General features: G+C 37.9%; 1 protein-coding gene across 4 annotated transcripts; it reads right to left on the reverse strand.

The window, feature by feature from the left end:
• Positions 1-34,597: 34,597 nt before the first annotated feature.
• Positions 34,598-96,388, reverse strand: rasa1.S (RAS p21 protein activator (GTPase activating protein) 1 S homeolog). Of its 4 annotated transcripts, none has more exons than XM_041580482.1 (26): positions 95,839-96,388; positions 85,475-85,627; positions 81,710-81,845; positions 80,593-80,663; positions 77,749-77,866; positions 75,751-75,782; positions 74,924-74,976; positions 72,272-72,422; positions 71,104-71,182; positions 70,883-71,003; positions 69,382-69,538; positions 68,048-68,135; positions 66,775-66,852; positions 66,292-66,449; positions 64,550-64,626; positions 56,618-56,790; positions 56,343-56,502; positions 55,585-55,727; positions 52,829-52,944; positions 50,977-51,063; positions 48,977-49,044; positions 45,342-45,430; positions 41,963-42,010; positions 39,576-39,653; positions 38,423-38,557; positions 34,598-35,557 (listed from the first exon to the last, which is right to left on the reverse strand). In XM_041580482.1, the coding sequence occupies exons 1-26, from the start codon at positions 96,066-96,068 to the stop codon at positions 35,474-35,476; spliced, it is 2,883 nt and encodes a 960-aa protein (XP_041436416.1). In that variant the 5' UTR covers positions 96,069-96,388; the 3' UTR covers positions 34,598-35,473. The 4 variants fall into 4 exon arrangements, with proteins under 4 accessions (XP_041436416.1, XP_041436415.1, XP_041436414.1 ...); XM_041580481.1 differs by having other exon boundaries at positions 41,963-42,013; XM_041580480.1 differs by having other exon boundaries at positions 41,963-42,019.
• Between the last annotated feature and the right edge of the window lie 47,791 nt (positions 96,389-144,179).

The following is a 144,179-nucleotide window of genomic DNA, read 5'->3' on the forward strand; positions in this document are numbered from 1 at the left end:
AGGGAAAGTGAATTTAGACATGCTTTCAAAAGCCTCTGAAACCACTAAAATATTAAAAGCATTAATAAATAGGCCTCCACACTGTATTGGCTGAAGTGTATTTTTTAGAAACATGGCTATTCATCTTTAAATCCCAAAGAAATCAAAATCATACAGTCATACAGCAAATGGAATTAGTTCACAAATCTAACATTATTCAATTAAAATTGTAAGGGGAAAATATAATATAAGTCACAAAGAAAAAATCAGCACAAATAAGAATTTGTTTGTGTTTTGCATTGTAATATTCTTCATTAGATTGTTATCGCTTTTCAAATTGTACATTGGCTACTTTTCAAGCCTGGTTGTAGGAGGCGAACTCTTTTGGAGCAAACATAACTTTTAGGAGCAGATTTATCAAGGGTCGAATTTGCAGCTCAATCCTATTCACCCGTTTTTAAAAAATTTGATTTTTGTTTTGTTTGTTTTTTTAAATAAATTTTTTTCGAATTTCGAGTTTATGGGAGTTGAAGGGAGTTTTTAGAAACTCCCATAAACTCAAAATTCAACCCTTGATAACTCTGCCCCTTACAGTAAGAAGTTTTTTTGCATACACCGCACATTGGCACAAACTATAAGATTCATAATCTTTCTTCCACTGCTGGAAGTTGTCACTAGGAACAGTTTCCGGATTTGTAAATGCTATATAAAATAAAAGTGTTTGCTTGGAATATACATACATTTCCGCACTGTAAATATTTTTCCTATTACCGACTTGTATTACATTCCCCCTGCAATTGTTAAAGAGCAATTCGTTCCTTTTTCAGAATGTCATGAAATTATTACAGTCTTGACCATACAGTATGATAGAAAGGAGAATTATTAAAAATAATAAGACATTTAAAAATATGCCAGCAGTGTGTTACTGTTACTGGTGTTACTGGTATCAGCTGGTACTGGTATTAGGTTTTAATTGTGTAAAGTTTTACTTGTACAGGTATGGGATCCATTATCCGGAAACCCGATATCCAGAAAGCTCAGAATTACGGAAAGGACATCTCCCATAGACTCCATTTTATCCAAATAATCCAAATTTTTAAAATGATATTCTTTTTCTCTGTAATAATAAAACAATACCTTGTACTTGATCCCAACTAAGATATAATTAATCCTTATTGGAGGCAAAACCAGCCTATTGGGTTTATTTAATGTTTACATGATTTTCTAGTAGACTTGGAGGCACATTTATCAAAGGTCGAATTTCGAATTGATGTGGATTTTTAAAAACTACCCTAAACTCCCATAAATTTGAAATTGGACCAATCGAAATGTATTAAAAAAAAATCTAATTTTTCAAACTCAGGTGAATTAAATTAACCCAAAAACTCAATTTGAATTGAATTTGATTCAGAAAAAAAACTTGAATGTCAAGAAGGCTGCAAACTCCAAATTGATCCCTGGACGTCTCCCATTGACTTGAACAGCAATTCGCAGGTTTTAGGTGGCAAATAGTAAATTTGAGTTCTTAGGGCCAGAGTATGTTAAATCTCGAAAATTTAATTAGAATTTTATTAAAAACTCGATTCGAATTTGAATTACTCCCTAGTTGCATTTAACATTAAAAAATTCAAATTTTCAATTCGATCCTTGATAAATCTGCCCCTTAAGGTATGAAGATCAAAATTATGGAAAGATGGATAACTGCTCCCATACCTGTATTATATGCTGAGTTAAATATTTCTTATTACATCAAATACCCAGTCTGGCCGTTTTGTTCATGCATAGGATTTAAAAACAAATATCTGTAATTTAAAAGAAGTTTAATTTTTGACTGTAGCTATAAATGGATGAAAAGGACGTAAGTGTATTCCCATCTTAAACATTAGTGTCTTTTAACTGTATTAAATAAACTGAACACCACTAATTAACTCATATTAGCTCAAATTGACAATCTGTACAGGTATGGAACCCGTTATCCAGAAAGCTGTTATCCAGGAAGCTCCAAATTATGTAATGTCTCCCATAAACTCCATTTTATCCATTATTTAAAATTTTTACAAATTATTTCCTTTTGCTCTGTAATAATAAAACAGTACATTGTACTTGATCCCAACTAAGATATATATTAATCCTTATTGGAAACAAAACCAGCCTATTGGGTTTATTAAATGTTTATATGATTTTATAGTAGACTTAGGGACACATTTACTAAACTTGAGTGAAGGATTCGAAGTAAAAAAACTTTGAATTCCGAAGTATTTTTTTTGGTTACTTCGACCATCGAATAGGCTACTACGACCTTCGACTACGACTTCGATTTTTTTTTTTTAGTTCGAATTTAGTTCGAATCGTTCGACTATTCGACCATTCGATAGTCAAAGTACTGTCTCTTTAAAAAAAACTTTGACTACCTACTTCGGCAGTTTAAACCTACCGAGGTACAATGTAAGCCTATGGGGACCTTCCCCATCAGTTTTCTAAGGTTTTTTTGATCGAAGAAAAAATTAAAATCCTTAAAATCCTTTGATTCGTTTTACCTTGATTGATCGATCGATCATATTATTTGCTGTAAATCCTTCTAATTCGATATTCGAAGTCAAAGCATTTTACTTCGAGGGTCGAATTTGAGGGTTTATCAACCCTCGATATTCGACCCTTAGTAAATGTGCCCCTTAAGGTATGAAAATCGAAACTACTGAAAGATCCGTTATCTGGAAAACCCCAGGTCTCTAGCACTCTACATACCTGTACTTAATTCACATCCTAGAATTAAAAATATTGAATACAGTTTCTGAGTTTTTACAGCCTCGCTTATTTTCTATTGCCATTCCTCTCTGACAATCAATAATTAGAGCTTTATACTCTCTTACCACAGTTCCAACATTACACCCTCCCTTTTCCCTTTATAAAATAGCCCCCTGCATAATGTAATCTGCTCTTCATATATAATTATCTCTAGTAATTTCTTTCAGAAATACATCCCAAACTACACACACGACTTTCACAAAGAGTCCAGTGCTGAGTCAAGCTCATCCATTATATTAACACAAATAAGCTTCTTTCAATGCTAGAGGGCCCTGCTGTTTTCTTCTCCTTATGACATACTGCAGGGTGTCCGATTGATAAATAAACATTGACTGATAACAGTAATTGGAAATTATATTAATTGCCAGTTGAACAATGTATGGAGTGTGGGATTTTAATAATTCACCTTGATATCATTTTAATAATTTGATATTAATGTATTGCTAGCAAGATACTCCTACTTATTGTATATTTATGTCTGTAAGTCATAAAAAAAAGAGTAGAGTGTTCCATAAACTGTTGGCTAAATAAAATGACAGAGATAGTACAGGTATGGGATCTGTTATCCAGAAAGATCCGAATTAAGGCAAGGCCATCTCCCACAATGATTTTCCTTTTCTTAGCTATAATAACTGATACCAATTATCCCAACTAAGATAGAATTAATCCTTATTTGAGGAAAACCCTATTGGGTTTATTTAATGCTTAAATTATTAGACTTAAGGTACAGTGCTACGCAATATGTTGGCGCTATATAAATACATGTTAATAAAAATAATGGAGATCCAAATAACAGAATAACTAAAGTACACTCATTTTTTGGTGTTACTGTTCCTTAAAGTTTATGCTTAATATTATTTTGTCTATTTAATTGACCACCAGAAAGAAGCTTCATCGGAAAGAACAAATATTCTCATCACTATGTTTCTATGTAGTTGATTACCCAAAAATAGGGTCCCATGAAATAATAAAAGGAAAATCTATAAAGTAGTCTGTGTATTTGCCTTGTGAGGGGCAGATTTGTCAAGGGTCGAATTGAAAATTCGAATTTTTAACTTCAAATTTCGAGTTTATTTTAGTGTAATTCGACTAGGAAATAGACAAAATTTGATTTGAGTTTAAAAAAAATTCAAAATTGACATTTTGAAATTTATAATGTACTTTGTCTTTAAGAATTCAAATTAGACTATTCGCCCTCTAAAACCTGCCAAATTTGTGTTTTAGCCTATGGGGACCTCCTACAACCAATTTAGAGTCATTTGGTGGACTTTTGAAAATCAACTTTTTTAAAAAAATCTCGAATTCGATTTGAGTTTGCAAGTCGATCCTATTCACCCAAATTTAAAAAATTTCGAGTTAATGGGAGTTGATGGGATTTTTTAGAAACTCCCATAAACTTGAAATTCAACCCTTGATAAATATGTGAAACATTTTAAGGTGTGTATAGAGGATCTATTATCCAGAATGCTTGTGAACTGGAGTTATCCAGGCAAGGGATCTTTATGAAATTTTGATCACCATATCTTTTGTTTGCTAAAAATTATAAAAACCATTCAATGAACCCAATGGGATTGTTTTGGCACTAATATTGATTTATTCAGCTTAGTTGGGATCAAGTACAAGGTATTGTTTTAGGGGCAGATCTATCAAAGGTCAAAGTTATGTGAATTTTTTTTAACTCTAATAAATTTGAATGTACTCAAAGTTCAAATGGTAGAATATTTATGTAAAAATTCGAACTTCTAACATTCGATCAAATAGGAGTGACCGAAAAATTCAAATCGAATATGTATTGAATGCAAATTGAGTTTTCCTCTGGAAAAAGACTTGAATATCAGGAAGGCTATTAACATCTTGAAATGGTTTAACTGACCTATGCCATTGACTTTTACATGAATTCGTCAGGTTTTAGGTGGTGAGGTATCAAATTAGAACTGTTTCCATGGTCAAGGTGTGATAAATCTAACATTCTAATTCACATTCGAGTTGCTGGTTTTAAATTTGAAATTGTGAGTTTTGACGCCAAAAAAAACCTTCAAAAATTCAAATTCGAACTTACCATTTGAACCTCAATAAATCTGACCCTTAATCTTAGAGAGAAAAGGGAATGCTTTTAAAAATAAGATTTGCTTAAAATAGACTTGATGGAAGATGGCCTTCCTGTAATTTGAAGCTTTCTGGATAAGTGATCCTATACCTGTATAACAAAGTCTTATTCCTAGTGGGGTCTCTTCATGACAAAGGATTCTAAAGGAAAAGTTTCGAGAAAAAAAAAATCAGTGTTTTAATATACGCAGCTAGTAATGGGCAAATTTCTCCCGTTTTATTTCGCAGAAAAATTCGCAAATTTCCCGCGCGATTTGCAAAACGGCAAAATATTTGCGAAACTCGCAAATTGATGCCCTCTTCAATTTTGATGCTCACGTCAATTTTGATGCTGGCATGAATTTTTACAATGGTGTTAAAGTCAATGGGCGTCCTAATAGTGTTGACGCAGGACGGTTTTGACCAAGTGAACTTTTGGAGGGAGTTTTGCAAATTTATTTGCCAACCGCGAAACGTGGAAATTCATCGAAAATTTCGAGGCTGGCAAATTTATTCGCCAATCACTATACACAACAAAATGTTGCTGCCAGACTGTGAAGGTTATTACCTATTGATATCATAATGTAAATCTCTAACACAGAATGCAATCCTGAAGTGTCTCCATGACCCGAAACATATATAACTACATAGTTTTTCTTAGTTATACATTTTCATGATGCAGGGTTTCATGAAAATCACTTATTTATTTAAAATAATTCTTCAATAGTTCATTTACACACAAATGAACAAAGACCCAATGACATTTAACAACAAACCTTTATTAGAAATGTAACAGAGTTTCTGTATACTGTGGCGAAGAGCAGGAATAGCTTGGCGTTTATCCTTATGCTGTAGGTATAAATGATATGCGCTTACTATGCATTTTGCTCATGTTTATGCAATCTACGATGGGAGATCTGAATTTAACCGCTTCCTTCTTCGCCAACACAACCCCAGATATTTCCTCTAAAAACCCTTAATTATGGCAAGGTTCTTTTTTGTTAAGGAACAACCACTGGCAAAGCTTAAATGTCACACAATTACTTTATATAGCAAGTCTTTTTGATTATAACTGCATTACATTCAGCCTTTGGAGTATTAAACAAATTCTGCTGGTGATGAAAATATTATAAGCGCAACCAATCACGCGGCAGAGTGACAGTGCCTTCTAATGTATGAGTCTGGTGTTTAAAATAGCCTTTATGAATAATTCATTTTAAGTTGATGTTTATGCAGATAAAGAAGAATGTGACCACCTGACCACTGAACACAAGCAGATGCAAATATCATAAAATTTCAAAGGGAAAAAAAATGAATGTACATTCAGTATAAAACATATATTCATGATGTTAATATTTATACTATTCAAACAATTGCAAATCATACCTTATTTGCTTTGGAAAGCCTTTAGATTTTCCTGATGGCAAAACCGAGTGTCCATAGAGCCAATAAAACGGAACTGGAGAGCTGATTAAAAACCCACGCTTGTTACAAAGGAACTCTTTGAATATTCATGACATGCCTATGTTTATGCAAATCTAGGAAAGAGTTAACCCAAGGGGATTGGCTACACAAATATCAGACAGAACAACAACGCATAGTAGAACAACAGAAGGGGTAACATGAAGTCTGTTTTTGCAAATAAATATGGCATTAAGTTCATGGGGGTTATTTATTAAAGTCCAAATACCAAAAACCAGAAAGATTTGTGTTTATTTTACTATAAAAATCCAAATTTTTTGTAGAAAAAAAAACTTTCGGGATTTATTACACCCAAGGATGTAAAAAGTCAGAATCCGAAAATCTCAGAACTGCCAAGGTTGCATATGTCAATGGGAGAAGTCCTGAAGATATCTTGATCTGCCTTGGATTTCCTGCAATAATCCAAAGGTTTTGTGGTTTTTAGGCAAAAATCAAAAAAGGCTGAGTTTTCATGCGGAAAACACAAAACATTCACATGATTTGAAATTTTCATGAATTTTTTGTGTTTTTTCCACGCACAGGAAATTTTCTGGAAAATGTATTGATAAAAAAGGGGAAAAAACCCATTTGGATTTGATCTGAATAGTTTTCAGAAAATAATGAGATAAATTCGGACTTTGATAAATGGGCCTCCCCATTTATTGTATATATGGATGGATAGATAGATCGATATATTTCAGTTTTACATATACTGTAGATCTAGGTTTTAAGAACAAATTCCATTTACAGTTCATATAAATGTTTGTTGTACAAAATATAACAGCTCACTAAAATGTTCGAAAATACTATATACTGTATGCAAGTATTTATATACACTGCCTAGGATCAGTGACATTCATATGGATAATTTAAGAAGACGAGACACACCCAAATCAGTGGTAACCTGCATTCAAATATCTACACAACTCCAATATTACAATATTACATGTTGATACAATACCTTCTCTGGGTGATAATTATACATTTGTTGTTAATTTAAACTACTGACAAAGGTAGGGCAATATTTATGTGTTAATTAAAATACAGGTATGGTATCCGTTATGCAGACATTCATTATCCAGAAAGCTCCGAATTGTAGAAAGGCCGTCTCCCATATACTCCGTTTTATCAAAGCAATCCACATTTTTAAAAAATGATTTCCTTTTTCTTTGTAAGATATAATTAATTCTTATTGGAAGCAAAACCAGTCTATTGAGCTTTTTTAGGGGGTTATTTACTAAACCTCAAATTTATCTGGTTGGACTTTTTGTGGCAAAAACTGGAATTTATCATGGAAAAAAGGTATTATACCTCGATGCTGCAAAAATCTGCCATCTCAGACCTTCCGAGGTCCTCTATAGGTCAATGGGAGAGGCACCAATCTCAATTTGAAGATATTGTGGTTTGTGCTGAATTCAGCCCGAAAATCTGAAATAATTGGAGTTTTCGGCAAAAACCCTGAAAAAAATCGACAGATTTGGGGGGAAAAGTCACAAAAATATGAAGATTCGGGTTTTTTCCCAAACCGATCATTCAAGTTATTTATTTATAAATAACTAAGGTCAAATCAGACATGGGAGTTTGGACATGGTTCATACCTATTTTTGGTCACAGATCTGGTACATTCATATGACAATATGACAAGCAGTAACTACTGTCAATAGAGTTGTGTACATGCAAAACTCAAACAAATAGTCATCACATTCTTTGAATTTAATAGGAAAACATACAACCATATTTTGTAACAAAACAAAATATAGCAGAAATATGTATTTTTCACAGCATCAATAATATTACAAATGTCCAAGGAACCTTAATAAAGACAAAAGAGATCCTCTAATGTCCTACACATGAGCCCACCCTAAAATGAATGTTCCATGGCCCTCAAATGTCTGGGGAAAAACGTTAACCCAAAAAAGTTTAATATTTGCAGTCAGCGCCAGCATTTTTACAACTTTAATGCATTTCCGGCAGACAGGATATGATGTCACTGACATAAGATTGAGATGTGGCTTCATTTTAGCAGTTTGCCAGGTCTGAGGTGTTGAAGTCAACTCTGGCAAACGAGTAACGTTCAATAAAATTTGCACTTTACTGATTTTGTGGAGTAACGACCGTTCGCCAGAGCGAAAAGTTGCCTGCCAATAGAGTGCGAACAAACGCTATTGATGGTCCCGTTCGATAGTGAATTGTCGTCTGTGCCTGTAAATTGCCAATGTCCCTGCAGATGGGATTTCTGGCAAAATGTTGCTAGCGTTAGCCACTTTGCCCTTTAGTAAATATGCCCCTTTGAGTCTTAGGGGGTAATTTACTAATCTAATTTTACTTTTTCCACAAATCTCTAAAAAAAATGTGGATTTCTAATTTTTTAAAAGTGTAAAAAGTGTAAAAACGATGAAAACCACTAATACAAAACTTTGCCAGGTAAAAGTTTTCAAGGTCCTATAGAAGTCAATGGGAGCTGCGATGATCCTATTGGACTGCTCTAAATCAATTCCGACTTTTGCAGGTTTTTGGGGGGTTTCGCTGGGAACTTTAATTTTTAGAGGTGTTCAAGATATTCATATAATGTAATTTTCCATTAATACTTTTTTTATTTGGATTTTTTAAAAAGTCTCACAACAATCATAGTTTTAGAGTTTGTGAGTTTAGTTGTGGTTTAAAAAAAACTGTAGAACTACTAAAATCCGACCTTTGATAAATCGGCCCCTCAGATACTATATGTAATAGACATGGGGTCCCAAAACTTTTTTTTACCCGTGAGCCACATTCAAATGTAAAAAAAAGTTGGAGAGCAACATAAGCATGCAAAACGTTCTTGGGGTGTCAAACATGGGCTGTAATTGGCTATTGGTAGCACCAATGTGGACTGGCAGACCACAGGAGACTCTCTTTGGCAGTGTACATGTTTTCTATGCAACTAAAACTTGCCTTCCAGTCAGGAATAAAGAAAAAACGCACCTGCTTTGAGGCCACAGGAGCAAAATCAAAAAGGTTGGTGAGCAACATATTGAAGCAGAAGCAACTGACTTGCTAGAGATTGTTTATACAAGTAAGTGCTAGGTAAGCATGAAACGCGTTAGGTGCCATAAGGCGATTGTTTGATTTCTTATAACATGCAATAAACTTGTACTTTTTAACTTTCAAGCATGCTTTTGGAATATTTTTCAAGTTACATATATATATATATATATATATATATATATATATATATATATATATATATAAATATATATACTTTGTGCTAAAACTCAAACTTGAATGATAGTTTGAGAATCCGAGATATTCAAGATTTTTTTAAGCCAAAAAAACTTGAATGTTTTAGATTCGGAAAGATGGTGAGTTCATTTAGAAGTCAATAGGAGTTGTCCTAGGCAAAATGTAAAAGATTCTTTTTAACTACAATTTTTCAAGTTTTTCTATGTTTATGTAAAAAATAAATAGTAGGATGTGATTTCACTGCCTTCAAGGGTTTTTTAAATGTTTAAGTCGACTGAACTTTTGAGATTCAAGGTTTTTAATAACTAAGCAACAATTTGAGTTTGGTGAGTTTTTTCAAATTAATAAAGAACTTCAAAATTCACATATTCAAATTCTGACGATAAACTTCCTCCTATCTATTCTCTGTCTATGCATTTCCTGGAGCAAGTTAACCGTTGAATTGCTGACTTTCAGTTGATCTGAAAGTCTGGTATTAGCAGTCTAAAACATGCAAATATCTAAAACAAAACCACAAAAAATAGAAAATAAATGTACATTGCAAAAGTGGTCAAAAAGAAAAAGAAGCTCACTAAATAAGTTTGCAGCAATACATTTTTTGGGTTTATATCACCTTTAAGCCTTTAAACCAGCATATAATCTATCCAGAATGCATGGTTTATAAGCATTTAATTCAAATAAACACTTTAACTGCACTGACTTTTGTGCAAATATGCAGCAAAGTCCTTGACTATCACAGAAAAATCGCCCCTTTTTTTCTTCTTCTACCCCAGGAACTGGTCTAGGCCTTCTTAGGTTTTACACCAAGTAGCCTATTTAATCAATTGAATTTTTTTAAAGGGGAAAAACTCGAATCTTTAGAGGAAAAAATAAACTAAAAATTTTCGAGATTTATTATGCTCCGAAGCTGTAAAAAAATTATGGATTCACTGAATCCACTATTTTGGAATCGGATGAATACAGAACCACACCTTAATTTGCATATGCAAATTATGGGTGGGAAGGGGGGAACATTTTTACTTCCTTGTTTTGAGATAAAAAGTCACGTGATTTCCTTCTCCCTTGCATATGCAAATTAGGATTTGGATTTGGTTCGGACGTGCAGAAGGATCCTGGATTCGGTGCATCCCTAAAAAAAAATAGAATCAGACAATACTTCAGCTAAAAACTGTCGAAATCATGTAGAAGCCAATGGCAAATGTTCATGATTCTCGCTTGTTTTGGCTGTTTGCCCTGTATTGTTTTGGGCGTTTGCCCTGGTTGATAAATTTTAGTTTTTCAGTACGATTCAAGCGTCAAAGCAGAAAAGTCGCATGATTGGAATTGTCACATGATTTTGGCACAACTTTTTCTCGCATTGATTTTTTCGAATATATTAATGGGAAAAATAAGGAGATTCAAGTTTGGGAGTTTGGTAGAATTTTTTTTTAATAGAGTAAAAAAAGTCGAGCTTTAGTAAATAGGCCTCCAAGTATGAAGGAATTTAACAGTCTGAGCAATGTATGCACAGATCACCACTATAGCTAAATCATAGCTGTCCAAATATCACACATAGGGACCTTCAACCACATTCGGGCAATTGAGGGCACCACACCCTCGTCACAAGCAGAAATAACTAGTGATAGATACTCTAAATCTTCACATAGAAAAGCTGATGTTATTCTGTGCAGTACTGTTAGCTCTGTGGCACCAAGATAAACAGGGAGTGATACAATAGATTGTAACAACTTCCAGACAAATGGTGTGCGATTTATGTACTAAATGACGACATTTTATATGAGGGCTATTTACAAATGTCGTATTTATATTTGCATTATACAAATTTTCTACATCGCCTTCGTGTTTCTGAGTTTTAATTCTGTATTTTGGAACTACTTACTCCGACATACTTCATATCTCAAAATATTCCTATTATACTAAGCATGACCTAAAGCAACACAGCAGGTGTCAGATTCCCACATCTTAATCCCACTTAATGCGATTTGCTAATCTGTAACTGTAGCCTCTAAAATGTCAGAGTTATTTTTTGCTGAAGTTTTCACAGTAGCCCAGAGCAACACACTTAATTCCCGTTCCCTCTCTGTTTGACATATGTATATAAAAAACGTACAGCTTGTGCTATCCATTTAATTTTCCTGCAGATCTTATCATTCAATAATAAAATATTGCCATATAATTTATTCATCAGTGCACAGGTTTTCCAAAGTAGAATCTTAGCCATTATTTATTATAAAATGGGAAATATATCTCAGTTGCTGTGCCACACTTCAGTTTGTCTGGATTCCTTTTATTGTTTATGTATTAAGCTATTCTCAAAGTCATAAATCCAGAAAAAAAATTTTTTTTAGCCCAATCTAGAATATGCCGTACAGTTTTGGTCCCCATCACTCAAACAGGACATTATTGTATTAGAGAGGGTACAGAGAAGGGCAACTAAGCTGGTAAAAGGTATTGAAAATCTTAGCTATGAGGAAAGACTGGCGAAGCTGGGGATGTTCACGCTGGAGAAGAGGCACTTAAAGCAACAGTAACACCAAAAACTAAGTGTTTTAAAGTAATGGAAATATTGTGTACTGTTTCTGTGCACTGGTAAAACTGATGTGTTTGCTTCAGAAACACTACTATAGTTCATATAAACAAGCTGCTGTCCAGCAATAGCGGAAATTGAAAAAAGGCTATATGGCACAGGTTAAATAGTAGAGAACAGATAACACCATTATGTTTTACAGAGATTATCTGTTGTGTAACTTGAGCCTTTTCTCCTTTGAATGGCTGCTACACAGCAGTTTATTTATAAACAATCATAGTGTTTCTGAAGCAAACATAGCAGTTTGACCAGTGCAGAGCAACACTGCATTATATTTGTATTACTTTTTTGATGTTACTGTTCCTTTAAGGGGTGATATGATAACTACTGTATGTATAAATATATAAGGGGATCTTATAATTATCTCTCTAATGCTTTATTTACCAGTAGGGCTTTCCATCTGACACGAGGTCACCCATTCCGATTAGAAGAAAAGAGGTTCCGCCTAAATATTCGGAAGGGGTTTTTTACAGTGAAAGCTGTGAAGATGTGGAATTCTCTCCCTGAATCAGTTGTACAGGCTGATACATTAGATAGCTTTAAGAAGGGGTTGGATGGCTTTTTAGCAAGTAAGGGAATACAGGGTTATGGGAGATAGCTCATAGTCCAAGTTGATCCAGGGACTAGTCCATTTGCCATCTTGGGGGCAGATTTACTCGAGGGCGAAGTGGCTAATGGTAGTGTCAATTCACTAGCGTTACCGCCCTCAGGGACATCGGCAATTTACTAACGGGCGCAGGCGTCACTTCTTAAGCAAAAGAGATAGAAGCTAGCGGTCATTCATATCGCTAGCAGGGGCGGGACTACCGGGGAGCAGGGGGTGCGAGCGGGCCAGGGCCCCCCGGCAGTCCGCGCGCCGCATATTCCCGGCCAGTTCCGGGTGTAGGGAGGGAGGCGGGGGGCCCGGCTGCGCGTCCTGCGCCAGGGCCCGCCCCCCCTCTAGTTCCGTTTTTGATCGCCAGGCAACAATTTGCTCTGGCGAATGGACGTTAAGCCGCAAATTCAATGAAATGCGGATTTTAATGAACATTGCCTCTTTCGCCAGACTTGCCTTCACCAGCTTAGACCAGGCAAAGTGCACTGGAACTTGGCACATAAACTATACAGTGGGCTCATGTGTAGGGCATTATAACAACTCTATTTTATTTATTAAGGTTCCCTGGACTTGTGTAATGTAATGTATTTGCTGCAACATATACGTCCATTAAATTCTAAATTTCCTGATGTATGCAAATTAACCTGAGCGCAAGACCTATAGCAAATTTGCTGTAGGCAGAAATGAGCGAATAGAAATAGCAAAACGTCGCCAGTGTTCGGCTCCTATGACGAAACTCCGAATTCCATTTAATTAGCGCTGTCTGAGTGAATTTTTGTCTGGCGAAGTGTAGCGAAGGGTGCGAATCGGTCGCTGGCAAATTTTTGTCCTCGAGTAAATCTGCCACATGCCTCTGAGGCAAATTGGAGAGACTTCAAATGGGGTTTTTTTTTGCCTTCCTCTGGATCAACTGGCAGTTAGGCAAGTTATATACAGACTAAAAGGTTGAACTTGATGGACGTGTGTTTTTTAAACCTAACTTACTATGTTACTATGAACACCAAATATTTATTTCATGTTTTTCATATAATTATTCTCCAAAATTGCAGTTTTTTCCAAAATGTTCTGCAATTGCTTTTTTTCCTAACTCATTTTACACAAATAATAATTATTTTTTCCCACTAGACACCACTAATGATGAACACATGTTTTTGCCTGATACAGATTTGTGGTAAAATTGATGGTTTCGTAAGTTGTGCAAAAGTCAACAAATGTGCTCAAGAATTTGCATTTTGTTTTGCTGGAAAAAAGATTTACATGAAGAAATTAAAGGCAAAAAAGGCAATTGATTGCAAAGCATTTTGCACAAGAAAAACATGGTGGAAAACAAAATGCTCGTTAACAACATCGCATTTGACAAAATGTTGGTGAATTTTCATGGAACAGGGCAGTATTGCTCATCTCGACACATAAAACCTGGCATTTTATTTCTTGTAAATGTGGGGACAAAGACTTTTTTTTTTGTGTAAAACAAGTTAGGAAAAAACAAAAGCAATTGTGGAAAATGTGAGTTCAGTAAGTCACATGCCTTTTCTGCAACTGTTTCCACTGACCACAAACACTGAAGGATGATTAATCAGCCCCTTAAAGGGATACTGTCATGGGAAAAAAAATAAATTTTGAAAAATAAATTCAAAATGAATCAGTTAATAGTGCTGCTCCAGCAGAATTCTGCACTGAAATCCATTTCTCAAAAAAGCAAACAGATTTTTTTATTTTCAATTTTGAAATCTGACATGGGGCTAGACATATTGTCAGTTTCCCAGCTGCCCCAAGTCATGTGATTTGTGCTCTGATAAACTTCAATCACTCTTTACTGCTGTACTGCAAGTTGGAGTGATATCACCCCCTCCCCTTTTCCCCCCAGAACCCAAACAAAAGAACAATGGGAAGGTAACCAGATAACAGCTCCCTAACACAAGATAACAGCTGCCTGGTAGATCTAAGAACAACACTCAATAGTAAAAATCCATGTCCCACTGAGACACATTCAGTTACATTGAGAAGGATAAACAGCAGCCTGCCAGAAAGCATTTCTCTCCTAAAGTGCAGGCACAAGTCACATGACCAGGGGCAGCTGGGAAATTGACAAAATGTCTAGCCCCATGTCAGATTTCAAAATTGAATATAAAAAAATCTGTTTGCTCTTTTGATAAATGGATTTCAGTGCAGAATTCTGCTGTAGCACTATTAACTGATATGTTTTGGAAAAAACATGTTTTCCGATGACAGTACCCCTTTAACTATATATTTATATTATGTACAGCTGAGCTACACATATGAATTTAGAGTTATAGAGACACATATCCTCAATATATGCATGAAGTGTTAATTGGCGAGACGCGATTACTCTCCTTTAGCCTGATAATCAATTATGTGTAAGGCTACAGTAAGCACTGATCCTTTAAGCATTGTAACTGCACTATCTGTCTAATTGATTCTAAATAACAGGAATGTCAATATTTTCAAGCTCTGTTACTTGCAACTCGTTAACTGTAGCAAAGGCACAACAAGCGGTGGAAGAGTTGATGAGTTCAAGTATTTATTGGAATTATATAGGCATAATTAAATGTGTGGGACAACTGAAGTGGACAGGAAAAAGAAGAAGTCAAACTGTGTAAAGCTGTTGACTGAAATTCTTTTGGGGCGGAGATGACAAATATAATGTGATTCTTCAAAGCCCTGTTCATTTTTTACATTTGTGTAAGAAATCTTAGAGTTATGGTTGTAATGGTGCGTTACTGCATACATTATTAATTAAAATATTTAATAAAAAAAAAGTTCTCACTATTTTCTGAAAACTACTCTGACCAATCCGCACTGACTTCCCCCTCCTATTTATCAATACATTTTTCCAAAAATTAGTTGTGCAGGAAAAAAAAATTATAAAATTGTGAAAAAATCCAAATCGTACAGATTTTTCAAAATTGTCAGCGAAAATTGCAACTTTTTCTGATTTGTCACCAAAGTTCGCTACTTTTTTCGGATTTGACGCCCAAAAACCATGTAAACTACCGATTGTTGAACGAAACTCAGCGCAGATCAGGATATCAACGGGGCATCTCCTATTGACTTCTACATGAACTCAGCAGATCTGAGTTGGAAAACTTTTTTACTCAACAACATCAGGGTTTAATAAATTATGAAAAAATCTATTTTTTTTTTTCTACAAAAAAATGGTGTTTTTTCCCTAGGAAAAATTGTATTTTTCCCCTAGGAAAAATTGTATTTTTCCCCTACGACAAAATGGTGTCTCAGAAAAAAAAATCTGAATTCAATAAATAACCCCCTAACATTATTTCTTTTACAATTGAAGTATGACGTATTCACTATCAATGGGGGTCAGGTTCACCAGCTACAAAATTAAAGACCTGGATTTAGGTGCCAGCAGATCGGCTGTTTCTTGGCCTGTGTTTATATGTTTGCTGAGAAACAGCCCTGCGTGTCTTTGCCCTAAGTAAACATGTGACCTGCATATGTGATCTTTTTTTCTCTGGAAGTTATAAGGGGTTTATTTATTAAGGCACGATTTTATTGCTGCGTCCATTTGACGCAGAAAACCCGAAAAAGTTGCAATAAAAAAAAATACGTGTTTTTTTCGCGATTTATTAAGCCTTGAAGCTGAAAATATGCCATCTAAAAAATGCCAAATTCATGTAAAAGTGGCAGATGTCCCCTTAACCATTTGAAGATGTTTTAATCCTCCTGTTCAGAGTTTTCGGGGTTTGACGCTGGTTTTTCAGCAAAAACTTTTTTTTGTGGTTTTCGGGCATCAAACGAGTTTTTCACGTGACAATCCAAAAAAGTTGCGGTTTTTCCCAATACGTTTTTTTATTGATAAATAAACACAAATTGTGGATTCTAGTTTGGTCTGACTTTTTTTATTTAAAAAATCTGAATAATTCAGATTTTGAAAAATAACCCCCTATAACTCACTTTCTATTCATTCCTATGGGATTTTTAAAAGCATAGTTATCCATTGATACATTTGATTCTAAAAATCCCATAGGAATGAATAGAACATGAGTGAGTTTTCTGTGGTGAGTTCTTGGGGCCCATTTACTTAGCTCGAGTGAAGGAATACAATAAAAAAAACTATGAATTTCGAATGTTTTTTTTGGCTACTTCAACCATTGAATTGGCTACTTCGACCTTCGACTACGACTTCAAATTGAACAATTCGAACTAAAAATCGTTCGACTATTCGACCATTCGATAGTCGAAGTACTGTCTCTTTAAAAAAAAAAAACTTCGACCCCTTAGTTCGCCACCTAAAACCTACCGAAGTCAGTGTTAGCCTATGGGGAAGGTCCCCATAGGCTTTGTTATCTTTTTTTGGTCGAAGAAAAATCTTTCGATCGATGGATTAAAATCGATTTTTCATTCGATCGTTCAATCTAACTATTTGTGCTAAATCCTTCGACTTCGATATTCGAAGTCAAAGGATTTCAATTCGGCAGTCAAATATCGAGAGTTAATTAACCCTCGGTATTCAACCATAAGTAAATTTGCCCCCTAATCTCACATTTTGATTAATCTGCCCCTAAGTATTTGTGTACTTGACGCTCAACGGTATATTTTTTGCCGGCGGTAAAACGCGGAAATTCGCCGCAAATTATCACCTGGTGAATTTATTCGCCCATCACTACTTGGAATCTACCATTTGTTTTGGCCTTGGAATGTGAAGTATGCTAATTTTTTATGTGGTGCTTTGAAAATTCTCTTTTGTGCTGTGAATTTTTATATCTATATAAGTGCGGAATCTTTATTATTATACCTATTAAGTACTGGTGTTATTGGGTGATATAGTGGCTATTAAAATTAATTTTGTCTTCATGAATATTCCGAGTTGCATAGTATACCAGTCTGCAATCTATTATAAAGGGAGTCTGATTATTATATATAAGATTTCTTTTCACATTTACAATTAATTAAACAAATTTGTGCTATATGATAATAGAAATAAAAATGCAGGGACTAATATGACGGATATATAATCCCTGTGAAGTGCTGCGTAATATGTGAATAATATGTGAATATGGCAGAATATAAAGGATAATAATAATACTAATAAAAATTAAAATAAAAAAAATTTCGCTTCATAAGCATATGCTTTGCAAAATCCAAGATTAAGATATTGTTGTTCTTATTTTATTTTGAAAATGTTACCCTCTTATATATTGTAAGAAAGGTAAGTGGTGCTCTCTAGTGGCAAAATAACCTAAGTACAAAGTTTTTTTTACATTTTTTTTAAATGGCTGAAAAAATTCTAATTTCATAAAATATTGTGAATTTCCTTTGCCTTTGATATTCTACCTTAAAAACTTTGACTTGTTTGGTCTTTCATTAACTGGGCCAATCATTAACAGAAAAGGTATGGGATCCCTTATTTGGAAAACCGATTATCCAGAAACTCCAAATTACATTAAAGCCATCTCCCATAGAGTCCATTCAGTCAGATAATTCAATTTTTTTCTCTGTAATAATAATACAGTACCATGAACTTCATTCCAACACAGATATAAAAGATCCTTATTGAAAGCAAATCCATCCTCTTGGATTTTTTAAATGTTTAAGTGATTTCAGCAGACTTATGGCATGAAGATCCAAATTACAGAAAGATCACTTATGTGGAAAATTTCTCCTTTTTATTCTATACTTTGATGCCAATTTGAACTGTTTTTAGTCATAAAATGTTCTCCACTATACCTGCCAAATACTGGTGTTATATATTTGTCATATTTTTCTTATTTATTATAATTAATTATGTTTATTTATTATTGTATTTATTCCAAGTATTTGCTGTTTGTTTTATGATCTTTATAAGAATTGTGACTAATTTTCTCACTGCAGTGATTTTTTTACTGATAACCTTAAGGGGCAGATTTATCAAGGGTCGAAGTGAAATCAAGGGAATTTTTGAAGTTAAAAAATTCGAAATTTAAAGTAAGTTTTGGATACTTCGACCATCGAATAGGCTACTACGACTTCGACCTTCGATTTGAAGTAAAATCGTTCGACTATTCGACCATTCGATAATCGAAGTACTGTCTCTTTAAAAAAACTTCGACTTCAATATTTCGCCAACTTAAACCTGCCAAGTGCTATGTTAACCTATGCAAACCTTCCAGAGCATATTTGAAAAGTTTTTTATATTAGAAGGAAAATCGTATGATAAAATCGTTCGAATCGTACAATTCGAAGTACGATCGGAGTACGATCGTACTACGATCGTAATATGATGAAAAGGGATAGTGAAGATAAACTTTTTCACAAACGATCCAGAATTTTTAATTGATTGTATTTAGAAAGTTTCTCATTTCAATATGATGAAGTTTATATTATTCTACCTCAGCACATCATTCAAAGAAGTAATGTAATCCTTCTTCCAAAAATCTAGAAATAACACATCTATAAGAAGCCTTACCTAAAATACAGAAATATATCTTCTGGTGTCATATTTTGCATTTATTACTTCATCTAAAATATGTTTATCCAGAATGAGTTTCTCTAAACTATCCTTATCCATAAATAGCAGTTTAGTTACAGCTGAAGTCGCGTACTACGATCATACGATGCAAAAAAATCCTACGAATTCGACCTCGAATTTCATAGTATTCAATTCGATGGCCAAATTTCGAAGTATTTTCCACTTCGAAAATTCGACCCTTGATAAATCTGCCCCTAAGAGTAATAATACAAATTTTTGTACATCTACCAAACATAACTATTAATTGGGGAAAACTTGCTGTAATCTACATGAATTTACTTTACTTGGTATTTTAAATATTAAAAGGCAAATATTAACATCAAACCCCAATTTTACATACCTGTTTTACTGGTTTTCCGAATTTTACTTAATTTTTTTACACAGTCCCTAATACATTTCAGTGATAACATTTCCCAGATTTAATTATGTTTTCTTGCATTTTATGTCATAATTTTCCTTACTAACACCTATCAATGTTACTTTTGCTGCATTTCAAGTTTTTTGGCAGTTTACACCATTTTTATAGAAAAACCCTGATTTTATGAATCCCCATTTTACTTTTTCTTTGATTTTACATTTTTTTCCAGTCCCCAAGAAAATGTAAAATTGTGGGTTTGACTGAATATAAATGAAATATACATATAGAAGCAAATAAAAAAAACAATTACGAAATATAAAGGAACAGGCCAAATCTTTTATTCATGTTGCATCTCCTCTTGCTTCTTGCTTCAACACTAATGCGTTTTGCTAATTACGACTTCCTCTTCCACTTTTTTTAGGCACACTGGAATATGTCACACTTGAAGATATTTTGAGAACAGATTATGCCGACATGGTTCACAGTTATATTTGCATATGAAAATATGTTGGGTACAATAATTAGTTGGTATGAAACCAATTTTTTATTTTTCTATTACTTTTCTCTTTTTCTTCTTTTTTCCTGTTTAGTTTTTGTTTTCTTTTCTTTTTCTATTCTGCCCTATTAAGACCATTTCTGACAAGTCTGAAACAGAAGAAAGTGCTCCAGTTCAGTATTTATACAATCTGTATTGTATCTGTAGTGAAGTACACATTACTGGGGTGATTTATCAAAATCCACATTTCTCTGATATTTAAAACTTAAATTAAACAAGTCAGAACAAAATAGAATCCATGAACCCAAGAAAAAATCGTAAATTTTTTAGATTTGACAGCTGCAAAGTCAGTCAATATTTTGTGGAATCGGCAAAAAAGCTCAAAAGGTACAGATTATCGTAAGAAACTCAGCACAGACCATAATATCTTCAAATTGCAAATAGACTTTGACTTCTACAGGACCTCGACAAGTTGAAGATGGAGAAGTTTCGAATTCAGACTTTTTGCATCCTCGGGGTATAATAAATCTCATAAATTTTGAGGTTTTTTTTCCACTAAAACTTCAGATTTTATAGTAAAAAAACTAAAATTTTTAGAGGTTTTGGCATTCGGACTTCAATAGTTAACCACATACGTCAGACTAAATTAGTGTTTTTTATCTCTAGATCTCTGAAGGGTTCTTAAATTGTTGAAGGTGGCACTGTAGGATGGAAATTGAACCGTTAAGAACACTAAGGGGCATATTTATCAAGGGTCGAATTTCGAATTCGAAAAACTTCTATATTTGAATTCAAAAAGACCAACTGAATTTAAGTAGAAGTTTTTTTTGGCCGAATAGGTCCGAATTAATAGCGCATTCGATCGAATTCGATTCAACGTTTTTCCCAAAAAAAAACTTTGATTTTTCAGAGTCCACCAATTGACTCCAAATAGGTTCTAGGAGGTCCCCCATAGGCTAAAACAGCAATTCGGCAGGTTTTAGATGGGGAATGGTTGAAGTCAAAATTTTAAAGAGACAGTACATAATAAATTTCGATATTCTAATTTTTGATATTTTTCAAATCGAATTTGGACTATTCCCTAGCCGAGGTACACAAAAATAGTTCAAAATTCAAAATTTTTTTAATTTGAAAAATCACCTCGACCTTTTACAAATCTGCCCCCAAAGGTGGCCATAGACATTTTTAAAAGATCTTTCTGTTATCGTAGGACCAATCTTATCCTGAAACGATTGATTAAGGGGTTTTCAGAAAACTCTGACCAAATCCGCACAGACTCCCCCCCTATTTATCAATACATTTTCAAGAATTTTTCTTCTGAGGGGAAAAGTCAAAACAAAATCATTAAAAAATCAGAATCATACAATTTTTTCAGATTTTAAGATCAAACCCTAGCATTTTTCCTCCAAAAACATGGCATTTTCCCCATTAAAAGTCTGGCCAGAAAAATTCTGAGCTTAATAAATAACCCCCTAAATGTGCGATTTATCCATCAACTAAAATGACCATTTCAAGCGATATTATCTAGCATCTAGTTGAAATTAGGAAACTGTGGGTAGCTGCTGGCTTGGCCCTGCAAACAATTGGACAATGGATAAATTTCACTGTGAACTATGAAAATGTTATAACCTGACTGAATGATTTTCTGACCGATGTCAGACGAAAAATCGTTAGATGTACGATCGCTTGGTACCCACTAAACTCATGATGACGGATTGGTCAGATTGCACTAAAATTAGTCTTTAAGGAGAGAAAAATATTAACGTTTATGGGCAATTTAATGCACTTTACACATTACTGGACTGCTCAAGTTCTATGCTTTAGGCATTTCTATAGGTTTTGGAATGTTGTATACGTTATTTTTTTTATTGCTATCCTGAATAGCAGAAACATTCACTTCCCTTCTTTGTTGACATTCCAAACAGGATTCCAGTTAATGTATTTTTTTAGAAGGTATTGGACTGTATACACAGCTATGCACCTGTTTAGATATTATTAGTTGATTACATTATTTTGGAGGCACTTTGTGTTCTATAAACAAAAAGCCACAGGTTTGCTTCTGCATACCTATTATAAAAGGTGCTCAAATTTGTGCAGATGCAAACCGGCTACAATTTTTGCAACAATGTTTGGTACTGGGGAAAAATAGCAAACAAACGAACTATCGAGAATCCGGAAGGTAAAAAACATTCCAATTATTAAAGGGACCATCTGCCATTGACTTCTACATGACTTCGACAGGTATTAGCTGCAGTGTTTCTGAATTTGGATTTTTAGCAGCTTGGGGGCATAGTAAATCTTGAAAAATTCTATTTTTTCCCTAGAAATTCACATTATTTTACCTTTAAAACTCTACCAGAAGAATTTGAGGCTTGATAAATAGGCCCCCAAGAGTTAGAATAATGATGAAAATAATATGAATATACTTAAGTTGTCCAGAGTAAACTGTATACAAATTTGGTTAACGACCTGTTGCATACTGAGACTTCATTAATGAACCTTCAAAACTGAATCTGACAGAATTTGCATATTCTGCATTGGCCCATATGCTAAGTAGATAAATGCTATTTTTGTAATCAAGTTTATTTAAAATGTGACTATATTTAGATCACTAGTGATATGTTTTTGAAGGAAGGTGGTAAAGTTTATCACAGTGCACATTTCAAATTTTTTTAATGACTTATTTCAACCTCGATTCAAGCGCAATACTAAGAATATAGATCTAATGATAAGCATCATATAACATGATATATGTTGTATCATATTAATGCCTAGTTATAAGAAATACACATTTACAAAGATTCATAGGCCAATAAGAAATGATTGCACTTAAAATATTGGATTCTGTGTTAGTATTTTATATATTGTAATACAATACATGCACAGACAGACATCATAAAGTTTGAACAACAGGGGGTTATTTGTCTAAAGAGAATTAAGTTGCAAAACTGCAGCAACAATTCGCCAACGAAAAATCAAGTGCGTCAAAATATAATTTGATGCGCTTCAAAATTGGCAGGCGTCAAATTTATTCGGATGCCCATTGACTTTAATGCATTTGGACCAAATAGTCACGCGTATAAGAATTGACGATCGCGTCAACTTTGACACGCGTCAAAATTATTTTAATGCCCATTGACTTTTTGAAATTTTTCCCCGTTTCTCAAATTTCACGGTAAATTCACAATTTTTTTGGCAAATCTAAACTGCACAGATTCAGTCAACATTAATTAGGACCTCATGGGCCACTATACCTCCTGGGCCCCAGGGTTGCAGGGTCTGCTTCCTCTATAGTTACACCCCTGAGGCCAGAGAAGCAAAACAGGAGGAGATGGTCAAAAGGTGCGGCTCAGTGTTTCACGGGAGATAAGGAACCTGAATATATGAAACTTAGTGAAATAATAGATGAAAGTAGTAGTAGTAGTAGATAGACAAAATGGATAAGAATATAAAAGGGAGAGCAGGTAGAACAGAGCCCAAGAGAAAGAAGGAGCAAGACAGCAAAGGAAAGATGATAAGGGAAGTCAGTAGCAGTGCAGGTACTGGGAGTTTGGCTGTAATCTATATAATCCAAAAATCTTTCAGCACTCATGTGGCATTAGACCATCAAATCTTTACCAACGTATCCAGGTCTTACTTCTATTCCCACCAGTATCCTTATTTGTTTTTCCCAAAAGTTAAAATGTTTGTGAGAAGTGTTTCTTTAAAAAGAAGGGGAATGAGAGAGGCTAAAAAAAAATTCACGTGTGAAAGATGAGCTTTAACTTAGAACCAGATTGATGTCAAGGAACAGACAGGCCGCATTTACAGCGTTGGCAGGGTGGCTTGAATTAAGCAGTAAATGTGGCCAGTCATCTTCTCACTCCTGGGTTACTCAGCAAGAGGAAGATGTTCAACGGGTCACTAATTATTGGTAGGCCCTTCATGTTAGTTTCTCTGGTTCTCTGGTTCTGAGTCGGACACTGAACCTGTCTCAGGTTTAGACCAACCCTATATGAACTGTGGATTACTGCACATTGTTTCTTGTAACAGTTACAGTGCTGGGCCACTGCTGGCAATTTCAGCTGGAGAAGAAAAATACAGTAAAGTTTGCAATAGATAGGAAATTCAAGTATGGGAAGAGGCCATTCAATAGTAAAGTAGTAGCCAAAATATTTATAAAATGAAAAAAACTTTATTAGGACATGCATAAGCCTAACGCGTTTCCTGCCTAAAGTGGGCACTTACCCAAAGTTTGCAATACCCTGTTCTTTTCTGCGACTTTTGCCGTTGGGTTTAGCCATGTTTCAAAAACCTCTAAAACCACTAAAATGAGACTGTTGATAAATTTGGATATTAGAATAAAATGTATTATGGGGCCCATTTACTTAGTTCGAGTGAAGGAATAGAGGAAAAAAAGTTAGAATTTTGAATGGTCGAATATGGCTACTTTGACCATCGAATGGGCTACTACGACCTTTGAATCGAACAATTCAAACTAAAAATCGTTTGACTATTCGACCATTCGATAGTCGAAGTACTGTCTCTTTAAAAAATTCTTCGACCCCCTAGTTCACCACCTACCGAGGCCAATGTTAGCCTATGGGGAAGGTCCCCATAGGCTTCCTAACAATTTCCTGATCGAAGGAATATCCTTTGATCGATGGATTAAAATCCTTCGAATTGTTCGATTCGAAGGATTTAATCGTTAGATCGAACGATTATTCCTTCGATCGTTCGATCGTAGTAATAGCGCAAAATCCTTCGACTTCGATATTCGAAAGTTGAAGGATTTTACTTTGACGGTCGAATATCGAGGGTTAATTAACCCTTGATATTCGACCCTAGGGAAATGTGCCCCTAAGAGTTCCATCTATTAGAATTCAGGTAGAGGTTTATATAACACTACAATCATTAAAAGGTACGGGTATGGGACCTGTTATCTAGAATTCTGTGGGTTTTCCAGATAAGGGGTCTTTCTGTAATTTGGATCTCCATACCTTAAGTCTACTAAAAAAACATTTAAACATTAATAAAACCCAATAGGATTGTTTTGTCTCAAAAAAGGATTCATTGGGATCAAGCAGTAGGTACTGTTGTATTACTACAGCGAAAAAGGAAATCATTTGTAAAAATGTAAATTATTTAATTAGAATGGAGTCTGTGGGAGATGAAATGTAGCTTTCTGCATAATGGGTTTCTGGATAAAGGCTCTACCTGTAGAATAGTCAGAAAATAAGTGTGCTGTATGCATTTTTGTCCTCGGAAAATGTACTGTAGCTTTACATTTATAAAGTTAAATGCAGGAAGAAATAACGTAACGCAAAAATCATGTTGCATGTTCTATTTACAGCAACAACAACAACATAGAAGTAGTGGCAGCAGCAGGTGAATGGCAAGATCCAGAGGAAAATAAAACGCAGGGATCTAGCAGCCAGCTGTCCTCCAGGTACATTGGGTGGTCTTACAGACACATGCAAAATACTCAAGAACATGAATACAAGAACAATTTATTGCTTTAATTTAATTCTTTGCACTTTTTCATTTTTATGTTTGAGATTCTGCAATCATTTTGTATTTTCTTTTCTATACCAATATTCATAGCACAGACATCTTTTACGTGCAGAGTTGACTTGGAGGTCTATTTTAGTCATTTCTTTGGTATAACAATTAACTATTGCTAGCAATATTTGAGAAATATCAAGTGTTAAAGATTTGTAACATTTTTTCCTCTCTAGAATTATTTGTCCCAATGTGGACAATAATTCTCCAAATCCTCTCTCGCCAGGGGGAAGGGTTAGAAAGCATAATGGTGCTGAGAGGTGATCACTACCTCACTATAAAACAGAATGCTAACAGCAAACAAAAAAAAACCAAGTGCTTTGAGAAGTATAATAGTTAATATAGGTAAAACAAGCCCAAAAGACTGGCTTGTTTTACCTATATTCCTTACTCCAGTACCAAATTTATTGGGAATAAAAAATTTAAAAATGACCTTGGAGTCCTCAAATGACCTGGAGTAGATAATAAACTTGGCTGTAGCAAGCAATGCCAGTCGGCAGCATCAAGGGCAAATAAGGTCTTGAGCTGTATTAAAAGGGGCATAGAGTCACGGGAGGAGGGGGCCATTCTTCCACTGTATAGAGCACTTGTAAGGCCCCATCTAGAATATGCCGTACAGTTTTGGTCTCCATCACCCAAACAGGACATTATTGTATTAGAGAGGGTACAGAGAAGGGCAACTAAGCTGGTAAAAGACTCCGAGAATGCTTTGAACAGCGCTCTGCAGCGGTAACAGTAGCGTGAAGTGGAAGCCGGCTAGAAGGAGCCAATCTATCTCGAGAGCTGCGGCTTAGCAGGAGCTGGGGTGCAAGGGAAGCGCTCTGCCATTAGCCACACCGTATTCTCTCGTTTAAGCTGGTAAAAGGTATGGAAAATCTTAGCTATGAGGAAAGACTGGCCAAATTGGGGATATTCACACTGGAGAAGAAGCGCTTAAGGGGTGATATGATAACTATGAATAAATATATAAGGGGATCATATAATAATCTCTCTAATGTTTTATTTACCAGTAGGTCTTTCCAGCTGACACATGGTCACCCATTCCGATTAGAAGAAAAGAGGTTCCGCCTAAATATTTGGAAGGGGTTTTTTTACAGTGAGAGCTGTGAAGATGTGGAATTCTCTCCCTGAATCATTTGTACAGGCTGATACATTAGATAGCTTTAAAGGACCAGTAACATCAAAAAAAAATTAAAAAAAATTCGTTAGTACACAACAAAAAAATACACCTACATAAATTATACTTTAAAAAAGCAAAGTCTTTATTAAGAAATAGCTTACAGAAACTCTGCTTCCTGTCTTCTACAGAGGATGACCATCCATTGAGCGGTGCTTGATTTCTCCTCCCTGGCTCTCTGCTGCTGGATCCTTTAGCTGCCACATTCTGTGCTTTCTGTAGTGCAGTGGCGCTTCCAGCAGGAACTTGAGGCGGATCTGCGGTGCTGGTATTCCTATGGGTCATGTTCTCTCTCTCTCACTGCTGTGGCTCAGGCCCTACAAGATCCCCCTCCGCCCGGGAAGAGTCCGGGTCAGTTCCCTGTAGGGCGGCTGTGTGGCAAGGGGTGAAGGAAGACTTGGAAAGGGGGCACCGATGTATTTAGGGGGGACCGGGGGTATTTGGGGGTTCTCTTACACAGTTTGCTGGGACAACCGGTAGCGCTTCCTAGAGCCCTTGCAGCTGCGCGCACCCGCTGCAACTCTGTTTCTCTCTGGCGCTTGGCAACTACCGACAAAACTACAAGTCCCGCCTTGCATCCCTTGCCGGCAGTGGGACGCAGGGACTTGTAGTCAGCTGGATGCTGAGTCCCGCAGCTCAGCAGGGCCTGAGCCGTTACAGCAGAGAGAGAACATGGCCCCATAGGAACACCGGCACCGCAGATCCACCTCAAGTTCCTGCTGGAAGTGCCGCTGCACTACAGAAAGCACAGAATGTGGCAGCTAAAGGATCCAGCAGCAGAGAGCCAGGGAGGAGAAATCAAGCACCGCTCAATGGATGGTCGCCCTTTCGCCTTTTCTGTAGAAACAGGAAGCAGAGTTTCTGTAAGTTATTTCTTAATAAAGACTTTGCTTTTTTAAAGTATAATTTGTGTAGGCGTTTTTTTTTCGTTGTGTACTAAAGAATTTTTTTAACATTTTTTTGATGTTACTGGTCCTTTAAGAAGGGGTTGGATGGATTTTTAGCAAGTGAGGGAATACTGGGTTATGGGAGATAGCTCATAGTACAAGTTGATCCAGGGACTAGTCCGATTGTCAGGAAGGAAAGGTTGGACTTGATGGACGTGTGTCTTTTTTCAACCTTACTAGCTATGTTACTATGTAATTGTAGCTTTACCAAGTGATTTTAGTATGAAAGATGAACCCTGTCTTTCCTTACTGAACTCTATGGGGCCCATTTACTAACAGTCAAATTGGATTTTTTTTTCTACGAAAAATTTGTGGTTTTCTAATATTTTTATTTATTAAGTGAAAAAACCACAAAAACCTTTAAAGGAGAAGGAAAGTCGTTTGCCACTTGGGGGTGCCAGATGTTCAGCACCCCCAAGTGAATGTATTGACTTACCTGAAATCTGAAAACTGCACCGGCCCAGGGTTATTCCAGCAAGCAAAACAGAGTGATCCTCTTCCAGCTTCTTCTTTCTTCAAATTTCCCGGGGCAGTAGAATGAAATAGACAACTTTTTAGTTAAAGTTCGTCATTTCACTCTAATGCGCAGCTGCGAGAAGAAATATGAAGCCAGAAGAAAAGCGATCTGTGGTGCCGCGGAAATAACCGGTGCAGTTTTTTGCTGATAGGAGCACAGGCCCGGGGTTTCAGGTAAGTCAATACAATCACTTGGGGGTGCCTAACATTTGGCACCTCCAAGTGGTAAATGACTTACCCTCTTCTTTAATACCAAACTTTGCCATGTTAGAATTGCCGAGGTCCTAGCCAAAGGGAGCTGCGCTGATTATTGGACTGTTTTTAATCAAATCTGAATTTTGGAGGTTTCCAGATTTTTTGTTGGCTAGGAATTGTCTGAAAACTCAAATTTTTAGAGGTTTTCAAAACATTGTTCAGCACTTTTTTTTCTCTTGTACTCTTTATATTCAGATCTTTTAATAAATTCAATGAGAATCGTAGTTTTATAGTTTTTTACTTTAGTTGTGGTCTCCAAAACCTCTAAAACTACTAAAATTTTACCTTTAATAAATAAGCCTCTAATGGGCTCATTTACTAACAATTGAATTGTGATTTTCTTTTTCTATGAATATCCAAAAATTTGTGGTTTTCCTATATTTTTATTTATTAGGTGAAGAAAACCACAAAAACCATTTAATACCGAACTTTGCCAAGTAAAGCTTATTGAGGTCCTATAGAAGCTTAAAGGGAGCTGTGCTAATCTTATTGGACTGTTTTTAATGAAATCTGTTTTTTTGTTTGCTAGGAATGGTCTGAAAAAAAAATCAAATTTTTCGAGGTTTTCTTAGAACATTGTTCAGCACTTTTTTCTCTTGCACTTTTTATATTCAGACCTTTTACTAAATTCAATGAGAATCGTTTATTTTAAAGTTTGTTAGTTTTACTGTGGTTTACAAAACCTCTAAAACCATTAAAATGCGACCTTTAATAAATAAGCCTCTAAGGGGCCCATTTCCTAACAATGGAATTGTGATTTTTTTTTTCAAGAATCTTGAAAAATTTGTGGTTTTCCTTTATTTCTAAAAATTCTAAAGAAACAACAAAAACATTTATTACCACACTTTGCCAAGTAAAAGTTGTCGAGGTGCTATAGAAGTCAATGGGAGCTGTACTGATCTTATTGGACTGCTTTAAATCAAATTGGACTTTTAAAGGTTTTCACCAGGAATTGTCCGAAAAACTCATATTTAGAGGTTTTCGAGGTATTCATATTTTTTAGCACATTGTTCAGTCAGTGCTTTTTCCTTTTGCATTTTTTATATTTGAATATTTTAATAAATGCAGACACTCAGGGTTTTAAAGTTTGAGATTTAAGTTGTGGTTTCAAAATCCTCTAAAACCACTAAATCCGACATCCATTGCCAAACCTTTTTACTTAATTTTTCAGGATTCATTGAGTGCCAAGAGATTTTGCTAATGTGGTGCCTCTATTCAAAAAAGGATCCTGTTCTCAGCCTCAAAACTATAGGCCAGTTAGTCTGACGTCAGTTTTTTGAAGGGTTAATAAAGGATAAGATACTGAACTATAATACTATGAGTGTGTGCCAGCATGGTTTTATGTGTGATCGATCTTGCCAGACTAACTTAATTTTTTTTTATGAGAAGGTAAGCAGGGACCTCGATTCTGGGATGGCAGTGGATGTGATTTACTTTACTAAAGCATTTGATACAGTGTCACACAAAAGGTTACTGGTTAAATTAAGGAATGTTGTACCTGGGTAGAGAACTGGCTAAAAAATAGACTTCAAAGAGTGGTGGTATATGGACCAGTGTTGTTAGTGGAGTACCGCAGGGCCCTGTACTGGGCCCCTTGCTTTTCAACTTGTTTATTAATGACCTGGAGGTGGCCATTGAAAGTACTGTTTCTATTTTTGCAGATGATACTAAATTGTGCAGAACTATAGGTTCCATGCAGGATGCTGCCACTTTGCAGAGTGATTTGTCTAAGTTGGGAAACTGTGGCTACTAAAGCAAATAAAGTTCTGTCTTGCATAAAAAGTGCATTAAATGAAGGGATGAAAACATAATTATGCCTCTTTATAGGTCCCTGGTGAGGCCTCATCTGGAGTATGCAGTGCAGTTTTGGACTCCAGTCCTTAAGAGGGATATAAATGAGCTGGAGAGAGTGCAGAGACTAAGTGCAACTAAACTGGTTAGAGGGATGGAAGACTTAAATTATGAGGGTAGACTGTCAAGGTTGGGGTTTTTTTCTCTGGAAAAAAGGGGCTTGTGAGGGGACATGATTACACTTTACAAGTACATTAGAGGACATTATAGACAAATAGCAGGGGACCTTTTTACCCATAAAGTGGATCACAGTACCAGAGGCCACCCCTTCAGACTAGAAGAAAAGAACTTTCATTTGAAGCAACGTAGGTGATTCTTCACATTGAGGACAGTGAGGTTGTGATGGCTGATTCAGTTAATGCCTTTAAAAATGGCTTGGTATTAATTTTGAAAATAATATGGCATTGTACCCATTACAGCATACCCTTTGAGGCTGCATGGTATTAGTCATATTGAATTCCCTTGTTTATGTGACAACCTAAAAAAAATATTTTGAAACATATATAACAAAAAAAAAAAAAATGGCTTGGATGATTTCTTGGACAGACATAATATCAAAGGCTATTGTGATACTAAGCTCTATAGTTAGTATAGGTAGGGGTATATAGAATTTAATTAAAAGTAGGGAAGGGTGTGTGTATGGATGCTGGGTTTTCATTTGGAGGGGTTGAACTTGATGGACTTTGTCTTTTTTCAACCCGATTTAACTATGGAACTATGTAATAAATAAGCCTCCACCAAACCTAGGTTTTTCACGCTATAAGACTTTTATTAAAAGTCTATAGGAAAGTCCTTTTGTGTCTTTTCACTGAGGAGAAAAATGCTGGGACATATACAGAAAAAAATCCTAGCATTTCCATGTTTTCCAATGGTGAGAGAAGCTGAAAATAAAGTAGGAACAGAATGAAACAATATAATGGCGTCTGAAGTATTCAATCAAAGTAAAAAAAAATTAAGTAAACATGCGGTTTTGTGAGATAAGCTGAGAAATACAATTAGTGAAGTTAGTTTGCCAAACAAAACATTTACAACAGCTGAGTAAATTATCAATTTTATTCTAATTTCAACTGCGTTATTTTTTAATTTTCATAAACCAATATAAATTATTTTAATCACATGTAGTAACTAATTAATGGTAAAGTCTGTACAGCATGAAAATGTTTTATGACTTTGTTACAATATGCAAACGCTTGATAATCTCACACTCTCGTAACAGCCGAGTGCACAAAGTAAGAGCATAATTAACAGAATCGTGTTTTTTCATTTTTTTTTGCGATTTCCTCATATGACTTATTGTGCAAGATGAAATAGGTCATGTATTTTCCACTTTGCCTGGTTTGCAGAAAATCCATTTTTTTGGTTTATGGCTGACATTATAAAGGTAAATGCAATATGTCCTAATGCAGTTAAAGCTGGTGGAATGCAAAGCTGATTACATATTAAGATATTAGAAATGCAATTAAATTAGTATTTTATTTTTATTTAGAAGGGAGTGTAATTTAATACACATACTGTATGTATACAAACCAATACACACATCATTCATGCTCTTTTTTTTTCTTGATAAAAGAGAAAAGGCTATGATAATAGGGTTGCCACCTTTTTTCGTAAGAAAATGGGCATGATGGTGACATAAGGGGGTGGGCCAGTGATGTCAGGACGGGGCAGGTAGCATCAGGGGCGGGACTGATGATGAGGCGATCAGCTGATGGTCATGTCATTCATTTCAATGTCCTGTCCGGATTTCCTAATTTGGAAATCTGGACAGGAACTTTTCACCAAGGCAGCCTTGCCAAAAGCCACACTGTCCGGGTGAAATCCCTATATGATTTAGAATGATACTGAATTAAAAAAAAAATGTACAAAAAGGTGATTCAGTTGAATTTATGTCAGATATTAAGAAGTACAATCATTGCAGTCATTCAGCCCAATGGACAATAGCAACTGCATCTGAATCACCTGTTCTCAAACCTGGAATTGTTTAATGCAGCGATCCCCAACCTTTTGAACCTGTGAGCAACATCGAGAAGTTAAAGGATTTGGGCAGCAACACTAGAATGAAAAATGTTCTTGGGGTGCCAAAAATAAGTGCTGTAATTGGCCATTTGGTAGCCCCTATGTGGATTGTCAACCTACATTGAGACTCTGTTTGGTAGTACACTTGGTTATTATTCAACCAAAACTTGCCTCAAGCCTGGAATTCAAAAATAAGCACCTGCTTTGAGGTCACTGGGAGCAACATCCAAGGGGTTGGAGAGCAACATGTTGTTCATGAGCTACTGGTTGGGGATCACTGGTGTAATGTGACTAGAAGTTACCAAAATTCTTGCTTGATGAAGGCTTCCCTATGGTTTATTCTCTAGCTTCTTCCAGCGGAGTTGCATGCATTCATCTTCTGCGTCCTCTGTAAGCTGACTGTGAGATGGGTATTTCTGCACAACTGCGCATAATTACACAGAAATTGCCGATATCTACCTGGGGTGGGGATGCGGGTTTTTTTCCCCACAGGTTGAATTCTCCTTTAAAGATTCAGATATGGCGGCAGCAGCAGGTTCCACACAGCCCTTCTAATGACTATCCTTCACCAGTGTGTACCACTAGCTGCAGAAGGCTAACTGTAAGCTTGACAGTACAGATGGGGAGCAATAAACTGATTCTAAGAACAAAAACAAGTATTTGTTTTAGCAGGTCCATGAAAACAAGCTGTTAAAGGAACAGTAGCACCAAAAAAAACCATTGTGTTTTGAAGTAATGAAAATATAATGTAGTGTTGCCATGCAAACAAACAAGCTGCTGTGTAGCCATTCAAAGCTGAAAAGGCACAGGATATACAGGTGATAACATACGTTTTGAAGAATCCTTTTGTAGATCACCTGTATATCCTGTGCCTTTTCAGCTTTGAATGGCTGCCCCCATGGCTACACAGCAGATTGTTTGTATAAACTATAGTTGAGTTGCTGAAGCAAACAAACCATTTTTACTAGCACAGGGCAACACTACATTATATTGTCATTACTTTAAAGCACTTTCATTTTTTGGTGTTACTGTTGCTTTAAACGTTCCCACTATTTCTTTCAATTATATTTTCTACAAATGCATACAATAACTAATACACGTGTAACAAATAACTTGTGTTTTCAACAAAAAGAGATGTGATGAAGTGACTGACTGAACCAAAACTCAATTACTTTGAAAAGTTGTTTTTTTTTGTTGTTAATTAAAGTGATTCTGTTATGTGACATCACAATCTTGTATTGAAATCACAAGTGAGGCGTGTGTTACCCATGAGAGTTGGAATTTACCCTATGAAATGCTCCATTTTGGATGAGGATGAGGCTTTATTGCGTTGGATATCTTTTACCACTAGTTTCATGGTCAAGTACAAAGAGAAAGGAACATTTTTGCTTGTGATGTTTTCCAAAAAGAGTCTGGCTGTGAGCCTACACACCAGTTGGGTTTTTGTACAATGGGTAAAACAAGACCTGATTAGCCCATTACAATAAAGGGAACAATGCAGTTGAGGGCAATCAATAGTTTAAAAAATAAGTCATTTTAATGTTTTATGACTATAATGCTCTGGCAATGATTCGTACTGCGCAGTAAGTACATTCAAAGCTTATAACCATATGAATTTGTAAAGACTTGTTGCTATATGCAGCTTTTCTGCACAACAATAAAATCACTGTTTCAGTTTGTTCTGCTCTATCAAACTGCAAGTATTTCTTCTTATTATACGAATCCCATGTGTGCCTGGGTGTTAATTGTATTTTTGTCTGTCCACACACAACCACTACCCCCACAAATACTTCTTCGACAATAGTAGTTGTCAGTGTAAGCTTCCCCTATTTCATAAAGTTACAAATACAGGAGAATATTAATATACTGCCATTCAGCCATAGCATATGTAAGAGAATACAATGTCACCCTAACTGGCCTTCAAGCAGAATTTTCATTGGGTGTATCTAGAAGAGCAAATAGCTCAAATCTTATCCTAACGGGCCTTCAGGCTGATGCCTCCTTATCAAAGCCCCATAGTTTGTACAACTAAAAAAGGGCTGGGGAGAGCAATACAAATCATTGTTTCCAGCTAAGATCTTCTGAAACTGAAAACCAACCCTGAAAGAATCTAAAGATGACAAAAGCTCCTCTTAATACAGTAAAACCCATTTTTAATGGTTTTCTGGAACGGAGGCTGTTTTTTTCATGTCCCATGTATTCTAGTGGTGTCTTCCCCCCCCCCCCCATATATTGTGCATTTTCCAAGAATTGACACTGTTTTTATGCTGTCCCATGGGAAATATAAAAATTGGAGTTTTTCTGTTTTTCCATTACGTAGATAAAAATAGTTTAAAAAAAGAATATTTTCAGTTTTCAATGGACCAAGCAAAAAAAAAAAGAAGAGATCTTTAACAAAACGTTTAATGCATGCGCAGGAGAGACATTAATTAATAAATTTATTTTCAATCAAATTATTTACGGGTGTAAACATTTTACAAAAAGCTTTTACATTTGTTTTCCTTATTAGGTTTTTGTTGTTGGAGAAAAGTTACCATAACAAAGTGGCACAAACATAATAAACTTGTATTTCATAAACTTAATATGATCCCAGAAAAAGACATAATAAAGTATAAAAAAAAAAAAAAAAAAGAGCGTTTTGTTCTTTGTCAGTTTTAACAGTAATTTATAAGTCATGGTGGTTGAACAGTCATAAAAGAAACCAGTTAGAAACAATGGTATAAAAATAGCTTGTAATCCAGTTATAAATGCCCGCCCAGAAGCAGATGACTATGTGGGCAGGTTTTGGATGTACTCACTTTGGCATAATACAAGGAAGTGTCCTATCGCTCATCTTCTCACATTTGGCTGCGTGAAAGACGATTAGCAGACGAAGGCTCAGAGTCGGTGGTCGTCAGTTCAGAGTGTGAAAAATGCAACTGGGTTGCACAGATAGCTTAATCTGCCGACAGATATTTACCAGCAGAAGGATCTTTGCAGCACAGTCCAACACATCGCTGAAGATGTGGCTAATACATGCTACTTTGGGAAAGAGCAGAAGGATGTTACTCCAGGTCTATACGTGCTGTATCCATGCAAATAGCTGCAGCCAGCTGCTACCTGGTGTTGTTAGATACAGAATACTGATTTTGTTTCTGTTGAAGAAGCTCTGTAATTGCCAAAAGTTTCTTTAGAACATGCTGAAAAACAAAAACAAAAAAACATTTATATATAGTATTTATATATAGTATGCACTCAAAGACCGCTTCCTAAATGTAAACAATGGACAAGGAAATACAATATAAAATACTATTTTCTAAATAAAGTAACTATGAAATGGTGCACCAAACATAATCCATGGGTCAAGACTATGGGGACACTATTAATAAGCATGGGTTTGTGGATTATTGTCGATTTTGTTGAATTACTTTATTGAACGTGTGTATTTGAACCACTGCATGCTACAGCAATAGTCATACAATTAATAACAAAGCTTGGAGTGATAAAAAAAGCCTCATATACAACCTCAAGCGCCGCACACAAAATTGGAAACTAATTAACACCATTCATCCAGCATATGGAAATTAGGGGTGGGAAGGGGAAAACATTTTTTACTTCCTGGTTTTGTCACAAAAAGTCATGCGATTTTACTCCCCCCTCATATTCATACGCATATGCAAATTAGGATTCGGTTCAGCCGCGCAGAAGGATTGGCAAACCAGGATTCAAGAAGAACAGGGGTTTCCGGCACATTACTTGATCATAGCCCCTGATTAAGTACCCCTGTGGGTACGAAACGCGTAGGGCCCATGGAGATACAAATATACTTTTAACTTTGTTTAATAAAGTCATTTTTTAACTAATATTTCTTGGCCTGTGGATTCCTCTGAGTGCCGGACAGACCTGATCTTCTTGTATACTGTGAGAAATGAAACAAAAATCTGCAACCGAAAACTGCAATTTGCACTGCAGCTGTACACGAGGGCTTCTGATCTATAATTGTAATAGAACAAACTTTTGGTGGGGCCCTGGCCTATCAGTAGGATACAATATGACTGTATACCACTGGCTTATGGATTTGCCGATTTCCATAATTATACCTTCACAAAACTGATGGTATAGTTAAGTTGAGAAAAAGACCAAAGTCCATCAGGTTCAACCCCTCCAAATGAAACCCAGCAGATATGCATACACTCAAACTATATACCACTGAGAATGAATACAATTCTGTGTATGCAGATACCCCTGGGAGCCTGGGATGGATTCTGTTCTTTAGAAAAAACCATCCCATTGGTTATTTGAGTAGTTCTTTGTTTTTTTGTGCTATGAAGAGACATCTCTATGCTCTCGCAATGGTAACACCCTTTTATGCCCATACCTCTGGTTCTCCACAACACCAATAACTAAATTAATTTTAGATTTTAGTATCACAGCAGCCTTGAATATTATGCTTGTCCAAGAAACCATCCAAGCCACTCTTAAAGGCATTAACTGAATCAGCATCACATCATCACCCGGCAGTGCATTCCACAACCTCACTGTCCTCACTGTAAAGAGCCCTCTACGTTGCTTCAAATGAAAGTTCTTTTCCTCTAGTATAAAAATAGTGGTCTCTGCCTTGGTGATCCTTATGGGAAAAAAAGATCCCTCACTATCTGGCTATAATGTATGTTCTTTGAATTTGAGTTTCCATTGCCCAGGTTGGTAAGGGGAAAGGGGAAATAAAGGCTAAAATAGAATAAGGCTACAAAAGCTGTATTTTGTATACTAAACATAAAAATGTACTTACTGCACCACAAACCTAATCAAACAAATGATTTATGCTTTCAAAGTTGGCCACAGGGGGTCACCATCTTGTAACTTTTGCAAGACCAAGACTGTGCACATGCTCAGTATGGTCTTGGCTGCTTAGAGATTGTTGTAAATTATCAAAAACAGCACAAGTCAAATAATATCTGCCAGAAGCAGATACAGTCAGACTGATTAATAATCAGAATAGGCAGACTACACTGGGTCCTGTGTTGTCATGTAATCTAATGTGGATTTCATAGTTTTTGTATTGTTTAATACAAACTTTCTCCAACTCTGCAGAACCAGTGGCTGCAGCAAAATAATCCCCCAGACCCCCAGTTTATCTGTTTAAATCTGGTTCCCTGATCTTTGTCCCTACAGCTGGAGTTGGAAACAGTAAAGGGGAAGTAAAGGCAAAAATAAAATCCAATATAAATCTCTACAAAGTCGCCGACTGTTCTACAGGGAAACAAACAAAGCTGCTTGAGTTCTGCATGGCTGGGAAGTAATGCGGGAGCTCCCCCTGCTGTTCATAAGTATGATTGTTTCCCTGTCTGTCTGACAATTCCTATCCACAGCAGTAAATTTAGGGAGAATTTCACTGCATAAGTCAGGTTTCTTATAAAAAAAAAAATAAAAAAATAATTAAAGGATATTAGAGATATGTTTATTTTTCATTGAAGAAAGTAAAAAATGCCTTTACATGTCCTTTAATGTGTAACTTAAGTTGTATTGTTTTTGTAATTTTTATTGCTTATCTTTCTATTTATTATCCATTATGACTTGCAACTTCCAGACTTTTTGCTAGGATGTTAAAGCATTAGTAATTATTTTCTTACAAATACTATACTATGGGCTTAAGTAATAAGACACTAAGTTTGTCCAGGAGCTATAATCCATATTAACCAGCAGGAAGCATTTACTGGTTACCTGCTTAAAAGCAAACGTCTTATTATTATTACATATTGTGGTTTATCTCATGTGCCAAAAACATACAGGTAGGTTAACTAACTCCTGATTAAATTAAAGCACTGCAAGCATTGTGACATTTCTAAAATCATGTGAATAAAGAAATCAAGTCCTCAAAGTCTAACCAATAATTATATAATGAACGAATGGCCAATTCTTTTCTCTTCATAGAATTAGACCATAGCTTGGTTTAGATTTATTTTAATATAATGTTCTAATACAATGACAGTTTGGAATGGATCAGTTTCGGATGTTGTGTGCTGCGCAAGTACACTTCAAACAATACCAGGAAAAGAAGGAATTACCTGTTGGGCACCTCGCTCGTTGCTAATGGTCCTAAGTTCATCAGAGTGGGCTACACACATTTCATGCAGAGCTGCCAAACTGCGGGACAGGTCAGTTCTAGAATGCTCAGTAGTATCCGGGAGTTCAGGGACATTCTGAAACAAATGTTTAGCAACACATATGTGAACTTCATACACGTTTGCTTGTAAAATGATGAAGTTGCAACAGTAAGGACTTCTAAGAGAAACCAATGCATCTGTACATTGTTTTACAGTATCAGGAAAAAGGACATTATACCATGATGTGTTGTGTCAGTTAAAGGAGAAGGAAAGGCATATTTAATTGGGGGGTGCCAAAAGTTAGGCACCACCAAGTTGTATACTTACCTCGCACCCCTGGCCGGTGCTCTTAGCAGAAAACGACACCAGTCCGGGGGTTCTTCCAGCGAGCACCACGCATCAATCGGCTTCCTTCTTCTTCTTTCTTCAAATTTCTTGTGGCAGACGCATGCGCAGTAGAACAAAATAGCTGAATTTTTTGTTTAAGTTCAGGTTCTCGCGTCTGCCATGAGAAATTTAAAGAAGAAGGAAGCTGATCATTCCATGGTACTTGCTAGAAGAACCCCCAGACCGGTGCAGTTTTCTCCTGATAGGAGCACAGGCCTGGAGTGTGAGGTAAGGATATATAATCACTTGGTGGTGCCTACCTTATGGCACCCCAAGGAACGTGAGCCTTTCCTTCTCTCCTAACTCATACAAAAATGCAAGAAAAATGTCCCTTCTGCATTGCAAATTAGCAATATAGAAGCACATTGCATGGATGCTAAATATATAAGCAGACTGCAGTAGCACCCAACTGCTAAATAGCAGTACAAATGATGAGGATTTTGATTCAAAACAGGTAACTAATGACAAGTGGTTATATAATACACATGGGCATCCTAACCTGCTTTCTTATGCAGTGTTTTTTTTTTTTAAAAAAAAACCACACCTTTCAGGGAAAACACAAAGCATTTTTTCCACATTCAGAATAATAGGAACCTTGTCATGGGCTGAAGGGGGGGGGGACATACACAAATATTTGGACCTCCAAGGGGTCTTGAACTGTAAAGGATTGACAGCCACTTGTGTAGATAGGGGAAAAGGAACTCCACAAGCAGTGACGGTTACTTACGCCAAGTTCGTCTAAAAACATGATCATGCGCTCCTTGTTGTGTTTGATAAATGGATTCACTCCTTCCATGTACGGTTCCTGAAAGGAAAACATATGTTACTTCTTTCAAAATGAATCATTTCTTAAATATTTGCTGTGCAAATGATGTTGTGTGCAGTCTTAAAATATGACTCCATAGCGGCTCCAAAACAGGGAGACAGAGTCATTTTTACAATGCAGTTGATGCAGAATTGTGCGTTCCTGAAGTTGCCGATGCTTCAGGGCTGCATGGTATGGAGTTAATACTATTGGATTTAAAGGAGCAGCATTTATGTACAGCTTACATAAAGCTGAATACATAGGGCTTCAGTTGGACATGCAATTAGCCTGTTGCTTTAATTAAAATGTGAATTTGTTGCACTGAACCATGCATTACAATGACATTGACAACACTTTCATTTTACACCTGGACTTTTTCAGTTATTAACTCAGAAGCAGTTGTGAAACATGGGGGCAGTCAGGTTCACTGACGAGCTATTATTGATGAAGTAAAATACATTTGCTTTTAGTTATATAAAATTCGTCCACCTTTTCTAATCACATTAAATGATATACAGAAAGCAGACGGTCAGTTTTGTCATCAGCTACAAAAGCTGGCAAACACAGCCCCAAAATTCACTGCTAATAAAATAAACAAGAAGATCAGCAGAATAATACCAACAAAAAAGCTGTAGCAACAGTATTACAAGCCATACACTAGATTTACTAGCCACAGGATTTAAACTCCTACAAACACGTAGTGCCCACATGACTATTTGAAGCGAACATTCGGTCACGCCATGTTTATAAACGCAAAGCCTTGCAGGATACACTAAGGTGCTGATATGTAATAAATATGAAGATATCTTTCATTCTCCACAACTAATGATCAGAGTGATTCTAACTTAGTTAGAGGAAAACTATACCTCCCAAACAATGTAGGTCTCTATACAAAGATATTGCATAAAACAGCTCATATGTAAAATCCTGCTTCATGTAAATAAACCATTTTCATAATAATATACTTTTCTAGTAGTATGTGCCATTGGGTAATCATAAATAGAAAATTGCCATTTTAAAAAATAAGGGCCGCCTCCTGGGATCCTACGATTCACTGTGCACACAAACATACCAACAAACCATAGTTGTTAGGTCACATGAGCCAATTAAAAGACAGAGTTCTGTCTTTTGCTTCAACACTTCTTGTTACAGTTAGAGCTGTAGTATTTCTGGTCAGGTGATCTCTGAGGCAGCAACAGACCATTATGAAATGGTGGCTCAAGGCAAGAGATGTAAAAGGGCAATATTTACTTAAATATATAGACCAGTTTGGTAAGATTCTTTAATATGCCACTTAATATGATATAAACTATTTATTGCTTAAATATTGATTTTGGGGGTATAGTTTTCCTTTAAGGAAGCAGATCATTGCAAGAGAAATTCCACATTGGTCCTATGGGATGGGTATTACCTCAACAGACTGGATGAAATCAAATATTAAAGGGGTTGTACACCTTTCAAGTCATTTTTAGACAGTGATATTCTGAGACAATTTGCTATTGGTTTTCATTTTTTATTATTTGTGGTTTTTGAGCTATTTAGCTTTTTATTCGGCAGCTCTCCAGTTTGCAGTTTCATCAGTCTGGTTACTCGGGTCCAAACGACCCTAGCAACCATGCATTGATTTGAACAAGAGACTGGAATATGAATAGGAGAGTTCTGAATAGAAATAGGAGAAATAAAAGGTAGGAATAAAAATACATTTGTAGCTTTACAGAGCATTTGTTTTTAGATGGGGTCAGTGGCGCATACCTGAAAGCTGGAAAGTTAAATAATTAAAAAACGATAAAAGGTAATAAATGTAGTCTAATAGAAAAGTTTTTTATACAATTAGCCATTCTATAACATACTAAAAGTTAACTTAAAGATGAACTGCCCCTTTAAAAGTTTTATTTATGAGTGGTGTCCATTTTAGGTTCAGTTCAATATAAAACAAATACAAGGTGCATTCTCATGAATCAGTGGGTGGCATCTCTGAATATCATATAAAGTGATGGGAAGCAATAACATGGTGTTAACAGATATACCCAGTCTCAAAGTAAATTCTGATTAAGTCCTCTGCTTCTGCTCAGCCATACTAAATATCAGCTTGAGATTTGTGATGACTATGAATCAATATGGTGATTGGGGTATGCAGTATATTCTGACATCCATACTTTAAAAAAAACAGCATTTGGTTGACAGTGCAAGGCTACAGTGAGAGTGGCAAAAGAACGGGATGCATGAGCTGCACTTACAATGGAATGAAGGTCATGCAATGGCAAGTGCAATAGCAGTTACTGATTGAGATATAAAACATATTTTCTTACAGCTCCGGAAGAAAAAGTGCAGCTTTGTGGCACAACAGCAACTTGTCCCTCCCGTGCCAACCAGAACAAAAGAATTGTTATTAGACCGTATTACAAACATGTTATCCAAGAGCCTCACAGATTTCCAATTGTCCCTCGAACAGCTTGCAGCAACATGTCGTTACTTATAAATGGTTTATATGTTTGAGAATTTATTAAACTGTTTTGCATTTATCTTGAAGAAAAAAAGAATATAATATACACAGTTGTGTTCAGAATAATAGCAGTCCAACATCACTAACCTGATCAATCATTATGTTTGGTGTATATTATTTGCCAAGTAGAAATACAATTTCTAGGTAGGTTTAGTAGAGTAATAGAAAACCAACAACCCCAACAGTCATGACATGCAAGCTGCTGATTCTGAGTCATTGAATTATTAATTGAGGCTTGTTCACTGCTATTATTCTGAACACAACTGTGTATGTATGTGTATATGTGTGTGTGTAAGTGTGTAAGTATATAATTTTTTCAGTATTTGCAAACCTTAATGGCCAGAAATAAAGAAAACATTTTGTTTTTAATTTGTACTTATATAAAACATACTGTACTGTTAACAAGTGTCTGCTTAAGAATGGAAGGATCAGGTATTGTTAAGTGAGGCACCCTGTGTCAGTACCCTAATAAGGCAGTAGGGGTAGATAAGGCATTTAGGGTACAATGGCATTAGTACTTCGTTTCTGATAAATCGGGGTCAAATTTAATCCATTGCCCTCTTACATAAAACAAGAGTATTGCAACCAAGAAATGTTTTATTTGTAGATACTGGACAAACAGACCTTAAAGGTGTTTACACTTCATTTCTGATGTTAGAAGCCCTTTAAAACCTGCTACAAATCAAAAAGTTGATGTCACATAATTACAATACACGTATATACACTTCTGGAGGCCTGATCCAACAACAAAACCTATTTTATTTTCTGGAAAACAAACTGAAAAGACCATTATAACCCCTTTCCTTAGTACAGGGAATACTTATGCTGGCATAGTTTAATGGTATTTCTCTGTAAAGCCTATAAAAAAAGTGGGTTTTCTTGCTATGAAGAATTTAGTTTATGACCCTGTTTGGCTGGTCAGAGCCAAGTGCATGTTAGACAACTCCCCATGGGTCAGTAGGCCACACCTCCACTAGACTCTTATAAATGAATTGGCACACAATAGGAGATTGAATTTTATGATTCGTTAGCTCAGGTGTGATGTATTTTCATTTAGCCTCTCTGAAGTCATGGTAGAACAAGGGTAGACTAGTATTTTACAGAAAAACAGAACTCTTCCCCACCATCCAGATCTTTCCACACAGTTGGGAAAAGGTAATTAACTGCTCAGCTTCCTTACTCAGAGTAAAAGCAGTACAACAAACAATGGTTAAAGCAAGAATAAACCTAATGAAAATAGCATTTAGATGGTATGCAAAGTGGAAGAAACCCCCCACTAGCCTGGAGCTCCAGGTAGGATAAGAGAAGACTGAGATAGAGGCATGGCTAGCGGTAGATGAAGAGGTCATTTTGGATTGACACTTCTTGACAGCATAGAGACCTGACAAACTACTGCTTGATATGCTGCTCGGGGGTCCTTAAAGTAGCGATTCATCTTTAATTATGTTAAAAAAAATGTCCTGCTCCTGCAATTGGTCTTCGTCATTTAATTTTTATAGTTTTTCTACACCTTTCCAGCTTTCAAATGGGAGTCACTGATCCCAGCACCCAAGCTATGTGAGCTTACGGTTTTATCATTATAGTTACTTTTTATTCCTTCTTTCCTTAGCAACCACATAGCTGCTGAAATCCCAAACTACAGAGCGGCTGAACAAAAAGTTACAGTAAATCACTGAAAACCACACAAAAAAAAAAAAAGCAAACCAGTTGCAAATTGCCTGAGATAGTAATGTCTATGTTATACTTAAGGGTCAGGCCACACAGGGCATTTTGGGGAGATTTGGTCGCATGGCGACTAATCGCCTCGTTTTTGCGGCGACCAATCTCCCCAAACGCCTTCCCTGACTCTGCGACGGCTAAAATGTAAAACGCCGGTGCTAATCACACGCGGTGATTAGTTTTCCGAAGTCGCCCGTAGTTTGTGTCAGTAAAGGTCAAGGATATAAGATCGCCATAATAATAGTAGGGGGATTTCCAGACTGAAATGTTTACAAGATCATAGAATCAGGCCATGAATCCAGTTTCTTTATCCAGTTATTTTACTAAAGAGGCAATTTATAAGTAAAACCAGAGCCAAGTGCATTCAATATACAGCACCAATACTAACATGTAAATAAAGCCTTTGTGTAGCTCAAGAATAGAAGGCATTTCACATAAGGGGAAAAATATGAATACAATTTAGGAAAATAGTGAAATACAGAGCTCTGAAATACAGTGATGTCATTGCCCCTATTACAAAAGCTGTCATTTCTGACTTATTGGCATGTGCCATGTTGAAGTCAGTACCTTGTACGGGATCAGTTATCCGGAAACCCCTTGTCCCGAAAGCTCTGAATTACAGAAAAGATGTCTCCCATGGACTCCATTTTATCCAAATAATCTAAATTTATTAAAACGATTTCCTTTTTCTCTGTAATAATAAAACAGTACCTTCTACTTGATCCAAACTAAGATATAATTAATCCTTATTGGAAGCAAAACCAACCCATTGGGTTTATTTAATGTTTACATGATTAAACTTAAAGTATGAAGCTCCAAATTACAGAAATATCTATTATCTGGAAAACCCCAGGTCCCGAGCATTCTAGATAACAGGTCCCATACCTGTTCTTGATATTAAAACTGTATGCTTAGTCGCTCTTTTTCTGCAACTTTGTTGCTGGACTACGCATCCCATCATATATATGAATTATACTGCCTCAAAAAAAAGATGCACTGAACTGAAGCAACTGGCAAATGTCAGGAAAGCGGACATAGTAAAGGCAGATAGATGGCTTATAGACTGTACAGAGACAGTACATAAAACTATGCCTAGCATATGTATACCCTGTACGGAGAACAATTACAATGCAATGCTTTGAGGTCAGACTGCCTTTACACTTTAGTTATTAATAAATCATAAAGGAAAATAAATTAAAGTTGGTTATATATTTACTGTAACAATTGAAGTCACATCCTGCTCAACTATTTTCTACTTACAGTATAATTTTGGGCGGTTTGCAAATGGAGCATATGGTTTTTTGCAAACTGCACATCCTTATATTTATTCATTCAAAGTGCAATGAGTGTACCATTTCAAAGAATGCAGACTTTTATAGTATCACAGTGTAGTCGTATTAGTGTCTCCTGAAGCTATCAGTGTTAAAAGATTTGCAACCCTTTCACTGTGTTTATAAAAGGCTTACTTTAGCTACAAACTCAACCAAGTTGGCTAGGTTCTGCAGAGATTTGGCGACCAGCGTCAATGTTCTTGCAGCAGTTGGAGAAGGAGAATCTGTTGAATACCAAAACATTAATGAGTAAAACAAAGCTTAATAGAAAATACAAAGAAGCCTAATAGAATTATATGGTGATGTATACGTTTTTACACTTCCATACGTATGTCTATGGAAGTTTGTTATACATTATCAAGCTCATTTGCAAATGAATCATGGGTTGTTGGCTGCAACTTTTTTACATTACACCATGTTATCCTTTCTACCCTTACAGGGGCACAATGTCAAACCTTTACAAATCTTTTAGGAAAAGTACCATAAAACACCAGTGACAATGTTTTCTACAGTGGTAAATATGGTGCAATGGTGGCCCCTCCCTAAATTACATAATTACACCTGACATTAGGCAACGGTTCAGAATAAATAAACATTTAATATGTTACAGCAAAGGTATGTCTCAAAGAAAGGAACCTTATCATTAAAGGGATACTGTCATGGGAAAACATGTTTTTTTCAAAACACATCAGTTAATAGTGCTGCTCCAGCAGACTTCTGCATTGAAATCCAATTCTCAAAAGAGCAAACAGATTTTGTTATATTCAATTTTGAAATCGGACATGGGCTAGACATATTGTCAGTTTCCCAGCTGCCCCCGGTCATGTGACTTGTGCTCTAATAAACTTCAGTCACTCTTTACTGCTGTACTGTAAGTTGTAGTGATATCACCCCCCTCCCTTCCCCCAGCAGCCTAACAAAAGAACAATGGGAAGGTAACCAGATAGCAGCTCCTTAACACAAGATAACAGCTCCCCGGAAGATCTCAGAACACCAATCAATAATAAAAGCCAAGTCCCACTGAGACTGATTCAGTTACATTAAGTAGGAGAAATAACAGCCTGCCAGAAAGTAGTTCCATCCTAAAGTGCAGGCACAATTCACATGACTGGGGGCAGCTGGGAAACTGACAATATGTCTTGCCCCATGTCAGATTTCAAAATTGAATTTAAAAAATGTGTTTGCTCTTTTGAGCATTGGATTTCAGCGCAGAAGTCTGCTGGAGTAGCGCTATTAAAGGAACAGTATTATCAAATTTTTTTTTTTTTTAAAGAATTCGTTAGAATTCAACGTAAAAAAAACACCAAGACAAATGAAAATTTAAAATAGCAAAGCCTTTATTAATAAATAACTTACCGTAACTCAACTTCCGCTCCTCTTCATATAAGGCGAAATGTCGACCATCCATCGTGCAGCGCTGGATTTCTCCTCCCTGGCTATCACCCAGATTCTACTGACAGCTTGTGAAGCGAGTGGCAAAAGTGAAGGCGGACGGCTTCAATCTGATATCCAAGGAGAGTCCCTCCCTGACCGGCAAGCAGAGCTCCACGGAGAGGGAGCTGAAGCATTGTCCTTGGCAGAGAGCAGGTTGAGTGATGCTGATTCCGTCCCCGGCGCTGGCCACTGCTCAATGACTTGGACGAGTCCGGAGCTACGGGTCATATGCTGGGGCTGCTTTCCCGTAGATGTGACCATGTTGTGTAGCAAGAGGAGGCAGAGTTGGCCAGTGACGGCGGATAGGGCGTTTGGTGTTCCTCGTGCACCGGCAGCAGCCTCTACTCACTCTAGGGTGCCATCACATCAGCTGCCTGGCGGGGGGCACTTGCACGGTGCTGATGTACCCCAGTTTGTGAATCTCCATTTTAGAGCACAGGAGCTTCCACCTACCAAATGATTCCTGGACGAGTCAGAGCCCTTATCCAAACGGCACTCAACCCTTATTCTAACTGGCCACTTTGTAGCTGCAACTGGTCTTACTTTATTATATTTGCACTATTTGTTGCTGCCACTGTCAAACTTCTATAACAAATAGAATTGTATACAGTTTCTCGCTGCAGTTACAATATAGGCAGTGTGAACAAAAGCCTAATAAACTGAGACAGCCTGTTGATCTGCAGACTGAACGACACCTCGCAGCAGACTTCCAGGAATCATTTGGTAGGTGGAAGCTCCTGTGCTCTACAATGGAGATTCACCATTTGGGGTACATCAGCACCGTGCAAGTGCCCCCTGCCAGGCAGCTGATGTGATGGCACTCCGGAGTGAGTGGAGGCTGCTGCTGCGGGTGCACAAGGAACACCAAACGCCCGATCCGCCGTCACTGGTCAACTCTGCCTCCTCTTGCTGCACAACATGGTCACATCTACGCGAAAGCAGCTCCAGCATTGTGACCCGGAGCTCCGGACTCGTCCAAGTCATTGAGCTCAGCCTCACTCGCCCTGCTCTCTGCCAAGGACAACGTTTCGTGGAGCTCTGCTTGCCGGTCAGGGAGGGACACTCCTTGGATATCAGATTGAAGCCATCCGCCTTCACTTTTGCCACTCACTTCACAAGCTGTCAGTAGAATCTGGGTGATAGCCAGGGAGGAGAAATCCAGCGCTGCACGATGGATGGTCGACATGTCGCCTTTTCTGAAGAGGAGCAGAAGTGGAGTTTCAGTAAGTTATTTATTAATAAAGGCTTTGCTTTTTTAAATTTTAATTTGTCTTGGTGTTTTTTTTTGTTGTATTCTAACGAATTCTTTAAAAAATGTTTTTGATGTTACTGTTCCTTTAACTGATGCTTTTTTTCTTTAACTGATGTTTTTCCATGACAGTATCCCTTTAAAGACAGGGGACCATTATGTTCCGGTCTTGGGGACAGATTCACTAAAGGGTGAATTGTTGCCAGCGACTGCTTCGCACACATAGCACCACTTCGCCAGGCGCAAATGTGCTACCACTATGCTAATTCACTAATATGCCCTGGGCACCGAACGAAGGCAACTTTACGCTAGAGTTACTTCTGCAGTGCGACCATTTCATAGCGAAGATGCGCTAGCATCCGTTTGTGCCTAGCAAAGATTCGCTAGTGATCTTGCGCTTAGGTCAATTTGCATAGGGCGGGTAATTTAAAGTTGTAGGGAAGTCTTTATTTTAAATGTTGGAGCAAATGCTTGAAGTTACCACTTTTTATTACAAATGTCCAGGGAACCTTAATAAAGACAAGAGAATTTATATAATGCCCTACACATGAGCCTACTGTAAAATGAATGTTTGAAAAAAAAAAAAAAAAAAAGTTTGTTAGGACTTTTTCAGGCAATCACGCTTAAAAAAATGAAAAGTCGCCAACATTTTTTTAAACTTTAATGCATTTTCGGCACACAGGATATGATGTAAGCGACAGAAGATTGAGGAAGATCTAGATGATTTATAGCACTTTTCCTGGTCTGAGGTGGCGAAGTCAAATCTGGCAAAAGAAGTAAAGTTCAGTAAAATCCACACTTTACTGAATTTGCGGAGTAACGACCATTCGCTAGAGTGAAAAGTCGGCTGGTGATAGAGTGCGAACAAACGCTAGCAACGGTTTCTTTCGTTTGCAAATTGACGACTGCGCCTGTTAGCGAATTGGTGATGTCCCTGCGGATGTGATTTCTAGCGAAAAGTCGCTAGCGTTAGCCACTTCGCCCTTTAGTGAATCTGCCCCTTGGAGTCTCCTGCACTAGCCACAACTTGTGTGTCATGCCACTTTGTTTAGGAAGGAGGGAAAACATTACTGGGATAACTACTTACCAGATATGATATTAAACATCCTTGGATTAAGTATTGTTGGACAGATTAATCGCAGAAAAACAAAGCCACTTAGGAAAAAAACAAAAACAAAATAATTTCAAAAAATTCAACAGTGACTAACTGGTTCAACAGACAAAATCGTTTAATTATAGATATATAATGGATTTTATTCCATTACATTTTGTTATCCTGCTTCCAACTCAAGCACTTGAGACAGTGCTGAACATAAACAGTAATAGCCATTCTCTCCATTCCTGGGCTGTTTTAAATGTTTGTATAGAACGAAAAAAACACCAAGCCATATGTAACTTTAAAATCGCAAAGTTTTTATTAAAAAATAACTTACCGAAATTCCGCTTGCGCTCCTCTTCAGAAAAGCTGACAGGGCTACGATCCATTGTGCGGCACTCGTCAGGGAGTAGAAATTGAGTGCCGCACGACAGATCGTCGTCCAGTCGCCTTTTCTGAAGAGAAGCACAAGCGGAGTTTCGGTGAGTTATTTTTTAATAAAAACTTTGTGATTTTAAAGTTACATATGTCTTGGTGTTTTTTTTCCGTTCTATACAAACTCATTTTATTTAAAAAAAATATTTACATTACTGGTTTCCAATTTAAATGGTATAAACCCAAAGTAACAGATTACAGATACAAATGATGATGTTTTGCCTAATTTTTACATTTACACAGATTGCATAGTAATATATAGAAACAATTTTCGAGTCGGAGAAGAATTTATGACCTTCTCCATCAACCTACCGGCATTACTTTAGTATTACTAATAGTATACTATTATATTAATATACTAAGGGGCAGATTTATCAAGGGTCAAATTTCAAAGTAAAAAATATTTCGAAATTCGACCATCGAATTGAAATACTTCCAATTTGAACTTTTTTCATCAAATTTGGGTATTCTGCGGTCGAAGTATAATCGTTCTAAATGAACGATTTTATCGTTCAATAGAACGATTTTACTTCGACTTCAAAAAACTTGGAGAAGGTCCCCATAGGCTAACATAGCACATCGGCAGGTTTAATTTGGCGAAGTATTGAAGTGAAAGTTTTTTTTTTAAAGAGACAGTACTTCTATTATCGAATGGTCGAATATTCGAACTATTTTACTTTGAATCGAATTCGAAGTAAATTCGAAGTCGTAGTATCCTATTCGATGGTCGAAGTATTAAAAAATTACTCAGAATTTCAAATTTTTTTACTTCGAAAATTCCCTCGAATTCACTTCGACCCTTGATAAATCTGCCCCTAAGAATTTTATACTAACAAGACCGAAAAAGGTTGAGTATGCAAGAAAACTATACAAATAAAATCACTTTTTTTTTTTTTTAAACTTTCATGTCTAGGTACTGTGATGAAATTATGATTCTGCATTACTGGGAGGTCTGCTAAGAGGTCTGTCTAAGGCAGGAGTTCCTTATCTAACAAATAAAATATAACATTAAAGTGGAAAAATGGCACACAGCAAAAAATTGCTACCACAGGCAGCGGCAGCAAATCTGCATGAAAATAATATGCAATTCACAAACATTGTTATCACTGCAAATTAATTACATTACTCACAGCGATTTGGCTTATCACAAGAAAATACCTGCTCTATCGCATTTTTTCTGTAATTAAACTGAATTAATGTAATGAAATTTACTTGTGGCGGTAACAAGGTTAGTGAACGTCAAGCCGTTTTTGGGGAGATTTGTCACCTGTGATTTTTTTTAATGCAGGCAATGAATCTCCTAGTGTGTCCTAAAACCCTTAATCTCCTATCACTGCAGACCCAATGTCTGTGCCACGTTGTGTTTTCACATCATCACAACACAAATTGTGTAGTAAATTAGAAAAATTAAAGGATTATCCTTAAAAGCTGCACTGTTGCAATCATGTATTATGGCTCTTTAAAACACTGTGTACATTTGAATTGCTGCATATGCATTGATGGCACATTGGTGGGCACATTATTTGTTATTTGCTTTCGTAATAATGTCTACTTACCTAACAACCCTTGTTCTCATTGTAGCATTAGAAGGCCACTTTTGTTGTACAGATTTCTGTAAGCACCCATAGATGTATCTCAGTGTCCTGTCACAAATAAACAGTTCAATAACAGTTTTACTTAACATGGCTATTATGTAACAATCTTCACTGACCCCAGAAAGATCCGGAATGTTGTAGAGAAATGTACATTTGTAAAAAGAAACCTGTTTGACCTTACTTAAATTGTTAAATTATAGACACAATGTTCTCTGTTCTTGAACTGCAAAACGGAGTACAGGTATGGGATCAATTATTTTAAATTCTCAGGACCTGCTGTTTTCTGGATAAGGGATATTTCCGTAATTTTGATCAGTCTAACATTAGTTAAACCCAACAGGATTGTTTAACCCCCAAAAGATTAATTATATCTTAGTTTGGGTCAAGTACAAAGTATTGTTTTATTATAACAGAGAAAAAAATAAATCATTTTTAAAATGTTTAATTATTTGATTAAATGAAGTCTATGGCAGATGTCCTTCCTATAATTTAGAGCATTCTGGATAATGGGATTCTGGATAATGGATCCCATACCTGGACTTCTCACTCTTAAGACAGCCATATACAGGATTTCCTTGTTGGTGAGGTAAACATAGAAGAGATCTTTGCCTGCTTTGGTCGTTCAAGTAGTTGTCCAAATTGTACAGATCCATGCATACACAACACTAAGAGGCAGATTTATTAAGGTCAAATTGATAATTCGAATTAGAATGTTCTAAAAAAATGTTATGGTCAAAATGCTCAAATTCGAATTGTGAATTATCCAAACTTGATTGAAGTTCTAATTCAAATTGTGAGATTTATCATACTCTTTAAAAGCTCGAAATTCAACTATTCGCCACCTAAAACCTGCCAAGTTCATGTATAAGTCAAAAGGAGAGGTCCAGGCATCAATTTGGACATGTTACTAGCCTTCCTGACATTCGAGGTTTTTCTCCATTTAGTTAAATTCGATTAGAGTTTTTCGAGTCAGTAAAATTTGTCCCAGTTTTAAATATTAGATTTTTTTATCAAATAACCCCACCAATTGAATTTCGAGTATATTCGAAATGTAAAGAAGTTTAAAAAAAAAACCTCACATGAATTCTAAGTTCAACCTTTGATAAATGTGGCCAAGTGATAAAAGTGACTTAGCCCAATCAGTTATTAGGAAGGTCATAATTCTGAGTATAAAGTTGGCAGTTAATCCTGGCCCCTGTGCAGCCAGTTCTATTTTCAAAAATAGAAAAAAAAGTTATAGTAATAAATTAAACACCATTGAAATGCTCATCCCCACCAGAGTTTATAAGTGAAAGTGTGACAAGATGATGACTGCAGTTCCGAATGGAGTCCACTAACCTTCCTGAACTAAGGTTCCCTATTGCAGGGGTCCCCAACCTTTTTTGGCCCGGGGACCAAAGAAGAACCAAGTTTTTTTTTGCAAGGACCGGGGGGGGGGGGGATTGGGAATGGGGTCGGTGTTCAATTTGATGCGCCTGTGTCCGATTTGGGCGCAACGGAGTCCATTTCGGCGTGCTGGCGTTCAATTCGGCACACCTCAATTATTCAGCGGCCCACTTCAGGACTTGCCCTATTGTATTTATGCACATTGTAAAAATCATGCACAAATGAATCGCATCCCTATTTGGGATTCGACTTGCAAAGCTCTTAAACTCCCTTACTGATTATTTACTACACGTGACAAGATAGAAATGTTCTTATACAATACGGCTAAAACGGGGGGGGGGGGGGGGGGGAGCTGCTAGTGCAAATGATTGCAAGGAAAGAACAAGATGGAAAAACATTTTCAAGTTACATTAAAATTCTTACTTACGGAGGGAGAATTTCCGCTGCCATAAAGATTTTCTCTACTAGCTCGGAAAGAAGGCTCAATAGGTGTTGCAAATTAGCATTTACATCGTCATTTTTGTCCAACTTTGAGGGGTTTAACTTTAAATATAGAATGAACACAGCACAAAAACAACATTAGATACATCATAAAAGTTTACAATGTTTATATCAGACTACAAAGAACTTTGAAAGTGTTATTTTTTTCAGAAATACCTCACATACATAAAATAAAACCATATATATTAGCTTTGTTATTTAAAATAAATATATATATATATATATATATATATATATATATATATATATATATATATATATATATATATATATATATATATAACCAGGTAATGGATCTATTTCCTGCAAACCTTTTGTCCAGTAAGCACTAAAATAAAGTGCCATTTTTCATAAGTGTTGTGTATAAAACAATTTTTAACGGATTCACTTTTTTCTCTGTAATTAAAGGATAATCTCTTAAAGCTGATGTTTAACTACACAAGCATAAATCCATTTGGATTGTTAAATTATCTTATTACATAATGTTTGTAGATGCCATAAGCAGCAAGGAAGCTGAATGATCCCACAACTGTGTGTCTTTGAGCACAGAGTAAAGCCCTGTGTAAATGTAAATTCCAGAAACATTTTAAATCAGGCAAATGTATAATACAGCAGGGAAAAGAAGAATTGAACGAGTCCACATTTTTCTCAAAAAAAAAATTTTTTACACCAGATGTCTGTAACAACCCATGTAATCGCCCATTCTTCCACACAAACTGTCTTCAAATCTTGAAGATTCTGAAGGCCTCTTCTATAAATTCTGATCTTCAGTTCTTTCCATAGATTTTCAATTGGATTCAAGTTGGGTGATTGACTGGGCCATTCTAGCAGCTTTATTTTCTCTCTTTGAAACCAATTAAAGGGGATGTAGTGTCAAAAAATGAAATTCCTTTAACGGGTCCATTGTCTAAAAATAAACCTATTGTCAATATACTTCCATTAAAAATTTGGTACCTTTTTCATAAAAATCATAATTATCTGCACTCCAGCTCCCCCTTCTTTCTAAGCGCACAGACTTCAGCCTGCATGAATTCCTCAACACAGCGGGCCTGCCTGTGGCTGCTTTACTTCAAAACAATCTCCCCTCCTCCAAGTTCTGTAGTGTCAGGGAATGCCTGTGGAGTGGTTATGGAGGTCAGCTTTGGAAACGAAAAGATAAATTAACCCGAAGTATCTCTTATCTTGAATTAAAGCAGCCATGGGCCGGCCCGCCGTGTTGAGGAATTCATGCAGGCTGAAGTCCGTGCGCATAGAAAGAAGGGGGAGCTGGAGCGCACATAATCATGATTTTTATGAAAAAGGTACAGCATTTTTAATGGAAGTATATTGACAAAAGGTTTATTTTTAGACAATGGACCCGTTAAAGGAATTTAATTTTTTGACTTTACATCCCCTTTAAGAATATCCTTGGCTGTGTGTTTGGGATCATTGTCTTGCTGAAATGTCACCCCTCGTTTCATCTTCACATCCTGGTAGTTGGCAGCCGATTCTTATCACAAATGTCCCAGTACATTTCTTCCATTCATCTATCCCTCAATTATATGAAGTCTGTCAGTACCATATGCTGAAAAACAGCCCCACACCATGATGTTCCCACATCCAAACTTCACTGTTGGTATGGTGTTTTTGGGATGATGTGCAGTGCCATTTCTCCTCCGAACATGGTGTGTGCAGTGACATCCAAACAGTTACATTTTGGTCTCATCTGACCAGACTTTATTCTCAGAGAATTTCATTGGCTTGTCCAAATGTAGCAAACTATACACGAGCTTCAACATGCTTTTTCTTCAGCAGTGGAGTCTTGCGTGTTGAGAGTGCATAGAGGCCATGTTGGTTGATTGCATTACTTATTGTTTTCTTTGAAACAACAGTACCTGCTAATTCAAGGTCTTTCTGAAGCTCTCTGCGAGTGATCCTTAGCTTTTGGAATACTCTTCTGATTATGCTTTTCAGTCCTCTGTCAGAAATCTTGTGAGGAGCACCTGGTCGTGGTCAATGAAATGATGTTCTTTCCACATCCGATTATGGCCCCAACTGTGCTCACTGGAACAATCAGAAGCTTAGAAATACATCTGTAACCAACACCATCAGTATGTTTTGCAACAATAAGATAGTGAAGACCTTGAGAGAGCTCTTTGCTTTTATCCATCATGAGATGCTTTTTGCGTGATACCTTGGTAATGAGAAACCTTTTTTTATAGGCCATGGATTAAGACGAAACCATGTGATATTAATTTGCACTGATAGGGGGAAGGATTGCTTTCTTAATACGGACATATTTCAAGTTAAGATTTCAGCTTCTTGGCTTAGCTTTCCATGCCTTTTTGCACCTCCTTTTCTTCATGTGTTCAATACTTATTCCACTTTATTTCATATAACTTTATTTATGGATTTATGTTTTGAGTTTGTTGTCTGTGTGGATTACTTGGGATTGTTGCCGACATCTGGTGTAAATTTAATGTTGATAGCCCATTAGAAATAGATTTACTGAGAAAACCGTTGACATATTCAATACTTTTTACACCCACCCACCCACACACACCCCCACACCCACCCCCACACCCACACACACACCAGCAAGTAGCATTTAATTGGCTGCTATTGATTACTAGACCTGGGAAAACTTTCTGCCTTTGATTACAATATTCTAATAGTAATTATAGCTTGGAATAACATCCTCACCTCACATGACTGCTTGCTCTCCAGAATTTTCAAAATTGTGTCTTTCAGGGCATGATGAACAAATGGTGTAGCGGTGGCTTTCATATATTGTTCCATAAGTGTGCTTGCCAACGTTGTTGCTCGAAAGAGTGTGGTAGCCTCATCTGAAATTAAATACTACATTACCAAACAAAGGGCATGCTAGCCATCAAACTAGAAAACTATATTAAAAACATATTGCATTCCTAACCTCCACTAGAACAATTTCATGACCTCTGCCTCCCAATACCTACCCCTTAGGTGTTACAGTCCATCTACTCCCCTTCATACAATTATTACTTAATACCTCTTTTCTGACCTAACCGAATTTCTTTTATACTTTCATCTCTCGACATATTTCAGTAGCTTACTGCATACTTTTACCCCAGTCCCTAACCAACAAGATGTCCCTAATAATTAGTTTTTTTCTAGTGGCTAGGTTTAATTCCAAGACTACAAAAACCATGCTAAATTCTAGCATATGTTGTCAGTAATAAGCCAGTGTTTGAACTAAAAATAGCATCACTTAAAATAGCAGACTCCTTAAAGAAACATTTATTTTATTTCAATAAAAAAGTAAAAAAAAACCCATTTAATTAGAATCCAATGAAAAATCGCTACCAATAAGCACCTTTGTGTTAAAAGTGCATTTAAACCAGGCAATTATTCCCATATTTGGCAGTTAAAGTGTTCACTGATGATTATTTTAATAGATTATATAACTTGTCAGTTTTACATACCTTCCATACTAATCTCTCTGTCATTTAGTGTTCGTAAAAGTAAGGACTCCATTTTTTCATGCAAAAAAATACGTAATAAAATGCTGGCCAATAGTGTTCGATCCTGTCCACAGACATGTGATAATGCATTGACGACATGCAATTCTTTTTGCAAAATTATCTAGGAGAGAATTAGGTATTTTTACTAGCAAACCAATAAGAGATAATTCTAATACAAAACATTAGAAAAAGAATCACTTGAGGGTTCAATATATATATGAAACATATGTAAATACCTCTTTAAGCTCACTGTACTCTTCCTCAGGCATAATTTTCTCCATTGAGTACCGTACCCTGACACGCAGCGATCCTGGCTCTATCCCTTTTAGAGGTATATGGGAACTTAGTTGGAACCATTCATCTGTTGTGTGCCCTTTTTGCAAACGACTTAGCTGACAGCGCATAAACACTAAATACAAATGAAAACAATGTTATTGATCTGCAAAACCTAAAGTGAGGCACTTAAAGGAAAACTATACCCCCAAAATGAATACTTAAGCAACAGATAGTTTATAACAAATTGAATGACATATTAAAGAATCTTACCAAACTGGAATATATATTTACATAAATATTGCACTTTTACATCTCTTGCCTTGAACCACCATTTCTTGACTCTATCTGTGCTGCCTCAGAGACCACCTGACCAGAAATACTACAACACTAACTGTAACAGGAAGAAGTGAGGAAGCAAAAGGCACAACTCTGTCTGTTAATTGGCTCATGTGACCTTACATGTGGTTTGTATGTGTACACAGTGAATCTTACGATCTCAGGGGGCGGCCCTTATTTTTTAAAATGGCAATTTTCTATTTATGATTACCCAATGGCACATACTACTAAAAAAGTATATTATGATGATAATGGTTCATTTACATGAAGCAGAGTTTTACACATGAGCTGTTTTACTCAGTATCTTTTAATAGAGAAATACATTGTTTGGGGGGTATAGTTTTCCTTTAAAGTTAAACTGATATCTTGTCATTGACAGGAATCATGTAAGTATTGGTAATAAAGAATTATCTATTATCTGGATCTATTATCCGGAATGCTGGGGGTTTTTTTTTTTCAAATAAGGGAACTTTCAGTTAAGTCTACCAAAAAACATTTAAATGTTAAATAAACACAATAGGCTTCTTTTTCCACCAATATAGATTTAAGCAGCTTAGATCAAGTGCAAGGTAATGTTTCATTATAACAGAGATAATGGAAATAGTTTTTGATAATTAAAATGTATTTGCTTAGTATGGTAGATGGACTACTTATAATTTCATGCACCCCCAGGGGGGCCAAACCCATATTTTGGGAGCCACTGCTCTAAATTTGTTATACTGTCTAAAAAGGAATTGTTCAGTATAAAAACAAAAACTAGGTAAATAGATAAATAAAACTGGGTAAACGGACAGGCTGTGCAAAATAAAAAATGTTTCTGATTTAGTTAGTTAGACAAAAATGTAATGTATAATGGCTGGAGTGACTCTATGTCTAACATAATAGCCAGAACACTACTTCCTGCTTTGCAGTTCTCTTGGTTTCCACTGATTGGTTACCAGGCAGTAACCAATCAGTGACTTGAGGGGTGGGGGCACATGGGTCATAACTGTTGCTTTTGATTCTGAGCTGAATGCTGAGCATCAATTGCAAACTCAGTGAACAGTAATGTCCCATGTGGCCACCCTTCAAGTGGCTGACTAATCCAGAGTTAGAGAGCTGAAAAGCAGGAAATAGTGTTCTGGCTATTATGTTAGACATCCAGTCACTCCAGCCTTTATACATTACAATTTTGCATGACTATATTAGCAATATTTTTTATTTTGCACAGCCTGTCTATTTACCCAGTTTTTATTTTTATACTGAACTGTTCCTTTAACAATCTATCCATGTAAGTCATTTACCAATAAATCAGAAAAAGAGAGATTTTTGTACTTACCGTTAAATCTTTTTCTCTTGTCCTATATTGGGGGACACAGGCACCATGGGGATGAAGATCCTGCAGCTTGGAAAAGGACACTAACTTGTTAACTTTTGACTCCTCCTCCTGCTCTGGGCTTCATCCCCTGCCTCCTCCTCCTATATTCAGTTTCAACCGAAGAGGAGTATAAGATAAGCAACCCAAAACAGAGAAGGAGTCCTCAACCCCCTCAGAACCCTCAAAACAAGGACTCCCAAAACGGAGTAACTATACACAAACGCAATACATTGCACAGTAGTAAACAGCAGGGCGGGAAGGCCTGTGTCCCCCAATATAGGACAAGAGAAAAAGATTTAATGGTAAGTACAAAAATCTCTCTTTCTCTTGCCTAATTGGGGGACACAGGCACCATGGGGATGTCCCAAAGCAACCCCTGAGGGCGGGACACTGTAACCCCAAAGATGATCAGGTAATGACAGCCTGTAACACCTTCCTCCCGAAGCTGGCTTCGGCTGAGGCCTGTGTGTGCAGCCTATAGAAGCGCGTGAAGGTATGCGGAGATGCCCATGTAGCTGCTCTGCAGACTTGCTCAACAGACGCTTGATGACGAATTGCCCAAGACGTGCTCAAGGCTCACGTTGAGTGAGCTCTAACTTGAAGTGGAGGCTCCTTGCCCTTCACGGAGTATGCTCTGATGATGGTGGATCTGATCCACTTAGCTATCGTTGCCTTGGAAGCTTTCGTGCCCCTCTTGGGGCCACTCGGGAGAACAAAAAGAGAGTCTGACCTCCTCATCCCTTGTGTTGCATCTAAGTATGCCTTGATTGCTCGAACCACATCCAACTTGTTTAGCTTGGTCTCCAAGGGGTTCCGGGGCTCCGGACACAGCGAAGGAACTATCAAGTCCTGGTTGAGGTGAAACTCTGAGACAACCTTGGGGAGGAAGTCAGGCGTGGGTCGAAGAACGACCTTGTCCTTGTGGATGATGGTGAACGGGGACCTGCAAGAGAGTGCAGCCAGTTCCGAAACTCTACGTGCAGACGTGATTGCCAGTAGGAAAACAACCTTTTCGGTAAGTGTGGCTAGCGGAATGACTGCAATAGGTTCGTAAGGGTCCCCCTGAAGGACGGAGAGAACCAAATTGAGATCCCATGGGGGAACTGGACATCGATAGGGAGGCACGATTCTAGTCGCTCCTTGTAAAAAAGTCTTGATATGGCTCCGTAAGGCAAATCTTTTCTGGAAGAGAATGGAAAGGGCCGACACCTGCACCTTCAGAGAGCTCAGCACCAAGCCCTTGTTGAGCCCATCTTGGAGGAAGGAAAGAATGTCACTCTCAGAGGCCCTCTGTGGATCTACGTCTCCTTGTTCGCACCAGCCGATGAAGGTTCTCCATACTCTATGATAGACCTTCGCGGATACTGGCTTACGTGCCCGAAGCAAGGTTGGAATGGCTGCCGTGGGGACCCCCGATCTTCGAAGGACTAAGGTTTCAAGAGCCACGCCGTTAAAGCCCAGCGATGAGAATTCGGGTGTTTGACGGGTGTTAGCAGGTCCTCTCTTGCCGGGAGATGAAATGGGACGTCGATGGCCAGGTCCACCACGTCGGCGAACCAAGCCCGTCTTGGCCAGTAGGGTGCCACAAGGATGGTCCGAGTTCCCTCTCTCTTTATCTTCTTGATGAGTCTCGGAAGAAGAGCTAGTGGAGGGAATGCGTAGGCCATGGCGAAGTTCCATGGAATTACCAGAGCGTCTACCGCGAAAGCTAACGGGTCTACGCTTCTGGCAACGAAGCTCTGAACCTTCCGGTTGCATCTGGATGCCATGAGATCCACCTCTGGAAGACCCCACCTGTCCACGATCAGTTGGAAAACCTCCTGGTTGAGACTCCACTCGCCCTGGTCCAGAGTTTCCCTGCTCAGGTAGTCTGCGAGCCAGTTGTCGACCCCTGGTATGTGTACCGCGGAGAGCTCTGGAATGTTGTCTTCTGCCCAAGTCAGAATCTTGGCTGCCTCCAGTAAGGACGCGGGACTGCGAGTGCCCCCTTGGTGGTTCACGTAGGCCACAGCGGTCACGTTGTCCGACTGAATCCTCACTGCCTTGCCCCGAAGGAATGGCGAGAATTGTTGCAGTGAGTACAGGATGGCTCTTAGTTCCAATAAGTTGATCTGGAGAAGTCTCTCCTCTTGGCTCCAACAGCCCTGGGCTGTTCTTTGGCCTAGAACTCCGCCCCACCCTGTTAGGCTTGCGTCTGTCGTGACCACCGTCCAAGTGTGGTTGGGGAAGGGCCTTCCCTGCGTGAAACGGAGAGGGTGGGTCCACCAGAGAAGGGACTTCTGAACCTGCACCGGGATCACGATCAGGCGGTCCAAGTGCCGTCGATCCCTCCGTTGATGCCTGAGAATCAGGTGTTGGAGAGGCCTGGTGTGGAATTGGGCATATGGGATGGCCGGGAATGAGGCGACCATTGTACCCAGTGTTCGCATGGCCGTGCGAAGAGGGACCGGGGTGATTGATCTGAGAGTCTGTATGCGCGACCGTAAGACTTTGGCTTTCTCCTGTGGAAGGAAGACCGTCGCTCGTTGGGAGTCTAGAATCAGCCCCAGGTATTCTATGGTCTGAGTCGGGCAGAGATGTGACTTCTTGTAGTTGATGACCCAACCCAGAGTCTCCAGAGCCTTGAGTGTCTGAGAAGTGTGTGACTGGGCAATCGCCGCAGACGGACCCTTGACCAGGAGGTCGTCCAGGTAGGGAATAACTGTGATGCCCCTGATCCTGAGCTGTTCTAGTGCTGCTGCCATCACCTTGGTGAAGGTCCTGGGAGCGGACGATAGACCGAATGGCAGCGCCACGAACTGCCAATGAGAGCCGTTGACATAAAACCTGAGGAATCTGTGATGATTCGGGTGAATCGGGATGTGGAGGTAGGCGTCCTTGACGTCTATGACTGACATGAATTCGTTTTCCTCCATGGATGCTAGGACCGACTGTATGGATTCCATTTTGAAATGGAGCTTTCTCACAAAGGGGTTGAGGTCCTTTAAGTCCAAAACCGGTCTCAGGGAACCGTCCTTTTTGGGGACCATAAAAAGGTTGGAATAGTATCCCCATCCTCTTTCCCCTGGAGGCACTGGCTGAATAGTTCCTGCTGAACAGAGGTTTTGGATTACTGAGAGGAACTTTTGCCTTCTGGGAACATCGAGGGGCAGTCGGGATATGAAAAATCTGCGGGGAGGACGATGAACAAAGTCTATGAGGAGACCCTGAGACACTACTTGAATGACCCAGAGGTCCCGTATTTGGTCTTTCCACACCTCTCGAAAGGACATTAGACGGCCGCCCAGAGGGGTCCCTCCGAGGGTGGGTACGCCTTCATGCTGTGGCGGATTTGTCCTGGGAGGGCTTGGCCTGTCCCTTTGAAGACGACCAGTGGGCTCCTTGCTTGTGCTGGTAGCGTTGGCGAAAATTAGAGGTGGACTTGTCCGCTTGAGACTTCGTCCGCTGTCCCTGGCGAAAGGGCCGAAAAAACGGTCTTCTCTTGAAAGTTGCTCTCTTCGCTCTAGTTTGAGGGAGCAAGGTACTCTTACCGCCAGTGGCTTGTGAGATGATCTTGTCTAACTCGGCCCCAAAGAGCTGTTTGCCCAGGAAGGGGAGGCTAACGAGTGATCTCTTGGATGTCAAATCAGCTGACCATGACTTCAACCAAAGGAATCTTCGGGCGGCTATGGATTGAGCTGATGCCTTAGCCACCAGTTTAGCAGCATCTAGTGAAGCGTCACAGATATAGGAAGTGGCGTCTGCTATTTGTGATAAGAGGGCGTCGGTAGAGGGGTCATCGGACCCAATAAGTTGTGCTGTCTGTTCAACCCAAACTTCCATAGCCTTGGCTACCCAGGCTATAGCAAATATTGGTCTGAAAGCCATACCGGAAGCTGTAAAGGTTGCCTTGCAGAATCCCTCTAGACGCTTGTCAATTGGATCCTTGAATGACGCTGCGTCTGCCACAGGAATAGTGGTGGCCTTGGAAAGTCTGGAAACTGGCGGGTCAACCGCCGGAGGGGATGACCAGAGATCAATGCAATCTTGTGGGAAAGGATAGGTTTGGGAAAAACGCCTGGAGATTTGCACTCTGTGATCAGGGGTTTTCCATTGAGATTTGACAATTTCCTCTAATTTCTCATATGCTGGGAAGATGTAGGTGGCTTTCTTTTGCCTCTTAAAGATGTTCTTGGCTGGCTCTACAGTCGAATTTGTGTCTTCGATATTGAGCGTTGTCAGTACTGCCTGTATAAGTCCCTCTACCTCCCTTTGGGTTCTGGGAGTGTCCTGATCTGGGTCAGGCTGATCCTCTGAATCGTCGCCCGAAGGAATTTGTCCCTCCTCATCAGAGGGGCTAAACTGTTCCCCAGGGGAATCTGGGGGCGAGATAATGGATCGTTTAGAGGCAGTAGGTCTATTGTCCTGTGACCTTGTAGGATTAGACAGTCTTTCTAGAACCTTGTCTAAAGTCTCAGGAATGCGGGATAAATTTTGTAGTCCAGCAAGTGAGATAGAGAGAGCACGGACCAAATCGGTGTCTGAAGTGCTGGCAGTGCTGGCTGTGTTTGCGACAGGTGGAGAGGGAGGGTGTCTACACGCTGCGCACACAGATTCAGACGAAACACTCTGAAATTTGGTGTTGCACACTGCACATGCAAGGTAAGACACTTGTGCAGCCTTGCGAGAAGGTGCTGAGGACTTTGAGGTCCTGGGCTCCTCTGTTTTGTCTGCCATATCGTAGTGGCAATACAGCCTGAAAACTCCTTATATAAAGATAAAAGGAGGGGCAGGGGATAATCTGGCGCAGGGCCTTGGGATAGAGCCTGCAATAGAGAGGGGAAATATCGATTATTCCCAGCTCCCTAAGTCACACATGTCAGCATAAAAAAATACAGGCAGCCTAATGCGCATAGGAGCAGTGGTATCGAGTACTCGCCTGAAAGGTTGTCTCTCAAAGTGAGGGGTCCGGTGTCTCTCTGATGTGGGCGAACCAGGAGAGCAGTCGCGGGAGAGCTGAAGTGCACAGGAGGTTGCCGGCTGCGAAGCGAACAACCGGAAGTGCGTAGTTCCGCTCGTTTTGGCGCCAGTGACCATATGCGTATCACCGCCGCATGGCGCCCAGGAGACAGAGAGAACCGGAAGTGCGCGCCTGAGAGTTGCGCTGAGCGACGAACGCTGTGTGACTTAGGGAGCGCGCCTGAGAGTTGTGAGTTGGGCCCTTAGGAGGGGGGAGAGGCGGACACAGGTGACATAGATATACTCACCCAGTCCATCCAGCCGTTGAGTGCCCATGGAAGTTGGAAATCCCTGTAGATATAAAAAAATATATATATCTTGCTAAACACAAAGAAACAATAAAAAATTAATGTGAATAGCAAGACTGGTTCAGACCTCCGTAGAGTGGAAACGCAGTCACAGGGAATGAGGGGAGCTAGCCTGCAGACCTCCGTAGAGCGGAAAGGCTGTTGGGCACAGGATCTTTTTTAGGTTGGAACCTAAAACAGCTGGGGGGGCGCGTGAAAAAGATCAATGGCCCCCATCTGTGGCATGATCATAACCGTGGTCCTAGATCAATTGCTCCAGCCACAAGTTTTTCTGTGTCTTCTCCTCTGAGGACACTAAAAGAAACTGGGTATAGGAGGAGGCAGGGGATGAAGCCCAGAGCAGGAGGAGGAGTCAAAAGTTAACAAGTTAGTGTCCTTTTCCAAGCTGCAGGATCTTCATCCCCATGGTGCCTGTGTCCCCCAATTAGGCAAGAGAAAATGCAACACTTTCAACAATCTGCTACAACAGGTATGTTATTTTTAAGATGTGCATCTTTAGGCTATAGGCACACAGGCTGATGGCTCTGGCTGTTGTCAGTCTGCATATTTTTGCAGGCTGAGAGAAGCAGATCTGCTCAGTGACCTTGCTCCATTGATTTGAATCCGATCAGCCTTTGTGTGCAGTCACACACAGTGGAGCTGCAGCTAAGATCAGTCCAAATATGCGAAAGGAGGCATCTCCAGTTGACCTGATTTCAGCTCCATTTTGTGTGACCACCCACACAGGCTGCTCAGATTCAAATCAATGGAGCAGGGGCACCGAGCAGATCTGCTTCTCTCAGCTTGCAAAAATAAAAATCAGGCAATAGCCATGGCCTTCAGCCTGTGTGTCCATGACCTTAGGTGGTTTTATAAATCCTATGAATACAAAATATGGAAAACAGAAAACTTACATATGTCAGGGTCTTTGCTTTTCTTTGTCTTGTTGCTTAAATTTATCTCAAATCTGTTAATATCTGGTGACAGGTCACTAGAAGAAAAAAAAAGACCATACAATTTAAATACCGTTTTCTAACCACAAACGTTACATTTAAATTCATACATTATTTTAAGTAAAATAACTTTACTTTGCATGTACCTAGCATAGCATTTAAACTAGGGATGGTTCGGATTCGGCCGAATCCTTGTGCCTGGCGGAACCGAATCCTAATTTGCATATGCAAATTAGGGGCGAGTGGGCACATAACGTGATTTTTCGTCACAAAAGAAGAATTTTCTCCACTTTTTCCTTTCCTGCATCTAATTTGCATATGAAAATTAGGATTTGGATTCGGTTCGGTATTCGGCCGAATCTTTCACCAAGAATTCAGGGATTCGGCCAAATCCCAAATAGTGGATTTGGTGCATCCCTAATTTCAACTTGTCTTAACATGGCAATGTTGTGGAAACCAATGTTTGGAGACAAGTTTGCATAATTTAAATTCTGTTATAAAAAAAAAGACCCTATTTTTACGGCATGTGGCAACACAAGGTAGAGAGGTTGAACAGCATGTGTTTTCTAGATCATAGGGCAATTGTACTGACTGCTATAAGGGTCAGCATCTTACCATATGTCCTGCTTGTCTAGACACAAGGAGGAGACTAAAACACAGCCTCTAGCTAAAAGTAAAGTCTGCTCCCTAGTTTCAGAGTCCGTTTCCATTACTTAAAGGGGTTGTACACCTTTACATGAACTTTTAGTATGATGTAGAGAGTGATATTGAGACAATTTAAAATTGTAATAAACCAAAAGGAGCACAACAATTTACTAGGCCAATCTACTATCCGCAGATCAGAAATACTAATGTACTATTTACAGACTTGCAACAAATTAGAGTACAATGTATGCTAAATACACTTCCACAATGTGCCACCGGCTGGCCAGTTCAGATAGTGATTGCAACAGTGTATCTAAAACTTAACTTTTACTTAGTGTTTAAATAAAACTATTTGTCCATTCACCTACAGACACGCTGCTTTACACACTTAAAGCAGTGCCGGACCATGTCCTTAAAACCACATATAGATAAAAACCGCACAGAGTGCCCATAACCTCCCTTCCAATATTCCCCCAGGTGAGAGAGTGGGAGCTAGAGTCTCCACCGTCCACCTATGCCGCCATACGCGTTTCGCTGATAACTCAACTTCATCAGCAGTGACCCGCGGGATGAAGAAGGATGAGAAGGTATCGCATGCGCAGTGGAGTCTGGAATGCAGTACCATTAAATCATCTTCCTGAGTTCTTTCAGTCATGCTGGGGGCGGTGAGATCCCTCCATAGGCTAAACAGGACTCCAGCCTATGGGGGATTAAACTGCCCCCAGCCCAGCATGACTGAAAGAACTCAGGAAGATGATTTAATGGTGTCGGAGGGTCGCCATTACTAAGGTTTGCCTTCGCGGTGCTGGGGGCGGCTTTGGGGATCTTTTAGCGGATTATATTTCACTTGCAGTTTCTTTTTATGGATACCAACACGTTCCTATTTTTATAGGAACATGTCAGTATCACTTTAACTATTAGTATGATACAAATTGCAACATTTTCGCATCATTGCTCTTTATATTTCATAAGCATTATGTATATTAAAAGGTAAAAAACATATTAATCAAACTACAGCTTTACACTACAAACAAAAATAACAAAAACTTCAGACTTACTCAAAGAAAAATTCTTCCGACCAAACAGGATTCTGACCTTCACGGGCATGTGTTTTTGCTACCTGCACACTGTTAAGGTGGATATTACAATAAGGACTAGTAAAATGTTTATTTGGGAGCTTATGGGCTTCTTCAATATGTAAATTAAGACTGCTGACCTGAAGGGGGAAAAAAAGACATATTGTGATATCTTAAAAAAAAAACACAAACACACATAAAAACACACATACTACAGCTTATTATAATATAATGACGGTTCACAATTTAATTATACTAGGACAAACAACAGAGGGTCTATTTCAGGGATTATTAACACAATCACTTGTAGAGTAATGTTGTCTATGCAATTAATATAGAATCCTAGATGTAATTAGCATGGCATATACTGCTGCTACAAACTGCTACATTTACACCCGACTACTGCAACAAAAACATGTGATCTACAAATATAAAATGAACCTCTAGCAAACCACTCACACTAACCTGGCGCAGACGCTTATTTGATGGGGACTGTGTTACTTTCCGTACACAGCAAAAGGCCTGAAGGCTTCTCATCCAGTCCTATTACAAAATGTGGAAACAACTATTTTATTCCTAACAGAAGACTGAAATGAAAGTTGAAGTGTTCTTGACTAATGGAATTAACTATACTGTGCAGTATAACATAAGTACAAAAAAAGTGCATACAAAGTCAATACAATTTATATAGAAAGGCTTTATGGAAATGTAATGCAATGGGCAGCAGAACAGATCTGCCATGTGTCTGCAAGGGTTTCATCTGGGTAATTCAGTTCCCTTCCCTCCCCGCACCCCAAATAGAGGCAGGTTAAATGGATGGATATTACATTACCATGGTGTGTAGTTCTACCTTAAAGCAATGGTCATAAATCCAATTAAAGTCAAAGAAAAACTATTCCTCAGTTAAGTCCAAAATGATATACAGTTGTCATGTCCCAGAAAATCCCCAGTCCAAGTGTTATACATCATTTGGTAAAGCAAATCCAAAACAAAAAAATCGAGAATGATTAGTGAAAAAGTAGCCCAAGTATTTTTTAAAAGTAAAAAAATCTTTATTAGGACTTTTCCTGCCGAGGTGGGCACTTATTCATAGGCTATGAGTAAGTACCCACCTTGGCACGAAAAGCGTTAGGCTAATTAATGTATGTCCTAACAAAGATTTTTTACTTTTAAAACATTCTCAATTTTTTGTTGTTGATGGCTCACAATTTAGAAAACACATTTCTTTGCAATCTCCTTACGAATATCAACGAATATCAAATTAAAGTGTTTAAATAATAAAAATGTTGCCCTGCACTGGTAAAACTGCTGTGTTTGCTTCAAAAACACTACTATAGTTTATATAGATAAGCTGCTGTGTAGCAATGGGGGCAGCCATTCAAAGGAGAAAAGGCTCAGGTTACACAGCAGATAAGCTCTGTAGCACATAATGGTGTTATCTGTTATCCACTATTTAACCTGTGCCATATAGCTTTTTTTCAATTTCTGCCATTGCTCCACAGCAGCTTGTTTATATAAACTATAGTTGTGTTTCTGAAGCAAACACATCAGTTTTACCAGTGCAGGGCAATAGTACATGATATTTTCATTACCTTAAAACACTTTGATTTTTTGGTGTTACTGTTCCTTTAAACAGTTCCTTTATAAGTAGCATGAAGTGTAGGGAGTAAAAAACAGTTCCCTATATACCATTTATAACCAATAGTTATTGTAGTAAAATAAGCTAACGTGTACTTACCTCAGATTGTTCTGGATTCTCGCAAGCAAAATAAAATATGTAATGATCTTCGCTAAAGTGCTGAACAACAATCTGAAAGCAGTTTGGCCTTTAAATGAGACAAGAAAAAAAGTTATGTATTCTTTACAACATTTATTTTTTTACATGGTGGAAGCTGGTTAAGCCCTTTGCAGTCATGTATTTTTAAAAAATTAATTTATATCAGTAGGGCAGAAAACACGACAGAGAAAATTCTAATTAATATTTAATGTACATATAAATAATTTAAATACACAGAAGGGGATAATTTTTTTTAAGCTTCTCCTGTTTACATGGCTTAAAGGATAAGGAAAGCTACCGTTTATTGTCAATAGATTAGCCACAATAGTGCAAGCTATAACACTATATTTATTCTGCAGAATGCTCTACAGTAAACAGCTCTAGAAGCTCTCTCTTTGTTTAGCTGCCATATTAGCTTGGTGTGACATCACTTCCTGCCTGAGTCTCGCCCAGCTCACTCATAGCTCTGGGCTCAGATTACAGCAGGGTGGGGAGGAGGGAGCAAACTGAGCATGCTCAAGCTCTAGCCCTGGAGGTTTATGTTGAAAACAGGAAGTCTGATAAAGAAGCCCATGTGTACACAATAGAAGGAAAGAAATGCAGTGTTTCTTTTGACAGATGACTCAGAGCAGCATTATTTTGAGGGTTTACTGGTGTATTTATATAGACATTTCTGATAAAGCTTACTTAGTTTTAGCCTTTCCTTATTCTTTAATATTTGGTTTCCTGGTTGATAGATTTGGCTCTTATAGATATTTCAATCCTCATATTGAAATATCACTTGTAGTATACTTGTGTATCACAGTAGTATAAACTCATCTGACTGATTTTTTTGTGTGTGTCAAAACTCACAAAATCGAATTTAAAAGCACCAACTCAAATGCAAATTCGAGTGAGATTTATCTCACCTTGACCATGGAAACAGTTCTAATTCGAATATTCACCACCTAAAACCTGGCAGAGGTCCGTTGAACCATTTGAATGTTAAATGCCTTCCTTACATTTGGAAACTCAATTAAAATCGGATTCAAATTTGATTCAAATTTTTGGGTCGGGACTATTCAATCAAATTAGACGTTCGAGTTTTTTCATAAATAACCTCCCATTCGAGTTGTGAATACATTCGACTATATTAGAGTAAAAAAAAAAAATCACTTAAAATCGACCTTTGATAAATAACCCCCATAATGCTCTGTTTGAGTCAGACATTTAAAGATTCATATATTTTATTTGTCCAAAATTCAGGACTTTTCATTGGAACTGACATAAGTGAAAGTGCTAACAAATCCTCTCACCTGCCAAACAGGCTGTCGTGAACTATATAGACAGAACATACACTCAGATCAATCAATCCTTTGGGCTTTGTGGCACGCTTTTCACTTTCAAAAAAAATAAGTTGAGCATCATTGCCCTCTAGGATAAAATACAAGTTTTTCCATCTTTTTCCTTTGCCTGCAAAAAAAGATGCATAAAGTGAAACAGGATATGACAGATGTTTTTTTTTTCCCAAGCAAAGTTTTTATATTTTGTGCATTTCAAGCAGGCTACAATGGGGTTATTTTCCTTCATCTATACCATATATTGCACTGTACCTTTTTTCCCTAAAAGAAGAAATCATGTGGATGGCATGTTTCACAGCATTTAAAAGTACCATATAATTACAATCACATCTGCCCTATGCTTTTCATGTTCGATGTAACATTTCTCTCCATCATGGGATCATTTATCACTGAATTAAATGACTAATAGAATGAAAAATATTAATTTGACCGAATATGTTTTTATCCTGTGAATGTATAAAAATCTAAAAGAGTGGGGCTTAGCTTCAGATATCAAATAACGAATATATTCTAAGCCCCACTCTGGTTGGTTGTGGTCTGAAGCCTTACATAATACACAAGCCTAAAATTGTGCCCAAAACATTACCAGAAAAACTACAGGTGTGTTCAAACACAAAAGCCATTTGCATGCTTTTGTCTCTGGTCACCAGACCTCAAGTCCACTGATCTCCTTAAGGAATATTAGAAAAAAATAACTGTAATATCTAGTGATGCACCAAATCCACTATTTTGGATTCAGCCGAACCCCGAACCGAATCCTAATTAGCACATGCAAATTAGGTGTGGGAAGGGGAAAATGTTTTTACTTCCTTATTTTGTCACAAAAAGTCACGAGATTTCCCTCTCCGACCCTAGTTTGCATATGCAAAATAGGATTCGGGTTCGGCCAGACATAAGGATTCGGTTGAATCCTGCTGAAAAAGGCTGAATCCTGGCCCAATCCCGAACCGAATCCTGGCCCAATCCCGAACCGAATCCTGGATTTGGTGCATCCCAATTAATATCACTAGACATTCCCTGGAATATTCTAAAAGAATGCTGTGTAACTATACATAATATAAAAAGATTGAATACAGTTTTTGGGATTGGACTGAGACTTTTAGATGACATAGTACATAACTTAACTGGCCTTCAGTTTTTTTGTTTTTTTTTCAATTGTTAGGCAGGGTTGTGATGTATAATTGTACAGCACTGTGGTATGCTGGTGCTTTATAAATAAATCCTCATAAGAAGAATATCGGTAGTGTTATTGCTCTGTAAGCACATAAACCATCATGCCCCTTCCCACTGACTGAACACATGCAGACTAAAAACTGCAACTTTCCCATTTCCCATAAACAGAGTAAGCTAAAGACATAAAGGGAAGATTAAAAAGTAAAAATATTGAAATACATGTGGCACAAAGGATTAAAAAAAGGCCGTTATGGATAACCACCTATTCATAATAAATACTCACTCTTCTTTAGAAGATAGCCTTTTTTGACTATATTTTTATAAAATGTATCCTTTGTTCTTCGTTTGATTGTATTGTAGATTTCTTTGCCATCCAAAAAATCATTCAACACTTGTTCTTGATGCTAAAAACAATAAAAAAAAAAGATAGCTCATGGTAATATTGTTTCAGTATTTCATTTAAGTAGCATTCCGTTTACATGCACTACCTAAAATAGCTCTTACCTGCACTGGAACAGGCTGCTTAAGGCAATAACCTTCAACAATTTGTTCTTTTCGATAATGATCTATAATGTCATCGATGCTGTTTGAAAACAAGAAAAACACAATTTCATTTCCTTATGTTGCAGCAACTTTCTGCTGTAAAAATAAATAAATCAACCAACCAAACAACCAACAAGACAGCCTGTTTTACTTAGAAAGATTACATACTATTAAAACCAATTATACTTAGAACACAAATCAGCATTTTTTAAAATTAATCCTCTAAGTGAAGATCTGAAATGTCAGTACTAGCAAAGTTATAGCAATTAAAAGCGTAACAAAAGGCTTAGTACATGCACCCCCTTCGGTATACATTCTTCCATAGCTTAACAAAATGAATTCTGATTTTGCAGAACTATTAAAAAAGTATGGATGCACTGAATCCAGGATTTGGTTCGGGAATCCTTCTGCCCAGCCGAACCGAATCCGAATTTGCATGTGCAAATTAGGGGTGGGAGGAAAAAGCATGACTTTTGGTCACAAAACAAGGGAGTAAAAAATGTTTACCCTTCCCACCCCTAATTTGCAAATTTGGATTCGGATTCGTTATTCGGCCGAATCTTTAGTGAAAAATTCGGGGGTTCAGCCGCATCCAAAATAGTGGATTTGGTGCATCCCTATAAAAAAGTAATGTCTTCGTTTAAATTAATACATACAAATTACTGCATGAATACGACAAAACCATTTACCAGCAAACACAAGAAGAGAAATGAATTTACTGCTATTCCCCGACAACAAACCTGCATTAACTACTGAACAGCAATGGTATACTACAATGTAGCTTAAAGGCTTGAGTAATTAGAAGAAAAAGTTCTACAATAATTATAAAGTAAACTGTTAAACAGCTAAATGGACTTTAATATTAGAGATGCACCAAATCAACTATTTGGGATTCGTCCGAATCTCCAAATCCTTGGTGAAAGATTTGGATGAACACTGAACCGAATCTGAATTTGCATATGCAAATTAGGGTCAGGAAAGTTAAAAGTGGAAAAAATTCTTCTTTTGTGATTTCCCTACCCGCCCCTAATTTACATATGCAAATTAGGATCCTGGATTCAGTGCATCCCTATTTTATATATTGCCATTAGTAATGAAAATTGTATCATAAAGAACAATTCCATTTTACCTGTTATAGTACCGGCCTCCCATCATGAACTGATTGTTTGCTGTTGGACATATTTTAAACCTCTGTATATTATCATTGGTACGGAAATACAGCGAGTAATCACCAGGTGTGTTGTCTGATGGTCTCACAAGAAAGCTGCTTATTCCGCCAACTAAAAAATAAGTAAATATTAAATACTGTAGTACTTGCTTCATAAACAGAGTGAACCAATATCACCAACATGTAGAAAGCTATTTACAGAGTTTGGGGAGAAGAATTATGTTCTGTTTTAGATGTTCAAGTATGCACTGTTACCAAGTCTCACCCTAAATAGCCTTTATTGTGAGCTACTCCTACTCCACTACTAAAGGCGTCTTGGCAAATAAATCTGACTTTTAGAACTTGGGTCTCCTAATGCATAAATGCCACCCTTATCCAACGAACCCATTTTGTCAAATATTGTAATACTGTAGGGCTAAGTAATGCATGCAAGGTCATCTTTATTAAGAAACCGAATTAATTTTACATATGCTCCTTGTAACTTACCCTTAGGGGTCTATTTATCATGCTATGTAAAAAGTGGAGTACAACATTACTGGTGATGTTGCCCATTGCAGCCAATCAGCATTTAGATTTCAACAATTAGAAAACAAAGGCAATTGATTGGTTGATATGAGCAACATCCCCGGTAATGTTTTACTCCACTTTTTACTAAGCTTAATAAATATACACTGGCTCAGCCCAGTTTGGTGAATTGTGTAAGAGGGACCCACTCACAATATACAGTACACATAGAATAGAAATGTTACAATATAAGGCTGATTATTAATTAATACAGATAATTACTACATGGCAACATAGAAACCAGCACAGCTAGCATCAGCTTATATTACAGGCCAACCACATCTTCTGCTTGATAGTTTGCAACGACCCCTAAGCTTAGCTTCAACAGCTGCTCAGAGACCACAGAGCATAAGATGGTGACCCCCTGTGACAAGTTTGAAGTCCTGGATCATTGCTGCTATTGAGAAGCTGAAACTTTAGGCTGGACCTAGAAGTTAATTATGTAAAATATGACATTTTTAGGGTTTAGTTTTCCTTTAAGATCTGCCTTGTGTTTTCAGACATGGTTTGCAAATATACCAGAGATTATATATTATTTTAATTCAAAGAGAAAAGCACCCCGCTGCTATCAATACCAAGAATAGGTCTCAAGGTTATGCCAATACTAATTCCACAGACAACCAACTCATGGGAATTCTAACATTATGATTGTGCAACAGCACCCCCTTGACCACCTTAACAATTGGTAGGTCAGGGTACTCCTTAAAGGACAAGGAAAGTCTAAAATAGAATAAGGCTAGAAATGCTGTATTTTGTATACTAAACATAAGCATGAACTTACTGCACCACAAAGTCTAATCAAAAAAATGATTTATGCTTTCAAAGTTGGCCACAGGGGGCTGTCATCTTGTAACTTTGTTAAAATTTTTACAAGACTAAGACTAAGTACACATGCTCAGTGTGGTCTGGGCTGCTTAGGGATTGTCATAAACAAAGCTGCTTGAGTTCTGCTTGGCTGGTAAGTAAGGCGGGGGCTCCCCCTGCTGTTCATAAGTATGATTGTTTCCCTGCTCAGCAGTTAGGGACCGTCTGACAATTCCTATTCACAGCAGTAAATGAAGGGAGAATTTCACTGCATACAGTCAGGTTTCTTATAAAAACGGTACACATTTTTTAATTAAAGTATATTGGAGATAGGTTTCTTTTTCACTAAAGAAAGTACAAATGGGATTGTATTGTTTGCCTTTCCTTGTCCTTTAACCCAAAATTGTAGTTTAAAGTGCTCAGTGCAATAAATTAAATATATAAATATATATCAGATGTTGTAAACAATACCTTTTAATTAATTATGAATGACAATTACATAGTAATTCTATAAAGTGCCAAGTGATAAGGAGTTAGTTAGTAAGTTTGATTATATTCAATAAAGTGGTGTGCTATTAATTAAAAAAGAGGATCCCCAACTGATTTATACAAACAGTGAATTAATCACTTACTAATAAACTCCTTATCACTTGGCACTTTATAGAATAAACGTTAGAATTCCCATAAGTTGGTTGTCTGTGGAATTAGTATTGGAGTAACCTTGAGACCTATTACTAGTATTGACAGCAGTGGGGTGCTTTTCTCTTTCTCTTCAAATTAATATATTTGATCACACTGATTTTTCTAATCAGACCTCACCTCATAATTAATAAAAAATTAATAATTAAGGGTATCATCCTCTCTGTTTTATATAATTACATATCATTTGCCTTATTGCATTACGCCCAGCTACTTTCAAATGAGCTAATCACAGCTGTGTCTTAAAATTATTGTGGCAGTGACTTGGACAAATACCTACTGGCAGGTTACCTGGCACCACTGGTTAATGGACTAATGTGAATGCTAAACAATCTCTGAAAATTGGCATGATATATAGTTCCCAGAATAATGTAAAAAAAAAAGAAATGCAATTTTTTGTGATTGCATTTACTGGGCAATGATACTTTTTTTTATTATGCAATATCTTAGATACCACCACCAAAATGCTTGCAAATGTCCCATGCAATGCCATTTAAAAATCCATCAAACACTATGATGCTCAGTTACAATTTACACATATTTTACCTGTCATTAGAAGATTATAAGCCTCTTGCTTGCTGATTTTTCCATGGAACCATCTTTTCACATACAAAAAAAGACAAGATAAAAATAAAAACCAGTAACAGAAGCGAATGTTAGTAGTCGTCCTGAATGAGTTTATATAACAATGAATATTTTTAGTTCTAATGCACTACTTGTGCACGCAGCTCTGTACAACTTATACTTATGCTATGATAAATAGTTGATACAATAATAAAATATAAATACAAAATATAATCACATTCAAGTTTAAACGATGAGAGTATAGTGAAAGAGAAAACAGAATTAGACAGTAGCTGTGTATTGTAGTTTAACGTTAACTTTCTCAAAGGGTTCCTATAACCAGAATTATTAGGACTACTGCATAAACAGATGGTCTATTTGTGAGCTTTGAGAAAGCTCTGCGTTGAGCAGCTGTATCTGCAATTTCCCAGTATGGTCTACAACTCATATGCAGCATTTGAACAGCAAGGTTTTGAGAGACAAGCGGCATATCCCTGCGTGTACTTTTAAATGCTGAACAGCACTGCAGGTCCATACAGCACTTTACAAATAATGTTATGGACACTTGGGGAAATGTAATAAAATTGGAAAAGAGAAAAGCATTTATGAATAAAAATTCTTCGTGAGGCTTTTATTGCATTGTGAATCTTAACTGCGCATAACCTTTGACACCTGCTTGAAGGTGGCCCAAACATAACTTTTACATTAAAGGAGAAGAAGCTTCTTTGGGCTTGTACAGAAGCCCAAAACATAATGTACAACATTTCTAGCCTACTTCTTAAGTTCGTTAGGCTTCAGATAAAACTTACATTTTGCCTTCATGTGGATCTTCTTCCCTCCCCTAAAATTTAAACCAAAGGATAAATATTTACAGTCAGTAATAATTACAATCAGTTTGCAGTTGTTATAGGACAAATTATTACAACATTCTTAATATTCTTAAAGGAGAAGGAAAGGTTAAAACTAAGTAAGACTTATCAGAAAGGTCCACCTAAATATACCAGTAAACCCTCAAAGTAATGCTGCTCTGAGTCCTCTGTCAAAAGAAACACTGCATTTCTTTCCTTCTATTGTGTACACATGGGCTTCTGTATCAGACTTCCTGCCTTCAGCTTAAACCTCCTTGCCCCAGGTGTGAGCATGCCCAGTTTGCTCCCGCCCCCATCTCTGCTGTAATCTGAGCCCAGAGCTATAAGAGAGCAGGGAGAGAATCTGGCAGGAAGTGATGTCACACCAAGCTAATATTGCAGCTGCTTCCCTAAACAAACAGAGAGCTTCTAGAGCTTTTTACTCAGGTATGGTAAAACATTCTACAGAATAAATATAACATTCTAGCTTCCAATATTGCAGCTAATCTATTGGCAATAAAATGCCTACGTAGTTTTCCTTCTCTTCTAAATGAAACTATGAATTCTAGTGCTTATTAATTAATTTTAAAGCAATAATTCTTATTTATAACATTTTTATAGATCATAGCTCTGAAAGTTCCCTTATTTTAATAACATTCCATCAATAGGTTTTACTTAGCATGTAAAGCGTGGAAGAATGAATCGAGAAAGTATATCTAAATTTCTCAGTTAGGATTCAAGAAAACTGAATGATTTTTCACACAATATGGCTTTACTGGTTTTACTAAATTTCTAGGCTCCTTAAAACACAGATAAAACCTTGTAAGGGCTCTTACACACGGCCGTTCCGACCTGCGCTCCCCTGCGTTCCGTTTTTTGGCGTTCAGCCGCAGGGGAGCGCAGGAATAGACGCAAGTCATTATTTGAAATGGGGCTGTACTCACTCAGGCGCGTGTAGGCGCCGAACGCAGGTTCAGACGCAACATGCTGCATTTTTCCTGCGTTCGGCGCCTACACGCGCCTGAGTGAGTACAGCCCCATTTCAAATAATGACTTGCGTCTATTCCTGCGCTCCCCTGCGGCTGAACGCCAAAAAACGGAACGCAGGGGAGCGCAGGTCGGAACGGCCGTGTGTAAGAGCCCTTAAAGAGGGTTTGATTACTTTTTATAAAAATAGTATTAACGATGTAATGGGTTGACTTAATGCAGTTTGTACCATTAGTGGGGTGCACAATAATAGGAGATATAGTAGAACCCTCAATTTACGTTTTACAGGGAACCAGGAAAAAATTATGAAAAATCTGGAAATGTGTTAAAGTAACTTTTTCTTCAAGTACTGAAAGGATGCAATATTTACTGGTTAATAACAGGGGTTAAGCGTTGCAGTGTTAATTTTACATTATGTGGGGCCTCCTTATTAGTCACATACACAACCTAAAGCAATAAGTGATTGGTGCAGGACTGTATAAGGGGCGGACTAATTGGAATTGACCATTTACAGGCAGAACCAGGGAAAAATATACATCTGGTTAGTATTTTAAACCTCTTTATTTCACAACTAATAAAATTTCTAATGGAAAAAAAAGCAGTTTTTCAGAAAATCAGGACAAAATTTTGATGCAAAATCCGGAAAACCACCTAAAATCAGGGAAATGCACGCATTGAAATGCATAATAAATTGGTGGGACCACAAATAAAAAATGTAAAATGCAGGGAAACTTAAAATCAGGGTACTTAAAATAGAGATTTCACTGTACAGATTAATTATATCTAAGTTGGGATCAAGTACAAACTACTGTTTTATTATTACAGAGAAAAAGGAAATCATTTTTAAAATTTTTGATTATTTGGATAAAACGGAGTCTATGGAGTCATAATTCGGAGCTTTCTGGATATTGGGTTTCCAGATAAGGGATCTTATACCTGTATATGATTTGAAAAAGCGAAATGCATACTGACCACTTCTTTCACCAAGTCTTCAACAATAAGCCCTTGCTCATTAGTCCGTAGATTAGTAACCCACAACCATCCATCTTCTATTTCATTATGGACGATAAACATGTCTCCTTTTAAGAAGCTGCAAGAGAAAATTTTAAAATTTAGAGTCTGCGTACTAAGCATGTCCTGAAAAAAACTAACAAAACATAAAAGAGCTGCTTAACATTTCATTGCCTTTAGTAAGAGGAATAAAATATTTGATATGCAACACTAATATATCCAAATACATACACACCTGCATGTATAACAGTAAAACAGGAAGACCAGCAATAAAGAGCAATTCCAATAAAAGGGCAGGACATTGCAGAGAACCTGACCTTAGATATACCATAGCCTAAGTCAGCAACACACAAAGTTGTTTACACTTTTTAAAGTTGTTTATCAATATTCTAGTCTTTTTCATAACTGAAGAAGTATATAGAAAATAGGTATTTCAGTAATCTACTGTAGAATTAAAGGGGATGTTCACCTTCCAAAACTTTTTTTTCAATTACTTTCTATATGTGAGTGTTTTATAATATTAATAAATATATTAATATTAATTAATATAGCCATTGGATACAGTTGTTCTCTATGAGCACATCTGCACTTTATCATGTTCTTTATCATGTTCTTGCTACCGTCATGTCACAATGATACACCCATCATGTCTGACGTTTAGCATTATTTACTTAACATAGTACATCTGCTGAGTGTGCACTGTCATGTCCTGTCCCTGCACTTTGCTGTCCTGTCTTGCAGGAGTTGCATATTTTTTGCACTTGCACTTTTTGTCTGTTGTCCGGTACATCTATGTTGTGTTGTGAAGCACCATGGTCCTAGAGGAACGTTGTTTTGTTTCACTGTGTACTGTACAAACGTATATGGATGAAATTACAATAAACTCACCCTTGACTTAACTTGACATACACTTTCTACGGTCCATTTCTCTCCTTTGGTAATGTTTCAACATATTCTTTACCTTCTGTGCTCTACTAAATATTACTACCCCTTACCCTATTATTTCTATATGCTCTCCCCTTCAACAACAATCCCATTTTCTCATTCTACTTCCACATTTTTTGCTTTTCCATTCTCCTAATATCTTTTTTTCTTTTATTTTTGCGTCTTTAGTCTTTTTTTAGTGCGTTTTCTGTTTTTGCCTCTGATGAAGATCTTATTGGTCGAAACGCGTAGGGCCACCTCTTGGGGCCATTGCTTGATTTATTTGGGCCAACTCCTAGAGCCATTGCTTGATTTATTTATTTAATACATTTTTGTAACCTTGTGTGCGATCCTTTTTTGTATATTATGTTGTGGTAGCTCTGTTGGGGAGTTCCTCTAGGATTGCACCTCGCTTTACTATTACTGGGTGTGCTCCCTTTGAACCATTTGTACTTTAATAATATCATAACTGCACTCTGCAAACTAAGGTCTCAGCCGTACAGTGGCACTTAAAATGTAATATTCCTGCATAAAATGTGACCTAAACTACAATCGTTTTTTCATTTAAAGGAAAAATAGAGCCTTAAAAAAAAAAAATCCTACCCCCCTACTCTACATAGACCCCCCTCCCTCTTCCTCCCCCCCAGCCTAGCGACCCCCCGTCACACGGGCGAATGCCCCAAACTCTTTACTAGGGATGCACAGGATTTGGTTCAGGATTTGGCCTTTTTCAGCAAGATTCGGCTGAATCCTTCTGCCCAGCCGAATGGAATTTGCATATGCAAATTAGGGGCGGGGATGGAAATCGCGAGACTTTTTATAACAAAACAAGTAAGTAAAAAATGTTTTTCCTTCTCACTACTAATGTGCATATGTAAAATAGGATTTGGTTCGGTATTTGGCAAAATCTTTCGCGAAGGATTCGGGGGGGTTCAGCTGAATCCAAAATAGTGGTTTTGGTGCATCCCTACTCTTTACTTTCCCCTCCGTACACATTTTGACCAGCGGAGTTCACGGGCGTCATCTTCAGCTGGAATGAGACTGGCACTTCGGCAATTTTCGTGAGTTTCGGAGCATGCGCAGTTGTCGCAAATTTCTTCAGCTGCACATGTGCCACTTCACCGGTCTCATTCCGAAGATTACCCAAGAGAAGAAGATGGCTGCCGTGAACTCCGCTGGACAGAATCTGCACGGAGGGGTAAGTAAAGAGATAGGGGCATTTGCCCGGGGGGCAGCTAGGCTGGGGGGAGGAGGGTCTATGTGGGGTAGGGGGGAGTAGGGTTTTTTTTTTTATTAAGGGTTGTTTCTCCTTTACGTGATAAAACAAAAGAATGAGAACCCCATTAGAAAATTAGACAAAAACATAAAGCTTTGGATAATTTTCCTCATTAAATAAGTGTAATGTTTTCAACTGGGTTTGACTGTTTAATTGGATTCTTATTATCAAGATTTACGACTTCTGCTGATGCTGTACTTTTACACTGTGCACCATTTAGGCATTTAACTGCCAACTGTCATACAAACATACAGAGAAGCAAGTAAAGGTACTGGCAGATGAAAACAAACAAGCAAAGTTTCTATAAAATTGTGATTTTTACCTTCAGCACCCTTTCTGCTTCTATTATGAAATAGAGAAGGGAGTGTTCAGCACCGAGTAAAAAGCTGAATAAAATGTGCAGGGGCATCTATAGCTTTTATGACATGTTATGTTTAATTACCGGTATACCAAACGGCTGTCTAAAAGTTTTTAATGGTTTGAGCATGGAAGGTGAAGGTAGTCCAATTCCTTTTTTTCCCCAAAGAAAACAAATTTGCATTTAAGGCATGGAAATAGCTTTCATGACTGTTGGTTAAAAGTAACAAAAATTATACAAAGATTACCTGATTTCATCTGTATCTGGCACTTTGGTGTAAGGAAGGATAGCGCGTACTCTCCTCCTGTCTTCAACAGGCTAAAAAAAACAAAAAACGTTTACAGCAAGTGTAATGTTTGTAGATAATTACTAAAGGAGTTAAAAAGCCAGTATCAAAAACACACAATATATTTTTATCACTTTGGTCTCTCAACAATGGAATCAAAAAGCTTTACCAGCCACATCCCATTAGGAAAATGAAATATCCTGTTGCACACTGTCTTTGTACAATAAGTAATGTTTATGTCAGTGTTTTTTTGTAAACTGTATTGCACATGGTCATCTACCCACTGTATCAACCAGGTTTTGTATGCAATCTTGGTGTATACACCTTTTTATTGTACAGTACTGCAAAATATTTAATGCCTTATGAATACATGTTAATAAAAATACTACTTGCTTAGTAGCAAGCTTCCAAGTCACCAAAAAAGCAACAATTCTAAAAAGACCCTCCTGATTAAAAATGTATTTGTGCTACAACCCTAATATTTATTAAATGTTGTCTCCAGGCAGAATTTGCAGGCTAGGGATTTAAATGGGCAAAACAAGATTAAAAAGTCCTCATCATATAGTAAGTGATTTATTGTGGCAATGGTTAACCAAGACCTAATTAAGGTCAATGATTCATTTTTTTAATTGCAAGCATCAATGAAAAATATGATCTCAAGAAAATGTTCCTACCAGATTTCAACTGAGCTTAAAAAAAACTGATAAACATACATTCACATATAGAAAATATAATTATAATCTGATATTCCCATGACACATACTGAAGTTAGATTTGGCTTAGATATGGCTAATGTGCTGCAAGTTAAAAATTTTGTTCTGGCAAATTTTATTCTAGATCCCTTTTCTCTATTTATTACATAGAAAAAGGAAATCATTTTTGATTATTTGATTTCATTATTTTTGATTATTTGGATAAAATGGTTATTTTTGATTATTTGGATAAAATGGAGTCTATGGGAGACAGCCTTTCCGTAATTCAGAGCTTTCTGGATAACGGGTTTCCAGATAACAGGTCCCATACCTATAGAACATGTCTCAGAGGCTCTTTACATTTAACTAAATTAATAACTACTAACTTCTGGTGGGGCAACAGGAAACAGTAGCTTTTCTTCTTTCAGTAAACATGAAACATGACTATAGTATCCGATAAGGTCCGATAGTGATGAAAATCTTCTTCCACCAATATAGAAGTCACCACACATGGCAATTATCCTGCAAAAAAAACCATAATGCGTTAATATAAAACTAAAATATATCATGACTATGATGTATAATCATGTTTTTATTAATTTATATGAAAGGCTAATTTCAAATGGCAGATTATTTCAAGTCAGTTACATCCATGATGTAACCAGAGAAAAAATTAACAACTGTTTTCTGCTGGACTTTTAATGGTTGGAGTAACACATTAAATGGGTTGCTTACCTTTGAGATCACTTTTAGAATGATGTAGAGAGGGATATTCTGGGACAATTTGCAGTTGGTTTTCTTTTTTTATTATTGAAGGTTTTTGAGTTATTTAACTTTTTATTCAGCAGCTCTTCAATTTGCATCTTAAAGGGGTCCTGTCATCGGAAAACTTGTTTTTTTTCAAAATGAATCAGTTAATAGTGCTACTCCAGCAGAATTCTGCACTGAAATCCATTTCTCAAAAGAGCAAACAGATTTTTTTATATTCAATTCTGAAATCTGACATCTGGCTAGACATTTTGTCAATTTCCCAGCTGCCCATGGTCATGTGACTTGTGCCTGCACTTTAGGAGAGAAATGCTTTCTGGCAGGCTGCTGTTTTTCCTTCTCAATGTAACTGAAGGAGTCTCAGTGGGACATGGGTTTTTACTATTGAGTGTTGTTCTTAGATCTACCAGGCAGCTGTTATCTTGTGTTAGGGAGCTGCTATCTGGTTACCTTCCCATTGTTCTTTTGTTTGGCTGCTGGGGGGGAAAAGGGAGGGGTGATATCACTAAAGGTGGCCATACACGGGCAGATAAAGCTGCCGATATCGGTCGTTTGGGCCGATTTCACAGCTTATCTGCCCGTGTATGGGGGCTTCCGACGGGTCTTCCCGATCGATATCTGGCCACGATATCGATCGGGAAGGTTGGATTTTTACCCGACCGACCCGTCGGAGCCGCTTGGCGTATCGTAATTCGATCGTTCGGCCATACGGCCGAACGCTCGAATTACCCCTGATATAGCCACGCATGTTTAGTGGCATATCGGGGAAAGATCCGCTCGTTTGGCGATGTCGCCAAACGAGCGGATCTTTGGGTCTATGGCCAACTTTACTTGCAGTACAGCAGTAAAGAGTGATTGAAGTTTTTCAGAGCACAAGTCACATGACTTGACAATATGTCTAGCCCCATGTCAGATTTCAAAATTGAATATAAAAAAATCTGTTTGCTCTTTTGAGAAATGGATTTCAGTGTATCACTTTAAAGTGATACTGACACTAAAAAACTACTAAAATATGAATGTACATTAAAAGTTACCTATAGGTCATGTTGATTGTTTTTTACGGAGAGGTTTGTTTTTGTAAGTAATTGTTCATTGAAGTTCCTAAACCTGACTGTTTTGCCAACCTGACTGTCCCTCATAGGCGATCACAGGCAGGGTTGCTTCGCCAATGAGGCAAATTGAGGCTGTCGTCTCAGGCGGCAGCGCCCCACTAGGTACCAGGGGCAGCAAAAATGCTGCTCCTGGTACTTTAAGAGCGAATTACCGGGGGAGGGGGGGGGGAAGCAGCAACTGCTGCTGCCTCAGGCAGCGGAGGGGCCAGGATCGCCCCTGATCATAGGGAGTCAGACAGGTAAAGTAAAAGCATTGGGCTTCTTCTATAAGAAGAATGCAAAGTCAATTTTCTAGTGTCAGTATCTCTTTAAGCAATCTGGTAACTAGGGTCGAATTTACCCTAGCAACCATGCATTGATTTGAATAAGAGACTGGAATATAAAAAGGAGAGGTCCTGCATAGAAAAATCAGTAATACAAAGTAACAATACATTTGTTTTACAGAGCATTTGTTTTTTAGAAGGGAGTCAACGACGCCCACTTGAAAGCTGCAGAGTCAGAAGAAAACGGCAAATAACTATACGACTAACTATAAAAAATAAATAATGAAAAACAATTGAAAAGCTGCTTAGAATTGGCCGTTCTCTAACATAATAAAAGTTACTATAAAGGTGAACCTCCCCTTTAAACTAAAAGGCTGATCTCAATCTCATAATGTACCACAAGAAGAAATCAAATGGCACAGAATATTTACTGCCAAACTTTCAATATTTCAATAAATTTGTATACGAGATCAATAAACTTATAATCACTGATTTTCAACACAATATCATACAAGACAGCCTGAAATCTGGATGAAAGGGAAACATCCAGTCAAACAAAATGCATGGGGGCATTTTGTGTTCTTGAGTGTAGTAATTTGATCACAGTTTTCTAAAAATAGATAAACAGGCAGACAATTGCCATAAACATAAATGTTAGATGAAGGAAGTCATACCGTTCGATTTCATTCGCATTTGCTGTGGTTTGTAAAACATTTGGCAGTAGGCTCTCTGTTAACCATTATGTTTTGAATAAGCTTAATGCTGCAGGGGGTTACAAGCTATTTCTAAGCACACTTGGTACTGAGATGAATGAATACAAAAAGTTCTTAGGTCTTGTCCGCATGCTTTCTCTCCAGCAATAATGTGAATAGCTCATACGAGCCACTTTGGCTTTCAGAAGTCACCTGAAGTTTCATTGTGATGCAACTTTGGAAAGCCAAAGGCTTGTATATTTTCCTACTGCCGATTCACATTATTGCCAGAGGGAAAGCATTTGTAGGAGATAAGTCGTCCATGTTAGAGGAGATTAATCACAAGTCGACTACTTTCTTCGCCTGTCAGGACCATTAGATGTACAGTCATAAGATCATAATGTAATTATTTAAAACTTTGCTGTCCTCAATATAAGCAGGTAGGTGAAACTTTCATGTTACACATGCATAATTTGCTTCATGGTTTGCTTTCCTTGTGTTGTCCCAACTACCCTCCTGTTATCCCCTCTGATCTCTATCCGTTTGGTTTGTTCCACTTGTCCAGTAGTATATGCTAGGCTCCATTTTGAATTAATGTATATTGCTAGAGTGGATCACATTATAGTCTTTTGACCTATTTGGATGTTCACTGCTGTCAAGATCCTCACAGTATGAAATAAACTACTCAACGATCTTCAGGGTATCATTCTGATTGAGTTCAACTGTCTGCTGAAATCCCTGAGGTTGTAAGTTACTGCTATCTCAAGACAACTTGATGAGTTAAAGAAGGGGTCCAGGTCCGGACTGATAATTAAAATAGGCCCTGGCATTTCGGGTGAACAGAGGCCCAAACAGTCCCCACCAGCCCAATAAATACTGGCTTTCTATGGGACCTTATAGCAGCCCCTCCACAGATTGCCAGTCCGGGCCTGAAGGGGCCCCAAACCTTTTTAAACTGTGAGCCACATTCAAATGTAAAAAGACTTGGGGAGCAACACAAGCATGAAAAAGTCCATTGGAGTGCAAAATAAGTGCTGTAATTGGTTTTTTGGTAGCCCTTATGTGGAGTGGCAGCCTACAAGAGGCTCTACTTGGCACTAAACATAGTTTTCATGCAATTTAAACTTACTTTCAAGCTTGGAATTCAAAAATAATCACCTGCTTTGAGGACCCTGAGAGCAACATGTTGCTCACGAGCTACTGGTTGGGGATCACCGAGTAAAAGAGATCACATGTTCAATGCTTAGGAAGGGAGGCAGAACAAAAACTGTTCAACAAAAATTTAATTCAAGACAAGCCTTGAACCTCTTACTTACCTAAAGTGTGTAACAACGTTGGTTTTACTAAGAAAGGAAAGTACAAATGATCCTGGTCTTCGATCGCTTTCTCTAATCAGATAGCTTCCAGTCCTGCCAGCTTGATAAAGGCGTTCCTCTGCAATAGTTCTATCCAGTTTTCCATGGTACCACCTGAAAATAAAAAAAATATATAAATATAATTACATATAAGACACACATTTCATGTTGAATTCTTAGTATTCCTGACCACTGAATGACATTCCAAAATAATGTGCTCATTCGTCAAAGATACATTTACAGGTAATTATTGTAAATCAGGTTTCCACGACAAAGATATTGGGTTTCATTTGTTATTGTTGGTACAGCCACAATTTTTTTAACAATAATTTAAAAAAGGAAAGAATATGTTTAAGAAAAATGCTAACTGAACTCAGGTAACACTGCATCCTTGGTACCCTTAGGGGACTATTTATCATGCTGTTTAAAATGAAAATCACCAGAAAAACTGTGTAAAAATCTGTGTAAACAAATGGCGAATTTACCAAGGGGTCTTTTATTTTACGTTGTCTGAATGCCAGACGTGCCACCATTATTTTACACTGCTTCAGACCTTTGTAAGCAAGTTCTGGCAGAAGTTGCTCTAAGAAAGAATGTATAAAAACAAATACAGGTATGGTTATCTGGAAACCCGTTATCCAGATAACTGCGAATTACGGAAAGGCTGCCTCCCTTAGACTCCATTATTATCACATAATCCAAATTGTTAAAAACTATTTTTAAAAGTATAATTAAATAAAAAAAAATTACCAATGCGTATTTCACAAGCTGCTTTTTCAAAGACTTTTCATAAGCTTCCCCTTTCGTTTAACGAGACCCCCCCAAGTATTCAAAACAGAATAACACTGACTTCCCCTAAGTTTCAGGTATTTGGAAGATAAAGGAAACAACAATTGGTCTACTTCTAAAATGTAAATTTGAAATTGTCAAGAATGAACCAATGGAGAGACTAAATGGAACACAAAGTCTCTACCGTAAACTGACACTAAAAAACTACTTTTTAAAATATAAAAGTACACTAAAAGTTACCTATAGGCCATGTTTTTGGCTGAGAGGTTTGTTTTTAAAAGTAATTGTTAGTTGATGTTCCTAAATATGACTGTTTTGCCAACCTGACTGTCCCATTTCAGCCTGTCAGAGTTTCTTATGATAAGGGACTCCTGCTGCACAAATATCGCAGCCTCCTCATACAGGAACATGGTGCATCAGACAGGTAATGTAAAAGCATTGAGGAAATATGTCATGGCAAAGTTATAAGTAGCTTTCAAAGGCAATATTATGATAGATGTAACAATAGGCAATTTTTTTCGCCTAGTGTCGCTGTGGATAGACTTGTATGGTGGCGCACGTCAAAAAATTTTGACGCCTATAGACGTTAATGGGCGTCAGCGACATTTCGCCGGCGGTGAATTTTTGGCAAAGCAAAATGGGTCAAATTCGACCAAGCCTACTTCGCATACATGGTTTCTCCTATTATGTTCCTACTATTGAATGAAAGATAACCTTTACATCTGATGGCATTTCATTTAACTCTTGTGCAAGCCACTTAAATAAATAGATCTGATCTATTCTCTGTGCCATAAAGTACGGCTATACAAGTTAATATGTGCTTATACAGAGACATTTATACCAGGTGTCCCCAACCTTTTTTTGGCCGGGGACCAAAAAAGAGTAAAACATTTTTCCAAGGACGGGGGGGGGTTCAGAGGGGTCGGGGAGGGAGTAGATAGGGTTCGGCGCCCAATTTGGGCGCACCAGCATTAGGGAACACAAAGCTTGAAGCGTGCTGTACAAAGATTAAAGTGATAAATGAAGTTGAGAAAGTTTTGGTCTATGTTGTCATGTAGTACTGGGGAAGCTTTTGCGGCTTTAAACAAAGGAGAATAAACGTATAAAGTCTCCCACTGGCAATATGCGGTAAAAACCACATCCTGTCAGTAATTCTAAAAGCCACACAAACACATCTACTATGTGTGTGCTATCATATGTTCTGTGTTTGTATTACCGTAACAAAAATGCATGATATGGTCATACTATCTTGCCTTACGGTCGCAATTGTAGCTGGAAACTCAGGATGAGAACTACTATACCAACAAATAGCACAGAATCTATTATCCACTTTGTACCTCCTGTAAATTAATTAAATGCATTTGGCCTGCAGCTATAAAAGGAACAGTTCAGTGTAAAAATAAAAACTGGGTAAATAAATAGGCTGTGTAAAATAAAAAAATCATTTCTGATATAGTAAGTTAGCCAAAAACGTAATGTATAAAGGCTGGAGTGACCGGATGTGTAACACAATAGCCAGAACACTACTTCCTGCTTTTCAGCTCTATTGCTTTCCACTGATTGGTTACCAGTAACCAATCACTGACTCAGTTATAGAGCTGAAAAGCAGGAAGTAGTGTTCTGGCTATTATGGTAAGACATCCAGTCACTCCAGCCTTAATACATTACATTTTTTGTCTAACTAACTATATTAGAAACATTTTTTAATTTGCACAGTCTATCTAACTATTCATTTAATGAGAATCTGAATTAAATATTAACCAGCCTTGTATGGAGACATTAATATTCTATATTCTCTGTATATTGTGAGTCTGAGTAGCTGTTCGTCTCAAATTTTCAAACTAAAAAAGAGGTTGGCCTGTATTATAAGTTGATGCTACAGGGCTGATTATTACATTCTGATGCTAAATGCACTGATTTCTAGTATATATCTGTTTTAATTACTAATCAGCCTTATATTGTGACATTCATACTCTATGGGGCACATTTACTAAGCTCAAGTGAAGGATTAGAATGATAAAAACGTCGAATTTCGAAGTTTTTTTTTTGGCTACTTCGAATCGAACGATTCGAACTAAAAATCGGTCGACTATTCGATAGTCGAAGTACTGTCTCTTTAAAAAAAACTTTGACTACCTACTTCGCCCCCTAAAACCTACCGAGCACCAATGTTAGCCGATGGGGACCTTCCCCATAAGCTTTCTATGCTTTTTTTGATCGAAGGAAAATGGTTTGATCGATGGATTAAAATCCTTCAAATCGTTCGATTCGAAGGATTTAATCGTTCGATTGAACGATTTGTCCTTCGATTGTTCTATCGAAGCATTTGCGTTAAAACTTTCGACTTCGATAGTCGAAGGATTTTACTTCGAGGGTTGAATAACCCTCGATATTCGACCAATAGTAAATGTGCCCCTGTGTGTACTGTATATTTTGAGTCATCCCTAAACTCAGTAAGTGACAGCAGCACAGAGCATGTGCAGTTAATCAGCAGAAAAGAAGATGGGGAGCTACTGGGGCATCTTTGGAGGCACAGATCTGCATTCCTAAAAGGCTGCACTTATCTTGGGTTGATACAGAACCCTAAAACATAATGTATAGAATTTATATCCTACTACTTTGGTAAACTTTAGTTCTCCTTTATATATACTGGGAAATCTGTTCTATTACATATATGCTATGGAGTATGGTAAACCACAAGCATTTGTTAGAATCTTAGTAGATGTTGGTTTGTATATTCTCACTGTATCGTGCGGGTTTTCTCCAATACTCTAAGAACATACACGCAGGTTAACTGGCTCCTGGTGAAACTGACCCTTATATCCTGAGGGAATGTGATAGAGACCAGTGCTGTATTTTTACTAGGGACAAAAAAGTTGATCCTGGTAATTTTTTAGCACTTTATTTTTTTTTTGTAAATACTACCAAATATGGCCACCTATATCTGTATGCTAGATGTGAGTGTAGGGGTGGCAACAGGTGCCCCTTTTGCATATACATATATATATATCATACTTCATGAAGGATCCGCACTCTCAGGACTTATAAAATAATTTATTAACAGAACTTCAATCTGAAGTTTCGGCCCTATCCAAGGCCTTTCTCAAAGTGCTGAAACATTGTAAGTATGCCTTAAATCTAGCGATGGGCCTTTTAGTTTTGCCAAAAATTTGCCGCCGTCGAAATGCCGCTGACGCCAATTAAAGTCTATGGGCGTCATATACATTTTTTCCCTACTTAAATCTACACTTTTGGCGGGAAACCATCAGTGTCACAATGATGTGTCAGTTAAGTTAAAATACATTAACCCCCTAGTTACACATACCTCAGCAAACAAATACCCCACAAAAGAATCCATCAACAACAATACATATAAAGAACATAAATGGTTAAAAACAAAGTCCAACGTAGCATGTTTGTATCTAATTATTAATAACAAGTTACACATAAATTACTAAATATTGCTACTATGTAAAACTCTTGAGCAGATAAGTTCCATCTATTAAATATATCTGAGGCTGTCAGCTGCTTTAAAAGGCTAAATATATAGTGATTTGTACACTTCCTCAGTTATTTCGATCCATTGGATTAACCCATTGCAGGCTGCTCCCAGTGGCATAACTATATGTTACTGGGCCCCACAGCAAATTCATTTTAGGGCCCCCAACATATCCAGATGTTGTCCTGTTTTATCAATATTTATTGAAATTGTATATGAAGGAAAGCCTCATGGGGCCCCTATACCTCCTGGGCCCCCCTGCAGCCGCAGGGTCTGCTTCCTCTATAGTTACGCCCCTGGCTGCTCCATTAATTTATTAGTATGGCCCTATGGTCATTGTAAGTAGATGCGGTCAATTGAATCCCCCGACTAACAATAACAGTGTAGGATATTTCTGGCACATTCTATTTCCAGCATGACCCATTAAGTTTATTATAGCATACTAACAAAGAGGGTTCTCAACACATTTTTTAAGGGCGTGGGGAGCGCCATACTAATAAATTAATGTAATGTAAATATTGATGTTTCTGCACCCAGGCATGCAAATTGATTTTGTTGTGAGTGCTGGTAGCCCTTTGGATTATATATATTATATATATATACATATATATATATATATACACATATATATATATATATATATATATATATATATATATATATATATATATATATATATATAATATAATATATATTTAAAAACAGTGCGGTGCCAGCACAACTCATGTAACGGGTCAATAATGCCTGGGTGCAAAGAATCCAAAGCATAAATCTAGTCCCATCGAAGGATCGCACTCTCAGGTCTGACATATATATATATATATATATATATATATATATATATATATATATATATATATATATATATATATATATATATATATATATATATATATATATATATAGTCACGGATTTCGCAACATAAATCTACCATTAAATCAGGCAATTTGGCGTTGCCACTTTCTAGACATTTTAAGGAATTTGGCCATACGGTCGACCAGTTACGATTCATGGTGTTGGAAACTGTACCTCCACTTAAGAGAGGAGGGGATCGGGAACTGAGATTAAAACAAAGGGAAGTTTGGTGGATTAATAAATTAAATTCACTCCACCCACATGGTCTTAATAGAGACTATGATCTATATCTGTTTCTTTGATAATTGAAGGATATCAGAAAAGATGTGTTCAGTAATTGCCTATGTATATATACATTTGTAAGGCTATGTACATTTTATGCAGGTTACAGGGTGGAATCCCTATAGAGAGTATGAACAAGAATGCACTATGTCACTTCCCCTGCTGGACTATAAAGGACGCTATGGACTTTGTATGCACTTTTACACCATTGTTTCACATGGCTTGTGAAAGAGCCTTTTTGGATCGAAACGTCGCTTCTATGTATGTGCACATATATGGTGATGTAACTGTTTTACTATTTAATACAAAATATTGAGCATTTATGGCGAGTGCTGTTTCTTTATCGAACTATATATATTATGGAGGACTGACCGGAGACCTCATGGGACGTGCACCGCAAAGATACTGCAAAGCGTGAGTGCTGTTACTAGCATTTGTATTATATATATATTGCCGGGAGTAACGTGCACCAGCAGTTGTTATTTCAATTCAATTTAGTCCGGGAGTGCAAGTGGTTAATATGGCGTCACCACAGCACCTGGATCGGGAAGTATTCAGTTATACTGAAGCACAAGCAGAGGAGATCGTGGCTGCGTTTGCACAGTCGGCCGGGTTTTTACGGGTCCCAGTATCCTTACAACTACAGAGAAAACTGGAGGGACTCAACCGTCGGGCGATAGATCTTGAACTGCACGCCGAGACGCTGGCTGAGTATTTCATGAACAAGCGCATCCCTCGTGGCTTACGGATTTCTCTTCGCCCTACATTATTTGCAGGTAATGAGGAGTTCCGTTTGAGATTTGCGCAAATTTTAAATAAGTGCTCCTATGATATCATGACTTTGACTGTTGAATTTATTACAAAGGAGTTGAAAGTTGTTCATAATGAGATACAAAAAATCAGCGATCAATTGTCGGCAGGAACTAATGCACAGGAGCTTTCTGAATTAAAGGAACAGATACAGATCAAACTTGATAAGTATAAACAGGATAATGAAAAGCAAAAAAGACAAAAATACGATCGTGATACAGTTGATTATGAGAGAGGACGAGTATATTTTTGGAACCGGCTAGATGGCAATGGGAGAGATGGGGCACGGAGTTTAAGTGTACCGCGGAATATGGAAAGATCATCTAGGATGGAAGAACCACGGGAGAATACCAACACACATACACGCCATTTTTTAGACGTCCAAGGGGACGTAGAGGCGGCAGAAAACACGGGCACAATCAAAAAGAAACCGATATCCACAAGGAGTCGACAGGGCAAGAAAGAGACCACCAAGTAGTATTTAATATTCCTTCTTTCCAGCTAACAGATCCACAGGTGAAGGTCTTGGGTAAAGGCCTGAATTTCTGTTTGACTTCTTCGGTGGATCGTTTTCAGATGGATATTGATCTGTATAGGCTCTATCGGACATTGCGATTAAAGGTACATTTTTCTACTATGGATAACAGAGACACACACGCACTCGAGGATGGTGAGACTGCTTTACTTACTTCGAAACAATTTGGTCTCCGCAGCAAAAGTAGATTTGTTCCCCCAACTACCTACCCTGCTGTGGAGACATATATTAACAACATCCAGCAGGATCTTGAACAGGTGTATCAACAAGGGCTAGATTCTCCTAGTGTGATACCTAACCTAACAAAAATAGAAAGGGATGCAATACACAGTTTGAAAGAAAACAACATGATTACTATCAAACCCTCTGATAAGGGGGGTGCGATCGTAATCATGGATACTGATTACTATATTGGTGAGATTCTGGGCCAATTGTCAGATGGGGCAGTCTATAGGCGGCTAGATGGGGATCCCATTGCAGAAATTTCCAAAAAAATAGATCATATGTTAACCAATATGGTAAATAACAATGTGATTTCTGATGAATTAAAGACATACCTTACTGTTACATTTCCACGTACACCAACTCTATATACACTGCCCAAGGTCCATAAGGATCCTGTCCATCCTCCTGGCCGCCCGATCGTATCGGGCATTAATTCAATTTTCTGTCCGTTGGCCATTTTTTTGGACAAGATTCTTGGACCTTTGGTAACAACCACTCTCTCATTTGTGAGAGATAGTGGTCACTTTTTGGAAAGACTGGATAGTCTAAAAATACAAGATGAAGAAGATGTCATACTGGCCACATTTGATGTGTCCAGTTTGTACACTTCGATACCGCATAATGACGGTTTAAAAGCCTGTGAATGGTTGTTACGTGGGAGTGAACAATATCAGGATATGCAAATTAATTTTTTTCTGGAGGCACTAGAAATCATATTGAGGATGAATTACTTCGTTTTTCAGGAAGTATTTTATCTACAGTTGCGTGGGACCGCGATGGGATCAATGTCGCCCCCTCATACGCCAATACCTTTATGGTTTGGCTTGAAGAACTATACGTATATCGTGATGATCTGTACCGGGCACATTGTGTAGCTTGGTGGAGATATATCGACGATATTTTCGTTATATGGCGGGGTGACATGGGCTCCCTATCGCGGTTCCACGAACGACTCAATGGTTTTCATTCCTCCATCAAATTTTCCAGAATTTGTGATCATAAAGAAGTGTCATTTTTGGATATTCTAATTTACAGGGAGAGAGGTTTACAAACTAAATTATACTCTAAGCCCACTGAACGAAACCAGATACTCCACTTTGCAAGTAATCACCCCTTACACACTAAACAGTCAATCCCTATTAGTCAACTCACTCGGGTGCGTAGACTAGTAAGTGATCCTATGATGAGAGAATTTCAAACTAAACAAATGAGAACTAAATTTAAACAGAGGGGATATCCATCTAGGGTATTAGACAGGGCAGAAAAAATCATTGATCACAGAAAGGTTAAGAAAACAAAGGGGTCTAGGATCACCTTTGTGACCCAATATGGACCATTGAGCAAGCAGGTTAATACCATTCTACGTAAACATTGGTACATACTACGTAGGGCATACCCTATGGTGGGGGAATTTGCTTCCCCTCCACTGATATCATACAAAAAGGGTACCACTATTGGATCTAAAGTATCTAGATCCCTAGTTCAAAAGGGAGATACTCAAAGTAATACATTTCTTGGTGCCAGAAATACGGGTATGTACCAATGTTTAAATTGTATACAATGTAAATATGTGATAAAGGGAAAAACTTTTGTACATCCAAGCACTGGCGAGACTATACAGATTAGGGGATACCATACCTGTTTGTCCCAATATGTGGTATATGCTATCGTGTGCCCATGTGGCAAGATTTATGTTGGGGAAACTGTATATATATATATATATTTATTATCCGGAAACTCGTTATCGAGAAAGTTCCAAATTACAGAATGGATGTCTCTCATAAACTCCATTATAATCAAAATTTCGAAAAAATCTGTAATAATAATCCCTATCATCAGGCAACATGAATGGGAAAAAGAGTAACTAATTAATGAAGTGGGAGGAGGTGTTGGAATAAACAGTTGTAAATATACAGAGGTACCTATTTTTCAAGCTGTGCAAAAAAATAGTGTTCAAATACATCACATCACTGTCTGAATACCAGGCGTTGCCACTCAGTGCAACATATTTATGCACAAATGCAGAACTGCGAACTGGCACATACACTAGCATATTTATCAAGCTGTGTATTGATTTTAGGCAATTTGGTAGCCCGATATAAAACTGCAGTGTAAAACTATGCCGATCCTCATTACTGACTGCAACGTTTCGGAGAGCTATTTGCCTACCCACTGTTGGTCAGCCTGAAACCCACATCTGTGGCAGGTTTGGGCTGGCAACACACATCTTTAGCAGGCAACAGGCTTAATTCTGCCCATGGCACACCCAAAGTCAGCGTGTCCTGAATTCCTATGACTTATTTATATACCGTGAAACCTCAAGTTTACATTTTACTTAATTTTACACTGTTTTTGATGTTCTACCAATATAGATTATGTTTCTCTTATTTTACACAGTTTTTTTCTGGTCCCCTGAAAAAACTCAGAATGGGGGTTCTACTGTACTTGCACCTGTTAAACAGATGGGCATGTAGGGAGCAGGCATGTTAATAATAATAATGGCTTACTGGGTTGGGAGAGTGTGAATTACGGTGGGGTGTTGGTTGGCTCTTGTTGTTGACCCACTAACCAATGTGAGCACCGGCACAGTCAAACCAACAGAAGAGCAATTTCTATCATTTTTCTGCCAGCTTGCAGAACTGGAAACTGTTTTGCAAAAACACCCAAAATGCAACTGTCTTTACACAGCTTGATAAACAGACCCACAATAAACTGGGCTACAAGATGGAGAGGTATGGGAGGAGAAATGGTACGGGGGTATATGGGATGGTACGGGGGTATATGGGATGGTACGGGGGTATAGGGATGGCACGGGGGTATAGGGATGGCACGGGGGTATAGGGATGGTACGGGGGTATAGGGATGGTACGGGGGTATAGGGATGGTACGGGGGGTATAGGGATGGTACGGGGGATATAGGGATGGTACGGGGGATATAGGAATGGTACGGGGGGATAGGAATCATACGGGGGGATAGGAATCATACGGGGGGATAGGAATGATACGGGGGGATAGGAATGATACGGGGGGATAGGAATGATACGGGGTATAGGAATGATACGGGGGGATAGGAATAGTGGGACAGTAAAGGAATGGAGTGGGAGGAAACATTATAGGAAAGTGAGGCATTAGGATATGGGGTGCGAGCAGAAGAAGCTGGATAAACACAAAGTGGGAGAAGGTGAAAACAGGGCAAAAAGGAAAGAAAACGGAGCAGTATCTGATTGGTGGGGGGGGCTGGGAGAGAAGTTGTACAGCAAGTGACTGGGACAGCAGAGGCAAGTGAATTAGTTCACCACATTGTAGTGCTGAAGTATTGGGGTACTCACTGGTTGGTCGGTGGCGCACTGAGTGGGATCTCCACCTCCTCCTCTTCATACTCCGGTCCATCCACGGAATCCGCCTCATCTACTGGGCCCAGTATCCCGGACATGAGAGGGAGTGGCGGCAAAGGAGGGAATACCTCGCACGATCTGGACAACATGGGCGGACTAGAGGCTGCCAGTGTCGCCTCGCCACCTCCTGTCACTGGGCCGAGGGGACTTGGAGCTGCAGACATACCTCCGCGCTCACACTGCGCTGCTGGCGGAAGTGCAAGGCGATAGGTTACTGTGCGCCTTCCCCGGGAGCCAGTGAACGCAGCGGGGTCACTTCCGCCCGGCAGTCTATACACCAGCCAGCGCTCAGATCAGTGGCACCTTCCCCGCCGCTTTCCGACTGTTGTCACTTAAACTGGGTTCAGACCACCGAGCTGCCTCCGGCGGAGGGGGTGGAGCGCGCACAAGCCAAGCATCCAGCCCATCACGCGACGCTTCCGCGAGAGCTCAAGCTGGTTGGCTCCCAGCGAACGAGCGCGCGCCCGTCTCTGAGTGTCTGCGTGGGTGAATGTGATCATACTGCGGGGATGTGCAGACTGCCCTCTGAGGCCTCCAAGCCCCTGGCAGACGAGGGACGCTGGGTGTGGTTGTCTAATGAGAATTCTGCCGCACGTTAACGTACGTTCTGTCTGAGTCCGGCTATTTTCGGCTGGGGACCCACAGGCAGCACGTGTCCCCATAACTTGCCATTGGCCTCCGTAGATTTCCACTTTGATTCTTTACACTTGTGGTTATACTGGTGAATTCTATCAGCCGCACTGGGTTAAAGGGGGAGTTCTCCTTTAAGTGAACTTTTAGTATGATGTACACATTGATATTCAGTTTGTAATTAGTATTCATTTTTTTTTTTAATGTCTGAGGTTTTTTTTTTAGTTATTAGCGTTTTGTTCAGCAGGTCTCCAGTTTGGAATTTCAGCCTCTCTGGTTGCTAGGGTCTTGTTTACCCTAGTAACCAGGCAATTGTGTGAAAGAGACTGAAAGAAGAAGAGGAGAGAGTCTAAATAGGAACTAAGTGATAAAAAATAACAGTAGAATTGTAGTCTCACGGGGCAACATGTGTTTGGCTTGTATGGTCAGCGACTCCCATTTTAAAGCTGGAAAGGGGCAGTAGAAGAATGCAAATAATGAAATAACATTCGGACCCTACGGAAGCATCAGAGCAGAACTGTACTTATGTGGTTTCTCTCAAACACATGTAAATATAGAGGTCAGGGCATACATTGCCTTAATGCTAAGCTTCCATTTAACACCAGTAGATTTGTAGTAAAAGACATTTTACTTATTTGCCAATAAGTCCAAATGCTTGTACACAAGTTGTACAATAGTCATTCACATTAGATACACATTTACTGGAACACAACATCCATATGTGAATAGTGAATGTTTTAATTCCATAGCCATAGTCATTGAGCCCCCCTTTCCTGTTTTAAAAGCCTCCATTCTTCTGGTATTGCTTTCCACTAAATTTTTGAACTTGAATGCAGGAATTTGCAACCATTCATACACGAGAATCAGTGAGACTGGGTAGAGTCCTGCGCGGGTCCGTTTTTTGGGACCCGACCTGTACCTGCAACCCTCCTTCTTACCCTCGACCCGCAAGTACCTTATCCGCAACCCAGACCGGCGACCCGCTGACCACCAAGAATCAGGAAGTCTCTGTCATTGTAAACCAGAAGTGACGTCATCGGAAGTGGACGTGACCAGAAAAAAGAAGTGAATATCAATATTGAGAAAACCCGCGGCCCAACCCGCAGAACCGCCGACCTGCGTCTATACCCGCACCTAGAACTTCCACAATCAACCCGCGGGTACCCGACCCGCTGCAGGACTCTCAGAGGCACATTTACTTAGCTCGAGTGAAGGATTAGAATGAAAAATACTTCGAATTTCGAAGTTTTTTTTGGCTACTTCAACCAGAGAATTGGCTACTTCGAATTCGAATCGAACAATTCGAACTAAAAATCGTTCGAATATTCGACCATTCGATCAAAGTACTGTCTCTTTAAAAAAAACTTCGACTACCTACTTCGCCAGCTAAAACCTACCGAGCACCAATGTTAGCCTATGGCGACCTTCCCCATAGGCTTTCTAGGCAATTTCTGATCGAAGGAAAATCGTACGATCGATGGATTAAAATCCTTCGAAAAGTTCGATCCGAAGGATTTCATTGTTCGATCAAAAGATTTTTCCTTCGCTCGTTCGATCGAACAAAATGCGGTAAATCCTTTAACTTCGATATTCGACCCATAGTAAATGTGCCCCTCAGTCTGGGTATTAATTATAGTTAATTCTGACAGTGTCCGTTACTGTTCAGGTTGAGGCTTTGTGCAGACCAGTCAAGGTTTTCACACAAAACTGAGTAAACAGGGCGCTGCCATGCTGAAACATAACAAGGCCCTGCCCAATATATTTCCAAGTAATTGGAAGTACACAATTTTTTTGAATAGTATGTAGCATTAAAATTTCCTTTTTAAAGGAGAACGAAAGGCAAAACGTACTTGTTTTATCGTTTTATAGTCCTCATACACCCTCCAAAATCGCCTCGCCATGTTTATTTTTTTGAAATCATGCTTCTTTTTGTAATAAAACTAAGCGCCGAAGTTGCAGGCTGCTGACGCTAACGAGCCGTCATCTTACTAAAGTCTTCCCTTCCGGCCTTCAGCCAGTATCAATTATTGACCCCAAGAGAGTGTATCCAGTAATTAAATAAATGAAGTTGTTTAGTGCCTCACAGTAGATTGATTAAAGGGGTTGTTCACCTTTCAAACCTTTTTGTTTTCAGCTAGTTCATCAGAAATAAAGACTTTTTCCAATTACTTTCTGTTTTCTATGCGTAACCGTTCTTCTAATATTGATGTGTGAGTCTAATTTTTTACCTTCTAAAGCAGCTCTGGGAGGGGGGTTGTCGACCCGCTAAATTGATGCATTTAGTTGATATATTTCTTATCTTTATTTCTGCTGAGCAGAATCCATGGGTTTCATTACAGGCAGCTGTTAGAATTGATACAATAGTTGCTAATATTCCAGAGATTTTGCTGAAAAGTGTATCAACTAAATGTTGCAAAATTAAGTCTTTATTTCTGGTGAACAATCTGAAAACAATTGAAATGAAAAAAATGTTTGGAAGGTGAACAACCCCTTTAAGAAACAATGGCAGGGTCGGACTGGGGGGCCAAGGACCCACCGGGACCGCTGTCCAGGGTCCCCCTCCGGACCCCTTTGCCTCCATACTTGACGGCGCACGGAGCCAAACAGCGCTGTGCGCTTTACAAATTGTTTTTTTTTTCAGGCCCTGGAGATCCTGAGAGGCGGGCAGGGGCCCACCAGATTTTTCCATGGCGTCCCGCCGGGCCAGTCCGACCCTGAGCGCTGGATGCCAGTTAGCTGTTCCCTGAATGACTCAGAAGGAACACTTTTAATCTGATTGGCTGGGGGAGAGTTTACAGGGGTCAATGATGATGTGTGGGTAGATCTATTTGCAAGCGCATCATAGAAGATGGGAGGAACGCTGCAGCCCTGAAGCATGAACAGTAGAAGCAAATTTAGCCCAATGCGACTCAAGACTGCCTCAGACAGCCTGGAGAAAGCTCAAGGATTTTTCTGTGACATCACTGGTGTCCTGTGCCCACATTCTCATCTGGACACCAGGGACACAGGATTTACTACGCAATGTAAGTGATTAGTCTGCCAGACTTATCAAAGAGCATAACTTATGTTTTAGCTTTCGTGTCCTTTAATGGAATTGGGCCTAGGCAGTGCCGGAAATAGGGGTAGGCAGAAGAGGCACATGCCTAGGGTGCAAAGGTAGAGAGGTGTCGAGCACTTCTAGATGTGGGGCATATTCAACACGTCCTGTTTTCTGTGCATGTACATTCAACCACTCGTACTCATGCACAAACCAGGCGGGGGTGGCGTAGTCAGCTAGGTTGCCTAGGGCGGTACTGGGCCTAGGCCAAACCAAGAAAAACAACCCTGACCAGATTAACCAGAGTGTCCAACTGGAAAGGCTCCCCAATCTTTTGTTTCCCTCAGCTTTTATACCATTCGATAAAAAGTGGGCAGCAGCACACATTTCCAATAACAAGCTTTTATTAGAGATGAGCAAGGCCTTACCGTTTTGGGTACTTACACACTTCATGGTCATAGGCACAACGGTGTATGACTAAGGGTGGAAGTACCCAAAATGCTTAAAGGAACTGTAACACCAAAAACTAAAAATGTATTAAGGTAATTAAACTATAATGTACTGTTGCCTTGCACTTGTAAAACTGGTGTGTTTGCTTCAGAAAGACTACTATAGTTTTTATAAACAAGCTGCTGAATAGACATGGGGGCAGCCATTCAGTCTGAAAAAAGGTGAAATGGCACAGTTTCCATAGTAGATAACAGATAAAACACCATTGTATTCTACAAGGCTTACCTGTTATCTGCTATGTAACCTGTGCCTTTTTCCTGAAGCAAACACACAATGTTTACCAGTGCAGGGCACCAGCACATTATATTTTTAACTATTTTGATTAGGGATGCACCGAATCCAGGATTCGGTTCGGGATTCGGACAGAATTCGGCCTTTTTCAGCAGGATTCGGCCGAATCCTTCTGCCTGGCCGATCCGAATCCTAATTTGCATATGCAAATTAGGGGTGGGAGGGAAATTGCGTGACTTTTTGTCAGAAAACAAGGAAGTAAAAAAAATTTCCCCTTCCCATCCCTAATTTGCATATGCAAATTAGGGTTCGGTATTCGGCCGAATCTTTCGTGAAGGATTCGGGGGTTCGGCCAAATCCAGAAAAGTGGATTCGGTGCATCCCTAATTTTGATACACTTTAAATTTTTGTGTTATGTATGGTATCCCAAAACCCAGAACAAACCCCAAGGTCCCACTTCTGCCTCTAATAACCTAACTAAGGAAGGTCTTAGGGGCAGATTTATCAAGGGTCGAAGTGAAAATTAGAATTTAAAAATTAGAATCTTTGAGTTTATTTTAGTGTAATTCAACTAGGTAATAGTTAAAATTCTATTTGAGTTTTTTAAAAAAAATTTAATTTCAAAATTTATTATGTACTGGCCCTTAAAGAATTCGAATTTGACTATTCACCACCTTAAACCTGCCGAATTGGTGTTTTAGCCTATGGGGGACATCCTGGAATCAATTTGGATTTGTTTGGAGACATCCTGAAAATCAAGTTTTTTTTGGTGAATTTGATTCAAGTTTGCAAATCGTCCTATTCACCCGAGTTTTACCCCCAAATTTCGAGTTCATGGGAGTTTTTCCAAACTCCCGGGAACTCAAAATTCAACCCTTAATAAATCTGCCCCTTAAAGTGAGAGGACCAAAGGGGAAGTTCTGGGCAAGCAAGGGAACTGTAATGTATACAGGAGGAGTGTAGTCAGAATAAACAGGCTAGGTCAAAACCTAAATCAGTAACATGGTACAAAGTCAGGATCCAGAAGAGTGGTCAAACAAGCAAGGGTTGGTTCAGTCAGCGATACAGCAAGGTCAAGATCAGGCAAAGGTCAGGAACAGAAAATCAGACAATAATCACACACAGGAACAATCAGGAAAAAGACCTACGTTGGGCGATGAGTCAGTGCAGTGTAGTTTTATAGCCAGACAAATGGTTTACACAAATCACCTGTGGCCAGATTGGCAACAGTTTAAACAAAGATTCCCATAGGGAGGAAGCACACCGAACATATGATTTTGCCTTTTAGGACATTTATACAGTTTAAAAAAGCCATGCCTACTTGCAAATACTAGGATAGCAATAGGAGTGAACTAGGGCCTTAGCTGTCTGCTCACATAGAGCAGTGGTAATGCAGACAGCATGGAAACATCAGGGGCCACATTTACTTAGCTCGAGTGAAGGAATAGAATAAAAAAAACTTTGAATGTCGAATGTTTTTTTTTGGCTACTTCGACCATCGAATTGGCTACTTCGAGCTTCGACTACGAATCGAACGATTCAAACTAAAAATCATTCGACTGTTTGATAATCGAAGTACTGTCTCTTTAAAAAAAAACTTCGACCCCCTACTTCGCCAGCTAAAACGGATTTAATTGTTCGATCAAACTAATTGCGGTAAATCCTTCGACTTCGATATTCAGACCTTGTATCTATTAGGGAGATCTTCAATTATAAGGGCAAAGGATTATCTTCAAGCCTGAACTTCATGGAGCCTTTAACCTCATCAAGATCCATGATGGCACAAAATAAAAATAAGCCATCTTCCTGGATGACAGTCTGTAGATTTTTGTATATCTATCTATCTATCTATCTATCTATTTATATATCTATATATATATACAGTCCAAAATCCTAATGCACACCGTCCATCATCCACATAAGATGTGTAATAAATGCCTGCGTGCTACCTTAAGCAGCTGTATTATCCTGAGATCAACAAACAGGTGCACACCAGGATTTTCAAAAAAGATTTAAATTCCATTTTTATTGGTTTACATTAAAAAGAACTTATGTAACCTAGTGTGTGTCCTTGGTTTGGATGTGATCACAGTAAATTGTATGAGCTAGGGGGCTGCCCTTATTATGAGCTAGGGGGCTGCCCTTATTACAGGTAGTGTACCTGTTATCCAGAATGCTTGGGACTAGAGGCATTCCGGATAAGATATATTTCTGTAATATGGATCTCTCTATTGTTACAGAGATTAAGGAAATCATTTTGAAAAATTTGGATAAAATGGAGTCCATGGGAGACGGCCATTCTGTATTTCGGAGCTGGATAATGGATTCCACACCTGTAGTATGTGTCATTGGGTAATCCTGTACAGAAAATTGGTATTTTAAGAAATACGAGCCTCCCCATGGGATCCTACGATTGTACACAAACAAACCATACATGTTAGGTTACATGAGCCAATTACTGGAAAAATTTCTGTCTTCCACACTTCTTCCCTTTACAGTTAGAGCTTCAGTATTTCTGGTCAGGTGATCTCTGAGGCAGCACAGACCACATGTAAAAGGGCAATATTTACTTAAATATATATTCCAGTTTAGTAATATTCTTTAATATCCCTTTTAATATGATGTATATCTGTTGCTTAAATATTTATTTTGGTTGTATAGTTTTCTTTTATCTTTACCAATAGCTTGTTTTGACAGATACACGAAAACTAAAACAACAAAATATATCCCTGCAGGAACATCTAGGGGGTTATTAAGCCGCTCCGGTTTTTAACGCTTATTTATTATTAAATTTTCCCAAAAATTTGATTTGCGGTAAAAACTTTTCTGGGTTTTCACCTGAAACCTCAAATTTTTGCCCGAAAACTTCGGGGTATGGCACTAAACCCAGCGCACATCAATAAAATCATTGGGACTTCTCCCATTGACTTATATGCAACCTCGGCAGGTCTGAGATGCCGGGATTTTAGATTAGGAGTTTTCCAGCGTTGGGGTTTAATAAATTCCGAAAAATTTGTGAATTATAAAAAAGCCCGATTTTATAAAAAAAAAAAAAAAATCACAAATTTTTCGTGATTTTTGCATTCGGGGCTTAGTAAATAACCCCCTTATAGTGCATAGTGAGTGGCTGTTTACGTTTGTAATGCCATATGCTGGTCTAAAGTCCTAAAATACTGAGAATATATAATTAACATAAACTGGATACAGTCAAATCTGCTTCATTGAACTACATGGCACCTGAGAAGGCTCAAAACATATGCTCTGCGCACCCTACCACATACATGTATGAACAGTAAATGCAACTGACTAACCAGCTTGCTCTGTTGTAATTCTCATGCTGAGTCACTGCTTTCTGGTCCTTGATACATGTAATTCACAAATCATTTGTAGCACTAGCAACTGCAGCTCAGCTTAGCCAGTCTACTTTAATCTGTGTCATTGCTGAGCTCAGTTCAGTCTTATGTCACTGCTGCTCATTTCCAACGCTCACTGCATAGCTCAGCTATACCATCTCCAAGAGCTGCAACATTGCAGTCAATAACGACTAACTAAATAGCCTCAAGAGTATGCTTTTATAGTCATTGTTTTCTTCTACAAGTAAGTTCATCTTTTTTATTTTATAGATCAAGTAAAAGGCAATTGAAAAGGCTGCATTCAGAACTGATTCCTGTAACTTCAATGAATGAGCATCAACACAAAGAATAGTGTTTTATTGCTATGCTGCAGTGGTGTCCAATTGTTTCCATATAATAGGCCAATTATTCACTACACTACACATTCAAGCCCATATCACAATTAAGCTGTAAGTGGAGCTCTTGAGCAGTCCAGGAGCTATTGGGGTCCATGTAAATATAGAACTAAAATAGTTTTTTTCTGTAAGGTACCCTACCTGCTGTGATCTTTTTCATGCACTGTTCTATTACTACAACTGTTCTCTTCCATATTCTCAGATGGTTCCAGGTCTTACTTTGGTGTTAGTTCCTCCCCTTAGGCCTGGGGGAACATTGTTTCATGTTCCCTATGATAATGTAGAAGTGCCTAATTAGATATACAGTACTGTGGAATTGTATATAATAAAAAAGGAGTGGTTCACCTGTAAGTAAGTAACCTGTAATTTATTTGCCTTCCTCTGACTCTTTCCAGCTTTCAAATGGGGGTCGCTGACCCCATTTAAAAAACAAATGTTCTGTAAGGCTACAAATGTATTGTTAATGCTGCTTTTTATTACTCATCTTTATATTTAGTCACTATTCTATTCATAGGCCAGTCTCTTATTCAAATCATATTTGTAATCTCAGCCGTCTGGTGTCCAAACTGGAGAGCTGCAGAATAAAAAGCTAAATAAATCAAAAACCACAAATAATAAAAAAGGAAAACAAAATGCAAATTGTCTCAGAATTGTACTCTCTACATCATACTAAAAGTTAATTTAAAGCTTAACAACCCCTTTTAATCTTATCTAGGTTAGATAAAAATATTAAGCAATATATTAAACAAGTAGTAGGTTAGTCAAGGGTATAGCTAACACAATAATAGTGCATCCAAAAACCCCAAAACAGGGACTGCTGACATAAAAGACAGCATTTCACAGTGAGTAGGTTTCTAGCCTTCTGGACCTACTTACTGTACATCTAAGGCTTCTATCACACAGAGCTGACACTTGCCCTGCTGAAAAGACACAAGCCAGGTACAGCTCCTGTGTTGCAATCAGTCCCTTACCTTGCCTGCACTGAGATCCATTGTAAGAACCCGTCATGTATCAGAATATGAGTGTTTGCATTGCTGCACCAGGGCCAAGGCACTGGATCCGGGGGCAGGCAAGATAATTGGATTCTTGGTCTGTGTTTTTTCAGTCTGCGTTTCAGCCCCCTGTGATATTAGCTTAAGAGCTACATGATTTAATTAAGGATATCTATTAACTAATTCCATTACTTAGGAATATTAGTGAATTTTAACTTCTAATGTTCCAGTTCTAGTAACCCATAACAACATTTGAGTAAATGTTACCTGCTGGTTGGTTGCAATGAGTTACTTGAACAAAACATCTAAGGGGTTATTTACTAAAACTCGACCTAACTCCCACCACAAATCCATGTAGGCAACTTATTTATAAGAAATCAGATTGAAAAAGTTGGATTGGGAAAAACTTGAAAAAATCATGCAACAATTCAAATTGTGCAAATTTGTTGCCAGAAAACTCTTTTGAAAACCCATGTCAAACACCTCAAAACACCAACAAATTGTGAAGGCAGAAAACATCTTCAAATTGTTAAAGGGACCTCTGCAATTGACTTCTACATGATTTCAACTTTTAGCTGGAGTATTTTCAGATTGGAATTGTTAGCTTCGGGGTAATAATAGATCTATAATATATCTCTAAATCTTCAAAGAAGAAGGAAAGTCGTTTAGCACTTAGGGGTGCCAAATGTTAGGCACCCCCAAGTGAATGTATTGACAACTGAAACCCCAGGCCGGTGCTCCTATCAGCAGAATACTGCCCTGGGTTATGCCAGCGATCACCACGGATTGCTCCTCTTATGGCTACTTCTTTCTTCTCATGGCTGCAGATGCCCATTAGAGTGAAAAGCCAACCTTTAACTAAAAAGTTGGCTTTATCATTCTACTGCACACAGTAGAATTTGAGTTTTTAGTAAATAACCCCCCCCCTATTGTTATATTGCCCCAGAATGTTTATTTGATAAATGTTACCTAGTATATGCGTATGATAGCGATGGAAGTCTACCTGCTTCTTGACATGTATGGTCCTTTCAGTGCTGTTTGTGCCCGTTATAATGTCTTGTCATGACAAACTGCTTTGTGATGGAAGAATTATCTCTAGTGATTCACCTAATCCATAATGCATAGATTTCTTCACACAAAGCTATGGCTGAATACTAAACTAGATCATAAACCTGTATTTTCACCCAGAATAAGTGCATCCAGAATTGTCCCATACACCTAGGATTTTAAGGAGTAGAAAGGAGGTTTACCTTATCATGTGACAAATACACAAACAATTGCCCTGGAAGGCAAGATAAAACTGAATTATAATTGCAAATACACAACTTAATCTTCAGCCATATTGACAGACAATGTAAATCTAAACTTTACATTAAACATTTCCAGTTTTTAAATGCTATATGTAAAAGTAATTGGTTTTAAAAGCAACACATATATCTGCTTATACTCTGACTTATAAAACAAACGTCTGAATAGAGTTTTGCATTGCAAAATGCGAAATTTTATTCTTATTTGTGCAATTTTTTCCATTTATTACACCCCCCCCTCAAACTGCAATTCCAATTATTTACGAATGTGTATTAGAAGGCTGATTAGAATTACATTGATCTTCTTTATGCAAAGAACTGTTTCTGGCCAGTCCTGCACTCACTTTCATCTGATTCATTAAAAATTCTTATATTTCTCTACAGTTGCAGTTTTATAGGGGAAGTTTCACAAATGTTTGCCCTTATTATTTGACACTAGGGGCGTATATAAACTAATAGCCAAAGAGAACGTTGAGATCAAGCTAAACATGTTTATGTTACTTTTAAACTCTTATAGTGGCCTTCTAGAAATAAGGTTGAAACAAATTATCGCATATCTAAAGGAAATGCAAGTTTGACCCCTTATAGTTCTGTGAGATTTATACATTTTAATAGATTATAAATCATCATATTTTTGTACTTCTGCTACATGAGCTTTTTGCCCAGCCATGAAATATATTTAGTAGAAGATTTGCTCAAATGTGTAATTATAGGTGTTAGTGGATATGCATAGTATTTCTATGCGCTTTTCCAACGCTCTGGAGTGAAATGCAATTATTTCCTGAAAATGATACATCATGGAAAACTGTTATTTATGATGGTTTTGGAAACATGCTGCTATTGAACTCAGCGATTTACCACTGTTTTTTATTATAAGGTATATGAAACCTTGCTTAATGCAATAAACATTCCCAGGCACTGATTATGTTATGAACAAGTTGCTGAACCATAGTATTTTTACGCTTCGGTTTTCAGGACTATGACAGTTTTAATTATTTTCAAAATTGCATTTGTGGCATGCTGGACATTTGCTATTCAAATACAGAAACATCTCATTCTTCACTGTAAGAAATCAATGATGACTTCCCACTGGGAATTATGTTCAGCTCTGGAACTGATCCATATTAACCCCATCTGTTTGTACAATACTGGTTATTTCACCCTTAAATCTTTGTGAATTGAAATATTATATATTCATTTTTAATTGTTGTCCAGTAGACATATAGCTGCCATTGTCCCACACTGTCTGATCATATGCTTCCTTAAAAGGGTGCTTCCACTTTAAGTTAACTTTTAGAATGTTATAGAATGGCCAATTCTAAGCCTTCATTTTTTATAATCATTTGCCTTTTTTTTCTGACTTTCCAGCAATGGGGTCATTTACCCCATCTAAAAAATAAATGCTTTGGAAGGCTACAGATGAATCGTTATTGGTACTTTTTATTACTCACCTTTCTTTTCAGACCCTCTCATATTCATATTCCCATATCCTATTCAAATCAATGCATGGTACCTTGGGTAATTTGGACAACCAGATTGCTGAATTTGTGGAGAGTGGCTTAATAAAAAGTGAAATAGAGCAAAAACCACAAATAAAATATAAAACCATACTAAAAGTTAACTTAACATCTGGCATTTTGGTGTAGAAATATACTGGTTCCAAAATTAGTCTATCATTCTCTGCTGTAAGTCTTGGGAGAAATCAGGAGAGATTTAATTGCAAAGTGGATATAGGGAGGCCCAGTTATTAGTTTTGTTATTTTAGAGTAACTAGAGTTTTTTTTATGACGTCTACTCTCAGTAAAGCATGTTGGAAATGTCTGCACTATAGAAATACCAGTAAATAAAATTACTAGGAAGTATATAGTTGCAAATTCACATTATTTTAAGAACTTCTAATAGCACAATGGCATTGAGCAAATAGTGAGATATTTGATGACAAATTACTAAAGTTTGACAAAACAGGAGAGTGTTCAGGTATAACTAGCCAATGGTAGGTGAGGAACAGGGACATTGTCTAATTATAATTAAAATGCTGGGATGTGTGTAAAAGGAAAGGGCTTGAAGTACTGCCCTTCAAGGAAAGAAATATGGCAGATGTTTTTTAATAAAGTGATAACAAAGAAGTAGGCTACAAGAGGGGTGATCAAATAGGGTTTATTTAATTATTTTGTTGCTAAATAAACACTTTTTAACCGCATCAGCTTAAGGAGTGTGGTCCGGTTTGTGTCCTGCTCATCATTATTTACTAGCATATTGTTTGCCTCCCCGAGCTGAAGGTCTGGCGCTTGAGCACCTGGACCCCCAAATCATCCTTGGTAAATCAACTCCCTTTCTGACCACACTAGACACTGAGGGGCAAATTTACTTAAGTTCGAATATCGAGGGTTAATTAACCCTCGATATTCAACTGTCGAAGTTAAATCCTTCGACTTTGACTTTTAGCGCTATTCGAAGTTAAATCCTTCGAATCGTTCGATTCTAAGGATTTTAATCCATCGATCGAACGATTTTTGTTTGACCTAAAAAACTAGCAAAGCCAATGGGGGCCTTCCCCATAGGCTAACATTGACTTCGGTAGGTTTAAGGTGGCGAACTAGGGGGTCGAAGTTTTTTCTTAAAGAGACAGTACTTCGACTATCGAATAGTCGAACGATTTTTAGTTGAAATCATTCGATTCAAAGTCGTAGTCGAAGGAGCCCATTCGATGGTCGAAGTAGCCAAAAAAACCATTCGAAATTCGAAGTTTTTTTTATTCATTCCTTCACTCGAGCTAAGTAAATGGGCCCCTGAATGTTTTTCCAAAAGGGTTTATTTAAACCTTATTTAAGATCCAGGTCCCACTGTGAAACATTCATTTACATTGAGTAGGAGAATAAACAGCCTGCAAGAAAGCAGTTCCATCCTAAATTACTGGCTCTTTCTGAAAGCACATGACCAGGCAAAATTACCTGAGATGGCTGCCTACACACCAATATTACAAGTTACTAAAAAAAATACACTTGCTGGTTCAGGAATGACATTTTATATTGTAGAGTGAATTATTTGCAGTGTAAACATTAGGGATGCACCAAATACACTGATTTGGATTCGGCAAAACACCCGAATCCTTCACAAAGGATTCAGCCGAATACCGAACCGAATTTGCATATGCAACTTAGGGGTGGGAAGGGTAAAACATTTTTTACTTCCTTGTTTTGTGACAAAAAGTCACGCGATTTCCCTCTCTGCCCCTAATTTGCATATGCAAATTCTGTTCGGCCGTGCAGAAGGATTCAAACTGAATCCTGGATTTGGTGCATCCCTAGTACACATTGTAATTAAGAAATAAAAAAATACATCATAAAAATCATGACAGAATCCCTTTAAGTTATGCACATTAAAACAGCATGTGTAAAGTTGTAAACGATTTTCTAAATTTGTTTTTAACAGGATCTTCAGTTTCCCCCTCTGTTTTATTTAGTGCAGCTCTAATTGCCTGGCAAGGATGCTCTATCCATTTAATCTCTGAATGCTTTTCTCACTAAACTGTGCATTAAAATTTTAAATGCTGAAGAGTTGACATCAGGATGAGCCTTACTTTTCTACATTTCCTGTTCCTGAGAGCGGCCGTAGTGATCATGTAGCTGGTTATACATAATGTAGTAAGTGACACATCAACCCATGCTATGTTAACGGAATAGAAAGGAATGTCTTCTAAGGAAACAAGAAGAAAAAAAATCCTTTTGAACCCGTAGGCATTTCATACAAAGCTAATCATTTTTATCTCAGCTGCTGTAATGATTAATTCCCACATGAATAGATATGGATCCTGCCACTTTATATAAACCAGATGTACAGATATTATTGTAATGCTATGATTCCGGCTTTATATTGTCCGCTCCCATTGTACTGACTGCATTTCTTTCCTTTCAGAAATGTAATATTTGTATAATCTAATATCTTGAAGTTTTAAATAAACGACAAACTGAGTTTAGCATTAGTGATTTTGTGTTATAATAGAAATTAATGAGCCTGGAGCTTTCTTCAGAACATTGACTAGATGGAAAACATAATGCTCTGTTGTTGGAAGATGATGCCCTACGGATGCTCTTGTACTACTACTCCTTGTTACACCACCACCCCCTCCATTCCCCAGCAACTTCATCTGGAGCACTTTGGGCACTCATGCCTACTTTGACATGTGTAATAATTAGACATCAATGTTATAGTGTCATGGAGCATGGTGATTTCAGAGTAACAAGGCCCCAGGCTAAGCACCTTTTACATTTAACTGTCATGAGTTGAGTGATGATGACTGCTAATTGATTTTTTAATTGGAGGCATTGCAAATAGAGCAAGGAAGATCACTCTATATATTAATCATCACCCCAAAGGGGTCACCATGCTGAGCATGCTCTATGGCATAGGTCAACATCATCCCATTTAACTGTATGTCATGTCATTTCCTCCCAAAACAATAAAGTATAGAAATATAAACAACAGAAATGAATAGAAGTTAAATACATGCGAATTATTTAATACAGAGAAGGCAGAAATACAGTATTAAGTTAGGTGCTGCGCTTGGCCTTTACGTATTCAGATCTACCATGTGGCATATTCAAGTAGAATGTACAGTAAGTGGGATGAGTCTGCATTTAGAGAACTAGCAAACATATGATATAATTAAAAATAAAAATGCAGGACACAGGAACAAATATTTTTTTAAACTCACCGAAGTTAGACCAATGGTCCTGATGCACCAGCCCCAGACCCTCGGCTCAGGGAAGAAAAAACGTGAATAGAACAGAGCAAAAAAAAAAACCGGCTGAGGGGCACACAAGGTCTCCAAAAAGTCCACAAAGTTGCAGTGAAAAGAAAAGTATTTTATTTATTACATCATCTCTATAGCCTTACATGTTTGTGTTAAGAGACATTTAGGGGGTTATGTATTAAAGTCCAATTTTTTTTCTGGTCAGACTTTTAAAGGGAAAAAACAATGTTTTCATAGAGGAAAAACAACTTTTTGAAGATTTATTAAATCCTGATGGTATTAAAAGTCCAAAGAAAAAAGTACTACATCTCAAACCTGCCGAGTTCACGTAGAAGTCAATGGCAGATGTCCCGTTGACATTTTTAAGATATCCTGATCAGCGCTGTGTTTTGTTCAATAATCCAAATACTTTGTGTTTTTGGGGGTCAAATCTGACAAAGTCGCAGTTTTCAGCGACAAATCCGAAAAAAAATCATACATTTTGTAAGGTTTTAGAAATGCTATAAAATACTTTTACTGGTGAAGGGAGGCACCCCCAGAAATGTTATTTTCAGAGTGGATAAACTGGCTGAATACTGTATATCACTTTAAGCAGTATTAGGTGAGCGCTTTAAATAACATTTTGGTACTACTTGACATGGCTGTACCTCTAGAGGTAGCACCACCGGAAAACGTTTTCCCTCTAGAGGTAGCACCACCTCTCTCCATTTAATTCTATTGGATTTTTAAAAGAGTATTTATCAATGGATGAAAGTGAAAGTTCACACTTTGATAAACACACCCAAAACATTTGAGCCACATGTGTATGTTACTGCACCTTGAATAAATATTGGGAGCATTCAACTGGTACAGACTCGTTTTGGTTCATTGTATGCACTGAAGCAAGAAGAAGCCCGACAGGGAACCTAGTAATCCCACATTTTCATATAGCAAGATGCAATGAGGAATGACAGATGCAGAGTTTTGTGATCTAATTACGGTTGCTCTAAACTGAATAGGGTTAAAGGAGAAGGTATGGCTTGGTGCACGTGGGGTGCCAAATGTAGGTCACCCCCAAGTGATTGTATTAACTTACCTTAACTGCATCGGCCCAGGGTTATACCAATGAGCACCACAGAGAGATCTTCTTCCGTCTTCCTCTTTCTTCTCGCGGCTGTGCATGCGCAGTAGAGGGACAAGTCCGCTATTTCATTCAACTGCGCATGGATTTGCCCTGGGAAATTTGAAGAATGAAGAAGACGGAAGTGGATCACTCTGTGGTGCTCACTGGAATAATCCTGGGCAGGTGCAGTTTTCTGATGATAGGAGCACCGGCCCGGGGTTTCAGGTAAGTCAATACAATCACTTGGGGGTGCCTAACATTTGGCACCCCCAAGTGCACCAAGCCTTTCCTTCTCCTTTAAAGGCAGTGAATTGGGAATGGTTACTAGAAAGAGGTTCAGATAAATGGATTAATGTTTTATTAATATATACAATTCCCTTGCTTGCATTATGAAGTGTAGTGAGTTTGCTTCATATTTCATAATCAAACAACTGGATTTACATCATTTCTGGGTTTTCATTTTAGATTAATACTCAGGCAATGAAAATCACAAATATTCACAAACAATCCATATATGTTATGCCGCACACAACATATATTACAAAGATAACTTTTGGTTCCTGCTTCTTATTTAGAAGACAGACACTAAGCAGTTTTTCTTTTCCACCCACACAACTGGCCTTAACCAGTTGTGTTCTTTCTGCACATGTAAGCTGAATGAGTGTTGTCGTGGTCTGTGTATGTTTATGTGGTCGCCATTATATGTATAACATTCCTATACTAAACTAACTGTTTATTATAGCAATGTTATATAATGAAATATTATAGCCTTGGATTTTATGCTTGTCATCTAAGCCACTGTTAAAATCACCGTTTCGGGCTTAACAAGCCCTTTATCAAGCTTGATAAAGGGCTGGTTAAGCCCGAAACGTTGCTTAACCTGTTGCACAAATAAATAGAATTTTCTCTATATCGGAGTGCTGATGATATATGTGTGGAAGTATGGATCGGAGCTGAGCACAGTCACAGTCGGCACCCAACCCTACAAAAAGCGGTGAGAATTGTGTAGCACTACTTTGTGAGTTTGGTATTTGCACTAACTGCACATGTGCTGGGAAGCTCTGTAAATTGCCGAAGGGAAAGAAGAGGATCCAAAGATACAGAAGATGGCACCCATCAACTCTGCTTCATTACTCTGCATGGATAGGTCAGCATTATATTCATGAACACTTTTTCCAATTAATGGGCTATGCAGGGAGAAAGCTGGGAGGGGGACAATGGAGAATATGAGATGGGGGCTTTCTTTTAAGGGGGATTTCATTCTCCTTTAATTCTCCTTCTACCAGTGGAGCTGTGACATATCACAATTCAATACAAAAGGGTAAATTTTACCAGAAGCCAACATTATTGAAAGTTTTTGGAGCGTTAGAGAAAACCAAAACTGACTTTAGGTGAACAAATAACCTCATATTCTTCAGAAAAAAAGGACCAGCCCAGGCCAGAATTGAACTCAGGACCCCAACTCTGCATGGCAGCACTGCAAACCACTTACTCACCTTATTAATTTCTCACCAATTATAGTGACTAAAATAATAAACCTTTCAGTAGAGAATATTTTGAGATTATTGTGGTCTCACAACTTTCCTTATTATCAAACTCGACAGACTTTTTTTTTTACAAGAGGGAAGTACTGTGGCACGAGTAGCAGGAAGTTAGTCATGCAAAACAGAAAAGTTAATTTTATTTACTCCAAATTCTTCTTTGTGTTACATAAAATCTACACATTTTCTGTAACACAAAGAAGAATTTGGAGTAAAATAAAAATTAAATCATTTCTCTATTTACAAACTGGAGCTTGATAACAAACCTCACAATCTTTTCTGTAAATAAACCTTAAATGAATTCTAAGTTGTAAATATACAGATGAACCCAACTTCAAATAAGTGTCTTTCATGGGCAAAAAAAAACTGAATAGGGAAATATGCATGTCCAGATAAACACGTGATATTTTAGGACTACTGCAAATATTCAAGTCATTCCTCAGGATAATGAAAAGGGTTTTGAATAATTAATTTAATGGACAATTAAAGCCAGGCTACAATTTAATGTATATTAATTTGTATTAAAGCAGTTCTTGGGCAGGTTGCACAGCCATCAACCATATGCCTTTTTAATTTATAGCACCCTATTGAAGCAGGACTGACCTATCCTGGCAAAAGGAAGGCTGTGCAGAGAAACCCTATACGCATGAGAAAGGGCCCTTGCCGTCCAAAATGGCAGTTGTTCTGCCTTGGCCTGTGATCCCCTACTTTTACAATTTGTAAGGATATACTTTATTGGATGTCAGTGATGTCAGCACTGTGACTTAAATCCTGCTTGAATAAGGTGCTATAACTTAAAAGGCATACGGCTGCTGATTGTCCAACCTGCCCAATCACTCTGCTTTAATACAAATTCACAAGCAATGCTTTCTAAATCTGAAAAAAAAAATAATAATTTCACAAATATTAAGTGGAACTTCCAATGCTGATCATTTATTCTGGTCACTATGAAAAAGTGCAGCACTTCAAGTAGCTCACTAGTATCTCTCTAGAAAGTAGAAAGGAATAGTTTTAAATGGGCCTAAATAGATTCTGTACAGGCTGCATGATACATTTTTTTACAGTTTGGATATTGTAATGGTAGAGGTTTATGTTTTTATTCTTCCCAGCATGCCAGGTTCTGGATGGGTTCAGTCTTAGCACATAGGAAATAGAAAATGATGCCTGCCTTGGGTTTTCAGAAATATCACAAGCATGACTTCATTAAATAAATTCTTGCCGTAAATACCATTAACCCTACTGAGCACTACTGGGTAGTGATGGCCGAATACATTCACCAGGCGCAAATTCGCAGTGAATTTCCATGTTTCGCTGCCGGCGAATAAATTCAGAAAACTGTCAAAAATAAAATGCGCTGCATCAAAACAATTTGGGTGCACATCAGAATAGTTGCACGCATAAACATTGTCGGGTATCAAAATTATCCGGACGCTTATTGACTTTCATGCATCTGGCCAAAATAGGCGCGCATATAACAATTGCTGCGGGCATCAAAATTCAATTTTGACGCACATTGACTTCAATGTGTTTCGCCAATTTTTCGGCGAGGTGAAACGGGACAAATTCACCCATCACTACTACTGAGTGATATTTGCTATACTTCTTTATTAGAGTAATTTCTACCTAAGATTCTTCTTAACACTTGCACATTGTGATATTTTCCGTCCATTACACTAAGGGGGTTATTTACTAAATCCCGAATGCAAAAATTTTTTTTTATAAAATCGGACTTTTAAAAAAATCACAAATTTTTCAGGAATTTATTAAACCCAGAGGATGGGAACAGTCTGAATCTGAAAATCTGGCATCTCAGACCTGTCGAGGTTGCATATAAGTCACACTAATGTTTTGATATGCGCTGCGTTTCGTGCAATACCTTGAAGTTTTCGGGCAAAATTCTGAGTTTTTGTGTGAAAAATCGTGAAAATCGGATGAAAAAATCGAAAAAATACAGCTGGAGAGGAGGGCTTTTTATTAGCTATAGAGGACACAGACCCCACAGTCCGGCCCCATGTAACTGCGGGGTCTGCTTCCTCTATAGTTAAGCCACTGCTTATAACTCAACAAAAATAAACCTTTTTTTTTAAAAAAAACAACATTTTTTTAGTCTGGGATTCTCAACCAACTGTGACTATGCAGCACTTGAAAAAAAAAACAGAGAAAATACAGTGGTTAGTTGAAAAGTGATATTTTTGCTGTTGTGGAACATTGGTTTCTGGAAATAAGAACCTTCCTATTGGTTTGCTGTTAGGCTAACATCTTACTGGAATGCTATATGAATATTTTCTGGTAATATTACAAGATGAATTTTACAGCTGTAGAGCCCAGTTGTTATTGCATTAACCATTCATGGGATGACATCACTGCACTAGAAAGGAGTCATCTGCAAAGTATAGACACTGATGTCATCTTCTGTTGAAAAAAAATTAGCGCTTAAATTAATTAGCCTACAGATTGTCTTTGCAATCATCAATCATTTATTGTGTGTGCTTGTTTGTGTTGTTAGATTACATTTAATAAATACAACTTTATTTCTCTGACATATTCTCCGAAACGGCCTCATAATATGAGTGTCTAACTCTATGAATAATAACTGTCCATAAGTGCATTTCAGAAAATATTATGTTCTGTGTGGGACATTCTCTGGGAACTGACAGCATTTAGATATTTGCTTTAATTACCTGTGTACAACTAAAGTTTACTACAGTAAATCTGCTCACATATGTGTGAATGCTTCTGTGCAAAGGGAAACAATACGTAAACAAAATACCTGCTCCTACATTAGCAAAATCCAAATTTTTCTGATTTTTGAAATAAAAAAAGTCCAAACAAACTAAAATCCAAGATTTGCCCTTATTTATCATAAAAAAACATAAAAAAAAAATCGGATGGGGGGAAAAAATAGGCTTTTTCAGATTGTAGAGGGGAAAACCAGAATGTTTCGTGTTTGGCGCCCTGAAACCCCGAAAAGTTGCAGTTTCAAGGAAAACCCCTGTCAACCACCTGAAAACATTTTGTGAGGGTTAAACATCTTTAAATGGTTAAGAGGACATCTGCCATTGACTTTTACATGAATTCGGCAGGTTTTGGATGGAGTATTTTTGGATTTGTACTTGCAACGGATTCAGGGCAAAATAAATCACGAAAAAAATCACGTCTTTTTTTTACTGCAACTTTTTTGGGATGTCACGTCAAAATGGACGCTACGAAAAAAATCGCACCTTAATAAATAACCCCCTAAAAGTTTTCTGTCGCATTTATGATGGTTTAGAGGGGACCCCGAGGTATATTGTAAAAATGCTCAGTGGTCATCTAAGCTTCTTTGCAATGTACATTATTATTAGATTTAATGATATTAACAGTTTTTAAACTTCCAATATAATTATTGTTTCGCCTTAGCATCCCTTCTGTCCAGGGGTCAAGGTCAGGTCTGGGCAAAACAGCAAAAGCTTAATTTCCTGAAGCAGGAAGCTTCTTTTGACCCATTCCTGCTCAGGTCTGTCATTATTGACTCTATGAGCAGTAGAAATAAGCCGTGAGATTGATTTTTTAGTTAGAATATGAATAGTGAGATATAACCAAGAGAATCATTTGACCACTTCAAAAACAAAAAGTGCTACTGTATCGATGAAGCGAATAAATAGGAAAAATATTTGCAAAGTGTGTAGCACTGAAAAGCACCACAATAAATATTTTAATGTCATACGTAAGTGTATACTAACATTTCTTATATACTTCTCTTGCTGAATTGCTGTAGTTTCTGTCTGACTAGGACAACCATAAGCAGAACTTCAGTGGAGTGCCCCATTGGGGAGATAATATGTGTTGCTTCAGGTAGTGCCCTGAGTAGTCATATATATATATATATATATATATATATATATATATATATATATATATATATATATATATATATATATATATACTGTATATATATATATATACATACATACATACATACATACATACATACATACATACATACAGGTATGGGAACTGTTATCCAGAATGCTTGGGAATTAAGGCTTTCCGGATAATGGATCTTTCCTTAAAGGGATCCTGTCATCGGAAAACATCAGTTAATAGTGCTACTCCATCAGAATTGTGCACTGAAATCCATTTCTCAAAAGAGCTAACAGATTTTTTTATATTCAATTTTGAAATCTGACATGGGGCTAGACATTTTGTCAACTTCCCAGCTGCCCCCAGTCATGTGACTTGTGCCTGCACTTTAGGAGAGAAATGCTTTCTGGCAGGCTGCTGTTTTTCCTTCTCAATGTAACTGAATGTGTCTCAGTGGGACATGGGTTTTTACTATTGAGTGCTGTTCTCAGATCTACCAGGCAGCTGTTATCTTGTGTTAGGGAGCTGCTATCTGGTTACCTTCCCATTGTTCTTTTGTTTGGCTGCTGGGGGGAAAAAAGGGAGGGGGTGATATCACTCTAACTTGCAGTACAGCAGTAAAGAGTGATTGAAGTTTATCAGAGCACAAGTCACATGACTTGGGGCAGCTGGGAAATTGACAATATGTCTAGCCCCATATCAGATTTCAAACTTGAATATAAAAAAAATCTGTTTGCTCTTTTGAGAAATGGATATCAGTGCAGAATTCTGCTGGAGCAACACTATTAACTGATTCATTTTGAAAAATTTTTTTCCCATGACAGTATCCCTTTAATTTGAATCTTCAAACCTTAATTCTACTAGAAAATAATGTAAATATTAAATAAACTCAATATGTTGGTTCAATGTGCTTCTAATAAGGATTAATTATATCAGCCATGTCCAAAGTGTGGCCCGGGGCCAATTGCGGCCCATTTTCAAATTTACACCGGCCCTAAGCCTCCATCATGAAATTAGTAATAATGAGGCTCCCCAGCACAGTGCAACCAGAAATCCCATAGCAGTAATATTTGGGCACATTAGTGAAATGACCTGCCACTTGGTCTGTACTGCTGCCTGGGTGCTGCCTGAAGGTGTTAGTAATAGACACGTAATGGCACGTAGAGACGCACTGTTTTCACATACTTCTTTAGGGCTGAAGGTGTCAATAGACGTACTGACGTGCCAGTACAGTAAACTAAAGAAGTATGGCGTCACTACGTTCCAGTACGTGTCTATTACTAACACCTTCAGCACACAGGCAGCAGTAAGCAAGTGGCAGATCATTTCACTAATGTGCCCAAATATTACTGCTACAATTACTCGATTCCTGTAATTTAATGTTAATGGTTCAAAGAATGTCGGATTGAATGGTCGGCCCCTATACATTTTCACCTCACCAAATCTGGCCCTCATTGCAAAAAGTTTGGGCACCCCTGCATTATATCTTTGCTTGGATAAAGTACAAGGTACTAAATTATTATTACAGAAAAAAGGAAATAATTGTTAACAATTTGGATAAAATTGAGTCTATGGGGCAGATTCACTGGAGAATTTTCACCAGCATCAGCTTTGCACCCATCGTACCACTTTGCCAGGCGCAAATATGCCTTGAATAAGCTAATTCACAAAAATGTGAAGTTTCATCCCAGGCATTGACCGATGGCGACTTTTCGCTAGCGTTACTTTGGCTGTGCGAGCATCTCATAGTGAAGATGTGCTAGCTTTATTTGTGCCTAGCGAACTTCGCTAGTGATCTTGCGCTTTGCATAGGGCAGGAAATTTAAAGTTTGGACATCTTTATTATAAATGTTACTGCAAATGGTTTAAGTTACCAGGGAACCTTAATAAACAGGATATGATGTAAGTGACAGAAGCTTGAGGAAGATCTAGCTTCTTTGTAGCACTTCACCTGGTCTGAGGTGGCAAAGGCAACTCTGGCAAAAGAGGTAACGTTCAGTAAAATCAGAATTTTAGTGAATTTGCGGAGTAACATCCATTTGCCAGAGCGAAAAGCCGACTGGCCATAGAGTGTGAATGACCGCTAATGACAGTCTGTTTCACTAGTGAATTGGCGCCTGTGCCTGTGAGTAAATTGGCAATGTCCCTGCGAGTGGCAACATTGGTGTGAAAAGTCGCTAGCGTTAGCTACTTCGCTCTTTATTAAATCTGCCCCTATGGGAGACAACGTTCCCATACTTTGGATCCTGGGTTTCTGGAAAATGGATCCCTGTAAAATTATAGTAGGGCTCTCATTTCTGCCACAGTGTATGTATGTATGTATAAGTTTATTTGTAAAGCACTGTACAGTGCATAAAAGTACAATATATGTAAAAGTATACATGGGGGAGACAAATCACATAATAAATATATACAGAATCATATCAGGACAAAGAGCTTAAGTGCTATGTGGTAAGAGACATAGTGGGAAGGAGGTCCCTGTCCCATAGAGCTTACAGTCTAAGTGGATGGGAGGCTAACATACAGGTACAAATTGGTGATAAAAGAGTGCACAAGGTAAGGCATAGTCAGTAGGGACAGGACTAGGCTAATGTTCTAGTGGTCCAAAAGGTAGACTCTTAGTATTTCTTGAAGAGATTAAGAGAGGATTCATTATGGAGGAATTCAGGGATGGAATTCCAGGTAAGGAGCAGCAAGATAGAAGGGTTTGAGACGAGAAGTGGCAGTGGATGTGGATGGTGTGAAGAGAAGGTGACTCTGAGAAGAGCAGAGAAGACGACCAGGAACGTATAGTGAGACAAGAGAAGAAATATAGTGAGGAGCAGAGGAGTGAAGGGCTTTGAATGTTAGTAGAAGGGTTTTATATGCGATCCTTTGCTTAACAGTATTTTAGTTGGGGTTGAGCAGGTTCTCTTTTAGGGGAGAGCAGAATGATCCTGGTAGCAGAGTTTAAGATTGATTGGAGGGGAGATAGATGGGAGTCAGGAAGACCAGTTAGGAGGAGATTGCAATAGTCTAAACGGGATAAGATAAGGGCATGGATTAGTGTTTTGGCTGTTGTTTGCGAAAGAAACGGGCGTATCTAAAAATATGGAACGCTTCACGAATTTGCGTGTCATCCTTGGACAATAGATTCCAGTAAGTGACTACCCCACCTAAGCAAACAATATTTAAACAATATTTAAATGCATATTTATCTGGAGTACTGTCAGTCTGACCAACTTTATGGACCAAAAGCTCCTAGCACCCAACCCATAATGGGTTAACTAATTGGGGTTCTTAGGCTGCCTCTCAATTACACATACAGCTTAATTTTATCATGCTTAGGTTTGTATCACTCTATTTCACACATCCGGGGAATGTAATTAAAGTCGCAATGAGCAAAACAATTCGCACCTATAAGAATATAAATCCACATCTCGCAATGTAATATTGTTCCTTAAACTGTTATTGCATTGCGAATTGTAATTGCGCACTCTTAAGAAGTGCTTGAAGGTGTCGTAATCTTTTGGAGCAAACATAACGACTTTTTCAGTAAGAAGTTTTATTACATTGACTGCGCATTGGCGCAAACTATAAAATTCGCAAATCGGAAGTGGTAGCTAAACAGATTCCGTGTTCGCAAAAGCTATATTAAATTTGCGCAAAGCAAAATTTGTTTGCGCAAAGGCATAACTTTTCACATTGCGAATAGTTTTTCCGTTACAGACTTTTATTACAGTCCCCCGATACTGTTTAAAAGGTGATCAGGACTTTTTTTGGCATTGATTGGGACTTGTCAGTTTAAATACTCAATGCTTCCTGAGTTTCTCAGTTTAGTGTGAGTTTCGTTTGAATATTTAGATATAGACTAGAGTGATGGGTCCTGACTGGTCAGGTAAACGCCCAAATAAGCTAGTATATAGGCAGCCCTGCACTTAATTTTGGGACTTCGTACCTCCACTGCTCCACTCCGCTGCTTCTTATTTCCACTATTCATTTATATTGCTAACAACTGTCATCTATTTTATTTCCTGTACAGTATTAAAAATGAATTCTTACTGACCCCAGCAACTACTGCCTGGTTGCTAGGGCAAGTGGTACCCTAATAGCCAAATAATTTTAAATCCAAACTGGAGAGATGCAGACAAAATGAAAGTGACAGTCAAGAAATAAACCGAAAATTCATACAATGCTGTTATCTACATCTTACTAAACTCAATTTCAAGGTGATCTGCCCCATAACAATTCCCTTTTATTCCGTTCTAAAAAGAATATGTATTTGCTCTTTGCATGCACCTCTATTTGCTTGTGTGGCCAGGAATGTAGTCTATGCAGTCTATGCTTTTCATAAGTGTTGTTGACTGCTTTCTATAATACCATCGCCCAGAGTTGGCAGACAGCTGGTATTTTAAGAGCCTACCCAGTTAATCTCCTGCTAAGGCAGGGTGGATTTTACAAATTTACCAGCAGTATCCTGTCTAGTACACTTCTAAATCCTTGTCCTTCCACCCCTGGTCCATTCAGTTATGCCCCCGCTCTGCCAAATTTACATCCACCCCAAACCCCAATCCCACAACAGCCAGCTACCCCAATCTGGCTCATTACATTAACGCCCTCTTCATATTCTGGCTAGTATAATATATTGGGAAAGGTGGCAACCCCATTTGGAAGTGAGAGAGGAAAGGATCCCTGAAACAAACAGAAACATGCAGAAACTCTCCGACTTTCTTCACTACAAACTTTTCATCTCTTGCCTCAACACTGTTCTCTTTCAGGCTAAACAATTCTACTTCTCTCGACTCATTAATACTCATAAAACTAACCCACTGTACCTTTTCTCTCTGTTCTGTTCTGTTTACTGCACAAACCCCAGTCTGCTGCATTATCAGTTCCTGTTCTCCCATCCTAACAATTTGCAAACCACTTCAAATCTAAAGTTGACCTTATCTGCCAAAGCATTGCCCCTGTCTCTTCATATGACTTTCTCCCCATCAGTAAAAAGCTTCCTAGAGCATCCTTTGACCCCTCCTCCCATTCCAGTCCACTTCCTAAAATATCTATCCTGTTCTGTTGCTCCTGCACTAACACTTTCAACTCTTCCCTCTTAAATTTTATATTTCCATCCACCTTCAAACTTGCACTTGTCACACCTATACTCAGAAAGCCTTCCTTGGTGACCTCATCACATCCTTTGGGTTCTCATATCACCTTTATGCAGATGACACACAGATCTTTGTTTCCTGCCCTGATCCCAACCCTGCTGTTCAGGCAAAAATCACTCAATGCCTCACTGCCATTGCGTCTTGAATGGCTGCTCCTTAATCTTAACTTGTCCAAGACTGAACTGCTCAGCTTCCTATCAAAACATGGCCCCTCCATTTGCTGCTGCCCACATGATCTCACCTGCATCTAAATCACTCCCCTCCTCCTCACTACTAAAATCTGTCTCGTCTGGTCTCAAAAATCTGTCTTGAAATCTAGTCAAGTGGCGCATAGTAACATAGTAAGTTAGGTTGGAAAAAGACACACGTCCATCAAGTTCAACCTTTGAACTCTATTTTAACCTGCCTAACTGCTAGTTATAAAACAAAATTCTTATCCTGTCTTTCAGAGCCCTTCTTTCTTCTGCTCCTCTTTATATATCAGATCTCATCACCCCATACACTCCCTCTGAGGCCCTGAGCTCAGTTAACCGTACAGTTCACTATAAAACCTTTTTCATTGATTGCACCCTGCCTCTGAAATGCCTTACCATCGAGCATCAGGAAAGCCCCCACTCTAAGATTTTTTTCCTAACTCCTTACAAAAAACACCTACTAGATGAAGCACTTCGCTAGCCTTCCTTTTCAGCAATGCATCCAAATGATCACATGGAAGCTGTCATAGATACCCTTACCATTCACATGCATTTTCCAGATAAATGATTAACCCCCTTCGATCTCGCAAACTGCCCCTCCCGATTGTCTGTGATATTATACCAAATTTTGTGCCCCCTAATCACAGGACTCCAAGGTGACCTCTAACACCTTTATCATTTTTATTTTGGTGGGGGTGCACGTTACCTGTTTCAAATAGATAAATAAAGTACATGCCTAAGCTTAGCCTTATCCCTCCATTGCTTTAGGGAAGACTCACTAATTCAGTGGTGTCCACACTTTTCGCAACGAGGGCCAGATTTGGTGAGGTGAAAATGTGTGGGGGCCGACCATTCAGCCTGACATCCATTCCGAGGTAGCTAGCCTGCGAGTCTGTTTGGACTTATTCTCCACACCTCATTAAACAAGAAATCGTGTAGCCCTAATATTTGGGCATATGATTAGTGAAATGATCTGCCACTTGGTCTATACTGCTGCCTGTGTGCTGAAGGTGTTAGCAATAGACACGTACTGGCACGTAGTGATGCACCGCTCTTGTGGTGCGCCACTATGTGCCAGTATGTGTCTATTGCTAACACCTTCAGCACACAGGCAGCAGAATAGACCAAGTGGCAGATCATTTCACTAATCATATGCCCATATATTACTGCTACGGCTAATAATATTAATTTCATGATGGAGTCTGAGGGCCGGTGTAAATTTGAAAACGGGCCGCAATTGGCCCCTGGACCTGACTTTGGACATGCCTGAACTAATTAATTCAGGAAAACTCGGCATTTCCCTTTTTTTTACCTACCTGTTAAATGTCCCCAACTCCATAATGATCATATCTTGTATCACTCTTTACTGTGTGCCTCTACGACTAAATACATTGTGCGCCTGTCTAATCATATATTTAGTAGAATAATATTGTGACAAGACAATATGCAGCAAGCAAGAGCCTAATTTAAAACAACTAACAAGCAGTTCACATTACAAATTAGTTTATACGACTGCAGTAAATTTAATTATTCCAGTTAGGTTCAAATTCTGTTGATGTGAAGCCATATACAATTTATATATATTTTTTATTAACTCATTCTAAATTACATGATTTATATAATCTAATAAGACATAGGCTTAAAGGCCCCAAATGATGTAGAATCAGCCAAATACAAACTTCCCCTGTGCAAAATGTCCATTTGTAGTTCACCAGTTCTGGCACCAGGTGGCACTGTTGTCCTAGAGATCATGAAAATAAAATTAGGATTTTTGAAAAGTCTTCCTTTATGGAGGTAGCATTGAAATTCCAAAGGCTTCTGAATGACAGATACTAAAGCCGCAAATGTGGCATCACATTTTGTAGTCTTATTAGTAGTAAAGAAAATTGGATTTGTTTTTATTTTGTGAAATAAAGAGATGCTGATAAAGAGCTGATAAGTTCAGGTTTTGGAGATACCATTGTGAAATGTAATGAACATTATTGATGGTCGCATTTAGTTTAGAATCTAAATTGTTTTGCAAGCAGGGCTGCATATTAATGGTTTTTCAGGTTGTGCCATAAATACATTACTATTGGCAGCACCCATTTTTCTACGGGTAGTTACGGGAGGGGTGCACATCGTTCAGTAACCTGCAGAGTACTGGATCGGTTCCAAACAGAGCACAGTGGGCAAAAGCAACGTTTCAAGGTGCTCTTGGCTCCTTAAACTCAATAAAGGCAATTTTAACAAAAATGGAGTGCTGCCCAATATTCTTTGTTTAGGTCTGTCATAGCAGGACACAGTGAAAGTCACCTGTAAGCATAGCTAGGTTATTTCTTTTGTTTTTTTTGGGAACAAACAATTCTGCAAGGCTTGAGTTAAAGGAACACCTCATGCTAATGTTTTCCTGCTGAATTGTGCTACAATAGTTCACACAGTTTATTAGAGAATGGTTTCAGATAATTATGCCTTTATTATCTATTATCAGTCCAGTACTTACTTTTTTGAGCTGTTAGCAGGCCTTGCCTGTTGAGATATAAAATATATTATCCTTCTCCAGGCACCCTTACATACTCCCTGTATAGAGATTATAACAGTAAAGGATGCCTATGGCAGTAGATAAGCAAGAGTATTGCAAAGTAGTCTGAACAGTTTTGGACTAGGGCACCTGTACAGGCATGGGATCCGTTATCTGGAAACCTGTTATCCAGAAAGCTCAGAATTATGGAAAGGCAGTCTCCCATAGACTCCATTTTAGCCAACTAATCCAAATGTTTAAAAATGATTTCCTTTTTCTCTGTAATAACAAAACAGCACCTTGTGCTTGATCCAAACTAAGATATAATTAATCCATATTGGAGGCAAAATCAGCCTATTGGGTTTATTTTATGATTAATTTATTTTTTAGTAGACTTGAAGGGATAATATCAAGGAGGGGGGGGGGAATTCAAAACGCATCAGTTAATAGTGCTGCTCCAGCAGAATTCTGCACTGAAATCTGTTTGTCAAAAGAGCAATCAGATTTTTTTTATATTTAATTTTGAAAACTAACATGGGGCTAGACATATTGTCAGTTTACCAGCTGCCCCCAGTCGTGTGACTCGTGCTCTAATAAACTTCAGTCACTCTTTACTGCTATACTGCAAGTTGGAGTGATATCACCCCTCCCTTCCCCCCCAGCAGCCTAACAACAGAACAATGAGAAGGTAACCAGATAACAGCTCCCTAACACAAGATAACAGCTGCCTGATAAATCTAAGAACATCACTCAGTAGTAAAATCCAGGTCCCACTGTGAGACATTCAGTTACATTGAGTAGAAGAAACAACAACCTGCCAGAAAGCAGTTCCATCCTAAAGTGCTGGCTCTTTTTGAAAGCACATGACCGGGAAAATGACTTGAGATGCACCTACACACCAATATTACAACTAAAAAAAAATACACTTGTTGGGTTAGGAATGAAATGTTACATTGTAGAGTGAATTATTTGCAGTGTAAACAGTGTAATTTAGAAATAAAAACTACACCATAAAAAATCATGGCAGAACCCCTTTAAGGTATGATGGCCCAAATTATGGAAAGATCTGTTCTCCGGACAACCCCAGGTCCCGAGCATTCTGGATAACAGGTCCCATACCTGTATTGCATTTTTTGACTTGTGCAGCTGTAGTGGGAGCTGTGCGCACAACTTGAATTCTGTGTGTTGTATTGCAGCCACAACAGACCAGACAGGTTTCATTAGGATTTTCCCCAGTATCCCAATGGACCAACAGGCTTTTAAATTCCCTTCAAGCTGAGTCAGTATAACCTTCATGGAAGCTACAGAAATCAAAGACTGAGGAATAACAATATCAAAAATTTCTTTCCAATGACAACTAAACCCATTCTAAACCCATACAGTCACTTCTTTCTTCTCTCTAATGATATACGTCAGAATGGGCATGATCCTCAATACCTGAACTATAAAGTCAGAGCTAATATGTCATTGACTATTCCGGCTGTTGCACATGCTCCTGGTTAGTGAGCAACAGTGAGTAAAGTGTCCGGACACAGCTCTGTCGGTTCAGGCACAGGGAGGAGAGCTGTTCTGGGTCGATATTTCATTGTTTCAGTGTTAGAGACAAGCTTATACAATTTAGGATCATACATCAAACATACCTCACCCCTCAGAAACTATATACTATGGGTAGGGTGGCTTCACCTGGCTGTCCAAGGTGTGGTGCCTCTGTTGCCAATTTTTTGCATCCAATGTGGGACTGCCCAGTGATACTCAGATATTGGAGAACAATTGTGAACTTTATGGGCACTGAACTAGCACTTCCCCAAATACTTAGCCCTGCTACCTGTCTTCTGGGCCTCCTTGATTCTGTGATACCCAGAGTGAACACTAGATGTCTGATGAGGCTGCTCTTCTTCTACGCAAAGAAAGTGGTTTCCCTACATTGGACGGGCCCATCGCCACCGACACTGAGTAGAGGGATTGGGCTAATCAATTCGCAATTGGAACTGTACAAGCTCACGTATCTAGCCCGAGGATGCCCGAAGAAATTTGAAAATATATGGAATCCTTGGCTCGAGTCGCCACCCACTTCAACCAACCAATAGACGATTACTTATAGCCGTACTTCTTCCCCCCTTCTTTTTCTTTTTTCTTGCTAGCTTTTCTTCCTTATATCTTTTCAAGTTTGTTAAAATTCAATACAAATGGATCTTTAAAAAAACAAAAAAAAACAAACACATTTTATTGTTGACGTTGGGTAGGTTGGGTGTAGTTAAAGTATGGGTTTTGTTCTCCGTTATGAAAGAAGAATAGATAAATAAATATAATATAAATGTACAGATATTCTACCTGACAGATCAGTATAAGGCAGTTCATACAGTATGTTCCTGGCATTTATTCAATAGTATTTGGCAGGAGGCAACCCTGCTGATCATTTCTTCCACCACAGCCGAAACCCTGGCTACATAGAAGTCTGAATGTGGTGCCAAGGAATAGTGGAAAGAAACGGGTGGAGTGGTACTGCAATAAAACACCACACTCTTTGTTATTTTCAGCAGAGCTGTCCTCATTTTACACACAACTTTACTTACAAGCCGAAGCACAAGGTTATAAATATAGGAAATATGCCGAGAGACGTCAGTACGGACCGTTCTATAGATCTATTCATTTAGGCCGGTTGAGGAATCTTTCAGGAAAACTCTGCAAAGCCGGACTCAGATGTGTTTGCCTGAGCTCAGTTATACCAGTAAAGCAGAGCTTCTCAGAGGTAAAACGAAAATTTTCCTTTATTTACTTTTGGCTTTATTTTTCATTCACTTGTAATGGAGAAAAATGTAGCACGAGTTGAGTGAATTCTTTTAGTTATTTTGTTAATTATATGTAGGGTGTTGCGTGTCTCATAAGATTTGTCTGTACAGGCATGGGACCTGTTATCCAAAATGCTCAGAACCTGGGGTTTTCCAGATAGGGGATCCTTCTGTAATTTGGTTTGTCATAACTTAGGTCTACTAGAAAATAATGAAAATCATGAAAGCTGGAAAGAATCAGAATAGCAAGGCAAATAATTGAGAAAAAAACTATTAGACATAAATAAGACAAATATAAAAATTGTCAATTAGATGGCCGCTCCAAACTCGCTCTCCGTGGGTCAATTTCCTCTGCTCCAAATCCAGGTGCTCAGCCTCCAGCGCCTCAGCTGTAGTACATAGAAATAAAAGCAGATAGACGGCACTCAGGATAAAATGGAAGAGAATTTATTCCAACAATGAAAGGATCAACATGGCCTTACGCGTTTCGGGAACCAAATCCCTTAATCATAGGCAATTTTCAAACTCCACTATTAGATAACCTAGAATGAAAGGAATCATATATATTTTTTAAAACATTCCAATTCCTTTACAAGATGGCAAAAACGTTTATGTTTCACACCTTAACCCTCATTCCAGTTTGGAACTCTTCTCTTTTCCACTAGTGCCAGCCAGGCCCGGACTGGCAATCTGTGGGTTCTGGTACATGCCAGAGGGGCTGCTGTATGGTTCCATAGAAAGTTACCATAGAGTGGGCTGGTTGGGAGCTGTTTGGGCTGGTAGGGGGCTGTTTGGGCCTCTCCGTACTTGGAATGGCAGGGTATATTTTGACTCCCAGTCCAGGCCTGGTGCAAGCACTTTGACATTTTGAAACCCGAGCAGCTCCAGTGAGCTAAGATGGTGCTGGCAGAAATGGGAGCGCTCCTGATTATGTCATTTTGGCATGTGCGTGTTTAACTTCAATTATTTAAAGATTTTAATTGATATACAATTTCTGCACAGTAGAATGTCAGCTTGAGGCCATAAACAATGGCAGAGAGTGGCAAATGGCATAGTGGATGGGATAGGGTTAATATGCTACAGGTGAGCTGAGTTAAGCTATAATGGGTAATGAAAAAAGGTAGTAGTTTATTGGTTTAAAAATGCTGTAGGATGAGTCATACTCAGGTGGGAGTTATAAATAGGGCTAGTCAGGTGGGCTTACCTGCTGCAAGAGAACGGCTGTGAGGCGTCCTGGAGAAGCATGGCACATCTGGAGAGGAAAACTGCAGAGAAGTTATTTATTCACCCACCCAAACAAAAAAAAAAATGTTGCAGCTCTGAGGAAATTGAGAATAATTTTGGTTATGTTAAAGATGGATTATAATTAACAAAGTTATATCCTCCTGGCAGTTAAGGCGGGAGTATGTGCCGGTGTGCACATTCTCTATGTTTTGTATAACAATTTGGCTGATTTGATTGCCTGGAAATGAATAAAAGCTGCGGCCTTTTACACCTCCAGCTCCAGTTGTGTTTTGTGTTTTAATTTTGAGTATGTGTATTATCCATCCTTTTCATCCCATGTATTTTATCCAATTACAAAACATGCGCTTAGAAGGGACTTGGGAGGGGGTCCCCTGCTACTGCAGAGTTCAACCTGCCATTGCACAATGAATAAGTCATTTTAGGCTAGCTCATGAAGTGAAAAGTTCTCTCTCTGCAGCTCTGTTATATTGACATTTTAAGAGGTAAAATGCATTCAAAACACATCTTTTTCTGCATCATTACATATTGTGAGGAAGGGGGAATATTATAACAGAAGGTGAGTATGATACAAAATGTCAACTTTAAAGGAGAACTAAACAGGACCCTGCAGAAGCCCACCTCCCAAACCACAACATCTACACCAAGCACGCTACAGAACGGGGCCACAAAATGGCACCTGCCTGATAACTGGAATTGTGAATTTCTAGACCAAAGGGTAAGAAATGTATTTAATTTATACAGTGTTAGTAAAGTTTATTTTGCTTGACTAACGTGAAACAAAAAACTTGCAATTCTTTCTTAAGGTGACAGGTCCCCTTTAATATTTTGCCTTATATATGCCTACCCTGTTTTAAACTTTTGAATACTGTTTCTGAATGCATTCTCTTGTACAGCCAATCTTGAAAAAAATCATTTACCTAGTATATAATAATTAATTAACCTAGTAGATAGCACTTTGGGGGAGACATGAGTGGGAGGAAGGAAAAAACGAAGGGGGGTCATCTATTAAAGTCCGAATGCTAAAAACTGGAAACAATTTAGTTTTTTACTATAAAATCTGAATTTTTAGTCAAATAATAAAACTTGAATTTTTCAAGATTAATTATACCCCGAGGAGGAAAAAGTCAGAATCTGAAAATCCAAAAAAAAGGCACAATTCGAGTTTCCGCATGGTTTAATCGAGTTTTTCCCCAATCCGATCGAAACAAGCTTTTTTAATAATAAAAAAGGTCAAATTGTGGATTCTACAGTAGTTTGGTCTGACTTTTTTTAATTAAATAATCAGAAAAATTCAGATTTTCATAAATAACCCCCTAAATATTAATGTTACAAGTAGAAGTAGATTTATATTATTCAACACATACAATTTCTCATTCACAGCTAGAACTTGTCCAAATTTGCATTAAATATGGATTCTGTTTGACCTGAACGCGCTCACTAATGCAGCATTAAAGTGTGCAGCAGATGAATGAAATTAATTGACTTAACAGTATTTGTTTAATCATTTCGTTCAGTTCTGAAAGCTGGCCATGGCTTTCCCTCGGCAGCTACGAGCTGCATTTTGGAGAAACTTTAAATGATTATGTATATTCATGAGGCCAAGACAAAGCAGTTCATGAGGGGGATTAATTAGTAAGTGAGTGTTCCAAACCAAAAAAACATTAAAACACTACATATTAATTAAAATATAATTCATTCTGTTTAGGCAAAAGTTTGCTGAGTTGGTCTTACAAATCTTACACTTAAATTGCCTAATTAGGAGAAATAAATGTTCTATGCCGTAGGTACTTAGAAACCAATAAACATTAGGCATCCATTATCAAATTATTTCTTCATTTCAATTGCAAAATACAAGTTAATTGTCATTGTGTAATTAGCACACAAACTGATTAATTGTCTATTCAAATTATACACAGTCAATGTGAATATGTTCATTTGAAGTTTTATTAGTAAAAGGCATTTAAAATTTCACTTGGCATGGTAATGGATAGCACATTCCCATGCCACAAAATAAGACAGAAAACATTGTTATTTTCCCATTTACCATCTGTAAACAAAACGTTTTTGTAAGGTTTACAACGGGGAACCACTGTAACCGAGGATAGCCACTCCATGGGGCGTGGATAAGGTGGAAGCCCAGGGATGTAGCCATAGGTTATTGGAGGCAAAGACACGATGAAAGTAAATTGTAGATTTAATGGCAGCCAGAATACAGAAAACAAAAAGACAGGAACAGGCTAATCAGGGTATCCACAAGGTGAGGGGAAAAATGGGGAACACAGGAACAAAAGGAACTCACTCAGGAACAAAGTACAAGGTATTCAAAGACAAGGTTTCCAAGAATGAAGGTTTCCAGGTTTCAGATAACAAGGTTTTCAGGTAACAGGATTCAGGTAACAGGATTCAGGTAACAGGATTCAGGTAACAGGATTCAGGTAACAGGATTCAGGTAACAGGATTCAGGTAACAGGATTCAGGTAACAGGATTCAGTAACAGGATTCAGGTAACAGGATTCAGGTCAGGAACAAACAAATTACATTCAATGACTCAGCCCTGAGCAAAGCTCAGAGCGGGGTTTATAAAGGGAAGGTGATTAGGAATGGGAGACACATGAGGGTAAATGAGGTGGGTGGAAAACAGGGAGGAAACATACTGTGAACAGGCAGATAAACAAAAACATTAAACACAAGAGTTCAGGATCAGCCCCCAGTGGCTCTCGAGGCAAATGCAGCCAGTGTCCAGAACCTCAAAAACAAGGGTTCAAGTCCCGGGCTGATCCTGACAGTTTTTCACCCCCAATGGCTATTTTTAATGCACTGTCATAATGAAAAGTCTAAATAAAAGTTATTGCAGTTTTAATCAGGCAGGGGTCGGGTTCCTATCCATTCTTGACTCCACATGACTTTGGCTAAGTCTCATTTAATTGTCTTGGATCTGGGAGATCAACTGCTAATATAGCATATAACTAAATAACCAAGTGAAGATTACCCATGATAACTTGCTTGGTATTGCTACTTTTGAAGCACTTGCTCAACACACTCTAGCTCTTTAGACTTAGATATCCAAAATTGTGTTACTGGAAGAGCTCAACAACATGAACCTCATGGGAAAGACAAGATAAAAATCATATAGTGTAGTGTTCTTAAACATCACATACCCTGTGTCAAAATACAATTTCACACAGTGTCGGACTTAATCAAAGATACCCAAGACAATGAAATATACCTTATATGTGCCACACATACATCCCAAAGTGTATGAAGTGATTGTAAAAAGAGATGAAGTTACATAATAGTGAGGACTAACTCATGCCAGTCTTCGCTTTAGTGTCCCATTATACTCACAAAATAAAACTTGATTCATTGCATATAGTAACTTCCATCCGCATTGATGACTTCTTGCAGCTGTTTCCACTCCTTTTTAAAGGACAACTAAACACTTTTGTCTCCGAAAACCAGAAAAAGTTTTTTTGGCTTTCCGGGTTTTCTTATGTGACAAAACTGTGACAATTACAAATGTGAAAATACTCCAGCTAAAACCTGTCGAAATCACGTAGAAGTCAATGGCAGATGTCCCTTTTACAACTGGATATTTCTTTGCTATGTGGTTTTTGAGGTTTTGATGCTGGCTTTTGTGCAACAATACAAAAAAGTCATAGTCATCGTGCAACAAGTCCAAAAAGTGGTGGTATGCACAGCTTTTCTTCAACTTCAACTTTCTTCAACGATTCGAAGGATTTCATCCATCTATCTAACGATTTTTCTTCGACTTCAAAAACTTAGAAAACTGCTCTAGAAGGTCCCCATAGGCTAACATAGCACTTTGGCAAGTTTAATTTGGCGAAGTATTGAAATCGATGTTTTTTAAAGAGACAGTACTTTGATTATCGAATGGTCGAATAGTCGAATCCGAAGTTGAAGTCGTAGTATCCTATTCGATGGTCGAAGTATCCAAAAAATTACTTTGAATTTCGAATTTTTTTACTTCGAAAATTCCCTCGAATTCACTTCGACCCTTGATAAATCTGCCCCTTATTGATTTGTAATATTTGTAAAGTTGGAACATTACTGCTATATTGCACTTTTTGACTCTCTGAGTAAGAGCCTCTACGTTTGTACCTATCAATAAAATAACATATTTGTTAAGTGTTCTTTGCTTGTTATTATTTTGACTGTGGTTGCAATTAGTAAATAAGCCATCTTATATTTTTGACTTATAAAAGGCATGTTGTTCATTTTAATGGGGTTTTTATGCTACTCATGAGCTCCACTAACCAGTTTGGATGACATCTTCATTTTATTATAAAAATACACACTCAAACATGTGAGGGGTCATTTACATTCACAAGCCATTTAAGTACTTGCATCAAAATGTGTTTCTTGCCATTCCATATAGTTGTGCTCGGCGGCACTCAGTAGTCTTTCCTGTATTCTGTTGGAATCGAGTGCTGCAGCTTGTATTGAACCCTGGAGCTACCAACCACCTCTTGACCAGGCAGTAGACGAGGGTTCCCTTCGTGCCCTGCATCAAGAGATCCATCAAAGTTGCACAGACAACACTCACATGCAAAATTGCACTTTGTACACTGCATCCACATATAGGACCTGTTATCCAGAATGCTCGGGACCTGGGGTTTTCCGGATAAAGGGTCTGTCTGTAATTCGAATCTCCATATTTGAAGTCTGCTATAAATCATTTAAACAAATAAAACCAATTGGTTTAGGTGCATCCATAATTAAATTAAAGTCTAAATGCTTTAATACTAGAAACATTTGAGAATTTTTCAAGACGTATTATACCCCGCGGAGGAAAAAGTCAGAATCCGAAAAAATTAGCGATTCGAGAATTTTTCAAGACTTATTATACCCCGAGGAGGAAAAAGTCAGAATCCGAAAAAATTATCGATTCAGGAAAAAAAAAAACGCACAATTCGAGTTTCCGCTCGATTTAATAGAGTTTTTCCCAAATTCGATTAAATCAAGCTTTATTTTTAAATAAGGTCAAATTGTGGATTCTAGTGTGGTCGGACTTTTTTAAATTAAATAATCAGAATAATTCAGATTTTGATAAATAACCCCCTAAATATTAATGTTACAAGCTATAAATCATATAAAACAAATAAACCCAATAGGTATAGGTGCATCCATAATGAAAACAAAGTCTGTGGGAGATGGCTTTCCTGTAATTATGAGCTTTCTTGATAGCGGGGATTTTGATAATGGATCTCATACCTTAAGTAGACAGTAAATTCCACAAAAAGTCCTCTATGACAGTTACAATGTTGCACTTGCTACATAGAAAAGTTTTTGTTGGGGTAGCTATTTTCAGCTATTTTTTGAATCAAGCCATATATGGATTTTTAAAAACTCTTTAAAAGACAAATTATCTCATGTTTGGGGTAGTTTTATAAATTCATTAACCATTTACCCAAATACTCCAAATTTTTTTTTATTCTGTTCTCGTCAGCTGCTGTATAAGCTCAACCTGTATAATATGAATAAATGTTTACAGAAAGATTTTCAGAGAGTGGCTAAAAAAGTTAATGTGATAAAGGAAGTTGCCGGCACAATGGCTTGTTGCATTATTTATAATACGGTGGAAGACGTTTGTAGCAGCATTGCTTTCGCTAGAATCTTGCAGTTCCTGATGTACTCTGTATCCCATAACTTCTACTTGCACCGTCAGCTCAATATGCCGAAACGTATTGTCGTGAAAGATCAAAGGAATGGAGCTTTGAAATAATTTCAACTGCAATTTGAAATGCAGAGGCCTTAGGCATAGAGGAGGGGCAGGCAATTACTTTCACTTTCCATTCAGCATTTACTAAATGTCACTGCTCTCCCCACATTCCCCCAGTTCTCTTCACCATTTAATTGTGTAGCCAGGGCATGGGGATGGACATCAGGTCCACCATTCTGGTGCACAAACAAGATTTTGAGATGTGCCTGCTTGCTATAATTATGAATAGTGATGGGCGAATTTATTCACCAGGCGCGAATTCGGGGCGAATTTGCGTGATTCGCACTGAGCGAATAAATTCGCGAAACGCCCGCGAAAATTCGCGGTAAAAAACGAGCGCCGGCGTCGAAAAACGGGCGCCGGCGTCAAAAACGAGACGCTGGCGCCGTTTCGCTAATTTTTCGCCGTTTCGCGAATTTCGCGCGAAATTCGCGAATTTTTCGGCGAAACGTCGCAAATTCGCCCATCACTAATTATGAATTCCCAGACCAAAGGAAACAGGATTCTAATAATTGATATAAGGTAATTAAAGTTCATTTTGCTTCACTAATGTGATAAAATAGGATTTGGAATATTTTTTTTTGGGTGATGGGTCCCCTTTAAAGGACAAGCAAAGCCTTAGTTCAAAAATAGGTCCCCCCCAATGTAGAAAATCACTAGTTTTGTCCCCCAGGCTGGTGCTCCTCTCAGGATAAAACTGGACTGGTGACTTTGTGCTACAGTGCATACCCACATTTAAATCTCAATCTGAAGCAATGTAATGATGCAACAAATCAAATGTCCAAGGCTACTGCAGTTTTTTCCTAACAGGATTGCCAGTTTGGGGAACAAACCTAGTTATACTAGTCATGTGAAGTGCCTGACATAGTGGCATCCCTCATTGAATAGGGCATTTCTTTAACATTTTCTAGAACTACATTTTTATATTCTATGTTGATCAGTCTTTCCTTGAATGCTGACATAAAGGTCACTTATAGCTTCTAATTTAAGTAAACACAATAAAATAATAGCCTACATACAGATAACACCTAATGCCACTTAAAAAGTTCCCTTTAATTTAATATCAGTCACGGGTGCTGCTGCCATGAGTGGTAACTTAATTCAGATTTTTGGCCCTTCTAGTGTAAAAAGCTCCAAAGTGGACATTTAAAGAAGTTGTTTGTTTTGTTATATTTATTTTTGTTTTAATTATGTTTAATTTCCAGTGGTGCATAATGTGATATCAATATCATTGTTACGATGTATTCATTGCAATACTGTATAAGTGAAGGCATATAAATGTATAAGTGAAATTGGCATCTTGTTTAAACTATGTAACTATTTGCGGATTGTACTGTAAGGAATACATGCTGTGCACGATCTTGTTTTTTTTTTGAAAAATAAATAAAAATTATTGATGAGAAAAGCTCCAAATCTGGGTATGGTCGTCTCCAATAGACTCCATTTTAAGCAAATTTTAAAAATGATTTCCTTTTTCTCTGTAATACTAAAACAGCAGCTGTACTTGACCCGAACTAAGATACAATTAATCCTTATTGCATGCAAAGTAATTCTGTTGGGTTTATTTAGGGGGTTATTTAATTAAAGTCCAATTTTTTCTGTTTGGACTTTTAAAGGGGAAAACACCATTATTTCATAGGAAAAAAACTCGACTTTGTAGTGATTTATTAAACCCAGATGGTGTTAAAAGTCTGAATAAAAAAGTACTCCAGCTCAAACCTGGCAAGGTCATGTAGAAGTCAATGGCACATGTGCTATAATCCGAAAAAGTCGCAGTTTTTAGTAATCAAACCCGAAAAAATCGGGTCTTTTCCCACACCAGAATTTTCAGAGAACATTTATTGATAAATATGGTAAAAAAAAGTGCATAGGAGTTTGGTCGGAGTGGATTTCAGAAAATAGTGAGAAATTTTCAGATTTTAGTAAAAACCCCCTTAATGTTTACATGTTTTTTTTTTTTACTGAAACTGGTACAAGAAAATCCCATGATCTAATGATTTAGATCACAATACCGACCATGGTGCTTTACTAACATAGACTAAACTACCACGAAGTCTATTAATTGTAATCTAAAAACTGTAGTGTATTGTTATAAAGACAGCCAGTATCATACTGCTTTAGCATATTTTCTTGATTGCTATACTACAGAATACATTTAATTGAGCTCAGCTAAGTACTATTCAGTAATATTCAGCATAATGGTTGTCAAGTAGGAAGAAATAGAAAATAGAAAGAGGGAAGCAATGTGGCTTATAAACAAGATGAGCATTTTTATAAATATATGAATTACGCTGCATATGAAACACAATCTCTATCCAAGGTGTTCCTGGCCTGCTGCACCTACATTTGCCCATAATTCTGTCTTTACTGATATATAATGGCACACTTCCAACAGGCAAATACCAATAAAAACACATGCTATATTCGTACACATTATAAATTATAAATAAGAAAGGCATGGGTCTCTTTGCTGTAGAAAATGATGCTCTGGTGTGAAAGTAAATTTTATGTCATAAATACTTACAGCAGATAATACATTATACATTTTAACAATAAAAGATGCCTGTTTTGGCCCCAGTATGTCCTTCTATATGCAGTTAAACAGATAGCACATGTCTTCTTTGCACCCTGCCGTTAGCCTTTCACCTTTTATTGAAAAAGTATGAAGGCCTAAATGGAGAAGTTTTCAGCTCTCTTGATACAGGAGGTTTGGGTTATTAACATTATTTTCTGAGCTAGAACAATTTGTTCCAGCATGGAAAGTAATTGTCCAAATCCTTTCTCACATCAAATGAGATCAATGCGTTTCACTGCTCAAAGGCAATTCTCTTTGTCAAGTTAGATAAATGTGTCAATTCATGGAAACTTTCTTGACACTCAGGGAAGTATTGATAAATCCTTATGCAGATCAAACTGCTGGCAATCCTTCTGCAACCTCTGATAAACCAGCCCCTTAGTTTTCCCTCTGCAATGGGGTAACTTTATCAGGTTCAGCTTCCTGTTATGGAGAAAGTCCATACTTCTCTCAGAACATTGGCTTATCTTAAAGGGATACTGTCATGGGAACTGTCAAAATGAATCAGTTAATAGTGTTGCTCCAGCAGAATTCTGCACTGAAATCCATTTCTCAAAAGAGCAAACAGATGTTTTTATATTCAATTTTGAAATCTGACATGGGCTAGACATATTGTCAATTTCCCAGCTGCCCCAAGTCATGTGACTTGTGCTCTGATAAACTTCAATCACTCTTTACTGCTGTACTGCAAGTTGGAGTGATATCACCCCCCTCCCTTTTTTTCCCCAGCAGCCAAACAAAAGAACAATGGGAAGGTAACCAGATAACAGCTCCCTAACACAAGATAACAGCTGCCTGGTAGATCTAAGAACAACACTCAATAGTAAAAACCCATGTCTCACTGAGACACATTCAGTTACATTGAGAAGGAAAAACAGCAGCCTGCCAGAAAGCATTTCTCTCCTAAAGTGCAGGCACAAGTCACATGACCAGGGGCAGCTGGGAAATTGACAAAATGTCTAGCCCCATGTCAGATTTCAAAATTGAATATAAAAAAATCTGTTTGCTCTTTCAAGAAATGGATTTCAGTGCAGAATTCTGCTGGAGCAGCACTATTAACTGATTCATTTTGAAAAAACATTTTTTCCGATGGCAGTATCCCTTTAAGAAATTTACTTTTTTTTTTAAGCCTCATAATTTTTTCCCCTGAAAGACATAAAACTGAATATTACTAATTGAACCATTGAGTCATAGTGTAACACTGTAAATAAACTAGACCCAAATGTGACAGATTTTTTTCAGGAAATAAAACAGTTTTTTTTTTATTAGCTAAGCCACATTTAAATGACACACCGGCGGAGTCCAGTTAAAAGGAAAACAATAAATTGAGTTGTATAAATCATGTAGGATCAGCCAGACAAGTAAACTGCTGTGACGTCTGGGAAATAAGATAATGTTGCACCAGCTAGATGAAAATATTGTGACTGTGTTATGAAAAATGAGGCTTTTCCAGCATGGGAATAGAATCATTGGTTTAAATCATAACTTCCACTTTGCATTATTGTAGAAGTTTTCACTGATATTTAATGCTGTAAAAAATGTTCAGTTATCACAAGAAGGTAGCAATTAAAACTATTCCAAGGTCTTTCCAATTCATCTAAACCTAATCTTAAATGAAACCCTTTTCTAAGTACCCATAATATATTAAAAGCAGTGATGCTGGAAGGCATAATGGCTTTATTTCTTGCAGTGTTTAAAAAAAAATAGCCATTATTGGCATTTTAACAAAGCTCACAATCACGTTAAACTAATCCTAGCAGATTATCGTGTGCATTACAGAAATATTTGCCCACGCTATTTCGATGTTTGCAAGGTAATTGCACTTGTATTTATATATGTTGGTAGTTGGTACTGAAATTCAAACCACTAAATTCAATACATGAGATATTAAGATCTTAATATTAAGTAAGAACCGGGATCTAGAAGTCCCAGAGTTGCTACTCTTCTAGTTTATCAGGTTTGAATAGATAGTAATGCTGCCACAGATATAATGTTATATGCCAGAGGATGTAGAAAGGATTCCTATATTTAATTGAAAAGGAAATAGAAATAGTATAGTCATTTGTACAATATGATCTGTTTTGGCACCAAAGGAAGAAATATGAGTGTAATTCAATTGCCCATCAGCTCTGATTCCTCTGTAGCCTCGGGTGGAGGTGCTTCCTTCCCTTAGATAGATAGGCACATTTTTCATACTACTTCTAAACAGAATACTTTAACTTGCTATCATCGAACATGTTTATTCTCTGCTGCTTGTTTACTGTTCCATTCATTTTATTTTCTTACTGTGAAATAAGTTCATTTGTGGATGAGACAATAAGAATATTCCTAAACAAACCCAAAAACCGAACCCCATATTATTGGGTATGTAACTGCTCATTGAGATTATTTGTTTGTTTGTGATGATTGGGGTAAGAACTAGCTCTAAATATGGTCTACTGTTTTGCAAGGTACACTCCTTCTAGCATTCATTAACTATCTATCGTCTATCTGTCTGTCTCTCTATCTATCTATCATCTATCTATATACAAATAGGGAGCAAAAAAGAGATATTAGTTATGTTCAACTGGAGGAAATAAGAATATCTTCTGTTGGACATATAAATGGGTTATGACATGTTGGAAGAAGGATATAGCCTGTTGAACTTATATGTAAACGTAGATACATATATATGCATACTGGATTGAAGAAAGGATAAGGAAATATGTTCCTGCAGTCTAGAATAACATACATATACTTTCAACAGGAGATATTCCTCCTACAGTCCTGCATAACCTACATATTTGCCCCCAAGAAGTTAATCGATACAAGGCCATTCACTAGTGGAAGCAGATGTGTAAAGTGAAGGGTGGTCATGGCTTTGAATACTTCGGGGGTTATTTATCAAAGTCTGAATTTATTTCAATATTTTCTGCTACAAACTCCAATCAAATTCGCTCTGGTTTTTTGCGCTTATTTATTATTATATTTTCTGAAAATTAGCTTTGCAGAAAGAAATTAGACTTTCAGAATTTTTTTCTGATTTTTCATTTGATTTTCACGTTTTTCACCCAAAAACACAGATTTTTGCCCGAAAACTTCGGGGTATTGCACAAAACCCAGCGCACATCAAAAAATTATTGGGACTTCTCCCATTGACTTATATACAACCTCAACAGGTCTGAGATGCCAGATTTTCTGATTCGGACTTTTCCATCCATTAATAAATTTTGAAAAATTCATGATTTTTTTTAAAAGTCAGATTTTATATTTTTTCCTGATTTTTGCATTCGGAGGTTAGTAAATAACCCCCATTCTTCTTTTTCATATTAACGCCTTGTTAATTCAAACTTCACAAGATTTCATAATTGAAAATGACCATGACATTTTACAGGGATACCTTCCCTTTTGTTTGTGGCATGAACATTGCAGTGACTGCCCATCTTTCTCCCATACAACATATATATATATATATTTACAGTTTATATGTTTACATAGTATCTGAGGTTAAAAAAGGATTCTATAACTTCAGATTTTTTCCCTACCTAGCTTCTATTTGTGTGCGGCTAATCCATCTATTCATTGCATGAAAAATGGCCACTGTCAAGAAAAAAGATTTCACCTGGTTGGTTTTAAAGGGTTAATACAAGATTCCTCTGCACTCAACCCATTATCAATATATTTAAGACAGCGACATTTTGTGCATACTGCTACTGAAAAATGCCTTACCCTTTAAACAAAACAGGGATTGTTTGTCCATATATTGCAATATATTTAAGCTGGCCAACTACGTCAAAGTCATCCCATATCTGGCCAGTCCTATGCTCAATTTTCATCTGATTCATTAAGAATTCTATGGTTTAATTATACAATTTATAAAAGGGACGAATACGTTTTACCTGCAACTTACTAGCTGCTTTCAAAGTAAAACTCCCAAACTTGGCTGCCCTTTTATTAGACACCAGTGGGATCACCTGACTATAGTTGGAGGGGGTGGGAGCTACAACATGGAGCTGGTCACTGCTCCTGTATAACTATAACAAACAGGGGAAAGTTGTGCTCACCACTGTTTCCCGTTTGTTATGGTTTTAAAGGGTTAGACACTTCAAGAATTTCTGTCTGGGTTAAAAATACTTGCGTGTTTTCTTAAAGGTTTTTGGAAATATCAGAGATCAGCCAGTAAGACTGCAATGTCATATGCTTCTTCTGTATATATTTGCTGCTGCTCTCTTCATTGTTGACCTTCTGTATATGGCTGAAACCTTTCCTCTGGACTAAATTGAAAATCCAGATAAGAGACAGAAAGTGGAGAAGTAATGCAACAGTTTAAGTGAAGTACTAAATCAGGCCCGGGCATTGCACCTTATAAATGAAATGACCTTACTGAGATTTCTATTGGAGACCCCTAAATTGCTTGAACACATATGGTAGACCGGCACTTCAGACAGCAGAGCCAAGTCCTTTCCTTCTAACATCCAATTCTGCTTTCTACTTGATACACTCAGGTGTTTATTGGTATGGAAAATTACCTTGTCATTTCCTATTTACTATATCTTGCCCTGCCCACGTAAAAAAAAGGATAACCCGGAGTGACTTATAAAATAGAAAACCTATCTTAATGCCGCCGTGATGTACAAAAACACATCCCCGCAGCAAAACTTCCCATTACTCTGTCACACGGGCTAAATAGTTTTTTATTCAGAAAAGAAAAACAGAAGAGATTCTTTTAACTGAAGTGATTTAAGTCGATACTTTGCATTTATAAAGTTCTTTTAGCCCCCGTAAATGGAAGCACATTTCAGAGATGATGCTTTAATAAAAGATTCAATCTTTTATGGTACATTGAATTTTCACAGTTTACAAGAGGAGGGACAGTCATTTTATGAAGCTTAAATCCTTCGTAGACCATTTGACTCAGCAGACTCCTTCTAAATTGCTGAGCTAAAGAAACATCCATAGTTTGTAGAGATGCCGGCACAAGTAAATGGGCTTTGCCACAGGAGAAAATAAATGTCGAAATACAAAATGTATACCTTTCCTCTTGTTCTCAAGGAGCCTTTAAACTGGACTTCATATTAAATATTCACAATAGAAGTGCATTAAATATCAAGCAGAGCAACTCCTCGTTGTTTGATTTTTGTATAGAGTTCATTAAATAGGATTTCTTCTAATGGAACATTGTATAATTACAGTAAAAAAAAAATGAAAATGTATAAAAACTCATGCACCAAATATTTCAGTTTCATTGGAAATAGTTATGTATTTCCATCTGTATTACTTTTCTATAGGTTTATTTGTCTCTTATAGAGGCATCACCCCCCCCAGTAAAATTCCACTGTTGTTGCGCTCGTCATGACAGATTTGCACCAGATACAATTGTGTCTAATGCATTAAAGGTGTATTATGTTACTTAAAATTGGCCTTCATTTTTTCTTTTTTTTCATAGCTTTTGAATTATTTGCTTTCAAATAGGGGTCTGACCCCATCTGAAAACAAATGCTCTATAAGGCTTCACATTTATTATTATTGCTACTTTTATTACTCATCTTTCTATTTGGGCCCTCTCTTATTAACATCAATGCATAGTTGCTAGGGTAATTTGGACTCTAGCAACTAGATTGTTGAAATTGCAAACTAGAGAACTGCTGAATAAAAACAAATAATATCCATTTTTAAAAAATGCAAATTGTTTCAGAATATCACTCTCTACATCATACTAAAAGTTTATTCAAATGTGACCAATTGCGCCCGCTCTTTGTCACAATTTGGACACAATTCTGGTTGGAGTGTGCCCTGTTCTGCACTGTGGTGATTGATGCAGGCCACTGTGGGAACCCTCAAGCTACCACCTAGTTTGATGGTGATGGTAGCTCAACGGTTCCCCTGTGTTAATAAGTGCAATTGCACTCGACTTGAAAGTGCCCGGAGGGAAGGACTGATTGATGCCAAGTTCAACTATATGGAAGTGCAAAGAGGGTCCTTTGACAAAAATACCTTAATGGATAAGGCTTTGCATGCAACTCACTGAAAAATGTGTGTGACCCATTCTGCTACAGTTTAAATGTTTGTTTCATCTTGGGGATTTTGAAGCTGTAATGCAGCTTCCCTCCAGTCCGACACAGCATTGTAGATTGACCCATTGTAGATCATCCCACTAATTAGGACACAACACTCTTTCTGACTAACTTTGGGAATAAAAGTACTTTCTTTGAGGTGATACATAAAATACATCAAGGATATAAAACAAGACAATACTCTGATGTTTTAGTTTTAGCAGCTCCTGCTCTCCTCAGAATTTAATGGAGTTACAGGTATGTGATCTGTTATCTGTAAACTCATTATCCAGAAAGCTCTGAAATATGGAAAGGCTGTCTCCCATAAACTATATTTTATCCAAATAATCCAAATCTTGTTA

This window comes from Xenopus laevis, chromosome 1S (assembly GCF_017654675.1).
Source record: "Xenopus laevis strain J_2021 chromosome 1S, Xenopus_laevis_v10.1, whole genome shotgun sequence".
NCBI classification, from domain to species: domain Eukaryota; kingdom Metazoa; phylum Chordata; class Amphibia; order Anura; family Pipidae; genus Xenopus; species Xenopus laevis.

Coding starts and splice junctions, on each gene's coding strand:
- rasa1.S (XM_041580480.1), bottom strand. CDS start 96,068: ATGTCTGCAGCTCCAAGTCCCCTCGGCCCAGTGACAGGAGGTGGCGAG. Junction 49,045..50,976: donor ATGAGAACAAGGGTTGTTAG/GTAAGTAGACAT, acceptor TTTTTTCCTAAG/TGGCTTTGTTTTTCTGCGAT. Junction 42,020..45,341: donor TGGTTGAGTTTGTAGCTAAA/GTAAGCCTTTTA, acceptor TTGTTCTGGTTG/GCACGGGAGGGACAAGTTGC.